Source organism: Lontra canadensis, unplaced genomic scaffold (assembly GCF_010015895.1).
Source record: "Lontra canadensis isolate GAN:19392208 unplaced genomic scaffold, GSC_riverotter_1.0 scaffold35, whole genome shotgun sequence".
Taxonomy (NCBI): Eukaryota; Metazoa; Chordata; class Mammalia; order Carnivora; family Mustelidae; genus Lontra; species Lontra canadensis.
This window is the reverse complement of record NW_022631029.1, coordinates 3,267,675-3,402,085: the sequence shown is the minus strand read 5'-3', so window position 1 is coordinate 3,402,085 and position 134,411 is coordinate 3,267,675. Positions and strand designations below refer to the sequence as shown.

At 55.4% G+C, this 134,411-nt stretch overlaps 6 protein-coding genes across 18 annotated transcripts in view; 3 read left to right on the top strand and 3 right to left on the bottom strand.

Moving 5' to 3' along the window:
• Positions 1-3,534, bottom strand: part of UBA52 (ubiquitin A-52 residue ribosomal protein fusion product 1) — a 4,180-nt gene extending 646 nt beyond the window's left edge. The window contains exons 1-3 of one of the 3 annotated variants that reach the window (XM_032867706.1): positions 3,404-3,534; positions 2,199-2,312; positions 1,852-1,938 (exon numbers count right to left, since the gene is read on the bottom strand). In XM_032867706.1, the coding sequence (XP_032723597.1) occupies positions 1,852-1,938; positions 2,199-2,301 (190 nt within the window). In that variant the 5' untranslated portion in view covers positions 2,302-2,312; positions 3,404-3,534. Of the gene's footprint in view, positions 1-1,851; positions 1,939-2,198; positions 2,313-3,136; positions 3,158-3,403 lie in introns of those variants that run through there. The other 2 variants (XM_032867707.1, XM_032867708.1) reach the window with 2 other exon arrangements.
• Positions 3,535-4,569: 1,035 nt separating this feature from the next.
• On the bottom strand, positions 4,570-12,055 carry KXD1 (KxDL motif containing 1). Of its 3 annotated transcripts, XR_004383885.1 has the most exons (7): positions 11,946-11,996; positions 10,157-10,226; positions 9,012-9,133; positions 7,891-8,043; positions 6,485-6,531; positions 5,248-5,548; positions 4,570-4,823 (listed from the first exon to the last, which is right to left on the bottom strand). XR_004383885.1 is itself a non-coding variant. In XM_032867704.1 (6 exons), exons 2-6 carry the CDS (start codon positions 10,196-10,198, stop codon positions 5,319-5,321), a joined length of 594 nt encoding a protein of 197 aa, XP_032723595.1. In that variant the 5' UTR covers positions 10,199-10,226; positions 11,946-11,997; the 3' UTR covers positions 4,570-5,318. The 3 variants fall into 3 exon arrangements, 2 of the variants coding, with proteins under 2 accessions (XP_032723595.1, XP_032723596.1); XM_032867704.1 differs by having other exon boundaries at positions 4,570-5,548; positions 11,946-11,997; XM_032867705.1 differs by lacking the exon at positions 10,157-10,226 and having other exon boundaries at positions 4,570-5,548; positions 11,946-12,055.
• Positions 12,056-17,938: 5,883 nt separating this feature from the next.
• On the top strand, positions 17,939-27,844 carry FKBP8 (FKBP prolyl isomerase 8). Of its 3 annotated transcripts, XM_032867703.1 has the most exons (9): positions 17,939-18,032; positions 19,390-19,721; positions 22,490-22,659; positions 22,833-22,921; positions 23,206-23,426; positions 24,074-24,246; positions 26,159-26,236; positions 26,753-26,884; positions 27,313-27,399. In XM_032867703.1, exons 2-9 carry the CDS (start codon positions 19,415-19,417, stop codon positions 27,397-27,399), a joined length of 1,257 nt encoding a protein of 418 aa, XP_032723594.1. In that variant the 5' UTR covers positions 17,939-18,032; positions 19,390-19,414. The 3 variants fall into 3 exon arrangements, with proteins under 3 accessions (XP_032723594.1, XP_032723592.1, XP_032723591.1); XM_032867701.1 differs by lacking the exon at positions 17,939-18,032 and having other exon boundaries at positions 23,209-23,426; positions 27,313-27,844; XM_032867700.1 differs by lacking the exon at positions 17,939-18,032 and having other exon boundaries at positions 27,313-27,844.
• A 10,505-nt stretch (positions 27,845-38,349) lies between these two features.
• ELL (elongation factor for RNA polymerase II) lies at positions 38,350-111,605 on the top strand. The gene is made up of 12 exons (XM_032867699.1): positions 38,350-38,522; positions 84,999-85,046; positions 91,402-91,523; positions 91,967-92,130; positions 94,212-94,486; positions 98,039-98,163; positions 102,581-102,677; positions 103,812-104,286; positions 107,645-107,711; positions 107,973-108,144; positions 109,325-109,369; positions 110,018-111,605. The coding sequence occupies exons 1-12, from the start codon at positions 38,388-38,390 to the stop codon at positions 110,132-110,134; spliced, it is 1,842 nt and encodes a 613-aa protein (XP_032723590.1). The 5' UTR covers positions 38,350-38,387; the 3' UTR covers positions 110,135-111,605.
• Positions 111,606-112,574: 969 nt separating this feature from the next.
• Positions 112,575-118,531, top strand: ISYNA1 (inositol-3-phosphate synthase 1). 2 transcript variants are annotated; one of them, XM_032867690.1, is made up of 12 exons: positions 112,575-112,978; positions 114,706-114,752; positions 115,452-115,580; positions 115,725-115,886; positions 116,190-116,322; positions 116,426-116,619; positions 116,851-117,000; positions 117,084-117,299; positions 117,432-117,596; positions 117,690-117,803; positions 117,877-118,094; positions 118,232-118,531. In XM_032867690.1, the coding sequence occupies exons 1-12, from the start codon at positions 112,969-112,971 to the stop codon at positions 118,431-118,433; spliced, it is 1,740 nt and encodes a 579-aa protein (XP_032723581.1). In that variant the 5' UTR covers positions 112,575-112,968; the 3' UTR covers positions 118,434-118,531. The 2 variants fall into 2 exon arrangements, with proteins under 2 accessions (XP_032723581.1, XP_032723582.1); XM_032867691.1 differs by lacking the exons at positions 112,575-112,978; positions 114,706-114,752 and adding an exon at positions 115,283-115,345.
• Positions 118,532-118,912: 381 nt separating this feature from the next.
• On the bottom strand, positions 118,913-133,693 carry SSBP4 (single stranded DNA binding protein 4). 6 transcript variants are annotated; one of them, XM_032867694.1, is made up of 18 exons: positions 133,439-133,693; positions 126,896-126,968; positions 126,461-126,522; positions 126,280-126,364; positions 122,602-122,691; positions 122,045-122,110; positions 121,759-121,818; positions 121,604-121,673; positions 121,385-121,452; positions 121,231-121,298; positions 120,881-120,926; positions 120,742-120,777; positions 120,559-120,613; positions 120,399-120,469; positions 120,227-120,305; positions 119,783-119,811; positions 119,396-119,620; positions 118,913-119,141 (listed from the first exon to the last, which is right to left on the bottom strand). In XM_032867694.1, exons 1-18 carry the CDS (start codon positions 133,468-133,470, stop codon positions 119,112-119,114), a joined length of 1,245 nt encoding a protein of 414 aa, XP_032723585.1. In that variant the 5' UTR covers positions 133,471-133,693; the 3' UTR covers positions 118,913-119,111. The 6 variants fall into 6 exon arrangements, with proteins under 6 accessions (XP_032723585.1, XP_032723584.1, XP_032723588.1 ...); XM_032867693.1 differs by lacking the exon at positions 133,439-133,693 and adding an exon at positions 133,262-133,423; XM_032867697.1 differs by lacking the exon at positions 133,439-133,693 and adding an exon at positions 133,262-133,420 and having other exon boundaries at positions 119,513-119,620.
• Positions 133,694-134,411: the final 718 nt, after the last annotated feature.

Here is a 134,411-nt window from a genome sequence, read left to right as displayed (position 1 = left end):
TTCACTTTGCTGAGCAAAATAATTAAATCTAATTGCTAAAAAAAGGGACATCAAGGGACGCCTGGGTGGCTCAGTCAGTGAAGCGGCTGCCTTAGGCTCAGGTCATGATCCCAGCATCTTGGAATCAAGTCCCACATCCAGCTCCTTGCTCTGCAGGGAGCCTGCTTCTCCCTCTGCCTCTGCCTGCCACTCTGACTGCCTATGCTCTCTCTCTCTGACAAATAAATAAAATCTTAAAAAAAAAAAAAAAAAAAAAAAGAAGGAATATCAAGGGGGTGCCTGGCTGGCTTAGTCAGTAGAGCATGTGACTCCTAATAATTTTTTAAAAATTTACTTCTTTTTTAAAAAAGAGTTTGTCAGAGAAAGAGATAGCACGCATGCGCATGCATACATGAGCACAAGCAGGGGGAGCAGCAGGCAGAGAGAGAAGCAGACTTCCCACCAAGCAAGGAGCCCGATGCTGGACTTGATTCCAATCCTAAGATTACCTGCCCTAAAATCTTTCTTTAAAAAAAAATTTTTTTTTTAGGGACACCTGGGTGGCTCAGTTGGTTAAGCAGCTGCCTTGGACTCGGGTCATGATCTCAGAGTCCGGGGTTCGAGTCCCACATCAGGCTCCTTGCTCAGCGGGGAGCCTGCTTCTCTCTCTGCCTCTGCCTGCCACTCTGCCTGCTTGTGCACTCTCTCTCTCTGACAAATAAATAATCTTAAAAAAAATATTTTAGAGAGAGAGCACGAGCAGGGGAAAGGACAGAGGAAAGAGAGGAACCTCAAACAGATTCCCCGCTGAGCCTGATTCAGGGCTGGATCCTAGGACCCTGAGCTCATGACCCCAGCTGACATCAAGAGTCCGTTGCTTATGGGGCGCCTGGGTGGCTCAGTGGGTTAAGCCTCTGCCTTCGGCTCGGGTCATGATCCCAGGGTCCTGGGATCGAGCCCCACATCGGGTTCTCTGCTCAGCAGGGGGCCTGCTTCCCCCTCTCTCTCTGCCTGCCTCTCTGCCTCCTTGTGATCTCTGTCAAATAAAAAAAAATAAAAAAATAAAAGAGTCGGGTTGCTTAACCTTCTGAGCCACTCAAGTACCCCCAAATAAACTTAACAAGCAAACAAACAAACAACCTACCCCTCAAAAACCGAACAACCAAAAAAAGAGGGCAGGCAGAGGAGAAGCAGCCTCCCCACTAAGCAAGGTGCCTGATGGGAGACTCGATCCCAGGACTCTGGGATCGTGACCCAAGCTGAAGGCAGACTCTCAACTGACTGAGGCACCCAGACATCCCTAAGATTTTTAAGTAATGTTTACACCGAACACGGGGCTTGAACTCACAACCCTGAGATCAAGAGCCCCAAGCTTTACAGACTGTGCCAGCCAGATACCATTTTATTGCATTTTTAAACAAAACAGTCTTTAAAAAAAAAAAAAAAAAAAGTAAGCAAGAACATGAGAAACCACTGCCACCTGGAAAATGAAGTGGAGTTAAGATCTTGCATCCAGGGGCGCCTGGGTGGCTCAGTGGGTTAAAGCCTCTGCCTTCGGCTCAGGTCATGATCCCAGGGTCCTGGGATCGAGCCCCGCATCGGGCTCTCTGCTCGGCAGAGAGCCTGCTTCCTCCTCTCTCTCTGCCTACCTGTGATCTCTGTCTGTCAAATAAATAAATAGAATCTTAAAAAAAAGATCTTGCATCCAATGAAAACTATTTCATAAAAGTAAAATTCATCAGCCCCATCTGATCCTCACCTTAAGAGAGCCACCGCCCTCCCCTACCCCCCAGTTTTGCCAAAGAGGCCATCAAAGCTTGATCCTGGGTCCTAGACCTCCTGGGCCCTGTCCAGCCACCCTACCCTTAGTACCTTTCTGGATATTGTAATCTGACAGAGTGCGGCCATCTTCCAGCTGTTTGCCCGCAAAAATCAGACGCTGCTGGTCAGGGGGGATGCCTGGAGAAAAGAAAGCTCAGTTACTGAGGTTCTGGCAAGCATTTTATTGGCAGCTTCTCTGTTCTCCACAGGGCTGCTCTGGCATTACCCCCAATCTGTCAAAAGGGAAACTAAGATAAAGAGAACAAGCTGCCTTCCCAAGCTCACACAGGACAAGTCCTAGCCAAGGCTGAGGTCTAGACAACCCATCTTGCACATGACAATGGCTCCTCTGGGCTGGGGACTCCCACGGGATAGCCTCTGGACTCAGCCCAACTCACCCTCCTTGTCTTGGATTTTGGCTTTGACATTCTCAATGGTGTCACTGGGCTCAACCTCGAGGGTGATGGTCTTGCCCGTCAGGGTCTTCACGAAGATCTGCATCTCTGCGTCTGCTGAAGGGTAAGAAGCAGAAATGGAAGGGTGAGAAATGCAGGTGTGAGGAGCTTGAGCTCAGAGGCTGGCAAGACTTGGCCCCACCAGCTCCTGAGCCAGCATCTAGCACAACTACAGGCCCACCCCAGGGCCTGTTTACTTCCACCCCTCTAAGCCTGCAGCCCAAACTTGTCCTATAATCAAGGATCATGCTTCCTCCACCTTACCCCAGGGCCCCTGTGGCAAAGTGTGCTTCATGGGAACAAGGACTGTGGTTATGATTCTTGGGCCTAGCAAATGAGATTCTGTCAACTTTGATGATGGAATGAGAAGTACCCGGCGGGAGGGCACTATTTTGCTTTTATAGCTTTTCTTCTGGCCCATCCTCCCCTTCCTACCCCTCTGTAAGCCACATTTGCTCCACAAGCAACCCTTCCTGCAACCTGATTGGGAATTCCATTTTAGTAGCCACCCCTCCAACACTCTTTCCTGCCTTGCAGTTCTCTCCAACTCCACCCTCAGCCACCCAACACCCTGGCTTCCTTCCCAGTTTATAGCCAAACTCGCCAGACCACGTTTCCTGCGTCTGCTCCAACCCATAAACAGTATCTGCCAACCACGTGCCAGGTACTTGTTTACACATAATTCCATCGTCCTCCCTCACCCCCCCACCAAAAAAAACCCTAGAAGGTGGGCGCTACCACCCTCTCCTTACGGATGTATTAAATAAGGCAGGTAAAAAGAAGAAAAAAAAGTAGGAAAAAACCTTGTAGGGGGAAGAAGACTTGATTCTAAGACGATTGGCACACTACATGGCACGGGAAAAAAGCTATACACTTCATACCACTTCTCCATTAAAGGATTTGTCCAGGAAGACCATCCACGCCCCCAGGCCTTGTGGGACAGCTTGGGCTGGCGGGGCACACAGGACCCTCTCCCAAAAGCCGGTTCGCATTCCAGGACCCGGTCCCGCTCGGAACCCCGGCGCCACGCGCCCTATTGAGCCGACCCGGCCGTCCTGCGGAACGCGGTCCGCGCGGACGGGTTCCAGGGCACCTCCTCCGCTACCCGAACGCCCGCGGCCCCCCACAGCCAACCGCCCGACCCCGACCTGGCGCGAATCCGCAAGACCTCCGCCACCAAACCGCTCGGCCACCTCGTTGAAGAGAAAGAGGGCGGCGGAACCGGAAACCGCCGAGTTGCCGCCGAGGGCGCCTGCGCACCGAGCACGCTGCGCGCTTGCGTCACAATCCGCGCCGCGCGTTTTACCCCACCCCGGCCCCGCCCTGCTGCCATGTTGGGTGCTGGCGAACGAAGCTGTAGCGTCTGTGGGCAAGTGTCGCCAACCCGCTTCCGGGCTCGGGCCTCGTCCTCCAGGTCACGTGAGGAGACGACTTCACCTTTCCAGGTGTTTCCACCTGTTTGTGGGTTGGCCAAAATCTGATGACACGAAGCGGCCTCTCGGGGAATGCTTGCTGACTAGAGAGGAGACCATTTGTGCTAAAGCAAAGAAATGAAGCAGGGGGTCAGCTGGTCCCGGACTTCGGGGTCAGGACAGGCAAGCTAGAAGGAGGCACGGGGGTGGGACGTGCGAGACCCTTGGGAGCCACCTAACACCAGGAGTCAGTTGTTTGAAAACTTTCTGGACTCTGTGCGCAGATGAAATTTCAAGGCGGCGCTTACCAGGGCAGCGAGGGCAGGTGGAGCTGCTGCATTCACTCAAGAAAATGGGGTGCGTCCCAGGGTGTTTGGGCCAAGAACTTCTGTTAGAACTAGGGAGTCTCGTGGATAGCTAAAAAGTGCCGAGAGCGGTAAGGGAGAAGACTGAGATGTTACCTATGGATTTGGCAGCGTGGCTCTTTATTTCCTTGAACGCTTACCAGCGCCCCCTATTGACAGGCAAAAGCACACACTCTTGGGTCTAGGAAGATGCCTTTAGTAACAATTTCTAAGTGCTTAAAAGACGAGGAAACTCTACACAGTGTCTGCTGAGGAATGGACCCAGCCTAGCTTCCTGTGGCTGATGAAGTTTTTCACAGAGGTAAGGAACAGTGTTGTGAGCAGTGGGAACAGCATGTGTGAGTATACATAGGTGGTGATAGGAACTTGGGTTATTAAGGTTGCTACCACCGGAGACTTCCATCAGAGCGGACATATCTCTTTCTAGGTCAGTGGTGCCTGGCTGCCATACCCCTCCTGTCTCACATCCTGCACTTGTTCCCCTTATGGCCTGCTGGGTCCCAGGATGGAAGGAAGCCACTGTTAAGTACACCCTTCCCTTTTTAGTAACAGAGTCTTTTTATTGATAACTTCCCAATAGCATCTGTAAACATCGGGTACAAAAATATTCCGTTTAACTCTGTTTTCCAAGGTGGCTCAGCTTGCTCCATGGAGGCCCTGCGAGAGGCCTGCTGGGCTTTCAAGGTTCACACCTCTGGTCAGAGAAACATAGGCCTTATCAGGCTTGCAGCTGAATGGCCAGCCTCCATCTTGAGCCTTCTACAATTGTCTCAGAAACCTCCTTGAGATACCTATTGGAGACAGTATTCAATACTTTTGTTGGAAAAAGGGACAGGGAGACCAGAATTAGTGGGTGCAGGGATGGGCAGGGGTGAACTCAGACAAGACAGTGCTGGTCCACTTTGAGGAGGTCTCAACCAGGGCACTGGGGCAGGGGCTATCTGGCTCTGGTCTCTGGGAGCCTTTAAATGTTGTTTAGAGCAGACCTCAAGCTTGGCTCTGGAAAAGCTCCCTTACACCCCGCCCAACAACTCCAGCTGAGCTAGTCATCCCCTGGCCTGGCAGAGGGGTCTGCAGAAGACAGATGTTCTCAATGAGGAAGCAGGAAGGACAGACCCCCTAGGAATTCCACACCCCCAGAGGGAGCCAGGTCCCCCGGGGAGCCCTGGGTGACAGAACAGGGTGGCGAAGCTGCTGATCTCCAGGCAGGGTTACCTGCTGCCACCACAGACACCGGGGGAGTGCTGCCACTGCCCTGAGACCCCTCCGGGCACCAGGGAATAGTGTTACTCGCCCGGTGTCTCCTCATCATCCGTCTGGCTTTGGCCGTTGATGACAGGGGAACTGGACCGGACATGGGAGAGGTCCTCGAAGCCAGGGCTGAGGGAGGGTGAGACGGTGTCAGGGCTGGTGTCACAGGAGCCCGTGCTCTGTTCCGAGGTGGCAATGGTGGTCGTGGTACTGGGTGGGATGGGGTCTTCATCCTCGTCCTCCAGGAGGGATGTCTCTGGGATGTCTGGGGGATGGAGGCCAGGAATTGGCTTAGTCACTGTGATGGGCACCATGATGAGGAATTACCTGGGCCTATGACCCCTAACAGCTCCCTTGCCACCCCATGGGGGATAATGCGGCCCATTTTACAGAGGAAGAAACTGAGGCCCAGGAAGGTGAGAAGTTTTCCTACAAGGTGCGGCCAGGACTTGGCTTCGCTGGGGTCGAGGCTGAGCCTGGCTCTGGCTTCTTGACTGTGTGGCCGGGGCCAGGCCTCTCACCACCCTTGCCTCAGCATTCTGCTCTAGAAACCAGACGTGATGACAGCATTGCCTTTTTTTTTTTTTTTTTTTTAAGTACGCTCTACACTCAATGTGGAGCTTGAATTTACAACCCCAAGATGAAGAGTTGCATGCTCCACTGACTCAGGCAGCCAGATGCCCCAACAGCATTGCCTTTGTGCCCATAGCTGTTAGCAGCCTTGGGGTGGGGAGATGTTGGCCCATTTGGCAGAGGGGGCAAACTGAGGCTTAGCATGGGGGATGCTGCACTTCCTCTGAGAAGTCACTGCTGCTTTAGGCCACACAGTCTCCCCTATATGAAATGGGCTACTCACAGCCCCCACTTCATGGGGAATTACAGGTAAGAGCCTGGCTCATAGGGCTATGTTACATCCACTTGGGCAAGGACTGTCATCTTTCTTATCCACATTCTCCCATGTAACCTCTCCCCAGGGAGGGGATCCTGGTCCCGGCACCCGCTCTACCAGTTGCCAAGACCAGCCAAGCACCTCCGCCCCTGCCCCCTGTTCCAGGTCTCTCTGGATCTACTGGCCACCAGGGCCTGGGCTTAGTGTCAGCCCCTGAGTTGACCTTCTAGAAGGAAGCCCTGGGATGAAGACACAGGCATCCGCGGGTGCAGAGGCCAGGCGTGGGGGACAGGAGCTCTGGGTGACACTTACGGCTGAAGGCCTCCGGGTGCTGCCTGGCCAGCTTCCCTTTCAGCGTCCTGCAGGGGAAGGGAAGGCATACAGGGCTGAACCTGCCAAGCAGACAGGCTGGGCCTGGTGCAATGAACCCTTGCTGCCAGCTCTAGGTGGGTGGGGGATGGGAACTGCCCACCTCCCGCACACATACTGCTTGTCACTCTCTGGTCCTCGGCTGGAAGGAGGCCCACGTGCTCAACCCTGCAGACCTCTCACCCGCAGGGCAGATGGCAGCCACCTAGCTGTCACAAGCTTGTGTGGGTCCTCAGTGCTGGGTCCGGCTGGGCCCTCTACCTGCCATGCTCTTATGTCCAACCTTCCTCTGCCCAGATAACCTTCCAGAAAGCTTCCTCACCCCCTCCTCAGCAGTCACTCCTCCGGGTGACTTGTCCCAGCCTGTCCCCCATCAGCAGGATGAGAGTGTCTGGGGGCCAGGAGTGACGATCCACACCCCAGACACCATGTACTTGCACGCGTTAAACTGACACTCACAGAGAAAGGCCTGCTTCATTTTCAAACTGCTCTTTTTCCTTTTTCCCCCAAAGTCATGAAGTCATGTTTACAAAGAACGAGAAAGGGGTCTTTGGGGTGGAAAGAACCCTTCTCACAGTCAAGGAGTGACTGTGGCCAACCAGTCCCTCCCAGAAGTATCACCACCGCTGGGTACCCCCACCCAAGGGGCAGAAACAACCATCTTCTTCCTGGGCAACACAGATACGCACGAGGGTGCCAACCTGAAGGGTTCCTGCTCACCCCCAAGCACCATGCCTAGGCAACCAGCTCGATGAGATGCCCCAGAAAATATATGCTTTTATAAAGGAATTAATTGGCCTGTCTCCTGAGTTCTGCTCCCCAGTCTGCCAGTGGGTGCGGCTGCCCGGCTGCAGCTCTGGCTCACTCCAGACCTGGGCACGTGACCATGGCCGGCCGCAGTGGCATTCATCAGGTTCTGGGTGCTGCAGGAGTGTTCTGCGTGCCTGTGGACTAGAGCATCATTTTTCTCTGCCCTCACGGGAAACAGCTCAGAAGGAGACACACAAAACCCGGCAACCACATAGGCCTCTTGAGAGAAGACTTGAGTTGGGGACTGGAGGACCAGAGGCTTGCCTTTCCCTGGCTGCACCTGCCTGCCTTTTGCATGATGCATCTGGTGCTATGTTGCATTTTTTGAAAGATAAATAAAACAAATTCAGAAACTTCAAGATTTTCTTTCCCAAAGCTCGGATCTTCTCAGATGCTAAGTGAGTGCTGAAGCCTCATAAAACAAATGAGCTGAATGTCCCCATTGCTCTGTTATGTGGAATGCATGGTCCTCACTGAAGAGGGGAGGAACCCAAGGCTCAGAGCGGGGAGGCAAAGGGCTGGAGGGGCTGAGGACCCACCTGATTCTGCGGAAGATGCTATCCAGGTCCCGCTTCATCTCCACCAGGGTCCTTGTATGGTGCAGGAAGCGCTCGCTCATTTGCTGCAGGCGGGCGCTTGACAGGTTGTTAAAATTCAGCAGCATTTCATTGGTCTTCTCAAAGCGGTCCAGCCTGGCAGCAGAGAGAAGGCACCAGCCCTATAAACCACACCCTACAAACTAATCATGCTAAGCTCCCTCCTGTTCCATGACCTCTGCATGTGTTGTTCCCTTGCCCTGCAGAACTCTCCCTACTGTTTGAGCGACCTAGCAAACTCCTATTCAACCTTCAAAACCCTACCATGTAGGCTTTACCCTCCTCCAGCAAGAAGACTCTGACTCCAACTCCCCTGACTCTCTAGACCCAGTTATTCTTCTGGCCCAGCCCTGACACCATGGAGCCAGGAAGGTCCGTGTCTGCTTTTGTCTTCCCTCACTGTGGGAGTTCACCAGGCCAGGCCTAAATCTGACCCAGACAAAGCCAGCACCCCTGTCACTGGATGAGAGAAATGCAAGGGTATCAGGTCTGTGCTGTATCATAAATGGCAGGAAGAGCTTTGTCTTAAATACACAAAAATAAAGCCACAGGAGGCTGCTCTTCTGCCGCAAGATTGTGCAAGATTTTCTTCCCCACAGAGCAGGTTGGAATTAGGGTGAGGCTGTGGTGGTCACAGTGCCAAGCCCCAACGAGGGTAAAAGCTACTGATGGCCCCTCCAAAAGACCATGGGTACTCTCCAGAGACAGCCTAGGCTCTCAGAGACCAGGCTCCTAACAGAGACCAGCTCAATGGCTTCCTTAAATCCCCTCCTGCAGCCCCTTCCTATCCCAACTCCCCACCCCCGGGCCCTGGGACAGGAGCTGCTGCAGCCCCTGCCAAGCCATCCACAGCTGTGAAACCATCCCAAAACCCTGCTTCCTGTGCCAAGGCCTCGCCTCCAGGCCACGAAGGAATTTACTTTGGAGCCAGCCAGCAGATTTGCTCATTTCCTTCATTTTATCACCAGTGTGGGCCCAGGGTAAGGGCGGGCAGGGCAAGAATGCTGGCCAGCGGGTGGATTCCTTCCCACGCCTGGGGCCCACAGCCCTTGGCCACCACTCACATGTTCTTCTGAGCCAGGATGATAGCGTTGACGTCGTCTGTGTTCACCATGCTCAGGATGCGGCTGCAGAAGACCCTCGAGGCCGAGTCCGGGGGGTCCATCTCTTCCTCCTCCTCCGCTGCCTGAAACAGGCAGGAAGAGAGTCTTTAGTCTATACCAGGCAGTGGGGTAGGTGGGGTAGAAAGGAGGGGCTGGGAACCCTGGGCCCCATGACCGTAAGTCTTGGGTCAAACCACCTGAGTCTCAGCTTTGTTTGTGATCCTGAGGATTTAGGGGTGTTGAGAGGATGTATATCTAAACTGTACCCCAGCACATCAGAATCCCATCACCTACCCACCTCTATGGCCCCCCGTCTCCATGATCCCAAGCCCATGGCCACCTTCCACCTGCACAGATCTGCCAGCCTCCTCCCACATCCTTCTGACTTTGTTCATCCCATCCCAGGGCTTTTGCACCTGCTGTCCCCATATGCATGACTGCCCCCTCAAATCATCAGCACCTCTGGTATCTTCTCTCCCAAGAGGTCTTCGAGGGCTACCCCCGACTCCAGTCACTTAGCACTTCGTTTTACTGCTTCATTAGCTTATCTTGTCCTGAAATTATCTTAGTTATCAGTTGTCTTTTTTTTTTTTTCCAAACACGTATTTATCTTAGAGAGTGTACGTGCACACACTCAAGTGGTGGGGAGGGGCAGAGAGAGGGTGAGGGAGAGAATCTCCAGCAGACTCCTTCCTGAGTGCAGAGCCTGACCCTGGGCTTGATCCCATGACCCTGAGATCATGACCTGAGCTGAAACCAAGAGTTGAACCTTAACTGACTGAGCCATCCAGGCGCCCCCTCAGTTGACCCTTTCGCCTGTGGCTCCCAAAACAATGTCAGCTCTAAGAGAACAGAAGCATATCTCTGCCTCCAGAGCCCAGCCCAGAACCCAGCTTACAGCAAGGGATCACCAGAACTTAGCTTGGCAGCTTTCAAACTCAGCTCCGACCATGGACTTTTATTAGCAAATTAAAGCCAAGAACTTCAGTCAGGCTGTGGGCTGCAGCAACCTAGATGGCTCTGTGGCTAGGCAAATAACCATCATGGAGGGTGGGGGGCTCCTGGACCAAGCCAGGGCAGAAAGGGGCCACAGGTTCAGCACTCACCCTCCAGGGGGCGGTATCAGGCAAAACCCGGAATCTTGACATAGCTTGGCTCTGGGATCCACATATTTAACTGCCGATAGAAAGGCCCAGTTGCAGTTGGTTGAGATTCACATGCAGGACCAGGAAGGGCTTTCAGAGCCCACTTGATCCACCCTCCACTTTATTGAGCACTTACTGTATGCTATCAAACCACTAAGCTTCAGACACTGAGAACTGTTATCCTTAATATGTATTAGGAAACTGAGACTCAGAAACCGAGGAAATGGACCATTGCCACAAACCCAGTAAACCTGAGTCACAACTCAAAATGCCCATAGTCTACAGGATCTGCAAAGGTGTGAATCCGAACAGATGTTTAGTGCCCACCTATGCCAGGACAGTTACTTATGGCAACTGACTTCTGCCAAACTTCTGAATTTTTCCAGGGAAAAAATCCCAGAAACGTGAATGGATGTATGTGTGTGTGTGTGTGTGTGTGTGTGTGTGTGTGTGTGTGTGTGACATTGCCTCATTTACAAATGTTAGCAGCTAGTACTTTTCTCCCTGCAAAGCATGGAGGCCAGAAGTTATTTACTTGCAGCCCCTGGGCGCCTTCTGGAAATAAACTAACACACTTGGTGAAGTTCCCCCTCACCCAATAACCACTATGTTTATTGAATTCCTACTATGTGCCAGGTACCAACACCCACAGTATCCAGACTTCCAAAGAAGCGTGATCATGTATCAAGAAGACACCTGGGCTCAAGGGGAGAGCCCGGGGGCAGGAAGCCCCATAGCTAGTGCTTGGCAGGTGTAAGATTTGGACCTGTAGAAAAGGGTTCTGCTTCAAAGTAGGGCTCTTTCCTGCCTCTGGCTCCCAGATGTGAGGGCTGATGGATTCAAGGCACACTCTCCACCCAGCTGCCTTTCTCAGGAAAACTTCCCTAATAGTCTGGCCCACATACAAAGTGGAAATGACAGCAAGGGCTCTGGTCCCTGCTCCAAATATATTTATGAGGGAAACACGCAGAGAGTAGACTGTGTGACCTTGGGAGAGTCCCCTCACCTCCCTGATCAGTTTTCTCATCCAGAAAATGAGAATAACAAATAATCAGAATCTCACAGCGCTATCTGTGGCGGCTGAAACCAAGAGTGATAAGGAGCTGGGCTCGGAGCTGGCTGTTTCTCCAAAGAGAGTACGAAGTCCTAGGGCGGGGCCCAGGAACCAACATTTTAGCAAGGGGCTCCCTGGTACTTATAAGAACAGGATCAAACACTTGTACAGCACTTCATTTAATCCCCAATCATCCCTATGAAGTAAACAGTACCATCTCCAAGGCCAACGACTGCTCAGACGGGTGGGCTCAGTTATTCAAGGTCACACTACAAGGCAGAGGCGCCATGATTCCACCCAGTTATTTACACAGAATTTAATTTGGCGGCCCAAGCTCATCAAAACCCGCGAGCGAGGTGGGACTCGCATACCCCCTCACGCCCCGCCCCTGCAAAGCGGGGAAACTGAGGCCCAAAGAGGGCAATGCCCGGTTCCGGGTGACACTGCACAGCCTGAACACAGGCGGCCCCAGCTCCCGCGCCCCGGATCCGGAACCGGCCCTTGGCGCCACCGGAGACTACACTGCGCGACCGGGGAAACTGAGGCCTGTACGCAAGAGGGGTGCCCAGATGTGGCCAGCGGCGCGTCCCACCCCGCCACAGCCCGGGGGCCGCGCCCGACCCGGCCCGGCTACCCAGCGGCCCCGGCGCCCCAGCCCCACCCCGAACTCGATCCCGGCGTCGGTGGCAGCAGCACCTGCACATCTGGCGGCCTTGCTCGCGCTTCCGGGATGGCGCCCCCGCCGCCACAACGTCACCACGCACCATGCGTGCGACCGCGCGTGTAGGCGTCGTGCACGGGGCCGATAGGCGCGCTAGGAGGCGCGGCAGGAAGGGGTGGGGCTTAGGTGCTGTTTATTGCTCGTGAGTGCGTCACAACGAATAGCCAATCAAGCAGTCCCCCTCGCGCCTGCGTGGTTTCCAAGGCCTGAGATGCCCGACAGCTCGAAAGAGGGTGAGGGACTCTAGAAGACAGCCTACTTAACAGATGGTAAGACTGAGGTCCAGCAGCGGCAGGTACTCTCTCAAGGCCATGCTATGCTAAAGTGGCCCGTGGTTGACCCAGAGCAAGACAACCTGTTTTCTAGGTTGGGAATCAGATTCATCCAGTTCAACAATCCCTGCTCCGCTTTTGGTGACATTTCTCTGGTCCAGGATCCCAACCAGGAAATATCCCATGCTACGTTTAGTCTTGTCTCCTTAGTCTCCACTCGGTGACATTTCCTCAGTCTTTCCTAATCTTTTATGACCTTAATATTTGGGAAGAGTACTGGTTTTGTAGACTACTCAGCAATATGGGTTTGTCCAGTGTTTCCTCATGATTAGAAGGAAGTTTCTGACTTTTGGCAGGAATCCCACAGAAGGGATGTGTCCTTCTCAGTATGTCATATCTGGAGTCACAGGTTATTGATGTGTCTCATCATTGGTGATGTTGACGTTGGTTACTTGCTTAAGGCATTGCCTGCCAGTTTCTCAACTGTTAAGTTACTATTTTCCCCTTTACAGTAATTATCTTATGGGGACATACCTTAAGAGACTATGCAAATACCCTAGTTTTTTTTTAAATTATTTTTTTTAAATTTTATTTATTTCTTAGAGAGAGCCAGCGAGCGCAGTTGGGGGTGGGGGTTGAGGAGGAGGGGAGACGGCAGAGGGAGAAGGAGAAACCGGCTCCCCGCTGAGCAGGGAGCCCCATGTGGGGCTCCATCCCAGGACCCCCAGATCATGACCAGAACCAAAGGCCAACCCTTTGACTCAGCCACGCAGGTGCCCTACTTTTTTTTTCTTTTTTAAAGTATTTTCATCCACTAGTTTTAGCATCCATCCATGGCTCTTGCCAGCCAAAATTGCTATGGTGATTTCTGTTTATTAATTAGTTATTAATTGGAATTCTATTGTAAACAAGAGCTGTCCATTCTTCTCTAGTTATGCATTTATTCAAGTATTTATATCACTATGAATTTATGAGTATTTATTTTATTTTGTGGGTTACAATAATTTCTTTCTTTCTTTCTTTTTTTGTAGGCTTCATGCCCAACATGGGACTTGAACTCACGACCTGAGATCAAGAGTCACGTGCTCTGCAGACTGAGCTAGCCAGCACCCCTACAATTAATTCATTACTTACTTTGCTGCCCCTTTAGGTTAGCTTCTATGTTGTTTTAATATGTCTTCATCTTTGGGGCTCCTGGGTGGCTCAGTTGGTTAAGTGTCCGACTCTTGATTTCAGCCCAGGTCGTGATTTCAGCGTCGTGGGATCAGGCTCTGTGCTCAGTGGGGAGTCTGCTTGAGAGTCTCTCTCTCCCTTTCCCTCTGCCTGTCCCCCCACAAATAAATATTTTAAAAAATATGTCTCCATCTTTCTCTGAGAACGTCCTTAGTTTTAGCACTACAAGCTGTTCCATGTTTGGTTTGGAATATCCCTGGAATCAGCCATTTCTCCAAGGAGCCTGGTTCCTCTTCTTGGAGAATGGTATTGAGAAACTAAGATCTGGGAGGTTGGTGTGCTCACTGCTACTGGGGTATCATTCATTGCTCAGAGATCCTCTCAGCAGTAAGAGTTAGATAATACAGGGGTGCCTGGGTGGCTCAGTGGGTTAGGCCTCTGCCTTTGGCTCAGGTCATGATTTCAGGGTCCTGGAATCGAGCCCCATATCGGGCTCTCTGCTCAGCAGGGAGCCTGCTTTCCTCCCTCTCTCTCTACCTGCCTCTCTGCCTACTTGTGATCTCTGTCTATCAAATAAATAAAAATCTTTAAAAAAAATAAAGAGAAAATACAAATATATGGGCCGCCTGGGTGGCTTAGTCGTTAAGCGTCTGCCCTCAACTCAGGTCATGATACCAGGGTCCTGGGATGGAGCCCCTCATTGGGCTCCCTGCTTGGTGGGAAGCCTGCTTCTCCCTCTCCCTCTCCCCCTGCTTGTATTCCCTCTCTTGCTGTGTCTCTCTATGACAAATAAATAAAATCTTTAAAAAAAAAAAAAAAAGGGACGCCTGGGTGGGTCGGTTGGGCGACTGCCTTCCGCTCAGTCATGATCTGGGCGGGAGTCCCACATTGGGCTCCCTGCTCATTGGTGAGTCTCCTTCTCCCTCTGACCTTCTCCCCTCTCATGCCCTCTCTCTCTCTCTCTCTCTCTCTCAAATAAATTAAAATCTTAAAAAATAATTATAAGAAAAAAGAAAGAATTGTGGAGCTCTGTGAGTCAGGCAGCAGCCAGTGCTGAGAGAAGAGCCTGGGTGCGGGATGCTGGGAACCATGGCTTTTGTCTGCAGTCTGCACCAGAAGTGGCCCATGCTGGAAAAACCAAGCTTTTCAATGGGTCCCTCAGGCTCTGTGGGAAGCCAGGAAACTTTCGTAAGGGTCCTGGAAGGGCTGGGGGTTACAGGTCAAGGCTAAAAGTGTCTTGGTTGGCCCCAAATATTTGTGCAGAGTAGAGACAAGAAAATATTTTTCTCTTTTTTTGTGTTCAAGGGAGAGGGTGAAAAGTGATGGGGACACTCAGACCAGTGATGGGAACATTGTTGGGGGGAGGCCTGAGTCTAGGGACTGGAAGCCGCTCTCTGCCCCTTTTTTAGTTTTATTTCCCACTTAGTGCTTATCACAGCTGCTATTAGATACTTACCTGAATCATTGTTTATGCAATATCCCACTCCCTAGGTGAAATAAAAGCTCAGTAGGGGAAGAGACCTGACCTATATTGTTTTTCATCACTGTGACCTTGAACAAGGCACAGTGCCTTTGTGCCTCAGTTTCTCCATCTGTAAGATGAGGATAGTCTTACCAAAAAACATGCATCCAATCCCAAAAAAGGCAAGAAAAGAGAGAGAAAAGGAGCACAGAGCAGGTGAGTCAGAGAAAAAACACATAAGAAGTCAAATAGGTCCATAATTATATTAAATGTAAATGGGCCAAATGCCCCAGTTAAAAAGACAAAAGATGGGCAGACCAAATAAAAAAGCAAAACTCAATTCTGTGCTACTTACAGGAGACACATACAACGTAAAGATACAGAAAGGTAGAAGGTAAAGGTTGCAAAAGGATGGTGCATTTTAAAAATGAGGCTGGAGCACCCGGGTGGCTCAGTTAAGCATCTGCCTTCGGCTCAGGTCATGATCCTGGTGTCCTGGGATCAAGTTCTGCACTGGGCTCCTTTCTCAGCAGAAAGCCTGCTTCTCCCTCTCCCCCCTCTTGTGTTCCCTGTATCTCTATATTTCTGCCAAATAAATAAATAAAATCTTGGGGAAAGAAGAAAAATAAATAAATAAATAAATAACGAGCCAAGGGTCACCTGGGTGGCTCAAGTCAGTTGGGCATCTACCTTTGGCTCAGGTCGTGATCCTGGGAGTTCCTGGGATTGAGTCCTACATTGGGCTCCTTGCTCAGTGGGGAACCTGCTTCTCTCTCTCCCTGCTGCTCCCCCTGCTTGTGTGCTCTCTCTCTGACAAATATAGTCTTTTAAAAAATGAGCCAAGAAAAAACAATGAGCCAAAAGAGAACTGTGTGTCAACTTAATGTGAGACAAACTCCACTCCAAGGCAAGAAACACTGAAATAAAGAAGAGCACATCATAACAAATAAAAGTCGAGTTCACCAGGAAAACTATGACAATTGCAATACCATGTAGTCAATGACATGATCTCCAGATATCAGAGCATTTGTCTCCTAAGGCTCATACAACAACAATTAAATACATGTGAATGTGGTGTGCCTGAGTGGCTCAGTGGGATAAAGCCTCTGCCTTCGGCTCAGGTCATGATCTCAGGGTCCTGGGAATGAGCCCTGCATCGGGCTCTCTGCTCGGTAGGGAGCCTGCTTCTTCCTCTCTCTCTCTGCCTGCCTCTCTGCCTACTTGTGATCTTTGTCTGTCAAATGAATAAATAAAATCTTAAAAAAAAAATACATGTGAATGTTTGCCTTCACCTGTGAAGTCTGTCAGCCATTACTGTTAGTGTTGCAATAGTTGCTGTTATTAGTTTATATTTAATTTTGTTGTTTACTTATTAGTATCAGTGTTTATTACAATTCTTCCAGCCCTTATAATAGAGATGGGGCTGGATGGGTAAGAGATTCCACTATGCAGGTAAAAACACTGACTAGGTTGCCTGGTGGCTCAGTGGGTTAAAGCCTCTGCCTTTGGCTCGGGTCATGATCCCGGGGTCCTGGGATCGAGCCCTGCGTTGGGCTCTCTGCTCCGCAGGGAGCCTGCTTCCTACTCTCTCTCTGCCTGCCTCTCCACTTGTGATCTCTGTCTGTCAAATAAATAAATAAATAATCTTTACAAACAAACAAACAAAACCACTGAGGTTCAGAGATGGATAGGGAGTAGTCCAAGTCCCTCAGAACCAGCACTGGCCCAGGGTTTATTTGATGTTCTTTCCCAGGAAATTTCTCACATATCTTCACCACCCTAGCACCTCTTTCACTTGTTAGCTTGCCTGCTTTCCAACCACAATGATTTCCCTGAATTCCCCCACCTCCACTCCTTTTGTGCCAGTCACTGTGTAGGCCCCAGTGCTAAAACAATGACAAACAACAGACCCTTCCTAGACTATGGGGGTTTTCCAACCTAGGGGGGCAAGGCAGAGTTAAGTCAAATAATAGTACAGACATAAAATCAGTTATGAAGTGAAGGTTCATCATGCTAAGAGGGCTGCCAATCAGGCTTTGCCTTGGGGAGGTCTGGGAGAGCTTCCTGTAGGAGGTGACCTTGGAAGGAGCACCAATCTGACAAGTTAGTTACCTCTAAAGCCAGTTACCTCCTCTGGCGTTAGCTACCTCCAATAGCCAGTGACTCACTCATTCATTCATTCATTCATTCATTTATCCAACTCCCATACCATAGGTGCTAGGCATCAGTCAAGGATGCAGTGGGGACAAAACAGGCAAAATTCTTCCCAGGGTGGAGCAGAGTGGGATAAGAATGAAGGAGATCTGCAAATGGGTAACTCCTGGGAAGAAAACAAAATAGAACGAGGGAAGTGTTAAGTGTCCCCGCTCCTTTTCAAAACAAGATCCATAAAAACCCATCTAATCGAAGCTACCACCTTCTCCCGAGGCCATGGGTATCTTATCACCCTCTGGCAGAGGGTGCAGGGAGAAGAAACTCCTTCCAGCAGCCCTGCTTGCTCACTCCCTCACCTAACCATTAATTGCGTTTCTTCTCTGTGCAAAAGAAAAGCTTTCTCGGGGATTAGGCCACGCGAGGGTGGCGGAGGTTCTGCGTGCCCTTGGGTAATCGCTCCCCTGGAGACCTTGGGTCCACATCTGTAATTAGGGCTTAAGGGTGGGTCGTCCAGCAGTCCCAGAGCTGCACTGACAGTCACGTCTGAGCTTCTTAAGGCAACACCTTTTAGGGCTGTCCTCTCAACAGCCCCCACAAGGTGAGAGTGCGTGCATGGCAGTGTTTATCCCCATTTCGCAGATGAGCAAGATGAAGCTCAAACGGGAACGGTAAGTCCTGGTGGGCAGCGCGGCGCTAATTGGCGAAGAGACTCCTGAGACCCCTTCTCCCGCCTCCGCCCCCGCCCCCGCCCCCGCTCCGGGTGGCGCGGCAGCCTCTGCCCCTTTAAGAACGCCCCGCGGAAACAAGCAGGAAGGGGGTGGTGCTTGCTTCCGAGACGGATGTGCGCACAGACCAATGGATGCTACAGTCGCAGCAGCGGCGGCCAATGGGCGCGGCGGGGGCGGGGCCGGGCGCCCGAGCCTGGTTCCCGAGGCGCGGCGGCCGCGGCTGGGGGCGGGGAGGGGGGTGCAGGACCCCAGGCGGGGGTCCCGGAGCCGGAGGCACGTGTCCCGGGGCGCCGGCAGGGTTGCACCGGCTGGGGGCGCTGCCCAGGCCTGGGCTGGTCTGGGTGCCGGGGCGACGGGGGCTGGGGCCGATGGGCGGGGCCAAGGGCCGCGGGGGGAGGCGAGCCGGGGGGCGCGGAGGGTCGGAGTGCTAGAGGGGGCGCGGCAGAGCGCGGGCGGCTGGGGGTGGGAACCGAAGGGGACTGAGGGGAGTAGGTGGGGGCAGTGCTGGCAGAGAAGTGCAGGGCCCGGGGCCCCGAGGGGTGCGGGGGTCGGGGGCCCCAGACTGGTGGCGTCAAACAGGCATGAGGCGTTGGGGGCCTGGGTGGGAGGTTGACGGAGAGCCAGGCCCGGGTGGGGGTGTCGTCTGGAGGGTGTAGGGTATGATGCGATCCGTTGAGGGGCGTCTGGGGACATCAGGGTGTTTACGGGTCGACTGAGCGGCTGTGGGGAGAGCTGGCCCAGGCTGGGGGCGGTGGTTGGGGGAGGGGGGAGGGCGAGTTATACGGGCGCAGGGGATTGTGGGGGTGGGGGCTGGGAGGGTCTCAGAAAATGGGGCCGGGGCCCGGAAGGAGCAGGCAGGTGAGGGTTAGGGAGGAGATGCTGTGGGTTAGAATTAGAATGAAAACTAGGCTTTACCACCTCTGAGCTTGGGGCCTGGGGAAGAGGGGCAGTTGTTCATAGCCAGAAGAGGAGGCTGTAGAATCCCTTGGGGGTCTTGACCACCCCTGTAAAGGAGGCTACTTTGAGAGAGTGGTCAGGACCCTTGAGAGGAGGAAGGGCTCCCAGGGAAGGGTATGGGCTAGAGTCCTTGGCATTGGGGGAGTGGTATTAGATTCAGGGTATGGAAAGAAAAGGCTTGGGATTTCTAGTGGCAACCCTTAGGAGAAGGGGCAGCTGGAGGTGGGATTCCTGGTAAAGATTCAATTCCCTCTGGGCTCTAAAAACAGACTTCCTGAGACTTCAGTCACCCTAAAAAAAAATCCTAGCAACCCCCTCTGGGCGTTTAAAACCCCAGGTTCAAATTCTGTCCCTGCAGTTACCTTGCTCTGTGACCTTGGGCAAATCGCTTTGCCTCTCTGGGCCTCAAATCACTTTTCTGTAAAATAAGGGGGCAGAGGATGTTTCCTACTCTGGGTATTTGTAAAAACTAAAAAATAATCAGCTGTAAAACAGCTAACATTGAGACTGATTGATGGCTAGGGTTTGATGTGTAGGACAAACCTGGGTTGTTCTTTACCCACTGTACAGATGAGGAAATTAAGGCCGGGTGCCCCTAAGTCACACAGTGGGTGAATGGATGCAGAGGAGAATGTGAGGGTGGGATTCTTACCCCATCCATTCCCCCCACCAGGGCCAATTCCCGTCCCCCCAGCAGCATGGCTTCCTGTGCTGAGCCCTCTGCCTCGGGGCCTGAGCCCACTGCCCCACCGCCTGCTGGGGTCCCACCACTCGAGGACTTCGAGGTGCTGGATGGGGTGGAAGACGCAGAGGGCGAGGAGGAGGAGGAGGAGGAGGAGGAGGAGGAGGAGGAAGACCTGAGTGAGCTGCCACCACTTGAAGACGTGGGGCGGCCTCCACTGGAGGAGGCCGAGCAGCCTGGGGCCCTGGCCCGAGAGTTCCTGGCCACCATGGAGCCTGAGCCCGAGCCCGCCCCAGCCCCGGATGAGTGGCTGGACATCCTGGGTAAGGAGCAGGGGTGGCTTGGGTTGACCCACACGGCCTGGACAGTTCAGGTTCAGGAATGACCTTGGCCTAGGCCATCTTCTCCCCTGAGCCTCATTTCCCCCTCTCTGCTGTGCAGTAGTTTGGAAGTCAAACATGTAACCACGGTGATCGCTTGCCACAGGCAACTGGTTGAGACACTTCATATCTAAGAACCCCTTTCATTGTCACATGCACACATGCACGTCGTGTTCTAGCCCTGTTTCTCAGAGCTGCTAAGAGCAGCTCAGAGAGGCTGAGTCACCTGCCCAGGGCCACACAGCCAGTACTCCAGGTGCTGGCAGCTCCCAGCCCCCACTGCTTCCTTTTTTGGCATTTGTCTGACAAGTGCCTCTTCCCTGAAAATGTGTCCAGGGGTCAAATAGATCTGGAAAACATCTCATTTTGTTCAATCCTCTGTCTGATTCATAGCATGCATTAGCATTGCAACTGCTCAGAGAAGGCCTGCAACAAAGAAACTGGGGGATCCCACACACATGCCCCATCATGTACCCCATGATAGTGACCCTGGAGACTAGAGAGAAATACTGCTGCTGGTACTGATACTTTGTATATTAAATAACATTAGTGTCCCCTAATAATGATGGTAGTGAAACATCATTAATAAGATCACAAATACTGATATTAAAGCAATAGTGTCAAGTAATCCTGATTTGATAATGCAGATTTGTTACTGTTATCATTTCTACTGCTGATAGAAATGCCACTTGTAAAAATAACACCAGGTTGGGGTGCCTGGGTGGCTCAGTCAGTTAAGCATCTGTCTTCGGCTCAGGTCATGATCTCAGGGTCCAGGGATCGAGTTCCCACATTCCCACATCATGCTCTCTGCTTGGAGGGGAGGTTGCTGCTCCCTCTTTGCCTGCCCCTACCCCAGCTCATGCTGTCTCTCGTTCTTGCTCGGTCTCAAATAAATAAATAATAACATTACAAAAAATAAAAATAACACCAGTTAATATTTGCTGGGTCTGTGCCAGGCCCACACATCATTTTTTAGCCTTACAACAACCCTAAAATGTAATTCTTACCAAATCCCCATTTTTTTTTTTAAGATTTTATTTATTTATTTGAGAGAGAGCGCACGTGCATGCACGAGAAGGGAGAGGGTCAGATGGAGAAGTAGATGTGGGACTCGATTCTGGGACTCCGGGATCATGACCCAAACCCAAGCCAGACGCTTAACCAAATCAGCCACCCAGGCGTCCCACCATCTCCCCGTCTTACAGATGAGGGAACTGAGGCTCAGTGAATGGAGGTGCTTGCCCAGCAGACAGCCTCCTAGGCTGTATTAAAATTTGGGAAGCTCTTCTTTGCTGATATTAAGAGCTGCTCTGCTTTCCCTCTGAGCACGAACCTGACTGCCCATTAATGTTTGAGCCAGCTGCTTTCTGAGGTGAGAATTTGGGCTTCTGTCCAAGGAAACTGAGGCCTTGAGAGGGTACATGATTTGCCCAGAGTCTACTGAGATAAGAGGAGAGGCTAGTGCCTGCTTATAACCCGACCAGCACATCCACCATTCGTGCCCAGATACTTAGAGACACAGGGATTCCTAGGGAGCCACTAGATGAGTTCTGAAACTGGATGTGGAGTATGGACAAGTTGGGGAACAGTACAGAAATTTGGGACATTCTAGAATATTCCAGAATATTAACAGCTATTTCCCTGTCCCTCACCTTTAGTCAAAGGTCCATTCAGAGTTACAGTATATCCCAAACTGGTGGAATATTATAGAATCCAGGTAAATGCTGGGAATATGGATGACTGCAGGTATTAGTCTGATGGGCCTCACAGGTGTAAGCCCTCAGTTGCCTCAGTGGTGGTCGTGGGATGACAGTGGCTTTCTTTGTTGTGCGGGTTCCGTGAGTGGATGCGTGAGGGTGCTGGGCCTCACGGCTGCTCAGTAACTGTTCGCCATGGCCATTTGGCCATTCCTGTGATTGCTTGGGGCTTGGAGGAAAACATGGACTGTGGGCCCATCAGGGACACTGTTGCTTATAGACCCTCTGGCTGCTTAACTTTGAATTGTAGTGATGTGCTTCTTTGGTAGAGACACAATCCTGGTGTCACAGAGACTCTGATAACCAAGCAGACTGCTCACTGGGTATCACCAGGGGTCTCCCTGATGTCCCCATTTCATGGCTAGGTAAATGGAGGCCCAGTGTTGAAGGGCTGGATGGGAACCAGGAGGGGGAGTGGAGGGTGGCTCCAGAGTCTATCCTGGACATCCCTGCCAGCCTGATTCTGCTTGGCAGGATGACTTTTCTCAGCTCTTTGTCTGGGCCAAGACTTAATTTTCTTTTCTTTTTTTAAAGATTTATTTATTTAATTGTCAGAGAAGGGGTGTATGTGCACACAAGCAGGGGAGTGATAGGCAGAGGGAGAAGCAGGCTCCCCACTGAGCAAGGAGCCCGATATGGTACTCGATCCTAAGACCCCAGGATCATGACCTGAGCCGAAGGCAGACGCTTAACCAACTGAGCCACCCAGGCATCCCAGATCTAAATTTTCTTAAGATAATGGTCAGACGGGCCATAATTGTCACCCCTTAGATTGATCCTTTCATGCTTAGTGTCCAGCCAGGGACAGTCCCAGGGGCATGGGATCACCTACCCAGTAAGTGGCAGAGCAGCTCTTTGAGGCTCAGCTGGGTGCTGGGAGAGGGGTTCTGGGGGAGCAAGCACCCATCTGACCTGCGCGGTGATAGGCTGCTCGTCCCCGGTCCCTGGCAGGGAACGGGCTGTTACGGAAGAAGACGCTGGTCCCAGGCCCAACTGGCTCGAGCCGCCCAGCTAAAGGCCAGGTAGTCACTGTACAGCTGCAGACCTCGCTGGAGAACGGCACTCGGGTGCAGGAAGAGCCAGAGCTGGTGTTCACCCTGGGCGACTGTGACGTCATCCAGGTGGGAGGGCGTGAGGGCCCTGGCATCTGGTCTGGAGCTGAGTGGAGGAGGCCTGTGGGGACTAAGGGGAGGTGGTGGCCGCTGGGGGGCAGGGTGGTGGTGGGGTCGGAGTGGGCGTGGCATTGCTACTGTGTACCTGAGCCTGCCTGACCCTCTTGCCCCCGCAAACCCAGGCCCTGGATCTCAGCGTTCCACTCATGGATGTGGGGGAGACAGCTATGGTCACTGCTGATTCCAAGTACTGCTATGGCCCCCAGGGCAGGTGAGAACCTGTTACCAGCAGGGTCCCAATGGGGGACCCCTTTGCCCACCAAATTGATAGCAGAAGAAACAGACTTAGGGAGGGGAAGTCACTCACCAAGTCAGGAAGCCCATGGGTGGCAAGTTACTTCCCTTTCATTTCACTGAGGAGGGGGTGATGGTGGAGCCAGCTCCCAAGTCTTGAGCCCTCGCCCTTTCCCCCCTGCTCCCTAGCCAACCCAGTGTGTCTGGGGTTTGCTCATGGTGGCCGCTGGGTCTGAGTGCTGCTCTTGCCCCATCCCCCAGCAGGAGCCCGTATATCCCCCCACACGCGGCCCTGTGCCTGGAGGTGACCCTGAAGACTGCCGTAGATGGGCCTGACCTGGAGATGCTCACAGGCCAGGAGCGTGTGGCTCTGGCCAACCGGAAGCGGGAGTGTGGCAATGCCCACTACCAGCGGGCCGACTTCGTGTTGGCTGCCAATTCCTACGACCTCGCCATCAAGGCCATCACCTCTAGCGCCAAAGGTGAGTGCCAAGTCAAATCCTGTCGCCCACCCTGCGAAGCCATCCACTCATGCCAGAAGCATCCAGCCACAGAAGGACTCAGACTCAGAATGATCTAGAATATTCCAGAATGTGGACAGATGTTCAACTCTTCCTGACCCTTAGACTAGAGTCCACTGTAGACTTATGGTATGTCCTCAATCAACAGAATAGTACAGAACGCAGGTAGATGTTGGAATGTGAGTGACCATGGACCATGTCAATCCACATGCCCTGTGGTTAGGTCCTCGCATTGCTTAGGCTCGATCTTACTCCTTAGGAGCGCCCTGAGGATGGGCTGGTCTTGGCCCGTGTTAGAAAAAGGGAAACTGAGACCAGAGAGGCTTGAGGTCCTCCAAGGAATAGATGGTGGAGGCCCCGCCCCTGGGAATTCAGAGCCCCTCTCCCCAGTCTCTTGGGACTGGGGTACTCCGAGGCCCTCCCCACTCAGTCCCCTCTGCCACCAGGTCCAGAGGGAGCGGGCCTTGACCTGGGTCACAGTGTGTGGGGCGCCTTTCCCTGGGGTCAGAGGTGGCCAGCCCGCCACAGATGGGCGGCTATGGGGGGCTGGCGGTGCGGTAACCAAGGCCACGGTTGAACACCAACATCCCCCTGCCCCCCCGCTGCAGTGGACATGACATTCGAGGAGGAGGAGCAGCTCCTGCAGCTGAAGGTGAAATGTCTGAACAACCTGGCAGCATCACAGCTGAAGCTGGACCACTACCGAGCCGCACTACGCTCCTGCAGCCTCGTGCTGGAGCACCAGCCCGACAACATCAAGGCTCTCTTCCGCAAGGGCAAGGTGAGCTGCGGGCTGGTGGACCTGCTGATTCCCCCACACCCAGAGCAGTGGGGCTGATTCCAAACGCTGGATTTGAGACGAGCACGGGCATCAGCCAGCCAAGCCCTCTGGGATACAGGTGGGGAAACTGAGTCCCAGACAGGTGGTGAGGTGTGGTCTGGATCATAGCAATTCGTTGACAAGCCAGACTTGAACCGTAGGTCTTAGGTTCCCTCCTAACTGCTGACACTGCCCTGCGGCCCTTTGGTGACTGCTCTTTGTATATAATCCTCCATGGTTCACACGTCTCAGAGTAAAAAGCCAAGTCCTCATTGCAGCCCTTGGGGCTCTGGGTCATCGGGTCCTCCCACCATCCCCTTCCATCTCTCCTCTTCCTTCTCTCCATCCTGCTCAGCTTCCTCACTGCTTGCTGCCCAGGCTGGGGTTACTCCCACCCTAGTGACTTTGCACAGGCTCTGCCCTCTGCCTGAGCTGTTCACACCCCAGATCGCCCCATGGCTCCCCCTTTCACCTCCTTCAGGTCTTTGCTCCTATGTCACCTCCTCAGGAAGCTCTCCCCCGCCACACCCACCTGACCCCCTGCCCTGTCTTTATGTTCACCATGGTGCTGTTAGCAGAGGCAGGTGTCATTGTGGCTGTTAGGTCCCTTATTAGAAGCTGGAGATTTGTCCGTTTCACTCACTGGTAAATCTCTAGCCATGCAAACAGGGCCAGGTACACAGTGGGTGCCCAGTAAATGCTGTGGAATGTAGGGATGAATTTGGCCTGTGTAGACTTGACCGTAATTGCTTTTGTCCCCATCTGCTATTCATCTCCACGTGTGTGTGTTTGGTGTGGGGGGGGGGTTGGTGGGGGCGGAGTTCAGCGCCTTTAGCAGTACTGAGGAAATTGAGACACGAGGAAATGATGGGTCAGCTAGCCTGTCGATGAGAGGCATGAGCAGGGCTTCCCTCCAACAGGCATTTTTAAACTACTTGTGTGTAGGGTTCTGTGTAGAAACGTGGGACGAAGATGCTATCTCTATTTTCTCAGGGATCTGATGTTCTTGGGGGCAGTGGAATTGTCTGCTCCTATAGCCTCACATTTGTATCTGCTGGTTGTAGGCGACACAAACCCATCCTAACAGATTCAGACAAGAGGAGGAATTAATAACTTATGGAATTGCCAAGTATAGGGGGTTGGCTTCAGGCATGGCTGGATCCAGGCATTAGCAATGTTGTTGGGATGCTGTGCCTGTCTGCTGTGGGTTTTCCCCTCAGGGTGACCAAGGTGCTTCTACCTGCTCACTCAGAAAGTTCAAGGCTTCCATGTCTGTCCGTGACACCTGCATGGTTCAGGTGGGCCTCATTGGCTGGCTCTGAATCATTCACTGTAGTCAAAGCTTTGGAAATGCTCATTTGGCTTCTTGAGCCACCTAGGGTGGCAAGGGAGGAGGTGAGGCCAGCACCCAGGTTTCCTGCAAAGGCTGAGACAGACATGCAGAGGAGGGAGCAGATTGGGACGACATTGAGCCCAGTGGGGGGCTTATGTCGTCTGAGGGCTCAGGGACGGTATAAGGGTGGCTGGGTCCCTGGGGTGATTGTGGGTGATAGATTTGGGACTAGTCAGGGTGATCAGGAGCCTAGCAGGGCTGGGCCTTTTTTTTTTTTTTTTTAAGATTTTTATTTATTCATATGACAGAGATCACAAGTAGGCAGAGAAGCAGGCAGAGAGAAAGAGAGGAGGAAGCAGGCTCCCTGCTGAGTAGAGAGCCCGAGGCGTGGCTCAATCCCTGGACCCTGGGATCATGACCTGAGCCGAAGGCAGAGGCTCCAACCCACTGAGCCACCCAGGTGCCCCAAGGGCTGGGCCTTTTGAAGAAGATCATGGTGCACTGTCGTTCTAGAATGACGCTATCCATTTCCTTCCACAGGTGCTGGCCCAGCAAGGGGAGTACAGTGAGGCCATCCCCATTCTGAGGGCAGCCCTGAAGCTGGAACCTTCCAACAAGGTGAGCAGAAAGGAGGCAGCCTTGGGACCTACCCTGCTAACTTGTCTGGGAAGTCATCCTGTGGTCTTTGCCTTGTCCTGCTTGCTGTGGCTCTCCTGGGGTTCTAGCCTGGGCAGTGACGGCGAGGGGCTGGGTGACTGAAGAGCCCCAGCCAGCTTGCTGAGACCCTTATGACCCCTGCATAGATGGTCTGAACTCACCCCTCCCCAGCCAGAATCCCAGAGGCCAAGGGTGCTACCAACATGGCCAGTGTCAGGGTCCTCAGGTTTTCTACCAAAATCTTCCTTTCTCCTGGCCACCTTGTACTCTTCCCCATCCACTGGTTGCCTAGGGGGATAGAGATGGCAGCCCCTACTTTGCTGATGCCCCGAGAGGAGCAGATGGAACTTTCGTGTCCCAGTGGTTCTCGCCCCAAAGTGACCAGGGTTCCCCAGAAAGGCGGAACATCGGAGACGATGGTCAGGTTGGCTGCTACCACTGCATGTTCTTAGCCCAACTGACACCCACCTTTTGCAGACGATCCATGCAGAGCTTTCAAAACTGGTGAAGAAGCACGCGGCCCAGAGGAGCACAGAGACCGCCCTGTACCGGAAAATGCTGGGGAACCCCAGCCGGCTGCCTGCCAAGTGTCCTGGCAAGGGTGCCTGGGTGAGCGGGGGCTGGCAGGCGCAGGGATGTTCCCAGAGGAGGGGCAGGGGTTAAGGGTGGGGCATGCTACCCAGAAGGAGTTTCTTCATTTTGCAAACGTTGATGTCAACTGGGCTATGTTGGACGATGTTGGGAACACAGAGAAGCCTCAGCCCTGTGCAGTCAGGGTTAGAGCAGAAGATGGAAGAAGACTTGGAGGGCTCAGGGCGGGGAGTGATAGCTCTTCCAGAGGGGAAGGGGAGGTGTTCTAGAGCAGGGGACACTTGGCTTGAGTTTTGATGTATGAGTAGGGGTTTGCCAGAAGGTGGGAAAGGCGTTGTCAGGCAGTGGTTTGCTGGGAGGCCTCTTTGGGCCATGTTGGTAGCTGAAGCCTGGGGAATCAATCTTGACCACTCTCCAGCCTTCTCTTCCCTTCCATTTATCCACAGTCCATCCCCTGGAAGTGGCTGTTTGGGGCGACTGCTGTTGCCCTCGGGGGCGTGGCTCTCTCCGTGGTCATCGCTGCCAGGAACTGACCACCCAGGTGGCCACCACCCCCTTGCACACCACGGACCCCACCCCGCGCTCCCTAACTTCCCCAGGCTCCCTGTCCACTGCCCTGTCTGATCCAGCCCCCTCCTCTGGGGCAGGAACAGTGAGGTGTGGGGGCCACATGGCCCCAGTGAGACAGGAGGGACTATGGCCCTATAGGAGGAAAGTGAGGCAGGGCCCGGGCTTCAAGTCCAGCCCAGAGGGAGGGGACCCTCATTCCTCCAGACCCAATTCCCATCCCCACCCCCATCCCCTTGGGTTAGGTCTCAACAGAGGCCAGCCTCAGTTTCTCTTTCCCAACAGGCCTGGGGGCAGCCCTTCCCCAACCCAGTCCCTGTCCAAGCGTCAATCCCCACCCACACCGCCTGCTGCCCTCTGTCCAGGTTCTCCCTCCCACTCCTCCAGTGAAATAAAGCCTCCTACCCCGCACTCTGCTGCCTCTAGTCCCTTCTTCCGCTGTCACTTAGGGCTGGGCCAGAGATAACCCGTGTCACATCCAGGGTCATGTGGGACTAAAGCGGGGGTGGGGGCATCTCCTCTTAGGCCTCGGCAGATCTGCTTTACAAAGGGGGCAGCAGAGACCTAGAGAAGTGGGGCGATGCATTCAGGGTACCCAGCCGGCCTCTGCAGGAGTTTACCCCCAGTTAAACTCCACTTCTCTCGTCTCTGTTGCCTCATCTGAAAATGGGGATCCTGACAGGATCTAACTGGGGACAGTGCTGAGACCTGAGCAACCATAGGGGGCTGGCTGTGCGGCAAGCAGACAGCCCCATGCCTGGGTAACAGAATAGCCAGTGCAAAGGCCCTGGAACAGGATTGAGCCCAGCGCGTTCAAGGTTAAGGAGAGTGTGTGGTCAGCAGTTCCTCTTGATCTCGTTTAGTTTCCCCCCAACCTGGGGCTGTAGGAGCTTCTCCCTTAAATGCTGCCTACCATCACAGCCAGAGCGGGTGGTCAGGCCTCTGTCAAGACAGCACCTGTGACCCTTCTCACGGCTTCATCCTGCCTCTGGGAGAGGAGATCTCCAGGAATAGACCACCACCACAAGGACTGTGCTGCACCTGTCCCCTAACAGCCGCAGTAGGGAAAGCCACCGGTCATCGCCACCCAGCAAAAGGTAGCAGTTAGGCCTTGAGCTTGCCTACTCTGGGGTCCTGGTCTGTGAGCCATCTGGATAACTCTCTGGGCACAGATCTGTGGGTGGCTTGAACCTGCTACCCTTTCCAGCATTCAGCTGCTTTAGGCTTAGACACAGCAGGGGGGCTCTGTGGGTGGCACTGTGGGAGGGGCTGTGGGTCGGCCACACTTGGCAGGGCTAGAGTCCTAGGTAGGACACCCCCTCTTTCCTCAGTCTTGCTGACCTCAGGCTGGGGAGCTGGCCTGAGTGGTGACCAGCGTGATGGTGGGCTGGGAGGGTGACTTCCTGGCCTGGGTTGTGAGGGTCACAGCTGCTGTCGTTCCCAAGCGCATTAGTGTGGTGGCATTAGTCTACCAGGGACACACGGTGGCTTCATTCTGTGCCCATTGTTTGCATATTTTGGAGACAAGTCCTTTCTCAGGTAGATATATTATGAATATTTTTTCCCATTCTGGGGCTCACTTTTCATTTTCTTAGAGCAGACATTTTAATTTTTAGCAAGTTCAGTTTATGTTTTTGTCAACATTTGCTAACCAGGTTTGTAGGGATTTTCAAGGTGTTCTTTTATTTTTTTATTTTTTATTTTTATTATATAAGGATTTTATTTATATTTTTGACAGAGAGAGAGCGAGAGCAGGAACACAAGCAGGGGGAGTGGGAGAGGGAAAAGTGGGCTTCCCAACAAGCAGGGAGCCCAATGCAGGGCTCGATCCCAGAACCCTGGGATCATGACCTGACCCAAAGGCAGACGCTTAACGACTGAGCCATCCAGGCGCCCCTAGGTTTTCTTTTAAATGGTATGGCTTCAGCTTTTCTATGGAGATCCACGATTCACTTTCGTGTGAGGTTGGAGTTGAGGTTCATTTTCCAGGTAGCCTATCCAGTTGTTCTAGAAACAACTGTGGGGAAGACTTTCTTTTTTCTAGCAAGTTATTCTGGCAGCCTTATTAAAAATCAGCTGATCACGCATGTGTGAGTCTTCTGGCCTCTGCTCCATGCTCAGGATCTCTCTGTCCTCAGGTTTTCTGTGTCCTCTTTGTGGGTCCCACGCTAGGTTCCATGCTGTGCTGAAGGCTGTAGCTTTCTAGTAATGCTGGAGTCAGGCTTTGCTCCAAGGTTCTTTTGGTTGTGCCCATTATTAGTTAAGCACACGGAGGCCCAGAAAGGAGTCAGCTCCCAACCAAGGTCCCATCACCTGGGCACAATGGGCAAGATTAGCCCCAGGTCAACCTCCCTTCAGAGCCCATGCTGTGCCCACCAGGCAGGTCTACACCTCCCTGCAAGTTAGAGCCAGGAAACAAGAGAGGCTTTGAAGGCCATGACCAGGAGTGTGAACTTCAGTATGTTCCTTCCCTTGGTCTTTCCATCCTCTGGTCTGAATGGGAGAGGGGACAGGGTGTCCAGGACAAGGGGCACTGATGTTTCCTTGAAGGCACAGGAGTACTTTGGCAGGTGTGAAGCATGCTCCCAGGACTGGCATGGCCTGTGCAAGAGGTGGGCTGGCCGGGCAGTACATGACACATTCGGAGGACAGCTAGGATGGATTTTTATTTCGTATGAAAACATGTACCAATGCCTCCTGTATACTTGGTCTTAGGCAATGACTCAACCTGGCCTTGCCCTTGAGGGGTACAGCTTACAGTGGGCTATGAATTGGAAGTGAGCAAGACAGAATGAGCTGTGTGTGTGTGTGTGTGTGTGTGTGTGTGTGTGTTTGAGTGAGGGAGGGAGGGCATTCATATCTGAGCACTGGACATCCTTTGCATGCCTCCATGTCAAGTCATTGTTAAAACCTCCTGGGTCACCCAGTGTGGGACCATCGGGGAGCCTCCCTCATCGGGCAGAGGACAGAAAAGAGTGATCATGAATGCTTGTGGGCAGACGGGTGGGTGGAAGAAAATTACCATGGAATCATCAGTCACCAGGGCTGATGGAGATGTTTTAACCGACACTGAAATGTTCCCAGGAGGTCTAGCAAGCACACGGGCCATCTTTGAGGGAGAGCCTGCACGGCTGTCCCTACAAACTGTTCCCACGGAATGCTAGGCCTTACCTTCTTCATGGGTCCCAGGGAGGAAAATTCAGCTGATTCACGAAGCAAAATGGAGGTTTGGGGGCACTTGAAGGCCCTACTGATGTAGGTCAGTAAAAAAAAATAACTAAGCAGGCTTAGCTTATCCAAACCTGCACGTTCTCAAGAAAGGACTGGCCCTCGGTCAGCTCCTGGCAGGTCACATTCTAAGTTCTTGGGATGTTCTGGCTGAGAGTCTATGCTAACAATATAAGTTAGGGTGGGGCCTTTGGTCCCATGGTTTCAGCTTGACCTGTGGAGTGGCTGGAGACTGAGTTCAAGCACGTGGGTGGTCAGCACTCCTTCCCAGTAAAAACCCTGGACAAGGCTCAGGTGAGCTTCCTTGGTTGGCAGTACTCTGTGCATGTTGTCACAAAGATTTCTGGGAGAATTAAGGGGTCCGCACCTGGATGCTTGCCTGGTTTCTCCTGGTCTCTGCCTCATGCACTTTTATCCTTTCACTGTGATCAACCATGGCCACGAATATCACAGCTAGACTTGCTGGTTCTGAGATGCCCAGCTGAGCGAGCAGCAGAACAGACATGGGACCCGGGGGCTGCTTGCTGGCTGCCCGCCATGCGGAGGGACTGGCTCCAAAGTGAGTGCTTTCAGGACACCTGGGTGGCTCAGTGGGATAACCCTCTGCCTTCAGCTCAGGTCATGATCTTGGGGTCCTGGGATCGAGCCCCGCATTGGGCTCTCTGCTCAGCGGGGAGCCTGCATCCCCATCTCTCTTTCTGCCTGCCTCTCTGCCTACTTGTGATCTTTGTCAAATAAATAAAATATTAAAACAACAACAACAAAAAACCAAAGTGAGTGCTCTCATGGAGCCTTGCATTCCCTCTGCTACAAAACAATATGGTTCAACATCTCTAAGGCTCATTGGCTGGCTGAGCAGTTGAGCGGGTAGGAGGCTGGCTCTGAGGGCTGTGGGCTGCAGAAATTTTAAGGGGCTCCTGAGATTTCTTCCGTGTATCATCCCAGGACTGGAAGTGGGCAGGATCTCACTCCTGTGATTACGTTGTTATTGGGCACAGTTGACTTTAAGATACGGAGATAATCTGGGTGGGCCTGACCTCATGGGTTGCAGATGACGAAGCCAGAGAAACTTGAACTATGAGAGGGATTCAACATTCAAAATTCTCCCTCTCAAGAGGGGCAGACTCTCTGTTACTGAGGTGGAGGGGGCCACGTGGCTAGCACCTGAGAGTGGCCCCCAGCCAACAGCAAGGAAATGGGGACCAGAGTCCTACAACCACCAGGAAATGAGTTCTGCCCACAACCTGAAGAAGCTTGGACATTGAGCCTTGGGACGAGGATGTAGCCAGTCAACCCCTTGCTTGCAGCTTCATGAGACCTCGAGCAGAGGACCAGTTAAGACATACCAGACTTCTGACTCACGGAAACTGCGAGATAATAAACATATATTGTTTTATTTATTTATTTATTTAAAGATTTTATTTATTTATTTGACAGAAAGAGATCACAAGTAGGCAGAGAGGCAGGCAGAGAGAGAGAGGAGGAAGCAGGCTCCCTGCTGAGCAGAGAGCCTGATGTGGGGCTCGATCCCAGGACCCTGGGATCATGACCTGAGCCGAAGGCAGAGGCTTTAACCCACTGAGCCACCCAGGCGCCCCTAAACATATATTGTTTTAGGCCTAAGTGTGAAGTGCTTCGTTATGCAGCAATAGCTAGCTAACATGTGTATTGACAGCAGCTATGTTAGCAACTGCTGACTAACAAAGAGTGGGTATTCATCTCAGTGTGGTTGAAAAACACATAAATAAACTGCAAGCGACATAAATAGATGATAGAAAGGGATTAGATAGATAAATTCTCAAAAACTCATTAATAATAATGATTTCCGGGGCATCTGGGTGCCTCAGTCGTTAAGCATCTGCTTTCAGCTCAGGTCATGATCCCAGGGTTCTGGGATCGAGCCCTGCATTGGGCTCCTCGCTTGTCGGGAGGCCTGCTTCTCCCTCTCCCACTCCCCCTGTTTGTGTTCCTGCTCTTGATGTCTCTTTCTCTGTCAAATAAGTACATAAAATCTTATACAAACAAATAACGATTTCCATGATGATGCCATTTGCCATTTGCTGTGCTTATCCATATTTTATGATGTGGGCACACCAAGGAGGTCAAGACACGTCCCAAGCCATATAGGGAATGAGGAGCCGATGAGGGTCATAGAGTTAGAACTTCTGCAATGAGCTTGGCAGGTGGAGTGCTTGTCCAGGGGCATCCCATGGTGATCAGCCAGCTTCCTGGGGTTCCACTGGGAGCCACTGGGGCATCAAGCATAAAGTGGAGAAATGCTTGTTGTGAAGCAGCACAGCCCATGGCTGTGGTGTTCTTAATTCCTTCTCTCTTTTGGGGGGATAAGGAAGGAAGGGAGAGGGATCAGCAGGGGCAGAGGGAGAGAGAGAGAGAATCTTAAGCCGGCTCCACCCAGCACAGAACCCGAGACGCAGCTTGATCTCACAACCCTGAAATCATGACCTGGAGCCAAAATCAAGAGTCAGACACTTGACCAACTGAGCCACCCAGGTGACCCCCTTCTCTTTTTTAAAATATTTATTTAAGTGTGTCTGCACCTAACCTGGGGCTTGAACTCACAACCCTGAGATAATAAAATCACACGCTCCTGCAACTAAGCCAGGCAGGCACCCCTATTCTTAATTCCCTTAACTTCTCCAAGCCTTGGTTTCCTCATCTGGTGGATGAGTCCAAACCACTGTATTTACTCCAAAAGGTGGTCTTGGATGCCAAGCACTGAACACAGAGCCTGGTGCATTTTAAACACTCAGTGTTACTACTGTTTATGAGCTAAATTCACAGAGGCTCAGAAAGGGGTCCTGCCTTTCCCAGTGTTATTACACAGTGAGCTGGTCAGCCCTCAAAGCTGGCTCCTCCCATGTTCTCCATTCAGCAGTCCAGCTGTCTCTATCCTCCCCATCCTTCTCTCCAGACTGCCCATACCTCGGCCACCCTATTCCTGCCCTTCTGCAATCCCTCTGGGCAGTGCAGCCCTGCCTGCTCCAATATTTATCTGGCCTAGCCCCTGGATAAACAGCTGGGCCCAGACAGCGGGCAGAGGGCTCAGTGTGTCTGAGCAAGTGCTGGCATCTTCCATTTAGGAGGGACTGATCCCAGGTGAAGGGTAGGGGATTCCAGAGTTTTGACCCTGGGCTTAGGCAGTCCGGAGTTGGAATCTCTGCAGCAGCGTGTGAAACCATTCTGAGCCTCATTCTCCTCATCTACAAAATGGGCTGATATCTGTGTTGGGAGAATTAAATGATATCATTTATTCATTCAGCACATATTTCCTGAACACCTAGTTCATGCTAGGCCCTGTGCTGAGGCTGCTCAATGAGGAAATATACAGAAAGGGACCTGGGTACCAGAGGCAGAGTGAAGGGTAATCAGGGAGGCTCTGGGTCAGAAAGATTTTAAGTTCAAGTTCCAGCCAGCCCACTCACTGGCAGTGCCACTCTCCTTGAGTCCTGCCTCACCCCTCTGGGCCTTAGTTTCTCCATTTGTAAATGGAGAAATTAATGGCAGGTATGGGAGAATGTTTCAAGGAATCTGGCATTGCCTTGGGCTCAGCAGTTTATGGTTAGTGGGTAAATGGATGATAGTGCCAACTTGGCAGTGGTGGGCAGAAGTAAGGAGGTCACCTTGGTAGAGATACATAGGTCCCTGAACTTCACCTTCCTCTCTTACCTCAAAATCTTTATCTTATGACCACTGTCTGTAATTAGATTGAAGGGGAAAAGAAAACAAGAACTTCCCACAGGTTAGGAGACCCAGGAGCCCAGGAGAAGCTTGCCTGGGCAAGTCAGTGCTGTTTTCCAGCCTCAGTTTCCCCACCTATAAAATGAGAGATTGATAAAACTGCACAGTTCCTGTGGAAGAAAGTCTGGCAGGTCCTTGAAAAGTTAAACATGGAATTACAATAGGACTTAGTAATGTCACTCCTAAGTATAGACCCAGGAAAAGGGAAGATATTCATCCACACAAAAACTTGTACATGAGTGTTCACAGCAGCACTATTCATAATAGGGAAATGGTGGAAACAACCCAAATGGCCATCGATGGATGAATGAATAAATAAAATGTGGTCTGTTCACACAATGGGGTATCACATAGTCATAAAAAGGAATGAAACAGGGGCACCTGGGTGGCTCAGTGGGTAAAGCCTCTGCCTTCGGCCCCAGGTCATGATCTCAGGATCCTGGGATCAAGCCCCTCATTGGGCTCTCTGCTCGGCGGAGAGCCTGCTTCCCCCTCTCTCTCTGCCTGGCTCTGTGCCTACTTGTGATCTCTCTCTGTCAAATAAATAAAGAAAATTAAAGAAAAAAAAAAGGAATGAAACATTGATACATCCTATAATGGGACCAGCCTTGAAAATACCAATCTTTTTTTTTTTTTAAGATTGTATTTATTTATTTGACAGACAGAGATCACAAGTAAGCAGAGAGGCAGGCAGAGAGAGAGAGGATGAAGCAGGCTCCCTGCTGAGCAGAGAGCCCGATGTGGGGCTCGATCCCAGGACTCTGGGATCATGACCTGAGCCGAAGGCAGAGGCTTTAACCCACTGAGCCATCCAGGCACCCCAGTTCTTTTTTTAAAATTTATCCCTTCAGGGGCACCAGGGTGGCTGGGTGGGTTAAAGCCTCTGCCTTCAGGGGGCGCCTGGGTGGCTCAGTGGGTTAAGCCGCTGCCTTCGGCTCAGGTCATTATCTCAGGTTCCTGGGATCGAGTCCCGCATCGGGCTCTCTGCTCGGCAGGGAGCCTGCTTCCCTCTCTCTCTCTCTGCCTGCCTCTCTGTCTAGTTGTGATCTCTCTCTGTCAAATAAATAAATAAATAAATAAATAAATAAATCTTTAAAAAAAAAAAAAAGCCTCTGCCTTCAGCTCAGGTCATGATCTCAGATTCCTGAGATAGAGCCCCGCGTTGGGCTCTCTGCTCAGCGGGGAGCCTCCTTCCTCCTCTCTCTGCCTGCTTGTGATCTCTGTCAAATAAATAAATAAATAAATAAATAAAATCTTTAAAAAGAATAAAATCTTAAAAAAAATTTCTTCCTCCAATTATTTTTATTTTATTTTAAATTTTTTTTACGTTTTCTTCATTAACATATACTGTATTATTAGCCCCAGGGGTTCAGGTCTGTGAATCGTCAGGCTTACACTTCACAGCACTCACCATAGCGCATACCCTCCCCTATGTCCATAACCCAACCACCCTCTCCCTAGAAAATACAAATCTTGAAAATAAAACAGCAAGTTATTTTACCGGCAAAATAGGTTTATTCAGGAATAGCAGAGGAATGGCAACTCAGGACACTCAGGCTATGACAAAACTCTTGGCAAAATGGAACAAAGAAGTTGAAACATTACCTCATGGAGGAGGAGGAAGTTGGGAGGGGCTGCTTTGGAGGAAAGTAAGAGTTCAAGGTAGTGACAGTTTCTCATTGGCTGAGTTGCATTAGGTTCGTTGGCTGGGCTATTGCTGGGCCAGGGGAAAATCATCTTTCATCTTGCTGGGGTAGCAAAGTAGACTCCTTCCTGTTGGGGTTTGCATTTGAAAATGAGTCAGTAGGGTACAGAGCTCCCTCTTCTGACATCCTGACTTCATTTATTTACTGAGAGAGAGAGAGAGAGAGAGAGAGAGAGAGAAGGGGCAGGGAGTGACGAAGAAAATCTTAAGCAGGCTCCATGTCCAGTGAAGAGCCCAACTTGGGGCTTGATCTCACAACCCTGCGATCATGACCTGAGCCAAAATCAAGAGTTGGGCGCTTAACCCACTGAGCCACCCAGACGTCCCTGACTCGATTTTAAATGAGGTTGCCTTCATTCAGTTTCAAAAAAACATCATGCTGGGGCGCCTGGGTGGCTCAGTGGGTTAAGCCTCTGCCTTCGGCTCAGGTCATGATCTCAGGGTCCTGGGATCGAGCCCCCAGTCGGGCTCTGTGCTCAGCGGGGAGCCTGCTTCCCTGTCTCTCTGTGGGCCTTTCTGCCTACTTGTGATCTCTCTCTGTCAAATGAATAAATAAAGTCTTAAAAAAAAAAAACCACATCATGCTGAGTTTTTCACTGAGTGCCAGTCACAGAAGGTCACATATGGTATGATCCCAGTGATATGAAATATCCAAAATAAGTAAAAGCATAGACACAGAAAGTTGGTTAATGGTTGCAGGGGCTGGGAAGGGAGGAATGCAGAGTGACCATTTTGGTGGGTAGGGGTTTTCCTTAGCGGTGATAAAAATTTCCCCAAATGAGATAGTTGTAGTGGCTGCACAGTGGTCTAAATGTACTAAATGCCACTGAATAGTACACTGTATTTATTACTTATTTAAGATTTTATTTATTAATCTGACAGAGAGAGGTACAGTGAGAGAGGGAACATAAGCAGGGGGAGTGGGAGAGGGGGAAGCATGCTCTCCATACGCAGGGCTGTATCTCAGGACCCCAGGATCATGACCCCAGCAGAAGGCAGATGCTCAACGACTGAGCTATCCAGGTTCCCCTGAATAATATATTTTATTTATTTTTTAAAAAGATTTTTATTTATTTGACAGATCACAAGTAGGCAGAGAGGCAGGCAGAGAGAGAGAGGAAGGGGAGCAGGCTCCCTACTGAGCAGAGAGCATGATGCGGGGCTCCCAGGACCCCGAGAACATGACCTGAACTGAAGGCAGAGGCTTAACCCACTAAGTCACCCAGGGGTCCCCTGAATAGTATATTTTAAATGGATTTTTGGTACCTTATGATACCTAAATGTTTTCTTAAAATGGGAAAGCTGGACAAACACCATGTCTCAGGAACCCTGAGGATATAGAATTTTGTTCTATTAAAACTGTACTTTTTTTTTTTTAAAGATTTTATTTATTTATTTGACAGACAGAAATCACAAGCAGGCAGAGAGGCAGGCAGAGAGAGAGGAAGGGAAGCAGACTCCCTGCTGAGCAGAGAGCCCAATGCGGGGCTCGATCCCAGGACCCTGAGATCATGACCTGAGCTGAAGGCGGCTTAACCCACTGAGCCACCCAGGCGCCCCTAAAACTGTACTTTTATCACTAGCAAAATTTACCTCCTCCCCAACATCCTTAATGACCCAAAAGCCCCGGGCGGGGAATCCCATCTGCTTACCTTAAGGGAAGCTCCGCCAGCCCCACCCAGCGTCCAACGCGCACTTGGTTTGCATAGTCACGCCCATTCACTCCGCCAGCAGCCGGCCCCGCCCCCCACGTGTTTTGCACTGGCCCCGCCCCCTCCTTGCCCAGGCTCTCAACAGAAACCCAGGACGGAAGGCTTAGAGCGATCTCATAAATAATGCATCACGTCAGCAGGCAGTGGGGCGTGGCTTCAATCATTGCCTGGTGGAGCCAGGATCATGAATTATGCATCTTGAGGCGGGGCCTGAAGGTGTGCGCGTGTCGGGGCGGAGTCTGGGCACGGAAGTGGTCCCCTTTGGGGTCTTGAAAGGTGGGGCCATCCATGCCTCATGAATATACAGCACCTCGGGGCGGTGACTGCGAACTTCGCCAGGCCCATAGGGGGCGCGACCAGCTGCATTCATGAATAATGCAACAATCGGCGGGCCGTGCAGAGGTGACCGTGGGCTTCACTAGAGCCATAGGGGGCGTGGTCAGCCGCGTCTCATGAATAATGCAGCGCGTCAGCGGGCGGCGGGGCGGGGCGGGGCTGGCGCGCCGGCGCTGGAACCGGGGAGGGGGGGCGGGGGAGCGATGGTCGCAAGATGGCGGCGCTAAAGGAGGCTCGGAGCTACGGGCTGTCGTGCGGGCGGGTCAGCGACGGCAGCAAGGTGTCCGTGTTCCACGTGAAGCTCACCGACAGTGCCCTGAGGGCCTTCGAGAGCTACCGCGCCAGCCAGGTGAGCGGAGCGGGGCCCGGAGCGACCGTCGGGGACGTCGAGGCGCAGGCCGGCCTCATGCGCCCCTCGCGGAGGCGTCCTGTCTTGGGGGCGCGGGGTCCGGCGTGCTGCTCGCGGGTCCCTGGACCGACAGGTCGCGGGGTGAGCACCTGTCCGGCTTGGAGCGCGGGGAACCGCGTTCCCTCACGGCTCTGGGAGGTGACACCGGCAGGCGGCCCGGGGCGGCCAAGGGGCCCCGAGCTAGCGCATCTGGTCCGCGGTGGGGGGGGTGCGGTGTTTGCGATTGAGTCGGCACCTGGAGGCGTCCGGAGCCTTCCCGGCTCACCCAGCCTCTGAGCAGGAACTGAGCTATTTACCTGGCTGGGGGGCGGGGGAGAGGGTTGGGGAGGGTTGAGGTTTTTCCGTCCAGGTCCCAGGCAGGGTGGGTCAGTGTGGCCCCGCTGTTGGGACATCTGTGGAGAACCTGTTCCGTGTGTGTGGGGAGGCTGAGTCTGCACTTGAGGGGGCTTTAACACCAATGAAGCCCTTGGAATTGGGCTCACTCTTGGTTCATGTGAAGGGGAGTTTGGGCAGAAACTGACAGCTTGTTTGCAACTCCCCTGCTCCTCGCAGGTGACTCTGTCTTACTGGACATTTTTGGAGAATGGGAGTGTTTTGGTTTGGGGGAGAAGCTGTGCATGTGTGGGGGGGTCGCTGGCATGGTGCCTTTCCCAGGCTGGGAGCTCTTAGTGGGCACCTGGGAGGGAGCTCTGGCCACCGCACCTGGCCGCTGACTCTCGAACTTCTCAGGGGCCGATTTGGGTCCATCTGGGGGAAGTTAGAGGCGTTTCACTTCTGCCACCTGGCCCAGGGTGTGTGGGTTGGGGGGAGGCTGCTGTGCACCTTCTTTCAGGCTTGATTTGCGGACACATCTGGGGCCCTGGTCAGAAACCTGCTTCTTCCCGTTTCTGTTTGTCATGGTGCCCTCTTTGTCGGGACAGAAGTTGCAGGTGCCCAGAGTGGTCAGGGCTTGAGGGGAAGTGGTTTGGGAGCCCTTTTCCTTGTTGTCTGGAAAGTGGGAGCTTTATAGTCATGAAATGGCTGGGGAAGGGTCTGGTGTCCGGCTCAAGGAGGCCCTGCTCCCTGTGTGTGTGTGTGTTTGTGTATACTGGGAATGGGGGGGCTGAGGGCGGGTGAGGAGAGAGACTAACTAGGAAGGAATGTGGCTTTCTTCCTGCCCCAGACTTGTTCAGCACCATTAGCTAAGTTGGGAATTTCTTCCCTTGTTACGTTTCCACCACTTTCCTGGTGCCCACCCTTCCCGTGCTGCTTCCCACTTTTTGGGGGCAGTTTCCTTCCTGTCCTAGTATCTTTTATCATAGTTTCCCATTGGTAGAAGAGGTCTTCTTTTTCTTTTCTTTCTTTTTTTTTTTTTTTTTTTAAGAAGAGCGAGTTCTCCCCTTGTCAAAAGGAGTCCTCAGGATGAGGCTAAGGTGCCCTTGCAGGTGAGAAGTTGGGGTGGGGGAACAACACACACTGTGTCCAGCTTAAGTTGCCCTTCCTTGTGGAATTCCAGTGTGGAGTCTTTTCCCTAGGCAATTCTGACTTGTCCTGCAGGAAGGCAGGCTTTCCTAGAAACAGCTGGGGGAGAGCTCATGAGTCATGTAAATAAGGTGAACTTGGTACCTGGTCACTTATGAGCCCCGCCCTCCCTACCATGCTGCCCTCGCTTGATCTAGTCGTCAGGAAGGCCCGCCTATGTGTCCACCTCATGCTGTCACACGGCTATTTTTAATTTAGGGTGTTGGTTACATCCCCTAACTAAGCTGGATCTTCCTCATGTGAGGGTGAAGGTAACTGCAGACTCTAGCTCATCCCACTGGGAGCCCAGCTGTGGATGTCAGCTGGGAGGGGCTCCCTTGAAGAACTTCTCCAGGCCAGTTGGGGCATCTTGGCCAGCTGGGCTAAACTTTTGAGGGTGACCCAATTTGCATTTTTCTCTGAAGCTGATAGGTCATTTAAGTTACTTGGCAGTTTCATATTTAACATTACTTGTTTGGGCATTGTAGTGGACTGAGCTAAAGTCAGGGCAGCTTGGGTGCTTTTGGGTGGTAGGGATAGAAAAACTGACTTGAAGAACTGGTTTGTGTGACCAGAGAAGTGTATGGGTTAGTAAGAAAACCTCTTCCGCACAGCCGTCAATAACGTCTGGAGTTTTCTATCCTGTAGCACTGTGGTTATATGGTTTGCCAATGGCAACTTGTGGAGAGGGTTTTTATTTTTACTTTTAATTGCAAAGAGGCTTTTGCAGATTCAGATGTGGCAGGGGACTGGAGAGGAAGTTCCTGTAAATTTTCTCTGTGGCCCAAGAGAGCCTGTAATCCTAGCTCTTGGAGGGAGCCTGAGTAAAAGTCCTCCATGGTTTCTCTCTCCAGAGTGGTATGGTGTCTGAGCTGCCTTTGTGCAGACTTGGTGGCCAGCCTGGAATGTGGCAGAAGGTAACATATGCTGCCACCATAGACTTTGACTTCATGCAGTTTCTCTTTGAATTTAAAAAACTCGAGTGAGTCCTGATGTGGCTCCTCCTATAGATCTCCCTTTTCACTGTGATGGGCTACTTTTGGGAGAGAAGAGAGAGGAAGTGTAGACCCATCCTTCCAAGATAGCGTCATGTGCCTGCTCAGAGAAGTGTTCCCTGGCCACTCTTAGGAAGTGTCCCTTCTTGGGGTGCCTGCCTCAACCACCTTGGTATTTCATTTTTGGATTTGGTGGGCTCTGTTGCTTAGTGACCTTCTCCTCTCCTGGTTTATAAGCTCCTTGGTGGAGAGGAGCATATTGTTGTTCAGTAAAAACTGAGGGCCCAGGGGAGGGGCTTAAGAAGCCTGAGGATTGTAGCCTAGCAGGGTTTAAATCTTGGTTCTATCTTCTTGAGGCATTGGGCCAGTGCATGGCCCCCTCCCAGTCCTGATCTTCCCCTTTGGAGGGAAGGATCCCAGTGTCCAACCCTCTCCCAGCTCTGGATCCTTCCTGTCCTCAGGATTGTACACATCACAGTAGCTGACCCCTCCCAGCCCCGAGAGTCCTTCTCTCAGGGCTACAACGTCCCAGTGCCCTATCCTTTTTGAGCTCTGGATTCTTCTCAGGTCTGGGAGGGTCCTACTGCCTGGCCATTTCTGAGCTCTAGATCCTTCTCCTCAAGCCTATGAGGGTCCCAGTACCCAACCCCTCCCAGCTCCAGATCCTTCTCTCAGGGCTGTGAGGGTCCCAGTGCCTGGCTTCTTTCTGATCTCTGGATCCTTCTCAGGACTATTGAGGGTCCCAGTGCCCTGCCCTGTCTAAGCTCTGGCTCCTTCTTCTCTCAGGGCTGTGGGGATTCTTTTTTTTTTTTTTTTTTTTTTAAAGATTTTATTTATTTATTTGACAGAGATCACAAGTAGGCAGAGAGGAAGGCAGAGAGAGAAGGAAGCAGGCTCCCTGCTGAGCAGAGAGCCCGATGTGGGACTCGATCCCAGGACCCTGGGATCATGACCTGAGCCGAAGGCAGAGGCTTTAACCCGCTGAGCCACCCAGGCGCCCGCTGTGGGGATTCTTTTGACACATGTGTGGCCATCAGTGCAGCCCTGACACCTTCCCCTCCCCCTGTGTTCTCAGCATTGGGGTGCCTGTACCCAGAGCCGGTTCCCACCTGGAGGTTTGAATAGAGACTGAGAGAGACAGGGAGCCTGGGCTCCTGCATCTGCCTTGGTCAGATTGAGCACCTGGTTTGTATAGGGCTCCTGCTCAAGTATGGGACATTCAGGAGTGACCAGGATGGGCCCCTAGCATCATGAGCTGGTATTCTGGAGGCAGGAGACATATTGTGAACAGGGCAGCACAGAAATTGGTACAAAGAACTTGTCAGCAGTCAGCATCAGGAAGGAAATAGAATGGGGTTATGTGATGGTGCGGGGTGGTGCGAAAGGATACTGACTGAGAGAGCTGCTTCTAGGATATGGCCAGAGCTGAGGTCTCTCTGGCAAGGGGTCCTTTGCAGGGAGGGGTGGGGGTTCCAGGCATGCTGCCTTCAAGCCTTAAGACACAAGAGGCTGGGGAGGGTGTTGGGGCATAGAGGGCAGCTCTATGGTGTGAGGGAACGATGTGTGGGGAGAGGAGATGGAAGAGGCCTGGAGCAACTAGCCCATGACTCTTGCAGTACTGTGCTAGGGGCTGCTCGCCTGCTGCTAAGGAGGCGGCTGTGTGGATGTCATCTCGGGCACTGGTGGCAGGAGGAGCCTTAATTTAGCCTCTGTTCCCCTCCCACAGCGAGACTCCAGGAGGTAGACTTGTCTCCCCTTTCTGGGGTGGGGGGTGTGCACTGTGTCCTAAGCAGGGCAGCTTTCTCACCAGCGCTGCCTGCTTTTCAGACTGGCCATCTTCAGGAATAGCCAGGGCTGCTCCTTTCAGCTGTGGGCCAGGCCCCTCTAAGCCCTTTGTCCAGGCCTCTGTCATCTTGTTAGTGACCTTGGCAAGAAGGCTAGCTTATTGTTTCCCCTATGCATTGGGGACAGTTGGAGCTCAGAGGTTCCTCTTCTACCTGCCCAAGATCACTCAGACTGCCTTCAGTGGCCCGGGCTTCTTCTTGAGTTGGGGGAGATCTTGGGCCACTGGGGTGCAGCTAGGAAAGGGGGTCCCAGCATGGTCTCAGGTTCTTGTTAAACAGCAGCGTTCTGGACTCCTGCAAGCACCGGTGACTTGAGTGGCCCTGCAAATTCCTGAGGTTGCTGTAGTTCCTGTACTGTGCCCCCTGCCCCTGAGAAAGCCTAAAGATGGTGATAACCAACATCCGTGGATCACACCTCACATGCCAGCATGGGCCCGAGCTGCTGCACACACTCACTTATCTCACCCCTGTCTGTCAGCCCTGCGGTGGGGAATGGTTCCCACCTGTCAGTTGAGGAAACGGGAAGAGACTCTAGGAGACCACATCACTGGAAGGAAATTCTCAGCTGGGACGGGACTGAGAACCAGGCATCAGGCTTGAATGCCACGTGTGGCTCCAAGCGCTGCCCCCTCTGAAGGAGGTCCGGCGGGGTGGGCCAGCTGCAGCAGCCTGGCCCACTCGTGTTAGGGGCATGGCTTCCTGTCTCCTGCGCTCTGGCTGTAGGGGTTCAGTTTACATGTGTGTTTCAGAGTGGGCTCTTGGTAGTTCTGGGTGGGGCGAGTCCTTCCTCGAAGGTGCCTGTCTCATAGGTGCTGTGGGAAGATGTATGAGTGACCCAGCGTGTGGAGTAAGTGATGGACATTTCTGCAAGGCAGCCAGTGACGCTGTGTGTGACGGGCCAGACCCCGCCTCAACCACTGTGACCCTTGACTAGGCTTCCAGCTTGCGCCACGGTGACTGTGGTGATTGTGTGTAAACAGCAGGCTGCTTGGCGGAAACCCACCCTCTGTTGACTCATCGGCAAGGCCAGAGTTCATCACCCTTGAAGCAGTTTTGACATCATACCCGGATTGTGACATCTCTGGGGAGTCTTTGAAAATAACACTGCTTCTCCCGTTCCGAGTAACTGTGGTTGCAGAGCAGACATGGGAGATCTGCTTCTGGGGCAGCAGACCTGCTTGATGCAGCCTGGCCAGGCCCACGCCGGCCCTCCCTGCTGTGCCTTGGGGGTTTGGCCTCCTCTGGGTCCTTCATTTTTAGGGTCTTGCTCCCCTGCTCCCGGGCCTGGTGATTTTCCCTTTGGTCTGTGGCGACCATGGTCTGGAGTTGTCTGAGATCTTACTCTGGCGATGTGTGGCCGCTGAACAGTCACCAAGTGCCCAAAGGGATGCCTTTGAGACCAAGTGACCTCTGACCTATAGGCGCAGTGAGTGATAGACAACTACAATGTGTAGTTTTTTGTCACTTTACTCTTCAGTAAAAAAGCTGGTGTCCAAAGGAACCATCTAGAGAGAGACCTCCTGTGCCCACACCAAGTGGCCGCGCCAGAGTCTGATGCTAATTATATTCTCTGGGTCGGTCCCTCCCTGGCCACGTTGTGACGCGGATCTCAGCTGAGTCACCAGGTCAGCGGGGCACATTGGTGACTCCCCGAAGCCATTCTGGGGGGGAGTGGACCTCACATGTTTGTGAAGTTCTTGGGGTCACCTAGCTGTTATTTAAAAGTAACACATGTTGAGAAGTTTACTGTAAAGGGAGTATAGCTCAGCGTAGAAAACTTGGAAAATACCTGAAAGGAGCCACTTCCTGTTCCTATGGGCATGGCCGTGGGGCTGTTGTTGACAACTGGGCACCTTCCTCTGTCTTGTGTCTGGGCACTTCATCATCACAGTGGTATCCTCGTATTGTGTTAGATCTTACTTCTTCCCTGACACCATTTTAACAGTTATTCCATATAATCGTAAGCTTTACGTTTTAGTGACTGCATCTCTCTTGTAGTGTGCACCCTAACGGGTCAGTATTCCTCAAGTATATGTTCCAGGCATCACACGGCTGCTGGGGATTCCCGTGTGCTGGGAGCCTTGTCTGCTGTCCCGTGCTGAGGGCTGTGCAGAGGCGCTGAAGGGCAGTGAGGGGCATCCCTGCTGTGCCTGTGCATCAGAGCGGACCATGAGGGTGCATGTGGCTGAGTGGGTGCAACTGTATGATGAATTTGAGGCTTGGGAGACATGTGGTTTGGCCCGTGGTGGTGGATGGTCCGGGAGGGACAGGGCTAGAGGTGGGCGGCCAGGGAAGGAGGCTCTGAGGGCCCGAGCTGGGGTGACACTGGGGAATGGGCCAGGGGACAGGTGTGAGAAGTGTTTGGGCAGCCACCTGTGGCTAGTTGGGGAGGTGGACATTTCTAACCTTTCCTGATTCTGGCCATGTGGCAGAAACATCTTCATACTCAGCTTTATTGTCGTGCTCGAGCTGGGTTTGTGAGAGTTGTGTTATGCGTGGCTTGAGAAGAGGTTGACAGTTGCCCCTGGAATGACTCTGGGCTGGAGGAAAGAGGAGGGCAGCTGATGGGAGAGCTGCTGCAGGTCTGTGGCAGGTGCCCGTCATTGTCCCCATCGATGTTGAGGAGCCGAGTGGTGGATGTGTATACGCCGCCTCATTGATGCTGGCTCTGGAGCCCACACCTTTCTGGGTTGCTGCTTTTGTGCTCAGACACGATGTCATGTGGTTCTTTCAAGTGTCCTGAGTGTAATTGGAAGGTGTTTTGAACTGATGTGGCAGCTCTGGAAGCCAGCAGCTTTTTTTCCCCCAGTTCTTAGATTGTGTTCTTTGCTCAGGGGTAGTTGGATGCCAGCTTTCCCTTATTGTGCTGGTGTGACCAGTTTCTGGGTAATGGGTGCTCGGGATACTGGGGGAGCCAAGGCTGGACGGAGGGCAGGTGATGTGTGGTCCAAAGCATTGAGAAAGTTGGGTTGAGGGCCTTGTGACCACTCATCACTTCCCAGCTTTCTCAGATGTGCTGTGGCACAGGTGGCCTTGGATCACCCCATCCTTGAGAAGCTCATGAGCTGCCTCGGATTGAGGATGGGTTAGTCCTCCACGCCGTCGTGCCGTTGTGGGTGTTCTCACTGTTCTTCAGATGGGGAGACTGATGCTTGACTCGGGACACCTTTCCTGAATGTGTGCCCTTCCAGTGACCCCCCACTCCTACCTTGGACTGTCAGTGGGTATCAGCTCCTCAGTGTTTGCCTTGCTGTCCCCGTGTCCGTCTTAGACATCTTAGGGAAGGTGTCCTAATAAGGAGGTGCCTCCCTCAAAGGATGCTGAGGACCATGAGTTGGGGTCAGGTAGACTGGCTCTAGCTAGCTCCAGCTGACAGCCTGGAGACCCAGGCTTCCTCCTGAGCTTCAGTTTCCCTGGGTTGAAGCAACACCTAAGATGGTAGTAGGCACCTCAGGTCAGAGGGTCCTGCCATCCCATCCTGTCTCGTTGGTCCCCCCACCCCAACTCCCCACCTTGTATGCATGTGTTATTGTACCATAAGTTTAAAATATCCACTCATTTGTTTCTGTTGTTAAGGGTTTCTTTATTTATTTTTAAAAAGATTTTATTTATTTATTTGACAGATCACAAGTAGGCAGAGAGGCAGGCAGAGAGAGAGAGGAGGAAGCAGGCTCCCCGCTGAGCAGAGAGCCCGACGTGAGGCTCGATCCCAGGACCCTGGGATCATGACCTGAGCCGAAGGCAGAGGCTTTAACCCACTGAGCCACCCAGGTGCCCTCGGTTTCTTTTTTAAATAAAGAAATGACTTTCCCCAGATTCTTTTTTTTTTTTAAGATTTTATTTATTTGACAGAGAGACAGAGAAAGAGCATAAGTAGGCAGAGCAGCAGGCAGAGGGAGAGAGAGAAGGCGGCTCCCCACCGAGCAGGGAGCCCGACGTGGGGCTTGATCCCAGGACCCCGGGATCGTGACCTGAGCTGAAGGCAGCCACTTAACTGACTGAGCCACCTGAGTGCCCTGGCTTTCCCCAGATTCTTTAGCAGCTTTTCTGCCAAGAAGCCCACCCCCCTCTGCATGTCCCCCTTCTCTGTCCCTCGAGCAGCCTCACCAGCTGGTGGTGGTGGAGTGGGCAGTGGGCAGGGACCATACAGAGCAGAGGAGGACCTAGGAAGTGCTGGCTGAGTTTCTGACGAGACTTCTGACCTGGCCTGGGGGCCACTGCTGATGGAGTATGAGGAGTCAGGCCCAGAGCTGTGGATGCCATGGCTCCGTCTTTGCCTTCAGGTTGCATGTGAACTCAGGGCTGTTGGGGAGTCACATAAGGGCAGTCTCGAGGGGCCAAGCCCCCTCTCCACTGGAGAATGCTATTCCTTAGGGATGGGAGGTGGGGGTCTGTTTCCTCCATCGTCTACCCTGGGCAAGTGGAGCCCCAGTGTGTAACGGCTGAGTAACAGGGGCACCCCTTACATTTCCCCATGCTTCTTGGCCTCTTTCTGATACGGGGACAGGTCTACCACAGCCCTTGTGTGGACATGTGCATGTGGCATGTGGCCTTGTTGTCCTGTTTATCAGAGTGACTTTGGATTTGGTGGTGGGTTGAGGCAGGCCAGGTGCTGTTCTGGGCCTGGAGGCTTCATGATGGGCAGGCTAGCCAGGCTCCATTCCAAGGTCCTCACATCTCTGGGGGAGGCCCATTAAGAGCATGGTGGTGGTGGTGACCATGGGTGATGACTTCTGGGAGGGAGAAACACAGCTGGCTGTGGGCAGGAGGTGCCGTGGGAAGTGGGGCAGGCGGAACCGTCTGGGAAGAGGCTGAGATTGCCGAAGTCTGCGTGAGATCTGAGAGGGTGGCCACAGGAGGGAGGCTGGGGTAGTAGGGCAGCTGGAGGGCGTGGGGGTAAGGGGTGCCCAGGCAGGAAGTTGGGGTTAATTTCATCATCTAGCTGACTAAGGAGTTGTGACTTCAAGGACCTAAGCGGGTATAGACAAACTCCATCCCCTGTCTAGGTTCACTGTGGGGGGACTGACACAGTGCTGATTTCATTCATGGACAAACATTTTTTCTGGGGGGTTCCATCCTGTGACTGGCCATGGTCAGGAAGGCCTTGGGAATGCTAAGACCAATCAGTAGGTCTTTATTGGAACCTCTTAGAGTCTTTCTTAAATTATTTATTTATTTATTTATTCATTCATTCATTCATTCATGCTCCTTTCCTTCATTTCGTCCCCTTGTAAAGGGAGATTCAAGTTTCTTGGGGCCTTTTAATAAAAATGGTGGTGAGAGGCGCCTGGGTGGGTCAGTGGTTAAGCCTCTGCCTTCTACTCAGGTTTTGATCCCAGGGTGTTAGGATGGAGCCCAGCATCAGGCTCTCTGCTCAGCAGGGAGCCTGCTTCCCCCTCTCTCTCTGCCTGTCTCTCTGCCTACTTTTAATCTTTCTCTCTCTCTCCAAATAAATAAATAAAATCTTGAAAAAAAAACTAGTGAGATACACATAACTTAAAATTACCATCTTAACCCTTTTTTTTCCCTTCTTAACCTTTTTTTTTTTTTTTAAGATTTTTATTTATTTATTTGACAGAGATCACAAGTAGGTAAAGAGGCAGGCAGAGAGAGAGGAGGAAGCAGGCTCCCTGCCCAGCAGAGAGCCCGATGTGGGGCTCGATCCCAGGACCCTGAGATCATGACCTGAGCCGAACGAAGGCGGAGGCTTTAACCCACTGAGCCACCCAGGCACCCCTCTTAACCGTTTTTGAGTGTACCGCTCAGTGGTATGAAGTGTGCGCACAGCCGTCACTGCCATCCCTCCCCAGAGCTTTTCTGTCTTGCCAAACTGAAACTCGGTCCGCATTGAGCCATAACTCCCCCTTCCCTTCCTCAGCCCCTGGTGTCTGCCGCTCTGGTTTCTGTCTTTATGAATTTGATAACTTTTGGGATCTCATATAGCGGAGATCATATGGTATTTGTCCTTTTAAATTTTTTAAAAGTTTGTTTGTTTGTTTAAATAATCTTTACACCCAACATGGGGCTTGAACCCATGACCCCAAGATCAAGAGTTGCATGCTCTGAGCCAGACAGGCACCCTGGTATTTATCTTTTTATGACTGGTTTCTTTCACTGATCGTAATGTATCCAAGGTTCATCTGTGTGGTAGCATGTGTCAGTTTCCTTCTGTTGTAAGGCTGACTAGTGTTCCATCATATGGGGTATACCACATTTTGTTTATCTTTTTGTCTGTTGATAGGCGCTGGATTGTTTCTACCTCTTGGCTGCTGTGAATAATGCTGCTGTGAACCTGGGCATAGAAACATCTGGTCAAGTCCCTGCCTTTTTTTTCCCTCCTAGTTTTATTAAGATATATTTGAGATCTAGCACTGTATAAGGTTAAGGAGTATAGCCTAATAATATGACTGACGTATATCATGAGATCACGACCATAACAAGTTTAGTTAACATTTAGAATCTCATGTTGATACAAAAACAGAAAAAAAATGTTTTTTTAGAATTCTTAAGATGTTTTCTTTCTTTCTTTCTTTCTTTCTTTCTTCTCTCTCTCTCTTTCTTTCTAACAAATTTATCTATTTATTTGAAAGAGGGAGTGAGCAGCAAGAGAGAGCATGACCGAGGGGGGTGGGTAGGAGCAGAGGGAGAGAGAGAAGCAGATTCCCTGCTGAGCAGGGAGCCCTACACAGGGCTTGATCCTAGGACCAGTGAGTGGTCTTGACCTGAGCTGAAGGCAGACACTTAACCGACTGAGCTACCCAGGAGCCCCTAAGATCTACTGTCTCAAGATCCACTCTTCACAGGGAGCCTGGGTGGCTCAGTGGGTTAAGCCTCTGCCTTTGGCTACAGTCATGATCTCGGGGTCCTGGGATCGAGCCCCATATCTGGCTCTCTGCTCAGTGGGGAGACTGCTCCCCCCCGCCCCCCCCGCCTGCCTCTCTGCCTACTTGTGATCTCTCTCTGTCAAATAAATAAATAAAATCTTAAAAAAAAAAAAAGATCTACTCTTCACAACTTTTCTGTATATCACATAGCCGTGTTAACTGTAGTCATCATGTTATGTATTACATCTCTGGTGCTTATTTATCTTACAACTGAAAGTTTGTAGCTTTTGATCCCCTTCCTCCAATTTCCCCTCAAGTCTGATCTCTTCTTCTGTGGTTTATCTTTTTATTTTCTTTTTTAGGATTCTGCATATAATTGAGATCTTACAGTATTTGTCTTTCTCGGTCTGAGAGAAAGAAACTTGAGTCCTTGAGTCCTTGTTTTCAGTTCTTTTGAATATATATTCAGAAGTTGAGTTGCTAGATCATATGGTAATTCTGTTTACCTTTGAAAAACTGCTAAGCTGTTTTGCACAGTGGATGTCCCATTTCCCATTTTACATTCCCACCAGCAGTGCGTGAGGGCTTCAGTTTCTCCAGCCAGCCATCCTCACCAACACTTGTTCTTTTCTGCTTTTTTGCTTTTGTAATAGTGGTACTGATGGGTGTGAAGTGGTCTCCAAGCCTTTAAAAGTATGTGACTCTTCAGTGAGAGTTAAGGTCTGTTAGGGTGCTGACACCTACTGGATCATTGATGGGCTCAGGAGTCTTGTCTTAGGTGACAGGGATCTGGACCCCAGTGGAAATCAGGCCATGATGGCTCTCACACCTGAGATGGGCTTGGGCTAGTTTTAGGTCCTGCCTAAGGGAGGATCTTGATCAGGGTCACCTGGGTGCAGATGGCAGGAAGGGCAAGGAGAGCTGTTACCATGCCCCAGCTCTCCCAGGGGTAGGACTTCTGTGTCCCTTCCTGTCCTCAAACAGGGGTCCTGAGGGTGATAGGCAAGGCTAGGTTCCGCCCTTTAGCACCTGAGGCTGCTGAGCCCCTCCCTGGCCATAAGTTCAGATGGGGCAGAGTTTGTGCTTTGGTGAATTTACCTCTTTGTGTCCCATGTTGAATCACAAGGTGACTGGTGGAAAATGGGCTTTCTTCCAGGTAGGAAGTGGCTTGGAGGCCCCTCAGGTTGGGTGCTGCCCTTTGGGGGGTATTAGACAGGGAGCTATACCTTTGGCTTGGCCTTGGGCCTGGGGTCTGTGCCATTTCCCAAGATGGATGGGAAGGAGGAATGTTTTTTTTCTGACCCTGTGGGCAGATGCAGTCCACTTGTCTCAGGGCTTTTGACTCTGGAGGCCGTGCTCCTTGCCTCTGTCCTGCTCCTGTCTCCCCTTCTCCTGCAGGATGTGCCTGTGTGCCTGGGGCCGCACACTTGCTTTCAGGCCCCGTAGGTGAGCATAGGCTGATCAGAGCCCAGTTGAGGGACTGGGCTGAGGCAGCCGTCCCTTCATGCTACTCTTCTTGGCGGGGGTGGTACTGCTGGGACCCAGGGGCCTTTTGGAGCAGCATTGTCTCCTACCATTGGCCAGAGGAGGATAAGTGGGTTCAGGGTTCCCTTTTTTATTTTCCTCTTTTTCTGCACAATGACTTTTTGGAGGAAATTCAGCTTCCTGATATGGCCCTTGTGGTTCTCCCCACATCTGGAGGGAATGATTTAAGGGTCCTATAGCAACACTTACACTAAGGAGAATGCCCACTGAATGAAGTCAGGACAGGTAGGTTTGTAGTAGCTGGGGTAGAACATGAGCTTAGCATGGCTTTCCCTTTGACAATGGGTGTCTCCTGCCTGTGACCTCCCTACCATGTTGTTCTCAAGGTCCTGACAGGGATTGTGCACCTTGTCCCCATCCTGGCTGCTCTGTTTCCTCCCTCCCTCCCTCCCTCCCTTCCTTCTTTCCAAGATTTTATTTATTTGAGAGAGAGAATGAACACTTGCATGAATGGGGGAGGGGCAGAGGGAGAGGGAGGAGAGGCAGACTCCCTGCTGAGAAGGACCCTCGGATCTTGATCTGAGCCAAAGGCAGGGGCTTAACTGACTGAGCCACCCAGGCACTTCTCTTTCTTTCTTTCTTTCTTCTTTTTTTTTTTTTTTTCTCTTCTCTCTTTCCCTCCCTCCCTCTCTTCTCTCTCTCTCTCTTTCTTTTATTTTTCAACATTCATTTTTTTTTAGAGAGCATACATGCACGTGAGTGGAGATGAGGGACGGGGGCAGAGGGGAAGAATCTGCAAGCTGACCCCCGGCTAAGCGCGGAGCCTGATGCAGGGCCTGTCTGTGGACCCTGAGATCATGACCTGGGCCAAAGTCAAGAGTCATCCAACCGAGGCACCCAGGTGCTCAGTTTTCTGGCTACTCTGTTTTCTGTACCATTAGTGGTAGAGCTTTCCCCATACCATAAGTGGTAGTGTGCCCCCTACTATCCTCAAGGAGGCTGAGGTCTGCTGTGCCTGGTGTTGCTGCCGAAGCTGCGAGCCCCTAAAACAAGGGCCTCCGGCATGTTTGCTGCCATGTTAGGGGAGCAGAATTGGATGAGGATGCCAATGAAGTAGACTGTTACAGCATTTTCTTCTTTCAGTGTCAACCTTAGAATCTAAAACAAGTCCGTAAACCATGACCCAGGGGGCAAATCCAGCCTGCCAAGTGTATTTGTATTTTATTGGGACAAAAGCATCGTTTATGGCTGCTTTTGCTGTATGAGAGCATCTGAGTCTTTGTGACAGAGATTGTCTAATTCTCAAACCCTGTGGTTGATTCTCTAGCCCTTTCCAGACAAGTTCAAGAGCTGCCGTGTGGAGTGTCGGGATGGGCGTGTGACATGAGGACTGTTTGTGTTAGTGGAATGTGCTGTCCAGGCCTCGCACCCTGGGCTCCTGTGCTGTGACCTGTCACCCTTTGGGTCTTGTCTTCCTATTACATCTTGCTGGACTGAGATCTTGGAGCATCCTTTTGGTCTGGCCCCTTCATTTCACGGATGGGATGCCTAGAGGATGCTGGCTGACTTGAGGGCATGTGGTCAGTGTAGATTAAATTGCCTCAAACCGGAGGGTGTCTGCTCTGGGACTGCCTCCCCCCCACCCCCCACCGCTGATTCCATGCAGACTCAAAATGTTTCCCACCCCATGTGCAAGTCCCTGGGGTTCCCAGGAGCTTTTCTCAGGCACAGCGTCAAGACTGACAGAGCCTTTGGTGGGCCTGACTTTTTATTCGTGACCTGCTGGTGAGCTCTGGAAACACGTTCACACATAGCCTGGCAGGAAGAGCCAAGCATGGGTGTCCCCAGTGGAGCTGGGAGGGCAGGCATCTGCCTCCCATTGGAGTCAGGCTCTGGTGGCAGCATCCCCCTCCCCTCCCTTCCTCTTCTCAGCCTCAGTTCCCTGGGGATACAGTGGGACCAATGTCATCTTCCAAGGGAGGATTGTGCCAGTTAGGGGTTCGTTGTTTGTATGGGTGTCTGTCAGATGTATGCTCCATGGCAGGAGAAACAACCAGGTGACAGTGGCTTCGGATGGGTCCCTTGTGTGGAGACTGGGCAACAGGTGTCTCCTGTTCCCTAGGAGTGAGCTTTCCATGGGCTGAGGGGCCTTGGTGAATCTTCCAGAGCTTTCTCAGCTCAGGATGAGTATCATGTATAAATGGCTTCTGAATTTGATACCAGCAGCCTGAAAAGCCTGGAGAAGGCCTTCTTAGACAGGCCTCTCTGCCAAGGGGCTGAGGTTTCTGGGTTCTGTCAGCAGAAATGGCATGATTTTGGTGTTCTTTTCTTTTTTTCTTTCTTTTTAAAATTTTATTTATTTATTTATTTGAGAGAGAGAGAGAGCGAGCACGCATGGTGGGGGCAGAGGGAGAATCCTGAAGCAGACTTCCCACTGAATGCAGAGCCTGTGGGCAGCTTGATCCCGGGTCCCCGAGGTTGTGATCTGAGCCAAGATCGAGAGTCGGGCACATAATCTACTGAACCCCTCAGGTGCCCCTGCTGTTCTTGTCTTTTGACTTTGTTTCTCCCTTTTCAGGATCAGGTGGGTGTTGAGCTGGTGTGGGCTGGGTGGGTGGGGGGTTACACTATGGTGGGGAGGATCTGGCAGGGATGTTCCTGTGTGCAGGGAGATGTCTGAGGCAGAGACAGGTCACAGCTAGAAGAGTGTGTTCCTTCCTCCCCTGGTCACACTATTTTTGGTGTTGGACGCTCACAGATGTCTGCTTGTTCCAGCGAAATGTGCTCAGCTCGCAGTGGATCTGGCAAGTGGGATGAGGACAACCAGCACTGTGTTCAGTTTGTCTCTAGCTCGCTTTGGCACTGGGGTGAGGCCTTGCTGGCTCCCTTACCTGTGCACAGGGTCCTGCTGGTAGGAGGCCTTGTGCACAGAGCCTCATGACCCAGTGATCTGTGCCAGTTCCTCCTGACAGGAAGTGGAGCTGTGTCAAGGATTCTGAGACAGGCTTTGGCTTAGAGTGTAGGATTGATGATACTGGCCCTCCCTTCCTTTAGCTCTGCCGGTTAGTGTCTCTGTGAGGAGGGTCCTGTCTTGTCTCTGAACAGATGAAGTTAATGCCGCCCATCCCCCGGGTGAGCCCGGGCTGGGAGAATGTGACCAGTGAACCAGGTTCACTGGTGCCCAGGTATGCAGGGTGAGGCTCGCAGGCTGTCTGCAGAAGTTGGGCTGGGCTGATGCTGTTCCGAAAAGACCTGAGGCTTTGGACCCCTTTCTCCTCAGGGGTGGATGCCAACTCCCAGGGGTCTGTACCCCAGAGCAGTGGCTCTAATTAACATTCATTCTCAGATTTTCACATGGCTTCTGCCACCTGCCTCTCCTCTCCTCTTGTCTTGGTCTCTCATGTGTAAATTCACTGAGGCCCCATGCTCTTGGGTGATAGGAATCGGTGAGCTTGTGATCTGCTAGGCACAGCTCAGCTTTGGGGAGTGGCTGGTCTGAGTGCATGTGGTATTACCTCTGTGCTCCCTCCTTGGGGCTCCTGGTGCTATTCCTGGGGTTCAGCCAGTCGAGAGCAAGCACCCTGCGTGTTGCACGTGTGGGCGTCCCTCTGCTGCTATGAAGCTCAGGGGGCGGACAAGCTTGTGGGGGGACGTTGCAGGCAGGTCACTCGGCGGTGCAGGATGCAGGGCTCAGGCCGGGGGTGGTGGGACAGGATGCCTCACCTTGGCCAAGCTGGGGCCGGTTCTGAAGCAGCCTGCAGACCCAGGAGGTTGCCACTGCCTGGAGTTCACGTGGGTGTCTGGTGTGCCTAGGCCCAGGTTCCAGCTATCTGAGCTGCTGTCCCTTGGACAGCTGAGGATCAGGGTAGGGGACAGACTATATTGTTTCCAAACCCTCACAGGTATTGACATGGCTAGGTGGTTGTGAAGTTCAGAGCAGGACACAGGACAGGGAGGAGGAGGGGAGAAGGGGCTGGCTTTACAGCAACACCACCCTTTGGGGCTCAGATTACCACCCTGCGGGGTGGGGGTCATCATTATATCGTGTGTCTGTGTCTTCCTTACATGCCGTAGCCCCGGCTGACTAGGAGAATAATTAAGGCCTGCGGTGTCTCAGAAAGTCAGGACTTTGCTCTTGGTTGAAACACTGGATGAAGGGTCTCCTGAGCACAGATGCCATAGACCCCAGGCCAGCCGGCTCCGTGGGTGCTCAAGGCTGCAGGGTCTGTGTGAGTCCCCAGAACCTGTTGATTGGACAGGTTGGTGGCAGGCCTCAGTGGTGGCTATGGAGGGCTTCCCACTGCGGGCGCTGTCTCAGGATAGCCTGCAGGGCATGTTAGAGGAGGGGTGGGGAAACAGCTCCTGGGCAGACACTGTTGGGCTTTACCTGGGATGTAGCCTGGGTAGCTCTGTTTGTGTCAAGTTGGGCCTAAGGTTTCTTGTTACTTTTTAACCTATTGATTAAAGCTGTGGGTGGTGCTGAGCTCACCTTAGGCTTGACACGTGGGGTTGGAAGGCCCAGAGGCTGAGCTCTGCAAACTGGCCAGTTCTGGGGAGAGGAGCATCCCTGTTCTGAAAACCAGGTTCCAGGCCTGAGGGTTGGCTTTTCTTTCTTTCTTTAAAAGATTTCATTTGGGGTGCCCAGGTGGCTCAGTGGGTTAAAGCCTCTGCCTTCGGCTCAGGTCATGATCCCAGGGTCCTGGGATGGAGCCCCATATCGGGCTCTCTGCTCAGCAGGGAGCCTGCTTCCTTCCTCTCTCTGCCTGCCTCTTTGCCTACTTGTGATCTCTGTCTTTCAAATAAATAAATAAATAAAATCCTTAAAAAAAATAAAAGATTTCATTTATCTGTTTGTCAGAGAGAGAGAGAGAGAGGCGCAAGTGAGCACAAGCAGGGGGAGCTGCAGGCAGAGGAAGAAGCAGGCTTCCTGCTGAGCGAGGAGCCCAATGTAGGACTCGTTCCTAGGACCCCAAGACCATGACCTGAGGTGAAGGCAGACACTTAACCAGCTGAGACACCTAGGCATCCCAGGCTTGAGGATTCTGAAGCCTCTAGCTGCTTCCTCTTGTCTCTGCCCCAGTCATAGATGAACATGACGGAAATCAGATATGCACAGCAGTTTTCTGTAGGAGTCCGGGAGGAATCCTGAAGTCTGCGGAAAATTTAGGGGAAATTCAGAAAAGCAAGCCCTGTGTCATCGTTTTTACTCAGGATGTATGTTGAGATTTGGGTAACCCAGAGAGTCACAAGATTGCGCTTAAGAAACAGAACAGGAGTGGCATCAGTCCGCCCACACAGGCAGATCGCTGAACAGAGTAGCCGGCCTCCCTGTCCTGTGGCCACTTATGGGGCCGGACTTCCTTAACCCCTGTGCCACCCTGGCCCACCTGCATGGTGCATGAGCATCCCCCTACCCAGGGCCTGAAATGAAGCCATGTGTGCCTATCTTCACACACTGGCCACCTGGTGAGTCATCCCAGACTCTCCAGCCCAGGTGAGGCCGTGGGCGTTGAGTGAGTGGGATGTGTACATGTGGGGTCCCAGTCAGGCCTGGGCATCTGGCCTCCAATGTATGTCCTTAACCTTGGCGAGACTGCAGCCAGACCCCAGGTACGACCACGAAACAAGCAAACAGCCCTCTAGCACCTGGCCTTGTCCTGGACAGTGAGGGTCCCAAGTGAAGAGTGACAGTCTCATGGGCTCTAATCCGGCCTGTGGGCCAGGAGAGCTCCCTGGAGAGAAGATATTTGTCAGGACCTGCAGGAAAAGTGGCGTTCCTGGGCCCTGAGCAGGTGGTGGGGAAGAGCCTATACCCTGAGGAGGCCTGGAAGGATGTGTTGAGGGAGCACCTGGCCCTCTCCCTTGGGTACCAGGGTCAGGGTGGGAGGGTGGCCAGGACATGCTGCACCACAGGGCGGCACCACATGCTTCTGGGCTTCAAGACATAGTGCACCATGTCCACACCTGGAATGCTCTTCCTCTAGGTCTTCCTGGCCCTCCCCCGGCCCTTCTATTTCATCTCTGGTCAGAGGGCCTCTCCTCCACGTGCCTTCCAGCACTCAGTGTGTCCCCAGAGGTCAGCTTCTATCACAGCACGCAGGGGTGCGGTGAATCGTTTGTTACCGCATGAAGGTGTGGGAGGGCCACGTCAGGGGAGGGACACAGGTCCTGTGTGATCTCCTGGCCCAGTTCCCCTTGCACGGTCTGTTCTGTTGTTCCAAAGGTGAACATCTTGTTTGGGGTCTGGATACGAGCAGCTGAGCTCCCATGGTGGACCCCTGGCCTGGCGGCTCCTGGTAACTCCTCGATAGAGGCCTCTCCATGTTCATATGTTTGATTTTGTTGCTGTTCTCCAGCTCTGCCAGATTCCTTTTCCAAAAAGAAAGCCCTGCCACCTCCTTTTCACTTGGATTATTGCGGTTTTTAGCCCAGACTGGTGGTGGTCTCTCACAGAGCACCATGCAGGCGCCTCCGAAATGGCCTGTGGCAGGTTGGGTCCACAGGGCGGACAGGGTAGTCGGACATGCCCTGAAACGGCTGTTCACGGCATCTTCCTGGTCGTAGGCCTGCGCCTGGGGTGCTACACATATTTTTACACTTTTCTTTTTGAGCTGAGTTTCCTTTTTACCAAGTAAACCCAGGTGTAAAGTGCTGCTTTATGAAGGAGGAGACAGGAGTGGGGGCAGGGAGTCCCACACTGTGGCCTGGCTCTGTCCAGGAGCTGGCGGCCTGGGGTGAGTTCTTGGCCTTGTGTGGTTGTGGGCAGTGCCTTCCCCTGCAGGGTGCTCTCAGTAGGGAGTGCTCCCTCTTCCTTCCCGTGGGGGGAAGGAAGCAGCCAGGCTCGTGCCTGGCATTGGCAAACCTGGTGAGGCTGCTAAGTGGTTTCCCTGGGCAGGGGCTTTGGATTCTGCATTTATGGTCTCCAAACTTCTTCCCTAACTTGGTTCAGAAGCAGAAAGACAGAGATCATTGGTTTTCCTCACAGAACACCAACCATGCTGTGTTCCCCATATGCTGGCACTTTGCGATGTAACAAGTGGCAAATGTCATCACTGACGTTTGTCTTCCTTCAGAGATCTGGTTTGGGGACCTCCCATGTTTAGGATACTAGAACGTCCTTGGTGGGGGACATTTACCTTTTCAACTCTAAACATTTGCTTCTAATTTAGCTGGTTGCAGGATTTTCTGCGGTGGTGGGGTTGGTGGTCCTTGTTTGCAGGATTGACTGAAGCCAGCTCTCTCTGCATTCTGGCGGCCCTGCCTGGGGCACTGCCATCGAGGTACGCCAGGGTGAGTGCCTGCTGCTCACCAGAGCTTCCGCCTGGAGCAGAGGCGGCAGTCAGTGCAGACCTCAGGGGCCTGTGCTCCTCGACCCTCTCACCTGAGATGCCTTCCATCCTCTCCTGACTCACTCCTGTCATGCCCATGCCCCATAGAAAGTGCCCTGTCAGCAAAGATAGCTCTGTGGTCACAGCTCCCGGAAGCTTCTCTCTACCCACAGCCAGAGGGCCTGTCCTGTGTTCTTGTGGCTCATCACCCCAGGGTGGCTGCGCATGTTCCCTCGGTCCCCTGCTGTCCTAGAGCTCTTGTTCATCTCTGGCTGGACTGAGAGTGTGGGTTCTTTTTGTTTTACTTATAGCAGGGCCTGAACCCACAACCCTGAGATGAAGACCTGAGCCGAAATCAAGAGTCTCACACTTCTTTTTTTTTTTAAGATTTTATTTATTTATTTGACAGACAGAGATCACAAGTAGGCAGAGAGAGAGGGAGAAGCCGGCTCCCTGCTGAGCAGAGAGCCCGATACAGGGCTTGATCCCAGGACCCTGAGATCATGACCTGAGCTGAAGCAGAGCCTTTAACCCACTGAACCACCCAGGCACCCCAAGAGTCTGACACTTCTGACTGAGCCACCCAGCTGCCCCGAGAGTTCTTAATGGAGGATATTGAGCCACAGTGACAGGGGCCACTTCTGGGGCATTCCTTTCCCACAGCTCTGGCACATTTGGTGGCCTAACACAGGGCTTCTTCCACCGGTTACAAACCCGTTGTCTCAGCCAGCTGAGTAGTGGTGCCACTCAGTGCCACTGGGGGATGCTTACAGTGGCAGTGAGTGAGTGAATGCTGATCACGTGTCTCCCATGCCCAGATCACCCTCCCAGGGTGCCTGAGGGCTCTGCTGCTCAGACCCCGCTGTGCTCTCCTTGGCTGCCGAGGGCCTCTCTTTGGCAGTCTCCTCTCCAGTGCCTGTGCCCTCTCTGCCTCCCCACCCTCCTCCCCATTGAGAGGCACATTCCCAGAGCCCAGGACTCTCCTCAGGACAGAGTGTGCGTGGGAGGGCAGCACACACCAGGCCTTCGCTGTGAGCCCATGGATTGGATTGGACCTTTCTTTTCTGGATCAGTGGCTTCTGACTTCATATTGCTTTTACATGTCCTAACCTGCTCTTGGGCACCAGCTAGGTGTGCCAGCCGTACCTGTGGGAAGTGGTTGGGATTACGTTCCTCACACACATCCTGCTGAGGCCCGTGGGTTCCACCCTGTGACTCCTGTCCGTTCTCGTCTGAGCAAGTGGCCCCTGGCCTGAGACGCTAGCCCAGCCTGCCCACACAGACCCAAGGGAGGGCCTGGCTCTGAGCTGTTGACCCGTGGGTTGTGCCTTGTTCTCTCCGCCCCCTAGCTCCACCGTGCCTTTCCCACTTCCTCTTGCACACCAGATTATCTGATTCTTCCTAATTTTGTGGTAGTGCTGGGCAAAAATGATACCTCCTTCTTGTGTTTTGCTGATGACTTCTCATGTGTTTTTGACAACTTGCAGCTATCTTTTCAGTCTGTGCTGTGTTCATTGCCATTTCCAGTTGGTTGGTCTTTTAATGGGGCTTTCTCCAGCATGGGTTGATCCTGGTTTTCTCTGAGTGCTGTCTGCTGGCTGAGAGGGTGAGGTTGGCAGCGTGGCATGTTCCTTCTCCCTGGTGTGACCCACCCCGCTCCTCATGGAGCAAGATCCCCTCTCGCTGTGAGCTTTGGCCTCAGGTGGTGGCTGGAAGTGGCAGTTACTTCAGGGCTCTGCTCTGGTGAATTAAATGTGCGCAGTTGGCACCCAGCGGCCTTTTATCATTTCCTTGATCTTGACAGTGGACCCAGCTGGCTGGTGACTTTGAAGCACTCGGGCTATGTTGTCAGGCTCTTTTCCAGGGTCTCAGGTTTGCTTCACCTTATCTCAGTGACATATTAGTGAAAAAACTAAAGTGGCATTTGTGAATTGGAAAATACTAAGTTCTGTTTGACTCCTGATTGTTCCCAAAGTCTGTTCATACACGTGTCACGTTCAAACTCACAACTGCTGAATCTTGGGAGCAGGGAGAGTCAGGGCCACCGTGCTGGGCCATGTGAAGTGCTTCCTGTCCCTGGGGCAGAACAAAGGCTCTGGAGGTCTGGGCACCTGTGCCATGCTGACCTCTGTAGGGACAAGGTTGCACTGTCAGCTCTGACCACACAGCCACTTCCCTGAAGTTTGTGGTTCCTCCTCTGTCCCTTCATCCCTTCCTCCTGCAAGGACATTTCCCATTTCCACCTTTGTCAGAGGAGGTAGTTGGAGGAGGAGGGTGCCTGCAGTCCCTCCTGAGAAGACCACAGTTGGTGTGCAGGATTTCAGATGTCATGATTGGAGGGTTGGCAGGGCTGCTATTAAATCCATGGCGCCTCCACATGGTGAGTTCTCAGCATCACCTAAGGGGGTTTGCTCAGATGTCGAGTGCATGCCAGACTCCTTGTGATGATAACCTGCCACATACGTGGTAGACCTGGGGACATGAGCATGGCCGCTAGCCATGTTTTCCTTAAATGAGCACCTATTATTATTAATTGCTTGTTATTACTTTGCTGAATATTGTTTGAAGTCGTTGATGCAGTTTTGGGAAAGGTGATCTGGTTCTTCTGATGGTTCTCTTGGTTTGGGGGCAGGGGAACTCCCTTTGTCAGGGCTTGTCCCATCAGCTCTCCCTGATGGGGCCTCCTGGGGCACCGGAGAGAAATGATGCAGTGAGGTCACGTGCCTGTTACCTCTTTATTGCCTCTCAGGGTTGAGGGTGTAAACTTGCCAGGTCCTGACTGCAGCCATTGAAAGTCAAAAGAATGGGATCGTTCCCGTTGCAGAGATGAGGAAACTGATTAGTGCAGGCATGACATCCATCATCACCCAAGTTCACCTGGTCAGTTAAGGGGTGGTCTCCCTGACTCCGGTGGTCTTGCCCCCTTGCTTGCGTTTCCTATTTGTTTGTTTTCTCTTCCCCAAAGAACGTTGTAGTGCTTTACTTTCCTGCGCACAGAAACTTGGAAGTGGGAGCTGGAGGTCATGTGTGTGGCGGAGCTGGTGTGTGTTTTCATCCTTGTTTCAGCAGCCTGGTGAGTTCCATCACCAGCCCTGTGAGACCAAGCCGGAAGGATTCAGTTATTTTACTTAGCTCACACAGCTTTTTAGAATTTTACTTTATTTTGTTGGTTAAGATTTTATTGTGTAAGATTTTATTTACTTTTGAGAGAGAGAATGAGAGCGTGCTGGGGGAGGGGCAGCGGAAGGGGGGAAGCAGACTCTCCACTGAGCAGGGAACCCATTGTGGACCTTGATCCCAGGACCTGGAATCAAAGCTTGAGCCAAAGGCAGACGCTTAACGGACTGAGCCACCCAGGCGCCCCTGTCACACAGCTTTTAAATGGCCCATCCTGAAGCGGAAGTGAATCTTCTGATCTCAGCTTCTGGGCACTGAGACAGAAGTTTTGCTTTCAATTCCCATTAGCTGTCAGTGGCCTAGTGTGTCATTCCTGTTCTTGAGCCCTTGGTTCCCTGTCCCTACTAGGACTGGTTGGTTGATGTGGAAGCTGGGCAGGAGTGCTGCATGGGTCTAGATCTACTGTAAGGAAGGGATATGACACCTTCAGGCACTGCCTCAGCTTTCAAGGGAGGTCGGGCCCTTTCCCCCCAACCCTGGGTTGGGTTTGAGTGTCCAGGGATGTAGAGGGGGGAGCTCAGGACCAGGGTGGTTTTAGTGCCTTTAACTTTGTCATTCCTGCCTGCGTCTGTGAGTTTCATGTTGAGTTCTTTGTAACCCAGGCCCCTGGCTGTGTGACCTTTGTTCACTGGCTGGTGTGGTGGGCAGCATGGTGATGGTGTGAAGCCAGACGAGCCTCAGGCCATGAGGGAGGGCCTTAAAAGGCCTCTGGAGTTATCCAGTTATTTGGTCTTGGTCAGTTACAGGTTCCTAGCCTGGAAGTCCAGAAAGGGGTTGGATCGTACTCTGCATCTCACTGCTGATACATGCAGCTGCCAGCGCCAGCGAGACGGTTCCGTTTTCCCTTCCTAAATAGACCTTCTGGCTTCCTCCGGCAGACGCGGCTGAACTGGAGTCCTGCCAGGATTTGCTCTCGTGATGGCGCACATCATGAACTGCTCCCAAAAATTTAATTTCAGGCCTGAAGTAAAATGATTATCACGACCTTGGGTTGTCTGGGAGGGAGGCAGGAGACCTGATCTTTCCTTCTAGATGTTTCTTGTTACTGATGTGATGTTTGTGTCCTTGGAAGACTTGATACTATAGCCACAGTGAGCCGCTGTGTTCCTCCAGTCACTGGAGCTTGCCTTACTGTTCCTTCTACCCAAATTACACTTCTAGTAATGTTTTTATTTATTCTTATTTTTTTAAAGATTTTGTTTATTTATTTGGGAGAGAGAATGAGAGAGAGAGAGCATGAGAGGGGGAAGGTCAGAGGGAGAAGCAGACTCCCTGCTGAGCAGGAGGCCAGGTGTGGGGTGCAGGGCTTGATTCCAGGATCGTGGGATCATGACCTGAGCTGAAGGCAGTCACTCAACCAACTGAGCCACCCAGGCATCCTCTAGTAATGTTTTAAAAAGTTGTTCCTTGCATCTGACTTGGTTTTATTTATCTTTGAGCACAGGAAACACTCTGATGTGGCTTGTAGTCAGGTCTGGTCCTGTGACAGCTGAGTGGTTGCAGTGGCACCTTACCAAGGCACCCTTGGGGAGGGTCGCTGGTTCTGGAGGGCGGCGTGTGCTCCATTGTGCACCTGGGTTGCATAAACGCTCCAGGAACTCCCGCCTCATTCAGAGTTTTGGCCGGCGTTGTCTCAGTCAGCACCTGGGCCCTTCCTTCATGTTGAGGATGTTTCTGGATGAAGCAAGGACCCATTCTGTCCACAGGGGCTGGTGTGTAGCTCTTCTTCCCTCAGGCCACATATCACACGCTCTGGCATGGCGGTCTCGGCTCATTGCTGTCACATTCTGTTGTTTGGCATGGGGTGCCTTTAGGTGTCTGTGTGGGAACCCAGACCTCCTGAGTTGAGTCCTCCTTCACTTGTTATGGGACACCTCTGTGGCTGTCTTGCCTGCCCTGCTCATTGGGTCACCTGGGTAGGTTAGAGATGGAAAAATAGGCCACATTCATGTCATTCCATCCTTCTGAGTGAGCTGTTGTGCTCCCATTTAATTGTATCTGTTTTCCACCCAGAATGAAAAGCCACAGGCTCTGTGTTTGGGAGAGCCCAGAGTGGACAAAAGTGTTATGCTGCCTGGAGTCCAAGGCAAGCTCTGTGGAGGCATGGTTTAGAGAGGGTCTTTACTGGAAGGTGCAAGGCAGAACTTTCTAGCATGGCTTGGCAGGCAGTTCTGGTGACAGTGGCCCTGTTTTCACACTGGTCTCTCAGTTGCCTCTCACCATCTTCTGCCTCTTTCCTCTTTTTTTTTTTTTTTTAAGATTTATTTGTGTATTTATTTATTTGACAGAGAGAGACACAGCAAGAGAGGGAACACAAGCAAGGGAATGGGAGAGGGAGAAGCGGACTCCCCGCTGAGCAGGGAGCTGGGTGCGGGATGTGGGGCTTGATCCCGGGACCCTGGGATCATGACCTGAGCTGAAGGCAGATGCTTAAGCGACTGAGCCACCCGGGCGCCCCTGCCTTTTTCCTTTTTAATTTTTCAGAATTATTTTTCAGAATTTTCAGAAATCCCTGGGCTTGTAGAAAAGGTTTGTCTTAATTGGTTTAAGCTCTCATTTTCCTTCTTGGTTGCCCTAGTGTTCTGGTCTCAATGCAGTAGACGAAGGCTGCCGGTGCTTGCTTGCCTCTGCTTGTCCCTTTTGGCTTTAGAAAGCACACTGGATCAGAAGCAGCAGCAGCATGGTGAGATCACTGTGTGGCCTGGCCTGCTCACAGACATGCTCAAAGTTATACTTTTCATTTTGTGGGTTGGAGGGGTCTTAGCAGGAGGACTCATGAGGGTGGGGCTGGGGCACATACTTGTCCCAGCCTTTCCTGGAGTCATCTCAGCCTGGCCAGTGTGTCTTCATGATCCTGTTTTCCAGAAGAGGAAACTGAGGCTTAAGGAAGCTTACCCATTTGCCCAAGACCATGAGGATAGGAAGGGAGAGGCCTGGGTGTGTGGCCTGGCCCCTGGACTCAGAGCCCTGCTCTCTGCTCTGAGCTGCCTTCCCCAGCTTCAGCCTGCCTGTTGTCACCTCCATCCGTTGGTCATTGAAGAGTCTGGGAACACCTTGGGCAGAGAGGGCAAGGGGGCACCCATGCGCTTTAGGCCCTGGAGGCCATGCATAGTTGCACTTCATCGTCAGAAGCCACCATGCTCACTGCTGAAAGATTGCTGAATTTTTTTTTTTTAAGATTTTAATTATTTATTTGACAGAGATCACAAGTAGGTGGAGAGGCAGGCAGAGAGAGGGGGAAGCAGGCTCCCTGCTGAGCAGAGAGCCCGATGTGGGGCTTGATCCTGGGACCCTGAGATCATGACCTGAGCCAAAGGCAGAGGCTTAATCCACTGAGCCACCCAGGCACCCCATGATTGCTAAATTTGTAAGTAGGCCACTGAGTTTACAAGATCCCTGGGTTCCCTCTGGTCGGGCCTGTGGGGCCCAGAGGTGAAGCAAATGATGTGCTTTCACACTGCAGAATGCTTGAGTTCGTGCTGCTGGAGGTTGAGCTGCGGGCACTGCACAGGTGCTCTCTGCTGGGGCTGTGGGGAGTTGGAGTAGAAGGGGTAGCCACTCCAGGGCGCACCATCCGTGCCCACCTGGAAACCTGTGGGAGGCTCTCAAGAAGGGAAGGCACAAAAGAGGCCAGGCAGGGGGTAGGCAGGGGCTCCCATAGGGCCTGGGTAGGGGGTGGGGGGTGTGCGTTCAAGTCTAGATGTCCTCTCAGTCATGTGAAGTCTTGCTTGTGTTCATGGTATAGTTACGGCTTTTCTAGTAACTAGAACCAAATCCTCGTGCATTTGTCTTTGTGTTTCCTGCTGCATGGAGACTGCTCACCCCACCCCCGTAGGTCCCAGGCAGCACCGGGGATGTCCGTGCCCAGCAGCCCTGGTGTGGATTGGGCTCTTGATGTTTCATGCCTGAGCTAGCGGTTTATGTGGCTCATCTGGTAAGGCCTCACTTGCGCTTTCTGCGGCCAGGAGTAAATACTGGTTCAGAAAAAGCAGATTGGTGAGGCTGATTTTTTATTTTTATTTTTTAGTTCCAGTTGACTTTATAAGTACCTTCCTAATGCAGCCCTCTATGCCTGAACCTCAGTTAAGGCAGGTTGTGTCAAGACAGCGAGTCACGGGGCAGGGGCCTTGGGCTTTTCTGGACACGGATCCCTCTCAGAGACCCAAAATATGTAGAATTACCAAAGCAATGTGCTATGCAGACAGCAAGTAATGCGTTAAGTAGAAATGTGTGACCTAGTAACGCATTTCCTGTTAATGTGTTAAATGGTGAGATTTAATTGCTGCTACACATATTGTAATTTAGAAATAGTGGTGAGTGAAATGACATTTGAAGGCAACGACACAGCTGTCGTCTGATGTGCTAGAACATAGCAGAGTTGATGCTCCTCGTCCTACTGCACAGTCGACCCCTGACCCATGTGGGGACTAGGGGTGCTGACCCTGCCACACAGTTGCAAATCTGTGTGTGACTCTTGACTCCCCCAAGACTTCATAGCCTACTGTTGACCAGAAGCTTTACCGACAACACAGTCAGTTAGCACATGCTTTGTGTGTCGTATGTATTCTTACAAAGTCAGCTAGAGAAAAGGAAATGTTATCAAGAAAATCATAAGGATGAGGGCTGCCTGCTTGGCTCAGTCGGTTAAGGGTCAGACTCTTTGATTTTGGCTCGGGTCATGATCTTAGGGTGGCAAGATCGAACCCTGTGTCAGGCTGGGTGTGCAGCCTGCCTGAGATTCTCCCTCTCCCCCATTCCTCTCTCCTTCTTTCTTAAAAAAAAAAAAAAAAGTCATAAGGAGGAGAGAATATATTTAAGTACTGTTACTGTATTTCTCAAAAAACAAAACCTGTGTGTAAGTGGACTCTTGTAGTTTAAGCCAGGGTTTTTCAAGGTCAGCTGTGTTTGTAACTAAAAAAAAAGCTAAATTTCAGTTAGTGGAAATATGTTTTTTTTCTTCCCACTCAAATTTAAGAACACCCCAAGTTCAAGCCATGTCCTGTGGACTTCCTCTGATGCAGTGCCCTTAGGAGCTATCCTGGTGGGGGCCTTTGTAAGCTGCTCTGACAGATGAAGCTTCTAGGTTTCAGTCTTGGAACCAGGGCTCCTTAGAGAAGTAGGAGATGCTACTGCTGTGCTGCCGCAGGCCAGGTGGGGCCCAGAGCTGCTGCTGCTTCTTCTTTTTTTTTTTTTTTTTAATATTTTATTTGTTTATTTGACAGAGAGCTAGAGAGAGAGCACAAGTAAGCAGAGCGGCAGGGAGAGGGTGAGAGAGAGAAGCAGGCTCTCCGCCGAGCAGGGAGCCCGATGCGGGGCTCGATCCCAGGACCCTGGAATCACGACCTGAGCTGAAGGCAGCCGCGTAACCAACTGAGCCATCCGGGCACCCCAAGGGCCCAGAGCTTCTTGTGGTGCCAGGACTTCAGGGAGGACTCAGAGGAGGGCAGAGGTAGGGCCAGAGCCAACACCAAGTGCTCCAGAGCCAACCTGGGGCAGTCTGAGCATCAAGATAATTAAGGACTGTAATGCGCCGGAGGCCTTTACAAAAGGCGCTCCTCGAATCTGTCTGTATTAGGGTTCTCCAGAGAAACAGAACCAGTAGAGAGCAAGAGGGACAGAGACTTATTTTTAAGGAATCAGCTCATGCAGTCATGGGAGTTGGTAAGTCCAGATTTGCAGGGCAGACTGGCAGGCTGGAGACCCAGGGAAGAGCTAATGGTATATCTTGAGTCTAAAGGCAGTCTGGAGGTAGAATTCTTTCTTTCTCCAGGATATTGTGGTCATAAGGCCTTCGACTTATGACTTCGACTTAGAAGAGGTCTACCCACATTGTGAAGGATAATTTATTCAAAGTCTATTGATTTGAATGTTTTTCCCATCTAAAAAATGTCTTTGCTGTAGCATCTAGACTGGTGTTTGAGCAAACAGCTGGATTCTGTGACCTAGCCAGGCTGACACATAAAATGAAGCATCGCACTGCCGATGGCAAGCATGGAAATCAATGATCAAGAAGGGAAGGCTCCTGCTTACTGTGGGATGCCGAGGGTGCTAGAGGCGGGAACTCGGTTTTCTGGCCGCAGCCCTGAAGCAGTGGATGGCAGGGTGGAACCCAGACTGTTGGGAGGAGGCATCCTCTCTGACCTGCACAGGGAGAAGGTGGATCGAACAGGGTGGCCCTGCCTGGGCGATCAGTGTTCACAGCCCCATGAGAGCTGACGGACTCTGTGTGCTAAAGGTGGGGTGCCATGGGGGGCCACTGTCACCTCGAGGCCTGCGGCTGGAACGCACAGTGAGTTCCACCATGGGTTGCATGAGTCAGACCTGAAATGTACCACACTGTAGTCAAGAAAGGGGGTGCTGTCCCGAATTATCCCCATACGGCAGTACCTAAATGTCAAAGGACTGCTAAGAAACTTCCAGATTAAAGCTGGCTTTCAAGGTGGGGTGGCTCAGTGTGGTACTCTCCCTAGAGTGATGCAAGGACACCACTGTGCCAGGTGGCAACATGGGAGCTGGACTGTGGTGCAAATTGTCCTGTTAACAGGGAACGTAGTGCGGCTGGCAGCTGCCGTGTGGTTGTGGGAGAGTGTTGTCACTTTTGGAAGCATGCCGCACGTTCAGGGGTGACGTGTGGTGGTGTGTGAAGCTTGCTCTCAGGTGATCTAGGAAAGCAAGCATGTGTCCCTGGGTTGGTATGCATGTTGGGAGGGTGCAGGGAGAAAACCCACCTGCTTGTGAGCACAGGGAGGGAAACTTAACAGCAGGCCAGCATGGGGTTTAAATGCGTTTGGGCGTTCATTGCACCCTTGCAGCTTTTCTATGAGTTTGGTATTGTTTCTAGATCACGTCTAGGAGAGGAAACTGGGCAGTGGAACTTACTCCCTGCCTTTGGAAGCAGCGTGTCTCACCGGACACATGGTGTAGCTGGGGCAGCCTCTGTCAGCCTGGTGCCAGGCTCTAGGCCCTGGGGTTCTGATGGGACATACTCTCCCCCTTGGCTTCACCTTCAGGTAGGGAGAGACCACTCAAGCACGTCGGTCAGGGAGAAGCCCTCAGCTAGGGTCTGAGTGAGTGTGCCTGGCGGGAAGTCTGTCTGAGGAGCCTCTGTTGAGAAGTCCGGGGGGTGGATCCCAGGACTAGTGCCGTAGATGGGGGTTCCCGTGAGTGCTGGGTTTGGGAACCATAAAGGGGACCAGTGTGGGCGCTCAGGACTGCAGGGCAAGATTTAATGGATGCTCGTTCAAGATTGGACTGGGGGTCTGGGAGGAGCTGGGGGAGCTGGCTGGGAGAGAGGTATAGTGCCTCGGGGTCAGCGGGTGAGGAGGTCCGCTCAGGAGGGAGCATGGCAGGGGGTGAACCATGTGAGAGGGAGGTGGCCAGCCTGAAGTCCATCCGAGCTTGGACGCCGTCCCCAGACCTCTCCGTCACAGTGACATTGTCTGATTTTACATACTTCAAGGACTATTCTTTTGAAGCTCTGAGGGCTGTGCTGCAGCTGCTAGAGGAGCTCTGCGCTCGCATCTGTGTGATCCTTACCTGGATCTGCAGTTTGCTCAGCAGAACTTGAGCTGCCTCCTGGTTCCTGGGCCACATCAGCTTTTGGCAACTATGTGATGCTCATCTTGTCACTCTGATCTGAGATCAGGCACTTTTGTTTTTAGGCAGGTGACAAAACGTTCTGTAAAAAGCCTGTTGACAGTTACAGACTTCTGGCTCATTCGTCTTGTCAGGGCAAGGCTCTTCCCCAGCAGGTGGATTAAGGAAAGCAGAGCTGCAGAAATGGGGAGCGCCCCGCATAGCTCCAGCTGACAAGGCTGGTTAGCCGGTGTGGGAGGGCGGCAGGCATGTCCAAAGCAGTGTGACCCCATTGATGTGGAAGGAAGGGCAGTCAGGAGAAAAGACAGATCCGAAGTAGCAGCGGGCCTGCTCCCTCCTTATTATTATTTTTAAGAATTTTCTGTTTCTTGGGGCGCCTGGGTGGCTCAGTGGGTTAGAGCCTCTGCCTTCAGCTCAGGTCATGATCTCAGGGTCCTGGGATGGAGCCCCGCATCAGGCTCTCCGCTCAGCAGGGAGCCTGCTTCCCCCCCACCCCCACCGCCTGCCTCTCTGCCTACTTGTGATCTCTCTCAAATAAATAAAATCTTTAAAAAAAGAAAAGAATTTTCTGTTTCTTTATCTGAGAGAGAGACAAAGTGAGCACAAGTAGGAGGAGGGGCAGAAGGAGAGGGACAAGCAGACTCCCTGCAGAACGGGGAGCCCAACGGGGGATTCACTCCCAGGACCTTGAGGTCCCACCTGAGCCAAAGTCAGACGCGTAACCGACTGAGCCAACCAGGCGGCCCTGCTCCCTCCTTCCTTGAGGAAGGTCCTGGGTCCAAGTGCGTGCTTGGCTGCTTACTGAGCAGGTGACCTTGAATCAGTTGCCTGGCTTCCCTGAGCCTGTTTCCTTATCTGCCTGAAGCTGGCCCTGGAAATGTATGGCCTTGTACACAGGAGGTCCCCATGGCCAGGCTCTTGAGGGCCAGGGGGCCCTGGGCACTTGACAGAGCCCGTGCTGCTCTCTGGCCTCACCACACAGGAGGCGGGTACCACTGCCCCATGTGCTTTGCAGGATGAGCCCAGTTTGGTGGCACTTTTCACTGGGCAGTGTGCTCGCAGGGATGGCCATCCTTCTGCAGAGTAGCCTGTCAGTGGACCTTGGTGGATGCTTACGTGTGACCTACCCTGCGAACGGGACTGATCCCTTTGTGTCGTGGGAGCTGGGTGGTAGGAGCGGAGTGGTGGCTGCCGTGCATAAAGCAGCAGTGTGGGACAAACTTCCCTTAGCTGTTCACCTGCCAGGCGCCCTAAGGGGGAGCGTGGTTGAGGATGCTCACCCCTCAGACGCCCTTCAGCCTGTCTGTCTGCACTTAGAGGGGCCACACTCTGCTCCAGGTGGGTATAGCAGGCAGAGCGCCCTTCTCGGGATAGGTCTGGAGCCCGTGCCTGAGATGACAGGTGGATGGGTGGATAGGCTGTCTCCCTGGGCTCCATAGCTCCTGAGCCTCCAGAGGCTGAAAGTCCAGGTTATTCCAGGATGGTCCGTTCTGTTTGTCCAGGTGACAGTGGATCTTGTTGTCCCAAAGACAACAGTTAGGCCCCCTGGAGGCCAAGCCAGGATCTGAAGGGATCGATCTGTTCTTGGCTCTACTGGTGATGAAAGCTGAGCACCTGGCAGCCACAGGGGACCTCATTGAGGAGACATGGTGGCGCTCTGTGGGTGTAGGATGCAGGGTGTTGTTTGGTCCTGGAGCCTCCCTGCGGGACCTAACCCAGCCTGGCCTGGGCCAAGTAAGGTTCTGGTTCTTAAAAGTAAAAATGCACGGGGCGCCTGGGTTAACCCTCAGTGGGTTAAGCCACTGCCTTTGGCTCAGGTCATGATCTCGGCGTCCTGGGATCGAGTCCCGCATCAGACTCTCTGCTCAGCCGGGAGCCTGCTCCCCCCACCCACCCCCCGCATACCTCTCTGCCTACTTGTGATCTCTGTCAAGTGAATAAATAAAATCTTTTAAAAAAAAGAAAGTAAAAATGCATGGATTTCACGCAGCCTGCTTTGTGTCAGACCCAGTGAGGGTGAGAGCTTTCCTGAGACGGGCTGCTGGTAACGAGGGGCCCGTATCTAAGCCAGCTGGCTGCTCTGAGCCTGATCCCTGAACCCTGAGCCTGGCTCCCGGCACAGTGCCTGTGCGCTCCTCCAGGAGAAGGAACACCACGGGCTGACGGCAGCCAGGTCTGCTTTCGGAGGCTTCACTGCACCTACCTCACGTGTGTTGGTCACATCTGCTCACTCTCGTTAGAGAGTAGGTCCAGTTGAACCCTGGGCCCAGTGCCCGCCCTCTGGTGTCAGCAAGAGTGTGTTGCCAGTGACTGAGGGACTCAGAACTGGCACATGGGTGGGCCCAGAGCCCCAGATAATTTTGACACCTCTTTGAAATGTTTGGAGTGTTCTGGCTTAAAATATTAGAGCTTCTAGAAAAAGAGAGGGTGACCCAGCTCCCTGGGGAGATTGGCTTCTCCAGACGGTCCCCTAAAGCCTCAGAGATGTCTTTGGAGGTCTTACAAGGGATTTCCCAGGTGAACCTCACCCTGTGTTCTAAGGTCGAGTCTCTGAACTGGACTTCTGGCAGAAGTAGTCCCCATTCCCAGGGCCCTGGCCGGTGAGTGGCGGGGTCTGCCTGCTCTGCGTTCCTGAGCAGTTGGGATTTACTGCAGTGCGCTGAGAAAGCTGGCGTCGGGTGTTGAGCACGGCCTGGAGCTGACACCCAGGCTTGGAGGCTGGTGTTACCTGGAGGCTTCGCTAGGGCTGGAGGGGTGGAGAGGCTGTGGAATCGCAGCGCGTGCCCAGGAGACAGGGCTGGACCAACGTGAGTGCTGAGGCTGGGGAAGGTCCCCGACCCGCAGCTCCCTACTTGCAGGCCCTACTCCGTCTGTGAAGGGATGTCGGAGAATGACCTTTCACTAGGCACTGACCAGAGGCCCTGGGGTACCGCTGTGCCCCGAAGGGAAGAGAAGGCTCGGTTTGCAGCCAGCACTTTTCCTTGTGATTTGGGCCCGTGTCTCCCGGGACAAGTTCGTGGCGCTTGGCAGGGGGCGGGCTGTGAGACGGGACACGTGCAGGCTGTGCCTGCTGTGAGATGCAGAGCATCCGGTAGCCCAAATCCCGGGCGGTGCCCCCAGCTTGCTCCACTATTACTCGATCCTCTGTCCGTTGTCTGGGGAGTGGGGCTTTCATGCCCCCGACCCCTGCCCACCGGGCTCTGGGCAGAGTGAAGGTTGGCACTGAGTTCAGTGCCTGGTGTGATGAGTTTCAGTCAAGTTAGGAAAGCCGAAGCAGCCCACCCAGCACTCAGGCTCCTCATGGGGCTGTGTCAGAAGAGCCGTGGTGCTGAGTGCTCCGTGTGCTTTCTTGCTCGTTGATCCGGGTTTCCCATGGGTTTTCGTTGGGCTGCTCAAGGACCCTGTGAGAGAAACTAGCGGCCAAGGGCACATCTTCCTGAGGTTGGCTCCTGCCTAGACAGGAGTCTTGGATCCCAGGAGCAGAGCGACGGGCTGGGGACTAGGGCTTCTGTACCTGAGTTTGCTCTGTCCCGGAAGGTGACTGGTAACACAGACAAGACGAGATTTGAGGTTTGGCCATTCGCCACCGTGGGGACAGAGGGGCCAAGTCTGACTTGAGGACCCGGCCTCTGCGTGGGCTGTACTCAGCTCTGCAGGCTGTGTGCATGGAGGGCGTGCAGCAAGCATCGAGGGAGGGATTGGCTTGATTCCTCTCTTTGAGGAAAGACAGAGGGGAAAGATGAAATAGTAATGAGACACAAGTGTTGAAAAGAGGGCCTGGCCCAGGCACGGCTCACACGACTCAGAGAGGTGGGCCCCGGCTGGCAGCTCACCATAGCCGCACTCCCCTGGGAGCGGGCCTGCGACTGTGGGAGCACCTTGCCGTGGGCAGTGTTTTCTGCAGATGGAGCAGGGCCCGGTGGCATGGAAGCACTTCGTTGTGAAGTTTTGTTTAGCGAATGTTTGTCTCATCCCATCACCGTGGTGTCGTGCAGCTTACATAAGGAATTTGGATAAATTGTGAAATTGGATTAAGATCAGGTGGGCTGATCACAGCGTGAGGCAGGCCGGGCCCCCAGGGCTGGTCTTCTGTGAGGCTGAGATAAGCTCTGCTTGCGGAGTGGGGACCCCAGCCCCTACCCACTGCCCCGTGACCTCCAGCAGCCTTGTCTTCTCCTTGTGCCTCATTTTCCTCACTTGTAACAATGGTTATGGGCTACCTGAGTAGTTGAAGAGGGGTTTTTATGATGAAGGCTGGTCGTTATCACAAGTTGTTATGTTCAGTTAGGCTGCAGATTCCGCACCGACCGTGTGACTAGCAAGTCCATGGAGCACCTGCTCTGGTCAGGGCTCAGATGCAGCCCACCCTCTTCTGAGGGGAATATGCGCCAGACCCTGCTTTAAGGGTCCTTCTGCACTTCCTGTGTCCCCGTGTACCCTGTGTTCTGATTCACTTCATGTCCCCGCTGTAGGGTCACTGCTTTGGGCACCAAGGGGTAATCGTGTTGGCTGACACACAAGGGGACACGGAACCCAGTGGGGGAATGGTCTTGGGTCTTGGCCCCATGTGGCCCTGACCCAACTTGTTGGCCGTACCAGTGTATAAGTCTTGAAGCAGTGAGGGCTGTAGTTCACGGTGAGGGGCAGGTGTGGTGGGAAGACAGCACCCGGCCCACCCACTAGGGTCAGGAGGCTAAGTCCAGACGGTGTCTGAGCGGTCAGCCTACAGGGAGCATCCGTGGTCCTGATCAGAGTGCGCCAGACATGGGAATCTTAAAGAAATGCTTCCGTGGGGACTTGGGGGGAGGGGGGCTGGACCCAGAAGTTCCCAGGAGCTTCTTTTCTGGGAAAGAAAGGGAGAGTTGGTAAGAATGGCAATTTAGAAGATTTTCTTAAAATAGAACTATTTGAAGAAAGGAAAGGGGTAGTTATAACACCAAAGAGCAGGGCCTATAAAAGAATTAAGAACGTCTCTTTGAAGGACACTGTTTTCGGTTATAAGAAGGAAAAGATAAGCTGTGGACTGGGAGAGACTTGACAAAACTTAACATGATGAAGCTCTTGTATCCAGAATTCTCAAAATGCATTACTAAGAAAATGACCCATTTTTTGTTTTTATTTTAATTATTTATTTTAAAGATTTCGTTTATTTGAGAGAGGGAGTGAGAGACAAAGAGCACAAGATGTGGGCGGGTCAGAGGGAGAAGCAGTCTCCCCGCCGAGCAGAGAGCCTGATTGGGGCTCGATCCTGGGAGCCTGGGAGCATGACTTGAGCTGAAGGCAGACGCTCAACCCATTGAGCCCCCAGGTGCCCCGATGGGTTTGTAAAAATGCGCTACAGCTTTATGTAGCTTTACCACGAAGGTACAAGAATGGCAGATTAGTCCAAGAAAGACGCTCCACATTAGTGGTCAATAAGGAATTGCAAACTAAAGTCCCAGTGAGCTCCCACTTCCCACCTCTGAGAATGGCTAAAATAAAACAGCCGGCACTGCCCACTGCTGGTGTGGACAGAGCTGGACAGCGGCTGGACCCCCTCACTGCTGGTGGGATGTAGAGTGATGAGGCCACACTGGGAGGTGGTTTGGCAGCTTCTTGTAAAGTTAAACAGACACTTGCAAGAGGACCTTCCAGTTATGCTCTTGGGTAAAAAGAAAACTCATGTCCATACAAAATCCGTATGTGAAGGTTTATGGCAGCTTCATTCATTCATCCCCAGAATAGGAGACAAGGCTTGTGTTCTTCAGGCAGCAAACGGATGAACAAACGGGTATACCACAGGTGCTCAACAACAGTGCAAAGGAAGGGACTTTGGAGACAGCAGCACAGATGAATCTCAAAGGCGTTCTGCTCAGTTTGTGTGGTCAGCTGGACAAGGGTCTGATAAATGTCCAGGACTCAACACCTAGAACTTGTGAATGGGACCTCACATGGAAAAAAGGGCTTTGTAGATGGGCCTTAAGAATCTTTAGATGGGGAAATCATTCTGGATTATCTGGTTGGGCCCCACATGTAATCACAAGTGACCCTGCAAGAAAGAGGCAGGAAGGGGCGCCTGGGTGGCTCAGTGGGTTAAGCCTCTACCTTCAGCTCAGGTCACGATCCCAGGGTTCTGGGATCGAGCCCTGCATCGGGCTCCCTGCTCAGCGGAGAGCCTGCTGCTCCCCTGCTTGTGCTCACTCGCTCTCTCTCTGTCAAATAAATAAATAAAATCTTAAGAAAAAAAAAAAGGGAAGAAATATGACAAAGAAGAGAAGGTGGTATGACCACATAGGCAGAGGTTGGGGTGATGTGGCCACAAGCTGAGAGATCCCTAGGGGTACCAGGAGGCTGGAAGAAGTGAGGAAGGTTCACCCCCAAGAGCCTCTGGGCAGAGTGCGGCCCTGCCCACACCTGGCTTTCAGCTGGGGAATGCTGATTTCAGACTTCTGGCCTCCAGGACTGGGAGAGGATACACTTCTCTTGTTTCCAGCTACCAGGTTTGTGGTGATTCGTTACAGTGGCCACAGGAAACTAAGACCGTGTAATTCCATTTATGTAACCGGGAAGAGGCTCAACTGTAGGGACAGAAAACAGATCTGTGATCGCCAGGGACCGGGGGTGGCGGAGGGTTGGAGTACAGGTGGGCACGGGAAATCAGTGGAAAGAAGGTGGCCTTTCTAGTCTGCCTTTCTTTGAGGACCCAAGAGGAGCAAACAGAACACGCAGGGGTGGGGGTGTCTGGGTCACAGTTTCAGGTGATTTGCATCTTTTTTTTTTTCCTAGTCCTCAATCTTTTCTTAACCTCAAACAACTCTGTACCTCCATGAATTTAGATAGAAATATGTGCTGTGCTGGCCATTGTGTAGTCCTGATTTACACCTGGCTCTTGGCTACTTAGAATCTCTTTTCTTGCCTTTATTATTATTTTTTTAAAGATTTTATTTATTGACAGAGACAGATGGAACACAAGCAGAGGGAGTGGGAGAGGGAGAAGCAGGCTTCCCGCCAAGCAGGGAGCTCGATCCCAGGACTCCAGGATCTTGACCTAAGCCGAAGGCAGATGCTTAACGACTGAGCCCACCCAGGCACACCTCTTTTCTTGCTTTTATGTGCCCCTCCATGTAGTGATCAGTGTGTTGCCGTTCTCCCTGTCTGTACTTCACGGAAATGGCCCCTCACCATCCCAGACACTGTCTAAACTCCCCACAGCCTCGGCATCCTGCTCTGAGTCTGCCAGGAAGTTGCAGGGAGGATTCCTTGAAAGGAGTTTCCCAATTGTTTGTGCTTTACTGGAAAGGGGGGAACAGTTGCCAGGAGGTCGGCAGCCAGGCCTTTTCTCGGGACTTAACTGCCCCCTTCCCTGGCCACATTCTGCTCAGGAGAGGGTGATGGATTGATAGCAGCCCCTGAGAAGTCCTGGCGCGCTCCTCTTGTGGTTTGTCAAGACAGACAGTCTTTAAGGAGGAACAGACACGCCTTCTTCTCAGTCCATTTTCCACAGGCACCTCTGTGCCATGGGGGTCAGGCCCTGCAGATTGCCAGGAGCATGTCTCTCCAGGCAGAGCGGACACCGAGCCCAACATGCACTTGGCGGCTGGGAGGGGTGGAGTTCAGTGCTGCTCCCAGGTGGGGCCGATGGCGGGCATCGTGAGGATCTGTCCAGGTCAGGCCAGTGTTCACTTGTCCTACCTCTGCTGGCTCTGTCCCCCTTCCCCAGATGATGTGCAGCCTCAGTGCTTGTCTCTCTCACTGGCTTTGCCCCATGTCCATTCTGTGTGGCTTGGGAGGTCTCGTACATGTGCACTTTTTATTTTAAACCTTTCACATGAGAATGCTAACGTGTGGAGATGACAGAGATGAGAAGAACATTTGGCCCTCTGCCATCACCCAGCCTTGCCCTCTGTGAGAGCCTGGCCCTACTGGTCACAACTCCTCCCCGCGCCCTCCCCGCTTCTGTTTGTTTAGTTTTGCTGGTGCTTTTGTAAAACAATCCCAGGTGTCTTTTTGTTTCACACTGTTTTTTTCCAAGACCAAGTTAAATGTTAACAGACACGGACTGTTTTCAGACTGGTCTTCCCGCCCGCTCTGCGAGCACCTGAGCGCCGCCCCTGGCGTCCTTGCAGGCTGTGTCCGCTGGGGCTTCACGTGGCGGGATCCACGCGGAGCCACATGTGGTATGCGTGTCAAGTCTGGTAATTTATAGCACTCCATCCTTCTTCCTTTTGTGCCATCCATCTGTTGAAACCAGGTCATTTGTCCCGTGGACTGTCCCATGTTATGGCCCATGTTCTGCTCTGACGATTGCTTTCCCCTTTGTTTTCCTCATGGCAGCCTTAGGTCAGGGCTCTGGGCTTGGCACTGCTGATGCTGGGGGCTGGGCCTCTCTGGGGTGGGGCTGCTGGGGGCACAGCATCCTGGGCCCTGTTGCACCTGATTCCAGAAGTGCCCTGCTCCCCAACCAAGGATGTCTCCGGATGTCACCTGTGTCCCCGGGGCACAATCACGCACCTGAGAATCCGGAGCGTAACTCTGTGCCTTACCCAGGGTGCTTCCTGGACTCAGAGGCGGATTTTGAAAGCTCTGTCCTGTGGCTCCACCCGGGAAGCATTCTTCTCCGTGGGGGGCTATAGGGGGATTCTGGCTGTGGTGAAGTTCTCACTCGCCCTCTCGTGGTGCTAGTGTGGTGGGGTCTTGGGCAGGGGCTGTCTGTTCCCTTGCTCTACCTGCTCCCTTTGTCTTCCTGCCCGCATCAGCACCTTTGGGATGCCTGTGGGAGCTGCTTGGGCCAAAGACCGCAGGCTGTCCTGGGGTGATGCCTCACTGGCCGCCCCCACCGGGCCTCCTGACTCATGCCGGGCTCTTGGCTGAAGCACAGCACCAGCAGTGCCACTTGTCCCACTGAGCTCCTGGTTTCAAACCCCACGCATGCCCAGTCGGAGATGGGGCTCTGCTACACAGGGTCCTGATGGGGCCAGCAGGGGTGGAGGGCGGCCCTCCATGCCTGCTGCAGTCACTGCGGTCACTGGGGGTGCTCCGTCCCTGGGGCGGATGTGACCTCTGAGCCTGGGGTGGGAGTGACGTGACCCCCTCAAAAAGGTCTGCAGAGACTAGAGGCATCGTGTGTAACTTTGCCAGCCTGAAGCACAGCCCACACAGGCCCTGAGCGTGACGCATGCAGACAGGTAGTACCATGTGCCAGAGACTGTTCTAGAAAGTTACATTACCTGGTGACTTGCTTGTCACAGTCTGGGCAATAACACAAAAGCCGCCAAGGCAACAGAGAAATGGGCAACACCCTGGCTAGTCTGTTGGACCCTCCTGGCCTTGCCATGTTCACTGCCTTTTGCCTTCTGTCCTGCTGAGGAGGAAAGGTAATAGGGTGACAGGGCTCCCCTAACAAATGGTATGGCCCTGGTCCCGTGAGCTGTCATCCCCTGCAGGGAATAGCCAGCTAGAAGGCCGTGGTCGGCCATGTTAGCATGGTGCGCCCATGCATTGCCAGGGTGTCCCAGCTGCTGGGGGCTGGGCCAGGCCCGGCGGGTCCAGAGGGTGAGCGTGGGTCCCACTGAGAAGGCATCTCTGACAAGGGCTCTGGCTGTTTGCTTCACAGACACTGTTGGTGCCACCCCTTGGGGCAAGTCCATGAGCCCGGGGGAAGGCCTACAGCTGCCACACTGCCACTGACTTCCATTTGCACCATGTTTTCTTACCTGGGGCCGCTGTCCCCCCTTCCCTCGGCAGTCCTGCTGCTCCACACCAGCCTCTGCCCGCCCTTGGTCAGGGCTGCTCTCTGGCCGCGCGCCGTACCCCTCACTTAATCCTTTGTGTGCCCTGTGGCCATGTGGTGGGGTGGTCTGTGTCCAGTTGTCCCGCCCTGCCTGCCATGCTCTGTGGGCCTGGCCTGGGACCCGAGGAACTCGGGAAGTACCCCTCGAGTGCGTAAAGGGCCGAGTGGTCCCACCGTGCTAGAGGTGCACGGACAGTGTGTCTAGCAGGCAAATGTACAGAGCCTGGCTGCTCTGCTCCCCCAGAGCCATGGTTCAGGGAGGTCAGGGTTAGCTTGGCACTGGGGGAACGCAGCCCTCCAGTTAACCTCGTGCCGCAGGTCCTATGGTGGCAGGACCCTGGCATAGTTTGCGTCCATCTCCCCACCCCGCCCACCCCAGTCCTTGTGCCCCGTTGCCACCCTTTCAGGGCTGCACTTCCAAATCCTGTACTTCGTCACTGTTCACGCCCTCAGTAGTCCGTGATCGTCTGTAGAAACGTAACCACGAGACAGTCTTCCATGTTCGTACGCACACTCCCCGTGCCCTGGTGCTCTTAAAACAGTGTGCAGATCCACACGTCCATCTGGTGTCACTGTCCCTCCTGAAGGACTTCTGGAACTTTCCTTTGCAGTGCAGTTCTATTGCAGTGATGCTCTAAAACTTTGTGTGCCTGAACAAACTTTTGTTTCCCCTTCTCCTTCACTGGATGAGGAACGCTGCTGGCATTGGCATTTGCTGTTCTTCCTTCGGTGTTTTACAGATGTCCTTCCCTGGCCTCCAGGCTTGTTTCTGACACTTGGCCTTGTGAGTCTTACCTTTGCTCCTTGGTTCGTAGCATGGCAGTCGGTGGTCAGATGGTTTTGCTTATGGTGTTGCTGTGACACGGTTCTTTGTTTTCCTGCTGGTGCTCCTTGGATCTCTGGAATTATTGTGTTCCTCACATTTGGACCATTCTTTCCTCGGATACCACGCTCACGGGATTCCAGTTACGCATATGTTGGAACTCTTGGTACCATCATCCCAAGGTTCACTGAGGCTGTGTTCATTTTCCTGTAGACTTCTTTCTGTGTATGATTCATCTTGGATAGTTTCTGGTAGTTTGTCATCAGGTTCATAACCTTTTCTTCCACATTGTCTAATATCAATCCCACCTCGTGAGTTTTTCTTTCCAGATATTTCATTTCTCGGGTCTAGAAGTTCCATGTGGCTCTCTCATACCTCATATTTCTCTTCTCACCAGTTCAAGTTTCTTTAAAGTCCTTGAACGTTTTCCAAAGCTAGTAGTTGCTCTGAAGTGAAACCCTTGTCTTTCAGTTCCGTTGTCTCTGTCCTTTGTGAGTCTGTTTTCATTCGCTGAATTTTCTCCTGGGTTAGAGGGAGGTCACATTTTCCTATGGCTTCGCACATCTGGAGGTTTGGTTTCGGATACTGAGTGTTGTGAATTCCATGGGGTCGTGTGGTGGATTTCGTTGTCTTGAAGTGCGTTGGTTCTGCTGCTGACTACTGGGTTAGCGGTGGATCAGCTGATCCTGCGGAAGCTTGTTTCTGAGATTTTTTTTAGTAAAGGGAACTGGGTGAAGCCTTTACTTGAGGGCCAGTTTTGCTCCCTTGCTGAGTGGGGTACAACGAGGGCTCCCCTGGACTAGCAACACATATGGTACATCTCCTAGGCCACATCCTCCGGCCCTGGGCCCTGCCTAGGGGGATTGCCCCCGAGCCTTCAAGGGGAGCAGCTCCGGGCCCCGAGTGCAGGCTCCAGGAGAGCCTTCTGCAGTGCCCCCTCCTCCGTGGGCCTCTGCCCATACATCCGGTGCCTTCAGCCTCCCCAGCCCTTGATCTGGAAGGTTTCTTAAGGCAGTGAGCTGGGCAGGCAGAGACTGCCACAGGGGCCTATAGCATTTGGGGTTCTCCTGAGCCTGCCTGCCCCACCCTGAACCTGACTCAGAGGGAAGGTTAAGAATTGATGAATTATGCAGCCAACTTTATTCCAGTAGGTTCTTGGAGGTGATAGGCTTGATGTGTTTTGAGTCATTCAAATTAAATATATTCGCTTTATAGTAAATAGCCGAGAACCTTTGTTTAGAAAAATAAAAACCTTACTTTGATCTAAAAACAGATTTCCATTGCAAGTAGCAAACCTCCCCCCACAACAAAACAGTGTGTGCCAAAGGCCATTTGAGTGGATGTTAGAAACACCCAAGTGGTTTTAGTACATTTTAGAACTCTTTAGAGATTTCTCTTTTCTTAAGCATTTTCATAACAATTTTAATTTCGTTACCCTTCATTGAACTGTTGCTGGGCCTCTGAGCTGGGAGTTTGTGGCAGGTGGGGTGGTCACATGCCGGTGTGCAGGACACTCCAAATCAGATTCCTGCAGCCCCAGGAGAGGACCCCCAACTGGGACCTATGGTTCCTCCTGGAAATCTTAAGTGGGGCGGGGGGGGGTGGGCACAGTAGCGAACAGGTGCCCCATGTGGAAGAGTTTGCACAAAAGGTCAAGGTAGTCTGCCCTGGGGTGGAGGAGCTGAGTCAGGCAGCCTCATTAACCCCGATTACCAAGGGTGGGTCCTGCTGGGCCTGTAAATGTGGCTAGGACTGTGACCAGCTGTCCACTGCTGGGTGGCGTGGCCTGAGAGCCATTAGAGCACATCGTGTCATCCAGTGAGTGTGAGGGCACTGGGGGCTGCTTCTCCCTTTGTTCTAATGTCTTAGCAGGTAGGGCCTCTATCCCCCTGCCTGCACAGGGCTGGTGGAACTTAGCTGGGTCCGGTCCTGGTGCCTCTTTTCGTTAGGGGCTATGGACGGGGCCTATGGGGAGTCACCCAGGTATGTATGTGATAGGATATGTGAACGGCTCTGCTGTTGACAAGAAGGGCCTAGTTCTCCTGCTGAAGGGAGGAGTCACCATGAGAACCAGGGGCCTGGTTCCGTGACGATAGGCCGCGTGGGGACATGTACTTGGCATTGTTGAGAAAGCCTGGGCTTTTGGGCCTCTCTGCCAGCTTCTCCAATGGGTAAAGTCACGGCTGTTGGGGAATGAGTGACTGCAGGAAAGGAGTCTTCTAGATAACTAGCTTGACAGCTTCCAAACCAGTTAAATGCTTTACCAGATGGCCCACGGGGAGCATGCGGTCCAGGGGGAGGGTGGCCCACCACACCAGCTGGTGGGGGTGCTGGTTGTTGGTGCCCAGGCACTGCTGGGGCTGCCCTGGTGGGGTTCCTTCTGGGGAGATGTGCCCTTTCAGGTTCCTCCCCATTATTACTCTAAATCCAGACTTGCATCATTACTGTTGTCATGGCCCCTGTCCCCCAAGCCCCTGGAGCCCACAGGCCTTGCCCTGTGTTGATAGCAGACACACACGGCCCTTGAGTTAGCCCCAGGCTGGCTCACATGGGGTCTGGGCCTGCAGACCTGGGGGTCCGAGGAGCAAGCCCCTGCCAGTGTGGCATCCCGTGTGTCTGCTCTGGGCTTTGTGCCTGCTGTTCTCTCTGCCAGGAGCAGCCTGCCTTCCTGTCCTTGACGATCAGGTAAGGTAGGTAGAGAGTTCCCGAGGACTGCTTTGCCTTAGCTGTGGTGTTCGTGTGTCTTCTGCTGTTTTCTTCCATCTGCTCTATATCCTGCACTGGAAATGGTTAACAGACTGGAATATCTCCCCTGGGTGTTCAGGAATCTTCTGGGTTCAGGTGATTGCCCAGGAGTCTGCAGAGAAAGACCCTCCGTGAGCCTGAGGGCAGGTCGCAGCTGCCATGGAGGTGTGCTGAGGGTCGGTGGAACTTACCCATTTTAGGTGTAGAGTCTGAGTGTTAACACACCGCCCTAGACCTTGCCTCCTATAGCCACTCCCTGCTCCTGCCCATGGCCCAGGCACTCACTGATCTGCTTTCTGTCTCTTTGGTTTTGCCTTTCCTGGACACGTATGTGAGCAGAGTCACGCGGTGCAGGGTGTCCTGTGTGGAGGCGTGCTTACTTACTAGGCAGTGGCTTTGAGGTTTGTCCATGTGTCCACCCGGAGTTTGTTCCTTTCCTTCGGGGTAGTTTTCTCTTGTTACCCAGTCCGCCGGTTGGTGGATGCTTGGGTTGTGGCTGCCTTTTGGATCCTGCGAGTAATTCTGCTGTGCACATCTGTACCTACGTTTTTGTGTAGACCTATATTTTAATTTCTCTTGGGTGTGTCCCTTTGAGTGGAAATGCGGGGTCATATGGTAACCGTGTTTAACCTTTTTTAGAAACTACCAGACCATTTTCCACAGTGGCTTTGCTGTGTGAGCTCCCACCAGTGTGTTGGGTCTTGTCCTTATTGGTTTAGCCATCCTGATAAGTGCATGGTATCTCCTGCGAAACCTGCATCTTCTCGTGAGCTCATTGGCCACCTGCAGGTTTTCTTTTTGGTCTCTTTCTTTAACCCAATCCCAAGCAAGGCTGGTTTCCAGTCCTGGAGCCGGATGAGGGGCTGGAGGATGTCCCACGTCTGACAGCCTGGCAGTGAGAGGTGACGTGCTTTGGAAGTGTAGGCTGTGTAGGAAGTGTCAGCTGGTTTCTAGGGTGTCAGATAAGTGCTGGTGCTTGGTGTGGTCTCTCAGGACATTTGGAATTCTGCCCCAAGTTCACTGACAAGCTGCTGCAGATGACAAGAGTCCTTGAGATTTGGCAAAAGAGTGAGCTCTTGGTAAACAAAGTATGGGTTGAGGGGGAGCACGTGTGGCTTGTGTGGGCCATGCCTGCCTCATACGACCACAGACCTCAGCCGAGCCCCTAACGGACCCATGCACGTCGAGAGGCCAACCTGCCCGTTGGTTGGTCCTTCCCGTGATTCTAGAGAGCTGCTTCACTCACCCAGGGTCTGTGGTGAGCCTGACAGTCTGGGTGTGGAGCAGACAAGTAGTCACTCCAGACACTGGGGTCTAGGAGTGTGGGGACCAGCTGAGGGGTGCCTCCTCTCACTGCCAGTCAGGCTGGGATGCAGACCCGAGGGCAGACTTGGGTGGAGATGGGAGGCCCAGCCATCTGGAGGAGGCTGCGGAGGACATTGGGCACAGAAGCAAGGAGGGTTTGGGGGCAGAGGGAAGGGGTTCTGATGACAAACGAGGGCCATGCCATGGGGTGATAATGTGTTGTACAGAAGGTGGGTGCTCGGGCCCAAGATGGGTGAGAAAGAGTTAGGTGCGACCCTCCATCTGGATCCACGTTCTTTCTGAAATTCTAACAGAAGGCCGATCTCTGAATAGCTGAAGCTTAAAGTATTTTGAGTTTTTATGTATATTTTTTCTTGTGACATTTGGAAATTCCGCCACCCCAGGCTCAGTGACAAACTGCTCTGAAGCTGTCATGTGGGGGTGAGCAGGCCTTGGGCCCTGTCCTGGGAGCCTTCTGGCCAGTGGTGCTCATCCATCGCGATTCCCGGGGGTGTCTCCGGGGCAGGGCGGTCTGGGCTGATGTTGGTCTGGGGGGGAACAGTGAGGGGCTGCCCATCGCCTGTGTCTCCATTATGACCTCTCATCTACCTGCCCCCGTGCCGTCCAGGAACTCCTACTGAGCCTTCAAAATCCTGCTCCAGAGACCTTTCCTGTAATTTTTAGATGCGTGTGTGTTTTCTCTTGCCTCTTCTGAAAACACTGTCCTTACCTACTCTTTTTTTTTTTTTAAGATTTTTTTATTTCTTTATTTAACAGAGAGAGAGAGAGAGATCACAAGTATGCAGAGGCAGGCAGAGAGAGGAGGGGGAAGCAGGCTCCCTGCTGAGCAGAGAGCCTGATGTGCGCCTTAATCCCAGAACCCTGAGATCCTGCCCTGAGCCGAAGGCAGAGGCTTAACCCACTGAGCCACCCAGGCGCCCTGCCCTACTCTTTCTATAACTGGGAAGTGAGTCTTGGATTTCGAGGTATCTTTATTGACATTTTCCCATTTTGCTTTTTTGCAGGAGTCTGTTTCACTGAGACCATCAATCCGATTTCAAGGAAGTCAAGGGGTGAGTGTTCTTTGTCTTAAGCACATCCGGAATTGTGGCAGTGCGCTCTCTGGCCTGTCTGGCCTGCTGCATGTGGAAGCAGGCTGGGGACAGCATTTTGGTCCCATCTCTGTGTGTCAGGGCAGGTGCTGGGCCGAGCTAAGGTCTGCCAGGTTGGTCCCACCGGGGCCATACCAAGAGGCTCTCTGGGGTGAATGCAGCTTTTCTGTCCAGCAGTCCCTCTGTCTCCCCTTCCTTCCTGTAGCCAATGCATAACTGACTCCCAGACCCCCAGGTCTCTGTTCTGATCTCATCTCTGCGATGATTTAAAACAGGGGTGTCCCAGGGGCCAAGCAGGCCTGGAGCTGTGGCCTCCCCAGGACCTGGTTTGTTGGTACACCTGGGACCATGGGTGTCTGATTTTAGTACTGGGCTACTGATGGGGGAAGGGGGTTGTTATAGAAACTGAGCACTCCATGTTTTCTGAAACGCATTTATTTCATTCTAAATGACCATCTTACAGAAAAATTGGAGAATAAAAGGAAGGATGAGTTGTCCACAATCCTTGCCCCCCAAGGCTTGGACATCCCCCACCCCCGTATCCTTCACCCACCAAACATGCCTTGGAACATTTCAGGTTTTTTTCTGGTCTTTATTGCAATTCTTTTTTTTTTTTTTAAATCTGAAGTGTTGCTGCAAGTGTCTGAGTCAGTTTCCACCTGACAGCTGGCCGGCTGCCTCCTTATGGAGGAGGTCTGTGGGTTTCACCCCCTGCCAGCATGCTCTAGAGAGACAGGGCCTGTAGAAGGGCCTGTAGAAGATCCGTGTGTCTGTGTGCAGATGCAAAGATACCTCAAGATACATTGTAAGGCATTGGCTCCCACAGTTGTGGGGCTGGTGAGGCTCAAGTCCATCTATGGGGCAGGCAGGAATGGACACTGTGGTACACAGGAGAGCTTCTTTGTCCCCAGGGAAACCTCAGTTTCCCTCTTAAGCTCTTCAGCTGATTGGATGAGGCCCACTCAGACCATTGAGGGTCATTTTCTTAAAATCAGCTGGTCGTGGATGTCACCACATCTACAGAATACCTCCATCCAGATTAGTGTTCAAGGTGTCACTTGGGGCTGTGGCCTGGCCAGGTGCATATGTGAACTGAACTGACCATTATGCCAAGAACTGTCAAGGTCAGCAAGACTCCCTGAAAGGCCCCAGACTCCCTGCTCCCGCCGCAGTGCCTCCTCTGGGACATCCACACCTTCGTTGGGCCCCTTTGGGAGTCTTGTGGCAGCTTTCCTTTTGTCTTGCCTGGGACATTTCCCCAAGGGCAGAGGTCAGTGTTGGGGGCAGGACTCCCTGGGCTTGCTGCCAGGCTAGCCTTCATGGCGCCCCCTGGTGGCCAGTGATCCTGCTGTGCTCTCAGCAATCCGGGAAAGAAGAGCAAGTGGATCCATGGAAAGGGCCACTGAGTTCTGTGGCTTATCTAGTGAGCAGCATTTTCTGGTCAGCAAGACACCACACGACCACTCACAAAAGGCACAGAAGCACCACGAGGTCCTCTTGGGCCCTGCCTTGTGTTACCGAAATTTCTGTGCAAAGCCTGAGAACCACATCCATTTAACTTGGAGGCCCTCCACCTCAGATTTAGAATCATGATTTACCTGCTTTTTCTTCTTTTTGGATTTTTCTCATGTGTTACAGAGTTTCTAGAGGGTTCTGAGGGTACAGAGGTCCCGTGCTACAGCTCCAGGGAGGCCAGACTACAATTCTCCGCTAGGAGGTTTTTCCCTGTGCAAGCCTGTGTGAGGGCTGGAGGATGCCAAATGGCGAGGAGGAATGCTCTTCTTTCCCTGCTTGCCGTGAGGTGTCAGGCACTAGGTCTGCCATCTGTTTTCTTAACCTTGTCCTTCTCCTCCTGAGCATTGATGGGATGCGTCCCCTCCTCGCTGCCAGTTGTGACGGGCCTGGAGTGGTGGCTAGGCACATAGCAGGCCATATCCACATAGTCACCTTGCTGCGGGAAGACGCAGGGCATCCGGGCTCTCACCTCCCACTTCTGGTCGCTCAGCCTCTTGTGGATAGCTGGGGTTGGAGATGAACCAGTAAGGTAGGCTGGACAGTGGTCAGTGGGGTGGGGCTGGGCAGGCTCATTCATTTTTCATGGTACATGGGCTGATTCCATGTTTGGCTCCTTGTAGGGTGACGGGGACCCTCTTTCCCAGAGCCCCATGAAGCTGACAGACTGAAGATTGAGACCCCATTTGTGGGCTCCTGAGCTCAGGAAGCTTGGCCAATTCTTTTCACCATGCCTCAGCCTCCTTGCCCAGGAGATGGGCTCAGCCTCTTATGTGTGTCCCCCTCCGTGCACACACCAGCATCAGGCTGTAGCATTGGAGGCCGCCCGGGTTGGGGGTGCCGCTTGGCCTGGCCACTTCCCTGCCTATGCTCGTAAGCACCATGAGCCCAACCTGCCCAGGGAGGTGTGCAGCTGGGCCCTGGTGTTGGCCGCTTCCTTGGAGTGACTAATGGCATTTGCCACGGCGTCCAGAGAGCCTGGCCCACCTGTAGCATGTTGGGCCTCGAGGGTGTCATGTGCCCCGGCAAGATGTTCATCCTTGTTTCATTTGCTGAGTACGTGTTTGTGCTTGCATCCTTGGCCTTGTCTTAGACACTATGCTGGCTGACATGGGCCCCTGTGGTCTCTGGTGGTCACTTCTAAGTCGTTAACCTCTGACAGCTATGAAAAGTCAGCTCCTGAGGGGAAGAGAAACCCCCACCTGGCCAGCCCCACCCTGAAACTCTTCAGTTGATGAAAAAAGAGAAGTAGGGTCGGCATCCAGGGCTGTGAAGGGTCTTGGCATTTCCCTGCACTGCGCCAGGAGCCTCAGCTGCACTTTTTAGAATGAGGTTTGACAGCTCTGGTACGAGGTGTTTGACCAGTTTTTGTGTGAGTGGCCAGGAGCCGTCTCTGTAGGTAAGAACATACACAAGATTGAGCACTAGGTGCCTGCTGCTGCGTCGTTTGTAACAGGGGCAATTTGGAAACGGTCTAAAAACTTTCTAAAATGGGGAGTTTTTGGGGCGCCTGGGTGGCTCAGTGGGTTGAAGCTTCTGCCTTCGGCTCAGGTCATAGTCCTGGGGTGCTGAGATTGAGCCCCGCCTCAGGCTCTCTGCTCAGCAGGGAGCCTGCTTCCTCCTCTCTCTCTGCCTGCCTCTCTGCCTACTTGTGATCTCTGTCTGTTAAATAAATTTTTTAAAAAAATTTATAAAATGGGGGGTTTCCGAGTTGGGGGCCAACCATGTGCCAGGGTTGAACAGAGTGCAGGGGCTGTGTGCTCCCTCTCCTGAGCCTCCTGGATCAGTGAGCGCTTGAGGGCGGCTTTTGGAATGCAGGCAGGTGCTTGCAGTGCATCCTGGGGCTGGGGCTGAGGGAGTACCCCTGGGCGGAAGAGGGCGCTTTGCTCTTGGAAGTCCAGTTCGGCAGTGGTAGTTCTCTTTACCCAGAATACGTTTTATTCTGAAGCTTCCTTGGGAAGTGACAGTAAGTAGGAAAACAAGTGATGTCTACAAACTCCTCTGGCCAGAGAGAGAGAAGCTCCTGGTCCATTGATGTTTGGGTTCCTGTACATGCCTGTTGCCCTTGTTCTTGCCCAGATGGAATATCAGGTGCTTTCCCCCACCAGTTTTTGCCCCCAAGACTTGCTGTGTCTTTTCACAGCCCCCACCTGCACCACAGACGAGGCCCTGCAGACCGGGGCCGGTGGCGGGGCGGGGGTGGTGGGGGACCGCAGAGGCAGGCCCTGCTTGGGACAGATTTCAAAGGCAGGAACCCGTGCCCCCTTGTAGACCTCAGAAGCACTCAGGGCCACAAAGGAAGGATAGACCCGTTTGCTGCTCCAGGTCTGTGTGCACAGATGCTGGATTAGGTTAATAGTGACCTAACCCAGAGTCCAGGCTGTCATCAGACACACCCAAACCTGTGTGCTCAGGCCAACTGAGGGCCACATGGTGCCCTCCGTGGGGGCAGCTGAGACTCGGTCTGGAAGGCACATGGTCCAGCCAAGCAGGGCTGAGTTTCGGGCCACATCCTGGAACATGTGCCAAGCTCTTTGCTGACCCAGAGAAAGCCATGCATTCCTGGGCTGTTCATGCCCCGCTGGCTAATTTCCCTGCCTGGTTCCCAGTGACTGGTAACCAGTAACCATTGTCACTTGGGAGCTGGCAAAGCAGCCTGTTCACCAGGGGATTCCACAGGCCGTGGTAGTGCTGGGAAGGAGCTGGGACTGACAGAACGGGCCACACCAGGCCCCTGGCAAACCTCCCTTCTACTTCCCTCCCTCCCCGACTTGGGTGCTCCCCGCTTTGTCCCGAAGGATACCAGAGACCTCAATGTGCGTCCTCCCCTGTCACGGGCAGCATCACGTTCTCGTCCATCAGTTTCATGCCCTGGGTTCCTTATTGTCCTATGGCTCCAGTAGCTACACAAACCCACTTCTGGGCTCTGTGCTGGGACCCCCGCTTCTAGAATGAATTTTGAAAGTGGGCATACCCACCTGCATGGTAAAGGTTTAGGTGGGGTAAGAGAGTCAGAGTGAAGAGTCCCCCACAGGCCCTACCCAGAGAGAAGCACGGTCACTTTGGGAGTCAGACCTGACCTCCTTCCCTCCTCTTAGGGGTGCAGCCCAGTCACTGTCCTGAGCAGACTGAGGTGGAAAATGCCACCTGGGGAGGCCATGTCTCCACCAGAGCCAGGATGGGATAAGGGAGAGGTTCAAGAGTGAGGTGAAGAAAGCGCCCCCCTGCCCCGCCATGGCAGCAGGTGTCCGGCTCCACTGGAAGCTGCTTTTGATTTGCTGACTTGGTGGCACGTGAGCGTCTTATGGCATTTTGGGCCACTGTGTTGGTGTGCGTCTGGCTCTGTCTGGGTGCATCTCCTGCAGTGACCCTTAGCAGCCTGAACCTTGGCCTCTGGGCAGCGTGTTTCCTGCTACTTCTATAAAGGAAAACAGGAGTCACATCCAAGAAGGGATGAGTGGAAGCGCAGGGTAGCCCCATGTGTTGGAAAGGAGATCCCACGTGCGGGCAGGACAGGGCCCCACTGCCGGGTCTGGGAGCCACTGTGAGCCAGGCTGGCTCTCACTGTGCATATCCGGACCTCTCCTTGGGGCAGGGACTGACTGTATGCGGCGCAGGTCACTCAGTATTTGGGGACCAACTGTAGGCCAGGTGCATATGCAAGTTCCCTATGGGTCCATGCACCACCCTGAGGGGAGAGGCAGGGAGGCCGTGGAGCTGGGCCAGGAGCAGCATCCCTTCTTATGGCCTGAGCCACTGTGTCCTTAGTGTCAGACAGGCTGAACTGCCCTGATTTACCTGTGACAGCGGAGCAGGGGTGGAATTCAGCTGCGCCTTGTTCAGTCCGGGGCTGATGAAGGGTGTTTGCGTGCTCACCTCGTTGGAGAGGAAACAGGGCTTGGACATACCGAGGTGGTTTGGCAGCCTGGGGGTGAGACCGGAATGCAGCCTGCCTATCCCCTTAACCTCCATTTACCACTCGTGCCCCCTTGTGCGTTTGCCAGCTGTGATGAGCTCTAGCACCCAAAACCCAGGGATTACTTTATGAGGGGTGACCACTGGTGACAGGGCTCTAGAGGCCCATCCTGTACCCTGAATACGGGTCAGCAACCAGAACATGGGGTCTTCCTACAAGTCCCTCCGTAGCCCCTAGGACCTCACCGAGGGAGGGTTGGTCTGGAATCCTTCAGTGGCCTCTGGGCACAAGGCTGTCCCACCTGTGCTGAGCCCTGCACCTTGGGTGGAATCATTGCTGTTTGTTTGTCTGCTAGCCAGACTGGCCATCCTTTCTGCAGAGGCACTGCCCAAAGTGAGGTTTACATTAACCAAGACATTCATCCTGTGTCACATCTAACCATGTTCCTGATTTGTTGGGGTGAGTGCTGCCCATCCATGAGCCCCTCAGGGCCTGCCGGGCAGTGACGGACACTCAGGTGGAGGCTGCATCGCACAGGGGAGCAAGGATTGGGGCATCTTGGCTGCTCCGTGTGCCCTGATGGCTCCTGATGCCCATCTTGTCTCATTTCATCTTCACGCACATCCCAGGCCAGACCTGCCCCATATGCTGGGCAGGAAGCTGGGTCATGGCCTAGATCAAGCTGGGAATCCCTGTCTCTTGGTGTATATTAAGCACTCTGCGCTCCTCAGACCGAGATGCCATTGCTGCTTAGAAAGTGCTAGCACATTCTCATTGTGTCAAGTTGTGGGATGGTCTGGGGTCCAGTGGATGGGCCATTCCATGGTTCCCCACCCCCATTACCCTGTGTTGTGAACCTCCCAGTGATGTCTCCCATTCTCTGCACAGCACATCTCCATCCCCCAGCCTGACTGCCCCACAGAGGCACGGACGTTCTCCTTCTACCTCTCCAACATTGGCCGTGACAGCCCCCAGGGCAGCTTCGACTGCATCCAGCAATATGTCTCCAGGTGAGGTCCCACCGGGGCCCAGTGCCCCCTTCTTTTTCTTCTTCTTCTTCTTTTTTTACATAAGTTTATTTATTTAAATAATCTCTATACACAACATGGGCCTTAAACTCAGGACCACGAGATCAAGAGTCGCATGGCTCTACACGCTGAGCCAGCCAGGCTGGCCCGGTGCCTCCTTCCTTTCTCTGCATGAGCCTTGCTGCTTATTTCACCGTGTCCGGGGCGTGGGTACAAGTTCTGGCCTGCTGCTGCCTCTGCCCAGGGGCCTGGGTTCCCTTGTTTCTTCCAGATCGAGATGTGCCATGTGGAAACATGCTGCTCCAGTTAGCCCTGACCCCATTTACCAACTGGGGGTCATGGGGTGGGGGGCGCCACGGGCTCCTAGACCGTCTGTCCTTGTCATCCCAGGAGTTCACCTTGGCTCCTGGCCCCTTATCTTACAGCCACGGGGATGTTCACCTGGACTGCCTGGGCAGCATCCAGGACAAAATCACAGTGTGTGCCACCGACGACTCCTACCAGAAAGCACGGCAGAGCATGGCACAGGCCGAAGAGGAGACACGGAGCCGTGGGGCCATTGTCATCAAGGCTGGAGGCCGCTACCTGGGTGAGGATGAGGCCCGGGACTCCCACCTGTCGGGGGTTCGTGCCTGCTGGGCACCTGTGGCGGGGGGGCGGGGGCGAGCAGGAGAGACTCAGGGCCTGTCCTGGCCAGGAGCTGGAGGTATGGGTTGATGGGTGTGACCCCAAGCAGGGTGAGCCAGGTTGTTGTTGGGTCAAAAAGGAAGGTCCCATTACACTGGATGAGTCAGCTGGGGGCTGTGACATCTGTTCATTGCCCAGTTTGGATAAGAGCCCCAAGAACTCTAGGAATTCCAAATCCATGGGCCCCTCTCCTAGGCTCTGGCCTCAGGGATCTCTACCTGTCAGAGAGATAGTGCTCCTCGAGGGCTGCGGTTTGTTCTCCTCTAGTGGCCACCCCTGCCCTCACCTGCCTGCCCAACTCTTCCCCAAGACTGACACAGCCAGTGGCAAGGTGCACATGGTGAGACGTACCCTGTGGCAAGAGGCCTGCTGCTGGGTTGGGGCCAGTGAGGGGCTGTCGGGTCACACCTGGGAAGGAGATGTTTTGACCCCTGCTGGATGAGAAGGCCCTGGCAGTGCATCATCTGTTTGGAAGCAGTTTTGGTGAAGTTGAGACACCCCCTATGTGGAGAGTGTGTTTACTTAGGAAGCTCTGTGGCTGCGTTAGGCTTCCCAGCACCTAGGCCCAGACAAATTCACAAGTCATCAGGATTCAAGGCCAGGAGGAAGGGTGTTAGGCCTGAGGGAGACACGAAGTGGCTTATAGCAAATGGCTTTGAGGGCTTTTCTTTTTTAAGAAAAGGTAGGAGGATTTCAAAGACCCTCCCCTCCCCAGAGGAGCACGTGATTTCACTGGCTTGGTGGTGGGATTGACTCTGGACAAAACCACAGACGTCCTTGCAGGAGTCCGTGCTGCCAGTGAATGCTGCATCCGGGCAGACGTGGCTGTGCGTGCTGAGGGAGCCTGTGCTCTGGGATGTGAGCCACTGCTGGGGACGGAGCCCACCCCCCACATCCCCAGAGCTGCAGCCAGAGTCCCAGCATGCTTCCCCTGCCTGCTGTCACCTCGATGGGCAAACGTGAACGTGCCTACACATCTTCATAAATTTCTGGTCCTTTAGCCTAAAACTGGGACAGAAATGCGACTTCTTTGGTCACTTAGGTTAAGCAAGAGTTTTGCAGTGGTTTCAGTTCTGGCGGAAGCACTTGTCCCCTGGCCTCTGAAGACAGACATGCATGTCCCACTGTGTCAGGCCTCTCGCTGACCCTAAGCCTGACCCTGAGGATTCTGATAGCACTTCTTCCTGTGTTAATTTGACAAATGAGATTTAAGGGATGAGAACAAAAACAACAAAAAGAAGTCCTCACGGAGAGCCTTCTGGCCCAAGTTCATGAGGCATGCACTGCCTGCCCTTGGCCGTGCATGTTCCTCAGGGGCGGTGCTGCTGTCCAGAGTGGAGTTCACAGTTTCCAAGCGGAGGCCCCTCCATCCAGAGCAGAGCTGGAGTCTGTTTGCTCTGGAAGGGTGGGGGGATCTGGCTGCTGCCCCTGGGACTCTGAGCACAGCCATGTCTGCCCAAGAAGTGCTTGATGGGGCTGCAGCCAGGGAGCTGCTCTTAGCCCTGGCATCTCCAAAGAAGCTACCCTAGCGGCCCGATGCCTTTGTTCAGTCCTCCTTTTTCATAAAAGTGAATGGGGGATCCTGTAGGGCCAGCACAGTGCTGTGATGTGTAGGCTCTGGGGGCACCTGCCTCTGACCATTCAGGAACCCCACTCTTTTTACTATCGGCCCCCTCTCCCTGTAGTGGTTGGGCTGCCGGTGATGAAGTCCATTCTGTCTCCTGTAGCTCCAGCTTCTAATGCCGGGGGCCCTGCAAACCCCTGCTGAGCTATGTGCGGTCAGCAGATGGTGCTCTTAGCTGTCCTGGGTCTCCACTGAGCCGCCCAGGCAGGGCCCGGCTCAGACTGCCTTCCCCTGGGGCTGGCGGCCATCGGTGGGCATCCTTGCACTCGTTCCGAACTTGGCATCCGCCCCAGGCAGAGGGACACTGAGGGACACCCCTTCACCCCCTCACATCCCTAATGCCTTGGCTCTTGTTGCAGGCAAGAAGGTTCAGTTTCGGAAACCAGCCCCGGGGGCCACGGACGCTGTCCCTTCCCGGAAGCGGGCGACCCCCATCAACCTGGCCAGTGCCATCAAGAAGAGCAATGTTGGTGGCATTAGCGGGGGCAGTGGGGTGTCTCAGAGGCCTTTCCGCGACCGGGTGCTGCACCTCCTGGCGCTGAGGCCCTACCGGAAGGCCGAGCTGTTGCTGCGGCTGCAGAAGGACGGCCTGGCCCAGGCGGACAAGGATGCGCTGGATGGCCTCCTCCAGCAGGTTCGTGCTTGCCCGGGGCCAGGTTGAGGGTCCAGTCAGCCTTGAGTGGCTCCTGCACCGGGTCTGGACACAGGGCGGCTTGGGAAGGGCCCTTCCTGGGGTCTCTTCCAGGAGTCTCAGCCTGCCTCAGAGCCTCGGCCTTCTCGGTTAGGACGTGCTTAGGGCTGTCATGGACATGTCCCTGGTCGTGGTGCTTGCTCTCCAGTGGCCCTGAGGTTTGAGGTCAGCACCCTAGTCTGCACCGTCTGCAAACACACAGGCAGCAGGCACAGCACACAGAATCCTGGACATCAGTTGCCCGGTGATTGTAGAATCCAGAGAAGCCTGGGTAACCGCAGAGCTCAGCCTCCTCAGTCAGGCAGCTTCCCTGCCACTCGCCAGCCGCAGCCCTAGGCAAGGGGCTTCACTAGTGCACCCTCGGGCTGCTGTGTGCAGCCACAGCTTGACTGCAGCACCTCGTGCGGGGTGAGAGGCTGAGCTGGGGGGAATGTGATGTCAGCACATGGAGCCTGCTATTATGGAAGAGCTCAGGCCTCGGAGCAAGAGCTGTAGGCCTGGCCGCTTCCCCTACGCCCTTCCCTGTCTCCCAGAGCCTGTGGAGGGAGCTGGAGGACCCCCGGGAAGATGAATAGCTTGTTCTGGCCTTGCCACGTCAGCTGGACCATGCAGCTGCCTCGGGACCCTGCCGAGAGATTCACTTGGCTGGCAGTGGACAGTCCTGTCCTGTGGAGGAGGCATGGTTGAACCTCGAGGGGTTCTGTCCTCCAGCTCACTTGCCCCCCTTACATCCTGCCTCAGATGCTCTGGGCGCACAGACAGCGCAAAACTCACATGCTATGATAATGAGTAGTTGTGTCTGAAGATGAGCTATGGGGCTCGCTGCCCCTCATGTCACTGGGACTCTGGCCTCAGGGGCGCCACTTGCCAGGAAACTCTGGATATGGCCTCTTTTGTTTTAAGGATGCATGTGTGAAGGCAGGAGGGCGGTGGGCAGAGGGAGAGAGAATTCTAAGCAGGCTCCATGTCCAGCACGGAGCCCAACACGGGGCTCGATCTCACGACCCTGAGATCATGATGAAATCAGGAGTCAGCTGCCTGACCAACTGAGCCACCCAGGTGCCCCTGGATTTGGCCTGTTGAGCCACTCTCCCCCGCCCGGAGGTAGCGCAGGTGAGGACCAAGCTGCGCAGTTCTCCCTCTGAGCATACGAGTTGGCCCAAGGCCTGTTTAGAAGATAGACGTGTAGCTTCACGGCTCAGAACTTTTCTTTGGCAGAGGGGCCTTATCAAAGCATCCAGAAAGCTCCAGAATCAGGAATGATCTTCTGAGGGGATTGGTTTCCTTGGAAAGTCACAGGTGTCAGCCTTATCCTTGAGAACTCAAAGGAGGCACAGTGGAGGCCCTTCCCCTGGGCTGGAACTCGGAGAGAATGAGGCAGGGCTGGCAAAATGCCAGGTCTTTAGACGTGAGCCAGCATTGTCCCTGGGTGTGCTACAGCCCACACTGCTGGCCGGTCAGGCTGCCGTCAGCCCCTACTGTGGCATTCTTGGAAGTGGCCCTTGCTCCCATCTTCCTCTCTCGCCCTGTTTGTGCCCAGAATAAAGAAGAAGCACATGAGCCCCTCAAATGCAGAATGTGGAACTTGGCTGACCAAGCACACAGTTAATATCTGAGATTTACCCTCTGAGCAACCCTCGAGTGCAGCCAGCAGGCCAGGCTCGGTTTTTGAAGAGCTGGGGATCTTTTGGTACTGATGTCATTCTGCCCGGGGTGCCTGCTTTTCTAACCTCTGAGATGCTGCCGTTGCTCCCAGCCCTTGCTAGGGATCAGAGAGGCCCCGTGCTGGTCTCCGGCTTCTCTGGTTGATTCGGATTCAGCAGCCTTCTGTGGGGCAGCTTATCTGGTGTCTGGGGGCAGAACATCCCCCCTTGTCTACTCTGTTTTCTTCTGAATGGCCCCGTCTGCTTTGTGCTTCTCTATTTACTACCCAGCATGTCCTCCCTGGGGGCTGGGTGCAGTAGCAGGACCCCAGCAGCTTGAGGAAGTGGAAGGTCTCGGAGGATGCCGTGGGCTGGTCATTTCCAGCCTCCCCCACAGGCCCCCCGCGAGGGATCAGGGATTCTGATGAGCAGCACAGATGAAATCACACTCTTCAAAGGCACCTTCTCTCTTCCGTCTGTGAAAACATCTGTCTCTGGTGCTGGCGGGGCCTCAGAGAAGCCCGGAGGCTCATCCTCTGTGGGAGGGAGTGTGGACGGGTGGGTGGCTCTTCTGGGGAGCATTTTAGCAAACTGCTTCAAGAGCTGTAAAAATGTTCAGAGCCTTTGACCCACTCAACCCACTTCTGGGAAGCTGGCCGAAGGAAACCGTCACCAGCGTGGGAGAACCTGCACACAGTGGTGCCTGTTTAAGCTACAGAGAACCTGGAGATGGCATCCAGTGCAGATGCGTGGGCGAATATTACTCAGCCTATAATAATAAATAAATAATAATATAAATATATATAATTATATATATTACATATTATACATATAATATATATATAATAATACAAATATAAATAAATAATAAATTAAAAATGCTCCCTGTGGAAACCCTTGTGACCTGGAGTCCCCTTAGAAGCCTGTGGTAGTGAAAACGGCTGCTGTCACACCAGCTCCCCCGCAGGTGCGTGCCGTGGGCCCAGTGAGGCTGGCACAGGGGCTCCCACTTGGGAGCGGGGCCTGAACTTCTTCAAGTGCCCTTAAGGCCGACGTTCTGAGTCCAACTTTGCCATCTTGGAGACAAGCTCGGCCGTAGTTAATCAGCCTGAGCAGGGCTAGCTGGCTGAGGGGAAGATGGACTTAGCCTGGTCCCTGGGGGCCCCGGCTCCCCCACCTGCCGCCGTCTCTGCCACGGGAGTCCATGTCCAAGAGGGGGTGTCCGTCTCTTCAGACTGCTCTACTGGAATAACATAAACTGGGAGGCTTATGAACAACAGATGTTTACTCCTTGCGGTTCTGGAGGCTGGGAAGTCTTAAGGTCAAGGCACCATAAGATTGGGTGATTGCTGAAGACCCGCTTCCCGGTTCACAGACTGTCTTCTCATGGTGTTACCACATGGCAGGGGTGGGGAGGGAGCTTCTGGAGTCTCTTTTATAGGGACACTGGTCCCATTCATGAGGGCTCCACCCTGATGACCTGATCACCTCCCAGAGGCCCCACCTCCTAATACCTCATTTTGGGTGCTGAGATTTAACATGAATTTTGGTAAGATGAAAACCTCCAGTCCATAACAGGGGAGGCCGGTGCTGGGGTTCTGGGAGTGTAGACGGCAGCCCCTCCTGCTTTGGAGCCGACGTGTCTTCCACCAGCTATAAGACCTGGGTGTCAGGACCTGGTGTTCGGATCCTTTTGCAACCCAAGGCTTGTTGCCCCGGTGTGCAGGGGATTGGGGGAGTGCTGTCCTCTTTCCCCTTGTGTGTCTCTGCCCCCCCAGCCTCCATCACCTACTTTCAGTAACTTCTGCCTCTCCTAGGCTTCCGGCAAGGTGATCCTGTCTCTGTCTTACAGGTGGCCAACGTGAATGCCAAGGATGGTACGTGCACGTTGAAGGACTGTGTATATAAGGACGTGCAGAAGGACTGGCCTGGCTACTCGGAAGGGGACCAGCAGCTGTTGAAGCGGCTGCTTGTCCGGTAATGCCGCCTCCCGTGCCTGGGCATGTCCCCGCACCCTGGTTCTGGGACAGATGGCATCCTGAAGGTGCTAGGGTGGCCTTGTGTGGTCCCAAAGGTCATAGGGCCCTTGAGCAGGATGGAGGGATCTGTGGAGACTCTCTGGCAGTCTTTCCCACTACCTGGGACACGTCAGGGCCGGGCCAGCACGTGCTGAGTGGCGTGAAGGGTGCAGGTCGCGCGCCAGAGCCCCAGAGCGCCACACAGGATGCTTCGGTCCACTCTGCCTGTTCATGCTTCCTTTCCCGTCAGGTGCCCTTCCAAAACCTGCGCAGTCCCACAGGCTTGAGCTACAGGCCGCCTCCTTCTTTAAAAGAAGCTCCCAAGAACTTGAAGCAGAGAGAAACAAAGCAAAACAAAACTCCCCACAGGCGTGATTAAGTAGCATTAATTAAACACATTCCCTTTCAGATTAATTGGGACCCGAGGTCAGGAGTGGACTTGGTGGCTCGGGGGAGGAGTGGTTAAGTAGGCCCCTGCCTGGCTCAGGCGAGCGGTTAATGATTTCCTTCTCGGCCGATGCCTGACGGGAGCGCAGGCTGCGAAGCGCCGCTCGGAACTGGCTGATACACTAATTAGTCTTTAAATGATTTCTCAGGGACTTGAGTTATTTATGTGGTTGTGGTTTTTTTTTTTTTTTAAGCTCAGCTGTTTAAAGCAGTAATTGCATGTAGATTTGGGGCAACTCTAGGTGAACCCGGAGTTCCTCCTCAGCCCTGCAGGGCACTCCTCCCCAAACCAGTACCTGCTTCTGAACCAGCCTGGGGTCACCGCTCCGGCTGTCTAAAGGTCATGGGGGGCTTGAGGAGCTGTTCTCAGCAGAAGACCGCTCCCACCCCCATCCTCTTTCTGGCGTTTCCTGTTGGAGCAGCTAAACGCACCTGGGGTTGGTTCTGTCACCTACAGGTGTTTTGATCCATCAGACATTTTTGGACAAAGAGTCTGGTGTTGAATTGGTCAAATTTACCCACCAAAATGCTTTGAGGTGACAAGGCACGCATTAGGGACACTGCAAGGCTATTCCTGCCCTCCCTTCAGAGTCTCTTGCTGGGTAGCTGCTGTTCTCAGAACCCAAGGGCCTTGGCCACACAGAGTGCTCCAGAAGGAGCGTGGCCGAGACCAAGTAGCCTTGTTGTGTGTTGGTGTGTAGGTGGGTCAGTAGGCATCTCAGCTCTGGAGCTTTGTGTCATTCCGGGCTCCTCCTCCCTGTTCCTCCCTGCTCCGATGAGTGAGCTGCGGGGCCTTGTGTGAACCCAGGGCTCTCAGCCTTCACCTGGATCAGCAAGGCCAGCGCCGGGGCCCTGCTTGGGGATCAGCCGCGCCAGAAACCACTTGTTGCCAGCAGCACCCACTGTCCTTGGAAGCTTGGTCCAGTTGGTGTGCGAAGGTCACCGTCGGCATCCTCGATGCCAGCAACCGCACTGAAGGTCACCCAGCCGCCCGTCTGCGCACTTTTTTCCCTTCAGTTTAGGTTGTTCCCTCCCTGAAGAAAACCCAATTTGTAGTGGTTCTTCAAGTCTCACAGCAAGAAGGAAAAATAAGGCCTTGGGGTATTTCTGTCGCTGAGGATTGGTATCACCCAGAAGCTGGGCTGCCTCCTTTTCCTACAGCTTCTTCAAAATCATACCTGACCTAAGTATGCTGATGCTTCCAGGGTCAGCCTGGGCCCCTGAGGCTCGGCTCTGCATGGACACCTGCTGCCACCATCATTTTGATTCTTCCTCTGTGTGTTTCCTGTGTGAGGGGCTGCTGGGGCCCGTCCTGTCCCGGGTGTTCCAGGGCACTGCGAGGCCTCAGCAGCCGTGCCCAGCCCTGTAGTCACTCCCCTTGTGTCTTGTCTTTCATGTTAAGGCCATACTCTGTTGACTATTACGGCTTTAGAGTAGGTCTTGAAATCTGGGATTGTGAGACCTCCAGCCTTGTTCTTCTTTCTCACAATTCAGTGGTGTGAATTACATTTGCAGTGTGGTACAGCTGCTACCTGTACTCGTTCCAGAACACGTGCCCCAAAATGGAATCCCAAGTGTCAGCAGATACTCCCCTGCCCCCTCCCCCCAGCCCCTAGCAACCATGAATCTTTCAGTCTCTGTGGATTTGCCTGTTCTGGATGTTTCCTATCAATGGGATCTTTGGGACTTTGGAATCTTTGGCCTTTTGTGACTGCCTTCTATCTGTGTATGGTTAGGGTTCACATAGGCCATAACATGTATCAGAGCTTCGTTCCTTTACGTGTGCTGCGTGGGTATCTGGTGCGCGTGGAGATCCGCCACAGTTGTCTCGTCTGCTGATGACCCCTGGGGCCATCTCCGCCTCCCGGCATTGTGGCTGGGGTCCTATGAACATTTGTGTTCGAGGATATGTATGGACATGGATTCTCCTATCTCTCAAGGAGGAGTGGAGTTGAGGTTTTTGCGAAACAGCCAGACTCTTTTCCACAGCAGCTCCCGCTCCAGTGACACACACAGAGGTTTCTAGTTTCCCCCACTTTCTCACCAACACTTGTTCTTTTCCGTCCTTGTTTTGTTTTATTCCAGCCCTCCTAGTGGGTGTGAGGTAATATCTCCTTGTGGTTCTGACTTGCATTTTCCTGATGACCAATCACGCGTACTTGTTCGTGTGCTTATTGGCCATTTGTGTATCATCTTTGGAGAAATTCTATTCAAGTACTTTGTCTTTTTGGGGATATTGAGGGTGGTGTTCCTATTGTGGATTTAAAGTTTTCATTTGCTTAGAGAGTCTCTCTTTGCTTTCAGATGCTTTCTCTTGTCTCTTTTGGACTCTGACATTTGTTACCTGGAGGCCTCGGTGCAGCCCTTCAAGGCTTTTCTGAGTGGCTCCGTCCCCTTAGGAGGGCTGCCAAGGTTTCTCCGCACCCCCCATGGGCCCCTCTGTTTCCTCAGTCTCCTGAGGCCACACTTCTGTCCATCCCGTGGTCCAGGTGTGGCTGGAGCAGCCTGGCCGCCTAGGACACACTGTGGGTTCCTTCCCCACAGCCCCAGAGCAGAGCGGGGACAGCCCTGCAGGAGCCCCTTCTGTGAGGTCTCTGAGCCTCTGAGCTCTGGGCCGGGGGGTGCTATGGCCTGGGTCCCCATTTCCTTGGATCCTGTAAGATAGTCACTGTGTCTGCTTTCAGCATTAGATCGTGCTGCTCTTTTTTTTTTTTTTTTTAAAGATTTTATGCATTTATTTGACAGAGATCACAAGTAGGCAGAGAAGCAGGCAGAGAGAGAGGAGGAAGCAGGCTCCCCGCTGAGCAGAGAGCCCGGATTCGCAGGACCCTGGGATCATGACCTGAGCCGAAGGCAGAGGCTTTAACCCACTGAGCCACCCAGGCGCTCCTCGTGCTGCTCTCTTTTCCCTTCCTCCTTCATGCATTTTCAGTGGGGGCTGGAAAGAGAGCGGATGGAAAGGGCTGCGCTTGCTTCTGTGTGGCTGGACAGCAGATGTGAGCCACCTCGGCCGTGGCCAGTGCTTGCACGCTACAGGCACTTGCCCTGGGGCTGTCCTTACATTTGGGGCCACCACGGAGGGGACAGCAGCAGAGATCTGTCACGTGGCCATCGGTCAAGGAGGTCTACTCGGCTTGTCACTACTCGGCAGTGCAAACAGGGTCCCCGTAGCCCCAGACCGCAGCTGGGCATGGAGGGCCTGCGGTCCCACACACTGCACCGAGCTGGCTGCTGGGCTCCCGTGAGACTCGCAGCCTCGGAATATGAGAGGGAATCAGAGGGTGGCCTCAAGCCAGGGTCCCTAGTGGGGCCTTCATCTGCCCTTTGAGTGTCACGGTGTCTCTTTTCTCGTCCCTGGCTGTACTGTTGTGCTTGGGTACCGGTAGGCCGGTGACTGCCCCTGTCATCCTTGAGGAGATACTGTCATGTTGGCTCCCAGGAAGGTGGGACCTGAATCCGGGAGTCCTTCCTGTCAGGCTAGGGCATCTCAGTCCCCTGCAGCATCTTCTAAGGTTTCTGCAGTAAGCATTATTAGGATGAATGATTGCTTTTAAAAGGAGGGGCCGGTGCTCGAGTGTGCCCAGCTCCCGCAGGGACATAGCGCAGAGGTTGAATATCCAGTCAGTTTTACTCGGGTCTCTGGTCTCCACAGTGACGGGTGTCTGGGTGAGCGGGCGGCCCACTGAGCCTTCTCTGGGCACACAGGACTCCGGGTGGGCCATCCGGGCTGTGGGTGAGCCTGGGTTCGGGGGGGATGTTTTTGGGATGCTCTCTGCCCGCCATGCCCTGAGGTACCCCATGTACTCGGCCCTGCTCTCGTTCATTGGGACAGCGGGCCCACCCTGAATCACTGGTGTAGGGGACACAGTGTGGCATCAGCGGGAAGGCAGGTTGTGGGGCCATACAGCTACCCCGCCTCTCCTCTGTAGGAAGCTGTGTCAGCCGCAGAGTGCCGTTGTCCTGCCCGGAGACCCCGCTGCCGCCAGTCCTCCCAGGGAACATGGAAACTCAGCCTCACCCCCTCAGGTAGGAGCAGCGGGCCAGGCTGGGACAAGGCGCGGTGGCAGCGAGGGAGGAGGGTGGGCGAGGGGCCCATGGGCCAGGCCTGAGCTGCGTTAGGGCTTGCTTCAGAGGCAGGTGTTTTCTTCAGTGAATGAGCAACTGCCCAGCCTTCCCCAGACTGGGCCCGGGCCCTCCGTGCAGTTCCCTCAAATGTTCGTGGGTGTTGTGGCCAAGGGAGGGCAGGCTCCCGGATTGCCCTGAGCCCAGTGCTCTGTGTACAGCAGGCATGGCAGGTGCACTGGCCTCCCAGGGCTGTCATGAAGGTTCTGTAGAATCGAGTGGGCCGGCTGCAGGCGCAGGGCCTTGTGAGCCGTGACCACTGCTGGTTCAGTCAGTAGTCAGGATGGGTGCTCAGATGTCCCCACCTGTGCGCTCTGGCTCGTGAGTCCCTCACCCTAAGTCCCTTATTTTCCCCCTTCGGCCTGGAAGCTCCTAGCGCATGTCCAAGGCCCTGAATCCTCCTTGTGGAGAGGTCAGGTCTGTGCCTGCCCTGGCCCTGGGCCAAAGTAGAGGGCTGACAGCCTCCTTACCCTGTTCCCCCCGATGGTGGGCCTGCCACCTTGCTCTCTCTAGTCATTTCCCAGGGTCGGGGCAATCCATGGTCTGGCCTCGTCTCACATGCCTCAGCGTTCTCACTTGTGGAGTAAGGCTGCGCCTGCACCATGTCACAGGGTGTCCCTTGGGGATGCAAGTAGTCCTGGGTCTGGTGGGGAGGTGGGGGGAGTCCCAGCCTGAGGGGCTGCTGTGTGTCCTTCACACTTGGTCCTTTCACCATCCCCATCATCCAGGGATGACACCGAACACTGCCAAGTTTCAGAGCGGTCTGTGGAGATGGCCCTTCTTGACTGCTCAGCTGGCTAGATCCATGGATGCTGCCCTTCCTTGGCTCTGTCCTCAGGGTGAGCTGAGCCTAGGTTAGCAAGAGGCTGGTTCTTTTCTGGGTGTGCCCCCTTGTGGCCAGAGTGGGCCTTGCAGTTAGGCCCCAGGTTTCCTAGGGCCTCCTAAGCTCAGGGCCTTTTGCTCCCCAGCTACTCCTCAGGAGACATCAGTGGCTCCAGACGCAGTCTCCCTTTTAAATTTGTTTCCCTCCCATTGCAGAAACGATCACAGCCTCCTGATTTCACCGACTCCCTGGTCAGCAAGAAAACCAGGATATCACATTTTACCCAGAGAGCTCAGCCTGCCATCAATGGGAAGCTGAGTGCACCCCACGGCCGTGAGGCCCTGCTGCCCACTCCAGGCCCACTAGCTGGCTCAGACGCCCACCTGCCCCCACGGTTGGAGCCCCCGAGGGCCCATGACCCTCTAGCTGACGTCAGCAATGACCTGGGTCACAGTGGCCGGGACTGTGAGCACGGGGAAGTGGCCGCGCCGGCCCCGACTACGTGCCTCAGCTTGCCCCTGCTGACGGACTGTGCCCAGCCCAGCAGGCCCCATGGTGGCTCATCACGCAGCAAATCCAAGAAGAAGTCCAAGAAGCACAAAGACAAGGAGAGAGCAGCTGAGGATAGACACCGGGCCCGGTTGCCAGACCACATGTCCAGCCCCCTAGGAGCCCCACCAGATGCCCCGGGTATGTACCAGGAGGCAGGCCTGGGGTGGGGGACCCTGTAGGAGGACAGTGCCAGGAGCCTGAGCTCCAGCCTACCGCCACCATTGCCCAGAGAGGGACTCTGCCACCGCAAGAGCCCCACAGTGGCGTACTCTGTACGTTCAGCTTCTCCGTGCCCTGGGTTTGGTTGGTTGTTTTTTAGGATTTTATTTATTTATCTGAAAAAAAAAGTGAGTGAGAAAGAGAGCATGAGCGGGGTTGGGGCGGTTAGAGAAGCAGACTCCCCGCTGAACAGGGAGCCCAATGTGGAGCTTGACCCCAGGACCCCGACAGCATGACCTGGGCCGAAGACAGACACTTAACCAACTGAGCCACCCAGGCGCCCCTGTGCCCAGTGGCTTTTTTTTTTTTTTTTTTTAAGATTTTTTGTTTATTCACTAAAGAGAGAGGCAGAGAGAGCCCAAGCAGGAGGAGAGGCAGAGAGAGAGGAAGAAGCAGATACCCTGTTGAGCTTGGAGCCCGACGTGGGGCATGATCTGCAAAACTGGAGATCATGACCTGAGCTAAAGGCAGACGCTTAACCATCTGAGCCACCTGGGCGCCCCTGCACCCTGTGTTCTTATACAAGGTTGTCTGTGAAGGGCCCAGCGGTCTCAGCCTTGCTGTGTGTCAGGCCAGTGCTGGTAGCACAGAGCCTCTGACCTGGGGCCCGTGGGAGGGGACAGTCCACCCAGAGAGGAACTAGTTCCGGGCTCAGCTCTGGATGCTGGGAGGTCCCAGACACTGAAAGGGAGCAGGGTGGGGCTGGGGTTCAAGGAAGGCAGTAGGGTGCAGGGCCTGGCTGGAGAGGGGCAGCACCTGGACTGCCACAGGCCTCATGTAGCCTGCTGACTGGCGAACATTCAGCACGTGGAGACTGGGCTTGGGAAGCTGTCCATAGAACAGCAGGCAGTAAGAGTCAGAAGGAGGTCACAGAGTGGGAAGTCGAGAGATTTGGGATCGCAGCAGCAGGATGAGAGGGGTGTGGGGCCAGCTGGGGCTGTGTGCTGAGCCAGAGAACCTTTGTGGGGCCAGAGACACTGTGGAGGTGTATGGACAGGCCGGACTTGGGGTGGGAGTAGGGATCTTCACCCTCAGAGCCTGGGCTACCTTGAGTTCATAGCCCAGGGGTCCCGAGCAGAACACCCCATGTTGCTATTAACCTAATGGGCATGGCGTGTCCAGAGAGCTGTGCCTGCGTACACTCCCGGTTGTGAAACTTGCTGCTGCTTTCAGATCAGTTCCACCCCCCTCCCCAAGGATCCACCCCGGGGCTGGGGGGGGGCATTCCTGGGGCAAGAGCAGAGCTGCTTTCTCCTGAAGGCTTTTTAATGAGTAGTTCACCTGCTCTCCAGAAAGGCCTTTGCCAGCCCCTCCCTCTGGCTGGAGGGCAGGTGTTGGCAGCAGCGGGGTGGGGAGGCAAGGCCTGGCTCCCTGGAGGTGGTCCGGTCTGGAGAGACAAACCCTGAGCAGGCCCAGCCAGGCAGCAGGTCCTGTGCTAAATGGTGAAAGCAAAGCCCCGTGTTCCCCCAGCAGGGCCTGGGGAGGGAGGAGGACATGTGGCGCTCAGCCAGCTTCAGATCCTGTCCAGGGCACATGGGCCTGGGCAGCTTGTCCCCAGGTTAAGGTGGGAAAGTGAGATTTGGAATCAGGCACACCAGGGAGTAGGGGGCCCAAGGAAGAGATAAGGACATAAGGACAAGGTACTAAAAGCAATGCTTTGTCCATCTGAATCTCCATCTCCCAGGCGCCTCAAATGTAACAGGAATGGCCGAGCACAGAGGCCTACCACCCTGTTCCCGGATGCCTTCTGGGACAGTGTGCTCTGCTGGTGGGGGCAGACACACACGCTGGAACCACCCACCTCCCTTTAACAATGTTCTTTGTGCAACATGGTTCTTTGTGCACCATGCCCCTCCCTCAGATGCACTGGAGAAGGTTCCAGGGCAGCACGTGAGGAAGCTTCCTTGCATTTGTGTCTCATGTGGGAGGGACAGCTTCGGTTGAACCCACTCCTCAGTGGGTCACCGTCTGGGCCCCGCGCCACACTCACCTCTGCCCCAGGCAGACGCAGCAGCCCACACCTGTCCGGCGGATGGCTCTCCTTAGCCACCCCTGTGCAGATGCCAACCTGGACCTGTAGCCCCAGCTTGTGTCCCTCAGGGCTACCTGTCCCCCTGTGCTACTGGTCAAGCTGGGTCCTCTGTCCATTCTTATGCCTGTTCCCCGCTCTTGCTCGGTCCGTGGCCCCCTCCTGCTTCCTCCGCGTGCCTTCCTGGGCAGGCTGGTGTGCTGGGTGGGGAGCCTTCTCCTAGTGGGACCCAGCCCCGGGGAGGCACAGGAGAAGCTGGTAGAAGGGGCAGGAGGCAGCTGCGGGGAGGTTTCCCTTTAGGCCCCAGCCCTGCCGTGGGAACCAGCTCAGCGGGTTTGGTGGGGGCTGAGCCCTGAGGTTTGCCTCAGGCCAGAGCTCGAAGGTGTCTTAAGTGCCAGAAGAATATGACCCTGAGCCTTGGTTTCTCCGTTTGTTCTCTCACCTGGTAAAGATTTCAGAAGGGCTAAATGAGGCTGTGTTGACTGGGCCCACAAATGGCAGAACACTCTGGAAGGCATAACTCACAAAGTATGTGTGGCAGAAGTAGGGCCTAAGCTCTCACATGTGTGTTCATTGGGCTAAAGCCCCGAGAGGTGGGAAACATGCTCTCCTTCCATTAGTGGGAGTCGCGGGGCACAGGGATTCCCGGGGGGTCCACTGTCCTCTCTAGGGACACATGCTGTGTACTGACGACATGTGCCACAGTGACAGAATCTCTTCTACGCTGGGAAGAAAGGCCATTGGAAGGAAGCCCCTGGGAAAGAGGCTACATTGTAGTTCTGGTCAGCTGTGCCCCCAAGCGGCGTGAACAGTCCCATGTCCTGCAGTCCCACCTCGTGGGTGGCCTGGGGGGCAGGCTGGAGCCGGGGCTCTCCCATGCAGCCCTCTGTCTCTGTCCCACCAGGCCAGAGGTGGGCAGGTGGGTTGCTTATCTCCAGAGTAATGGCCTTTTCCACGAAGTTCGCAGAGACAGTGGGGTTGCTGGCTAGCTCAGGCTCTGGCCCTGCAATGAACTTGTACTTGCTTGCAACTCCTTGCTGAAAACCTGCACATGGCACCGTCATGCTCTCTGTACATCCCACGACTGGTTGGGGGACATACGCTATGCTTGGCTGTGGTGCTGCTGGGTCCCATGAGGCCCCCTAGGTGGCCCCTGACCGGCCCTCTCCCTGCCTCTGCCCATCCGATTCCCATTCTGCTGCCCCTCTGTGTCCTTCAGACAACAGACCTTTTGATCTTTCTTTGTAGGTTTGAACGGGACCTGCAGCAGCTCAAGTGTCCCCACATCGACCTCAGAGACGCCCGACTACTTGCTGTGAGCACTTCCCTCGCTGGCCTAGCGCCCTCTCCCCACCCTGCCCTCTGCCCTGCACTGCAGCTGGGCCTCTGGAGGACTTCCCCGGGGGTGGGGGTCTTCCTGGGCCACACAGCCTGTTCCAGGCCCAGGCTCCTCCTGGAGCCAGGAGGTCGCCCGTGACGTCGGCGCCCGGTGGGGCCAGCCGTGCAGCCAGGGGCACTCCAGCCTCTCCCCCGCAGCCCCCTGAGCCCTGCTGGCCCCTCTTTTCCGTCTCCTCAGAAAATACGCTACCATTTCCTCCTCGGAGCAGCGCCAGAGCTACAAGAACGACTTCAACGCGGAATACAGCGAGTACCGCGACCTGCACGCACGCATCGAGCAGATCACGCGGCGCTTCACGCAGCTGGACGCCCAGCTCCGGCAGCTGTCCCAGGGCTCCGAGGAGTATGAGGTAGCGCCCCAGCCACGGCCCCCTGCCCCACCGGTTCCCTGCTCCCCACCCCTGGTGGGGCGTGCTAGTCCCTGCGCTCTGCACCCCGCCTGGGTAGGGCGGCAGGTTTCTCGTGGGTGCAGCCAAAGCCAAGACTTCCAACCCTGCCCGTGGCCCCTGAGCCTGGCCACTACCTCTCCCAGGTGAGGAGGGCCGCCGCACTCAGCCCGTGTTTCTCCCTGTCGCAGCCTGGTAGGTGGCTGTCCCTAGCTGCTGGTGCGCTTGGTCTGTCCCCCAGGGCTCTGCCACGGGAGTCCACGGGCTCTGGGGCCCGGCTCCACTTCCTGTGCAGTGGGGACACTGGAGACCGGCTCCACAGGCAGGAGATGGCCCCCAACCTGGGGAGTCTTGTTCAGAGCCCCTGAAACAGCCAGGACCTGTAGGGTTGGGTCCTCTGTGCAGCTCACAGCCCATCTGTGCTGTCAGAGCCACAGGGCTGGGGCTGGAGAGTCTCTGTGGCTCCTCCCCGTCTGCTCAAGCTGATCCATATTGCGAGCTCCCTGCTGGGAGGAGTGGGGGGGGGCAGCGCCGTTGTTTCACCAGCCTCCCCTCATGCCACCTTTCAGAGTTAGTCTGATTAATTGGGGTGTTGGGGTCGTGGGCACCTCTTTGGTTTCCAGAGGAAACAGCTCATAGTTGGAGGAGTGATGAGGGTTCTGAGGGTCTGGGACAGAGGAGTCCTGGGGTCTTGCTCTTCTCCCTCCTGTAGCCCCCACATGGATATTCCTCAATATCCCCCCGTACCCCCAGGTGGTGGTGGGGCTCTGCTCTTGGCCTGGAACAGTAGGCAGGCCAGCTGGGTGTGAGGGAAGGCGGCCTCCCAGCCTGCTCTTAGCCTCCTCCCTCCCACTGCGTAGGCCATTGTGTTTGTCCCTGAGGCTGGGCCCCTGCCCCTCACTCCCCTGGCCCGTCATCCTCCCCCACCTCCTGCCCTGCTCATCCTCCCCTCCCGCCCCACCCCCAACCCTAGCCTGGCTCTCTTTACTTTGTCAGCTTCTCTCAGGCCACGAAGAGCCTACTGTCTCAAGGCTGATGGTGACTCTGCTGGTCACAGGTTATCAGACAAGAGGGGATCTTCGGCTCAGTAGAGGCCTCCTGCAGGCGAGAGCATTGTTCCCTTTCTCTTTTGTTTCTCCTCCAGACTACTCGGGGCCAGATTTTGCAGGAATATCGAAAAATCAAAAAGGTAAGTTTCCACCCCTTGTGGGGGGTGGGGTGGGGTCAGATGAAGCTGGCTCAAGGTGAACCACACTAGGGAAGGGCCTTGGCTAGGCCCGGTTCTCCAGTCCTCAGAGCAGCTCCTGCCTCCCCCTCCCCCACCATTTACTGCTGAGAAGCTCAGTGCATCCCTTCCCTGGCAGCAAAACACCCTCCATCCAGCACTCCCACTCCTCCGCCGGTGCAGCCCCCAGGCTCTTTCCAGCTCCCCCCAAGGACACCGGAGGAGCTGAAGCTCCCCGCCCCCCCCCTGCAGCAGGAATGCGCCCGCAGGGCTCTCTCAGTTCTTGCTCTGAAGGCCGCTAGCCATGTGTGTGCCCCTGTGCGCCAGGCCCCCAGTCCAGGAAGGAGGCTTCCTGACAGTCTTGCCTCTGGCCGCCCTCATCCTGGCAGTGACCCTGTTTCCCAGGATGGGGCTTGGGGAGAGGCACCAGCCCAGGGCTGGCCTGAGGTGGAGCAAGGGTCCTCGTCCTTGCGTGGTGGGCGCTGGCCTGCAGGCAGGGGATGGGAACCCATAGCTGCCCGTAGGCTGGCACACGAGGCAGCCCTTGGCCCCGCTGAGCTCTGGGACTCAGGCTGGTGGGGGATGTGGCTCAGGCCCGCCTCTCTCTTGCAGACCAACACCAACTACAGCCAGGAAAAGCACCGCTGCGAGTACCTGCACAGCAAGCTGGCCCACATCAAGAGGCTCATTGCGGAGTACGACCAGCGGCAGCTGCAGGCCTGGCCCTAACCTGACGCCAGGGCGCCGGAGGTTCTGCGAGGCCTGCTGGGCCAGCTCCCCTCGCTGGGCTGACCCTTCTGGAGTGCAGGGGAATGGGGGGGCTGGGCGGGGGTGGGGGAAGCTACAGAGCGGAAAAAGAGATTTATTTAAAAAAATAAACACAAGGAAGACATGTTCATCTGAGCCAGCAACGCCGGCTTTCAGGGGAGCCCCCGCAGACTGCTGCCCTCAGCTCCCCGAGGAAGGTGTGGTGGCCAGTGTCTCATCCCATGCCCCCAGCCCCCCACATCTACTGGGGAGCCCCCACCCGGGATGGGCTCTTCAGGAGGCCCACCTCCTCTCCAGCCTGCAGCCCAAGGGGCTTCAGTGTCCCCTCCTGGAAAGACTCCAAGGCCACCCTGTCTGCCTTTTCTAGTTTTATACAAAGACAGCCACTTTTAGCTACTACTTAGGAGACTCCTGTCTATTTTTGTATGAGAGAGAAAGCATCTTTTCTAAACCTGTGCCTCCCCTCCTTGGATACCAGGGTCCAGATGCCGCCCTGTGTCCTGCCTGCAGTATTACAGATGACATCGGAAAGTTCAGAGCTGTTCCTGAGGGCTGGGGGCCGGGGAGGGTGGGGCGCAGGGGTTGCTGCCAGCTGGGCTGGCCTCCTGGGCTGTCCTACTGGGCTGGTGTCTGGCTGTGCTCCTGCTCTGGGCCCTCCTTCCTGCCCTGGCCTCCCCAGCCCTCACGGCACCCCCAGGCGAGGACAGGGTCTCTGCTGTACCGGGGTGGAGGCCCGCCCAGGGCTATTTCGAGAACTCCAGCTGGCCCGGAGCAGCTGCGGGAGCTGCGGGAGCAGAGCCGCTCTTGGCCCACCGGGCCTGCCCTGCTATTTCAGGCTCTCAGCTGTAGGGGGTCACTGGGGCTTTTCTGGGCTACGAGCTCACACTGCAAGAGCGGTGTCAGATTTTATTATGTTCTCAATTTCCCCCTTTGCTGCTGCTTTTCTTTTCGCGCTGAGACTGTGTGGTCTCCATGCTGTTGACCTCGCTCTGTCCCTCAGTCCGCTTGTGGGTCTTGGGGTCATCTTAGCAGAGCCACCGCAGGCTTTGCACTCAGGGAGGAGCTGGGGGTCAGGGGGGTCGGGGGACCCCCCCCGCCCGAGAGCGAGCTCAGAAAATGTGCCCTGTCCACCCACTCTGGGGGCATGGGCTCCATGGACACCATAATTGCTGCTTAGTAGCTGTGCCTAGTCCAGTGTCCCCCAGAGTGTCGGGGGACCAGGCGCACGCATGCACCTATGTGTGCGCGCGTGTGCACGTGTGTGTGTGTGTGTGTTGGGGGGGGACCCTGCCGGGTTGCAGTGGGGCCTAAGGCATGTGTTCACATTCAGGGCCACAGTCCACGGAGCCACCAGGACTGGGGAAGGCAGAGGCAGTGGCTGCAACCTGGAGCCTGGGGCTGGCAAGCTGGGTGGGGGGGGCTGGGGATGCTGCCACCCACAGGAGTGAGGCAGGGAGAGCACGAGCAATTGGCAGGCAGGTCTGTTCTTCTAAGCCACGGGGAGGTCTCCTGCTGGCTTCCCAGAGCGGCGCAGCGCCGAGCGGAGGCTCCCCCGCAGCATGCCTGGCCCACTGGTGCCTTCCTGGGGACCCCTGGGATGTCCAGAGCACCAAGGCAACTGATCCTTCATGTTTCAATGAGTGTTTTGTTTTTCATTTGGGATGGAGTGGGAGGGCTGAGCGGACCCCAGGGACCCCCGAGCTCCACAGATGGCCGTGTCGCGTGCGCAGACTGTACCCAGCCAGACAGGCAGACTCGGGTGAAGGATTATTTAAGGAGGCTGCAGCCGGAGGGCTAACCCAGCCCTCTGCCCTGGGAACCAGTTCAAGGGACTCTAAGTTGAATTTCCTTTTTGTTGTTGGCTTTTTGTTGTTTGTTGTTGTTGTTGTTTTTCTCCTTTTAAGGAATTATGAAGCTAAGAAAAGTATTGTGCTTTGGGGGATGATGGACAAAAGTTCTAGCTGATTAAATATGGTCTAACTTATTGATACTGTGTCCCCCCCCCCCTTTTAATATTGTACTGTGGAGAAAAACTATTTTGAGCCATGGAGTTGGTGTTTACAAGAACTTTTCACTTTTGCCAAAATGTTACTATTGAAAGGCATCTGCGTCTTCAGTTTCCTAATATTTTCTTAAAAGATCTAGTGTCCTTTTTGTACACTAAGCAGGTGAATGCTGATTTTTTCAACCTACAATAAATTTCACTGAACCGAACCCCGCAGCCCCAGGTGCCTGGGTGCATTTGTGTGTGTCCTAACCGGGGCCTCCTGGCCCCCTGTGGGGGTGGGCTGGGGTCAGAAGGAGACGGGGCACTGGAGCAGCCATGGTGTTGAGCAGGTATGAGGTGGGGGGGGTAGGGTGGGAGGCAGGGAGGCGGGCAGGTGGAGACTAGCCGAGACGGATGGGTCCTGCTAGTGCGAGGCATGAGGTCAAACTGCCTGGTCATAGGTAGGAAAGGATGAAGACAAGCCATGGGGATAGTGGGGAGCCACGGTAGGTATAGGAGTAGGGCTGTGTCCTCAGGTGTGTACAGGGTAGACCAGGTCCAGCAGGGGCCTTCCAAAGTGCCACAGCCCCCAGGAGTAGTAGGGACACATGGGGCCAGGGGAGTGCCCTTCCTTGGGGGGAAATGACCTGTGGATGGGGAAAAGGGCAGTGATGGCGCTGTTTTATTGTTTCTTCCCACCAGGCTGGCTCGCAGGGGCTGCCCCTGTGCCCATGATGGGGATGGGGTTGCCAAGGCCCAGTGGGATCCCCAGACCCAGAATGCCAGCAGGGATGGCTGTCCTTGTCCCATGCTCCAGGTGAGGAGATGAAGGCAGGGGTCAGGGTCCTGCTTTTGAAGGACAGGGTGGGGGTGGGTGTTTATTTTAGAAAGGAAAAACAGACAAAGAATAATAAGCCTGGGATGAAAGGGGTCCAGGGGTCAGGGGCTCTGGGCCTTAGGCTTTTGGACAGCCCCGCTGGCTCCAGCCTTGGCCCGAGTTCTAAGGTGGCCTGGGAATCCAAGGGGCGCAGGAGACAAGGTCAGGCGGGCCCATGGGGCAGAGTGTACCCTGCTCCCTGGGCAGCCTGGCCATCCCGTCCTTTCAGGGGATAACATCTCTATCCCCACAGTCCAAGGTCCAGGGCCAATGTCTGCTTCTTTGTACCCTGTCATGCCTTAGCTTTGCTGTGGCCACGTGCTCCCCAGGTCCTTCACCGGACTCCCCTGTAGCCCCTCACGCTGCCCAGAGGCACCATGGCCATCACGCCCTTGAGTGCGCCTCAGCTGCAGGAGGTGCCCCCAGCACTCTGATCCCACGGCCCCTTCTATGTGCTAGGCTCTGCATGGGCACTGGTACTTGGTGGAGATAGCCCTGCCCCTGCCCTCAGTAGCCTGTGTTATGGTGGGGACAGGGATTCCCCAGTCCCTCCCGGGGAGCACAGTACCCCCGTGTCACACACCCAGGCAGTCCCTGCAATCGCTGTCTGGTGCCCAACTGACTGTTCTGTCCTCGCCCTCCTCCCGGCACCTCCCACAGGCTGCCCAGTGAGTGCTGGGGCTCCCCAGGCCTAGGTCTTGGGGCCTTTCCAGTCCCTGCACATTCCCAGGTCACCTGGCACTTGGAGGCACAAGCGCCTTCCAGACCGCTGGCCCCAACTGGATTTCAGTTCTTGGAGCTGGTAGCAGAGCCTGCAGGTTAAGGGCTCAGTCCCATGAGACCGCCCCCCACTCCAGGCACCTGCCACAAGTCTCTGGCCACTGGCTATGAATCAGGTGTTCCCATGGCTCCCTCCTAGATTTGCTCAAATGGCTCACAGCACTCAGGAGAACACTTCAGCCGCCAAACAGGAGGTAGATGCTGAAGGCAGGGTGTGGGGAATGGCACTGGGCGCCCATGCCCTTCTCCAGGTGTGCCCCCCTCCCACATGTATGATGAAATCACCAGCCTTTGGCTGTTGCACTCCATCTCCAGCCAGAAACCAGGGACAAGACCCAAATACTTACTACACAGTATTCCCTGTCCCCAGCCTTGAGGGTCGGCCCTGGTCCCCAGACTGCTGCTCTCCCCATCCCACCTGGCCACCTTTTCACCTGCCCCTGAACCCACTCCCCCCAGGTTTTTGCATGGGCAGTTCTTCATGTGTCTTGAAGCAACCACCTCTCCCAGGCAGCCTGCCCTGCCAGACCCAACTTCCAAGTTGCCTTTGGCTTGGGGTGCCGCAGTCTACTTCCGGCTCCCCCACACTGGAGTCCCTTGAGGTTGAAGCATGGAGCCCCCAACCCCCAAGGCCAGGCCCTGACCATGTTTCCTGCGAGTGTTCCCAACTATCCACCTTTTGGGTCAGCTCCAGTGGTGGAAACTTTCCAGCCAGAGGAGGCCGCTTGTTTTGGAAAGTTCCTGGGGGAGCCGCCCCCGCCCGCCCGCCGGGTTCCCACGCTCCCTTATCACTGGGTGCTCCGGGGGCGCAGTGCTGTGCGAGCCTCGCTCCTCCCCAGCTGACCTCCTTGGTCCTGCCCCCTCCCCCCTTCTCCTCCTCTACTCACCGAACACTGGCCCCTCCAGCCTGGCTCCGCCAAGCCCTCCTGCTACAGGTAGGGAAACTGAGGCCTCGCAGCGCCCCTTCCAGCACACCGTGTGAGCCAGGTCGGGACTGCCTGGTGGGTAGTACGGCTCAGGAAAGGGGAGGTGGAGGCGGCCTGGGCTGGAGGACTGCCTGGCTGTGGGCTCTAAGCCCCGGCTCAGCCTTTGGCCCTAGCTTCCACAGCAGCATCTCGGACCCAGGTGCCCAGCCCCACCTCCTGCCTGGTGGCTGGGCCTGGCGCGATCTCGCAGCGCTAATGTTCTCTTCTGTAAAATGAGGAAAAGTGGCCGCGCGCCCTAACTGGCTGTGATGCGACGCGAGTCCATGCGCCCGGTGCGGATGGCCGGGGTCTGTAGCCCATGTGGATGTCCCGCCGCACCCGGTGGGGCGGGAACCCAAGGGCAGGGATGGCTTGGGCCTGTGGGGCCTTGAACCCGAGACCTCCGAGTGCTAGGCGGGCGCGCCCCTCCTCCCCGAGCGCCCCTCCTCCTTGGCGCGGGTGGGGTGAGGGGCGGGGCGTGGGCGGGGCCGCGGCTCTTTTCTCTGGAGTTCGCGCGCCCCGAGCCCTCGCCGACTGCCACTGTCCGAGTTGACTCCGCACCGGTGAGTGCGGCTCCGGGGCGTGGTGCGGACTCTCTGGGGACCGCGGTCGGCTTGGTCTGCCGGCTCTTGTGTCCCCGCTGACCTTCTGCCCACCCTGCGCCCCTAGCTGTCCGCGATGGAGGCCACAGCCGATTTCGTGGTCGAGAGCCCCGACGTGGTCTACGGCCCCGATACCATCGAGGCTCAGTATGAGTACCGGACAGCGTGCGTCAGCCGCGAGGGCAACGTCCTCAAGGTAGGCAAGGGACCCGGGCTGGAGGGTGAGAGCTGGGGGAACCTGGGACCCGGGAGGGGACAGGAATTACCCAACGTCGAAGACTCTGCTCCGATAGGGAGGAAGGGCCTGTGACCACAGACTCACTGCGCCGCCCTCCCCTAGGTATACCCCACGTCCACGCGCTTCACCTTTCGGACCGCCAGGCAGGTGCCCCGGCTTGGGGTCATGCTCGTCGGCTGGGGCGGGAACAACGGCTCCACGCTCACCGCCGCCGTGCTGGCCAACCGACTGCGCCTCTCCTGGCCCACGCGCACTGGCCGCAAGGTGGGGGGTCGGGTGGGGCTCGGCCAGAGTCCTTGCAGGAGGGGGAAGGGCCTTTAGGGGGCGGAGCCCTACGAAGGAGGCGACCCTCTGGGGACAGAGCCTAAAGTGCCCGCGTGCTGCCCTGGGTGTGTGTATGTGGTTGGGGGGGGGGTCTCCAAAGGGGTAACGGCTTCTGCCTTGACTCGGAGCACAGAGCTGAGGCGCCCAGAAGAAAGGTGGAGCTTGAGGGTGCTGGGTGGGGCCGTGAGGGCTGGTGGTTCACGCCACGCCCCACCTCACCCCGCCCCGCCTGCCGCCCCCCAGGAGGCCAACTACTACGGCTCGCTGACGCAGGCGGGCACCGTTAGCCTGGGCTTGGACGCCGAGGGCCAGGAGGTGTTCGTGCCCTTCAGCTCACTGCTGCCCATGGTGGCACCCGACGACCTCGTGTTCGACGGTGGGCGGGGCCCTAGGCAGGGGGCTGGGGTGGGAGGCGGGGCCTGGAGGGGTCCATGTTCTGAGTTGGGCTGAGCTTGGGGGTGTGTCGTCCCCCGCCCCAGGCTGGGACATATCGTCGCTGAACTTGGCTGAAGCAATGCGGCGCGCGCAGGTACTGGATTGGGGGCTGCAGGAGCAACTGTGGCCGCACTTGGAGGCCCTGCGCCCGCGGCCCTCTGTCTACATCCCCGAGTTCATCGCAGCTAACCAGAGTGTGCGTGCTGACAACCTCATACTGGGCACGCGCGCACAGCAGGTGCGGCCCCGCCCCAAGCCCTGTATCCCTTGCCACTTGTTGCTCTTGGCTTTCTCGAGCCTGAGTTACCACCCACCACTCCTCCCATTCCATGCCCCTCACCCCTTATTGGCCTTTTGTCTCCTTGTTCCCATTCTGAGGTTCCAGACCTCACTTTGTACTTGGGGAACTGAGTAGCCCAGACCTCCCCAGGTCGAGGGGCCTGTACAATCCCTTTCCCTCCCCACCCAGCTGGAGCAGATCCGTAGGGACATCCGTGACTTCCGGTCCAGCGCTGGGCTAGACAAGGTCATCGTGCTGTGGACAGCGAACACTGAGCGCTTCTGCGAAGTGGTCCCAGGCCTCAATGACACCGCTGAGAACCTGCTGCGGACCATCCAGGTGGGTGCACCCAGGGTTGGAGAGAGGGGTCAGGACCTGTCCCAAAGGATCCCTCCCTGCTGATCCCCCGCCTGTGTCCACAGCTGGGCCTGGAGGTGTCGCCCTCCACTCTCTTCGCTGTGGCCAGCATCTTGGAGGGCTGCGCCTTCCTCAATGGATCCCCACAGAACACACTGGTGCCCGGGGCGCTTGAGCTCGCCCGGCAAAGACGTGTCTTCGTGGGTGGTGACGACTTCAAGTCAGGCCAGACCAAGGTCAAGTCCGTGCTTGTGGACTTCCTTATCGGCTCTGGCCTCAAGGTGTGTGGGCCTGGGGGGTGCACAGCTCAGGAGTGGGGAGGGGGTGGGCTGGACCCCAAGCACCAGGCTTGTGGCCGCGGGGCTTGTGTGCCCTGGGGCCTGCAGCTGCCGCGGGGCCCCTTGTTCCCACAGACCATGTCCATCGTGAGCTACAACCACCTGGGCAACAATGACGGGCAGAACCTGTCGGCGCCGCCACAGTTCCGCTCCAAGGAGGTGTCCAAGAGCAGCGTGGTGGACGACATGGTGCAGAGCAACCCGGTGCTCTACGGGCCCGGCGAGGAGCCTGACCACTGCGTGCGTGGGCCATAGGCCGCTGGGGGGCCGGGGGCAGGGAGGAGCCCCTGGCGGAGCAGGGCGGGGCCCCCGTGACCTCGTGCTGCTCCCCAGGTGGTCATCAAGTATGTGCCGTACGTGGGCGACAGCAAGCGCGCGCTGGACGAGTACACCTCGGAGCTGATGCTGGGCGGCACCAACACGCTGGTGCTGCACAACACGTGCGAGGTGCGGGGCCCGCCCGGGCGGGAGTGGGGCCGCCCGCCGGCCCCACCCGCCTCCTGACCCGCCGGCCCCGCAGGACTCCCTCCTGGCTGCGCCCATCATGCTCGACCTGGTGCTGCTGACCGAGCTGTGCCAGCGTGTGAGCTTCTGCACGGACGCTGACCCGGAGCCGCAGGGCTTCCACTCGGTGCTGTCGCTGCTCAGCTTCCTGTTCAAGGCGCCGCTGGTGCCGCCCGGCAGCCCGGTGGTGAACGCGCTCTTCCGCCAGCGCAGCTGCATCGAGAATATCCTCAGGTGGGCCCCGGCGTTGGGGTCCCCATCGGAGGCCCGCACATCCGCTGGCCGCCTCCACATGGGGACTGGAGGGCCTGGAGTCTGTGGGGTCCTTGGCCTCGGAGTCCGGCCCCACTCAGTCCTGACCTTTCCCCCAGGGCCTGTGTGGGGCTCCCGCCGCAGAACCACATGCTTCTGGAGCACAAGATGGAGCGCCCCGGGCTCAAGCGAGTGGGGCCTGTGGTAGCCACCTGCCCTGTGCCTTGTAAGAGAGGAGCAGCACCCACTGCCCCCAATGGCTGTACGGGTGATGCCAATGGGCTCTCCCAGGCTGACGCACCCCAGATGCCCACCACTTAAGGCCATGGCCATCCTCCCCTAAAATTCTTGCCCCACTGCACCCTCAGGACCCAACCCTTCCAAGACTGCTGAAGACAATAAAGCCAGTGCCACTCTCAGCCACAGCATTATCTGTGGGTTCTTGGCGCCTGCGACCTAACCCTAGCCACCCCCCAACTCCAGCCCCATTTCCCATCTTTCTCGTGGTAGACTCCTAGCTACCCTTCCCAAAGTGATGCCCCAGCTCTTGAAACTTAAAAAACCCGGAGGCCTCTGCCTAACCCCTGATGGGAGGACGTGGCCACAAGCCACAGCGAAGAAATCTGGAGACCAGATACCAAAAACCAAAACCAAGTTACATTTATTGATGGGGCCCACCCCTGCCGTCCAGGGGAAAGGAGGTCCCCAAGAATCCCCCGGGGACAAAATAGAAATAGCGGGAAGGGCCTATACAGGAAAGAACGTCTCTGAGGTCCTTGCGTTTTGTTTTGTTTTTTGTGTTTTTTTTTTTTTATAAAATGAGAGTCCTTTGTGTGGGGCCTCCCAGCTGTCCAATCCTTGAACTGGATGGAGTACAGTCACCCGAGGTGTGACCTCAGACCCTCACCCAGCAGACTGCCCCAGGCCCTGGACCTTGGTCCCAGGCAGGGGCACTGGGCAGAAGCCGAGGCCGGCAGTGGGCAAGGGGCTGCTGCCCCATCACACGCTCATGGTCATCCCGGGCGAGTACTGCGGAGAGACGAGGGGGTGGCGCGCGGAGGCGGGCTCAGCTCTGGCCTAAGCTGGGACCCGCCCCCCGGGGAGAATGGGGGACGGGGCGGGGCGGAGGGAGGGGAGGAGAGAAGTGGCGATGCGTGGGGAGACTGCCCTGGGGTGCGGGTCCCAGGATGGGGTGGGGACAGGGAGGGGGGCCGGTGAGATTAGGGCGGGAATGGGGAAGGGAAAGAAAGGGGAGGGGAAGGATGCCGCGGCCGCCCCCCCACCTGGCCCGCCGCGGTCACGGTCTTGCTCTTGCCCCCTGGCCGCCCCGCCGGGGCCTGCCCGCCAGGCCCCTCCGGCCCGACGCCGCCGCGGGGGGGGGAGTCGACGCAGTCGCTTACGCTTTCGCTCGGGAACGGGTGCAGGAAGGTCCCGGCGGCCGCCATCTCGCCGTCGTCCCGCGGGGTGCCCGGGGCGTTGCTCAGGCCGGCCACGGCGCCGGGGGAGCTCTGGGGGCGGCCGCGGTCAGCGTAGGACTCCCCGCCTCGCGGGCCGGGCCCTGCCCACCGCTCGGCCCAACCCCAACTAGGCTTCCCAGCTCTGACCCAACCCACATCCCCGCACCCAGGGAGTCCCAGGTCCCGTCCCCACGCAGGACCGCGGCCCCTCACCTTCGGCAACCCGTCCATATCGCCCGAGCCTGTGGACGGACAGACCGCGGACCGTGGCTCAGATGTGCCTGGGACAGGCCAGCACCAATTCCCCGCTCCCCCCAGCCCAGGGTCAACTAACCCCTTCCTGAACTTGCTGCGTGGCCCTACCTCTGTCCCTGGGCCCAGCCCGCTGGGACCCCGCTGGGGGTCCCGGATGGAGGGTCAGGACGGTGGGGTCAGTGATGGCACTCTTGGCTTAGTTGCTGGAACTCCTCCCCCCCCACCCCCCCGCACACCTTCCGCCACTTCCCCCCTCGCAGCCCCTGCCAGGGGACTTGGGGTGCAACCGGGATGCCGGCAGGGAAACTGGGGGGGGGGGAGCAACCGCCAGGGGGCGCAGGCGGCTTGCGAAGTAGCTGGGGTGGGGAGTGAGGTGTGTCTCTCTACTCAAAGCCCACTCACCCAGGGATCCGTTCACGTGGTGAGGCTCCATCGCACTCATGGCCGCCATGGGGCCCTCGGGACCAGGGCCGAGCGGGAACTGCGGGCAGGGGGCAGCGTGGGACTAGGGCCATCAAATCCCAGCGGGGGAACCGCCTGCCGCAACACCCACCCTGGAACCCCCCCAACTCACATTAGCCCTGCCGGCGCCCGGCCCAGTGGGGTTCATGATGGTGTACATGTTCTCGCTGGAGTTGGTGGAGTCTGGGAGAGATACCGGGACGTAAGGGGAAGGGCTGCGAGGACTTCTCCGGGAGCGCACACCCCTCCCTGTACCGCCCAGGCTGCAGCACCTCCAGGGCTGGGCATGATGGGTGTTCCAGGGGGCCCACCTCCTCCTGGGGGTCCCTGCGCAAGGAAGGAGACAGAAGATGAGAAAGACCCCCCCCTCATCTGCCAACCACCGCCCCTGCCCCCTGGCTTGAATGGCGCAGCCACTGCGTCACTCAGTCACTCACCGTCACTCAGTCACTCACCGTGTAGCTGCCGGGGGAGGAGGAGGAATAGGGAATCTGGGGAGAGGGGCAGCCATGAGAAGTTGCCCTACTGTACCCCCACACCGCTCATCTGCTCATCCACCCACCACCCTCCTGGGGCCGCCAGCCCGCCTCTCACCGAGTTTCCACTGGGGCTGGCCCAGGGGCCTCGCACTCCAGGGCCCCTAGAAGACACAGTGGGTGGACCCCAGGGTGAGGCCAGGTGGTACACAGACCCCCACTACACATTTCGTGACCTCCCCCACTCTGCCCCACGGGCCCCCAAACAGGGCCACAGAGCAGCCCATGTTGGCTGAGAGTTGGTACCCAGGGATGGATTCCAGTCAGCCTCCGAATCCCATCCTATCACTCACTGGCCTTTGGGCCTCAGTTTACCCCCCAATACAGAGTAAACCACCAGAGCGGTTGTGCAGACTGAGTATGCCCCAGCAGAGTCAGCCCATGAAGCTGGGTGGGTGGTGGCCTTACATGTTCATGGTGGGCAGGCCCGGGCCGGCGAGGGAGTTGGGTGGGGGCCGCATGCCACCTCCATAGCTCTGGGAAGGCAAAAGCATGGTGAGTGCAGGCCAAGATGTCGGGGAAAGCCCCAGAAGCGTACCCTCTCTCCTGGCCCAGCCCTTACCTGGGGTCCAATGTTGGCCATGCCCCGTGGAGGTGTCACTCTCTGCATCGGGCCCAGGCTAGGATGCCCTGGCGGGGAGGGAGGCAGGAGGAGGGGGCTCAGGCCAGGAATACTCCCCAGTGTGGACATGCACTGGAGGGGGGCGGTTCTGCACCAGCAGGCAGCAGGGACAAGGAACTTGGAGCTGAGGGTGGCAGCAACGGGAGCTTCCCTACTCACCCTGAGCACGCGGGGAGGGTTCCATGGCGCCAGGGAGGAGGGGCTGGGAGCCGGGGAGCCCCACAGGAGGCTGCAGAGGGGGTGTGGCAGCACTGAGCGTGGGTACCCCCTCGCTGGCCCAACTCCTGCCCCCCCTCCCCTCATCCCTCTCTCACCTGACTCGGCATCCGCAGGGTGGGCCGGGGGCCCCCTGGGAACCGCGGTGACATGAAGGGCTGGAAGAGGTGGGCCGGGGATCAGCACCTCCCACCGCCCACTCACCCCCCAAAGCTACCCCAATTCCTGCAGCCGCCCGGGCCCCCAGCCTGGACAGCCCCCCTCCTCCAGGACCAGCCAGCAAACCACAGCCAGCCAGTGCCTGGTGCGTGAATGCGGTGGGGCTGGGGGCTCCATCTGCTGGGATGTGCGTGCGCAAAGGGGCAGGGCATCACAGGTCCTTACCTGAACATGAGGCCCCATCATGGGGGCGGTGGGGTTGTGGGGGGGTTGCTGGGAGCCAGGGGGGCCCTAGGAGGACAGAACCAGGTGGGTTGGGAGGAGCGAGGTCCACCGAAGCTTCACTGTTTTCTGTGGCCCTACTGAGCCTGGCCAGGGAGGGTGAGGGGACGCCATGGAGGTGGGAGGGTGGGCCAGCCCTGTGCTCCCCCGAGGGGAAGACGGGGTTTGGAGTGAGGGGCCCTAAGGGAACAGTCACAGGCAAGACCCATGGCTCAGAGAGCCATGCTCTGAGGCCCTTAGCAACCAGGCCCGCACTGGCCAACCTCACAGAGACGCCACCCTCTTCTGCTTTGGGGCCCAGCCCAAACGGTCCCACCCCTGCCCTTGCCACCAAAGCCACCACACAAATACCCACCTCCTGGAAAGCCCCCGACCCACCTGCGGCCGGCCCGGGCCTCTCCCTGTAAGATCCACCGCCCCCACCCTCACGGCCCACGCCTTCACCCTCCAACATATGCCCACTCGAGTTGGAGAACAAGGGGCACCGGCCCTGGCTGTACCTGGAAGAAGCTGGGGGCCATGGGGCCTGCTGCCATCGCATCGTTGGGGGCCATGCTCCCCATCACGGGACTGGGGGCCGCTACAGCACTCTGCAGGGGTGAGGTAGACCAGGAGCACTAGCTCTCGTCACTTCCTGCTGAGTGCCCCCTCCTATCTGCAAACAGCCCACTCTGCAGAACAAGGAGCCTGGGCCTGGGATCCTCCACCCCGGTGAGGGTGTGAGGACGCCTGGAGGGTTCTCTACATGAAGGAGGAACCGCTGCCCCTGTCCCCAGCCCAGTGTCAGCTGCCCTGACTCGGGGCTGCTCATTTGTCCTCAAACGTGCCGTGTGGACACAGGCTTTGCCTCTTAGCAGCACCCAAGACACTGGCAGTGGTCGGGGCCCTGCCTGGCACCGCCCACAGCCCAGGGAGGAGGCCAGAGACCTGGGGATCCCGGCTCCCAAGGAGTCAGTCCCAAGCCTGAGGATTCTGGGGGTCTGAAGATGCCAACGACCCAGGACCCCCGTGGGCACGTGCCTCCCGCATCTGGCACGGCTCGCTCTTCCCATCGGAATTTCACCTCAGACTAGTGGGCGCGTCGTCCCTGACTCTAGCCCCAGCCCCACACGCCCCAGGTTCTCCTGGCTGGGAAGACGGACAAGCTGGACTCCCAGCTCTGCCCAAGACACCCAAATAAACAGAAATCAACTGGCAGCTTCAAGGTGAACCTCCCTCCCAGAGGGCTCCTCCCGGGAGCTGCGGGGGCAGAGCACCCCCCCCTTCCAGTCCGGAGGGGGAGGAAGAGCAGGACTAGGGGGCGGGGTGTCCAGGCTCCAGACCTCTCTTCAGTTGGAGGAGGGGAGAAGACCGGGTGCTAGACAGGGGAGTTCCCATGTCAGCCAAGGGTGGAGATGCTGGTGGCAGGCCAGAGCTGGCAGGGGGACAGGCTGACAGGCCACTTCCTCTGGTAGGTTCCAAGTCCCAGGCTTGTCTGCCTTTGGGAACAGAGGAGGGAGGAGGGAAATGGAGGCCTAGTCTACAGGGTAGAGGGAACACACTCTGCAAGGACTGAGTAAAGACAGTACTTCTGTGGGGGCCCGTCCACTCTTGCCTGCTGGATCATCTGCACCCACTCAACCCCCAACGGGATCTGAGAGGGAGGGTATGGTCTGCTTGGGGCACAGCTCTTCCTGGGACTGACACAAGCCATCACATGGGGATGCTCAGGAATTTGTAAAACTGCAGCCACTTGGGCTCAGAGAAATGAAGCATTTTGCCCACGGTCACACAGCATTTCCTGCTCCAAAAAGCAGGGAGAGGGCCCCTTGGCTGGGTCAGAGTAGGACCCATGGAGACATACTCCTCCCCTTGGGTATTGCAAGCTGCCCCCCACCTTCCTGCCCCTTCTCAAAGACCAACCTCCAAAGGTCTCCTACCCAGGTCCCAAGCTGGGGGAGCAGGGGACACGCCTTCCCCGGCCTATGGTGACTGAAAACAATCCCAGGGCCCATCACCAACCTTTTGAAAGCCAAAGAGATCCTAGGAGTGGGGGGGTAAAGCTCTCACACCCTCCAAACTGCCCCCCCCCCCCCCCGCCTCCACCCATCCCCCCCAGGGACACACACAAACTGACAGCTGGAGCGCCTACTGTATTCTTGAAGGCTCCTGCCTCAGTGGCTGAAGGAGGCACTTCTGAGCCTTCGGTCCGTCAACTCCCCCCAACCTACCCCACAGAGAGGATGGGAGAGCAGTCCCCCCGTTCAAGCCACAGCAGGCGCCAAAGCATTTCCTGGTCAGGAGGGAGGAGGGGGGGCAGCCGCTCTCTGGGCTGCCAACGAGGTGTGGGGGCAGGGAGAAGATGGGGCACCCCTCACTCACTGCGGCTCCCCAACTCTAGGCCCAGAAAGGTTAATACAGGGCCCACCCTCACTGGCGGGTGGCCCGAGCTAGAACCCCCCACGTCAATCATCCACCCGGAGACGCCCTGGCCCATCCCGCGTTGCTATGACGATGGGTTGGGCGCGCTAGCGTTTCCTGGAGACGCCGCAGTCGGCTGCCAGGAGGGGTGAACTGAGCCCCCACTCGGAGGGGGCCCCCGACCGTGCGGGGGAGGAAAGCACAGAGCTCCCCCCACGTTAGAGCGGAGGCCGGGCAGGATGTGCGCCCGCAGCTATAGGGAACCCGTCACCCGGGGCCGGGGCGCTCCCTTCCCCCCCACCACGCCCGCTGTGCGCACTATCTCCCCCGACGCACTCCGCAGCCATGGTAACCGTCGCGCTCCCAGAAGCGCGCTCCCGCCGAAGTGGAGAACGCTGTGCTCCGCCTTCCTGCCCTCCCCAGAGGGGCCCTGAGAGGCCGCTAGGGGCGGGGGCAGAGGAAAGGCCCGGGTAGGGGTGGGGAGGGAGGGGGGCACCAGCAGGCTGGGAGGGGGCTAGGGCCCGACTGGGAATGAGCGCCCACGCGGAGTCATGCACACACACAGATCCAGACACCCCTGGAGCCCCATTCTGGCAGAAGAGGGACGGGGGGTAGGGGGCGGGGGCGGGCGGGACGCTTAGGGGCAGTGGAACCCAGTGGGGACCCGGGCTCCCATGCACATTGTACAACAGGTGCGGGGCGGCTTCCGGACATGATGGTTACCCCTCATGGACTGCACCCCGGCTCTAGAAAGGCCGTCACTTGCGGGGCGGGGGGAGGAAGCGCTTTTTGTGGGGAGGAAGCGCTTTTTGTGGGGAGGCGGTGCACGACCTTGACCAATTGCAGAGCGATTGGTCGGCGGGACGGGCCACGCCCTGGGAGGCCCGAGAGGGCACAGCTGGGCGGACTGCTCAGGCAGTGAAGCCCGCAGCTGTAGGAGACTGGGTGCACAAGGGGGGGCGCGGGGGGAGAAGGGAGAACTCGCCTAGAGCTGCACCGCCCCTAGACGCCAGCTGAGCTGCTGCTTCCCCCTTGAGTGGGCCCGGAGGCCCCAAGCCCTTCCTGCCCAGCCGGAGACTTCTCTGAGAAGCCAGGTGGCCAAGCCCCACAGCCAGGACGAAGAGGATAAAGGCAGGGGCAGCCATCTGCTCCCCATGATGACGAGATGCCACAGCTCTTTCATGTTATCCCCTCCTCTCCAGATAGGCCTTGGACCCGCACTCAACCTGGACTGAAACCGAGGCCAAAAAGGTAGGGTCAACAGCCCCAATCACCAAGCAAAGTCAGGAAGTGTGCCTGTGCTGGGCCTCTACTGCTGGAGGGTGCCCCTGCCCCTTAGCCAAGCCCATTGCCCCAGGGGCTCAAAAAGGCTGGGGTGGGAGGAGCTATGCCATGGTGGGCCCACGCCCAACACAAATACACACCACCCCCCCACACACACCCGGGGCAGATGGGGAGGCAGAGCTCCTCACTCCGGGCTCCCAAGGGATTCAGATGAGGGGGAGGTGAGGCAGGGCTGGGGTCAGGAAGGTGGGGGGTGCTGTGGGGACCCTCAGGAGCTGGGTGCAATAGAAGGAGCCTCCCCCACCCCGTGAGTGACCCTAGGCTGAGGGCATAGGGAAGCCCCAAAAGTGGCCAACATCCCAGATTAAACCCCAACACCAGACCCACCTGCCTACCCCAACCAGCCTCAGGCCATGCAGGCCCCCAAGGCCCCAGGCCTTGAAACTGGCCCATGCCCAAGAGCCCTGATCCAGGTCCATGGGGCAGGGACTCACGTAGTCTTGGAAGGCCTTGGCCTCATTCGAGTGCTCACACGCCTCTCTGCGGTCAGGTGCTGCACAGTACAAGTCCCAGAACACACTGTGGGCGGCAGGGGAGGCGGGGGGGGGGGACGATGGTTTCCCTAGGCATCCCCACCCAGTCCCCCTCCACACCTCCCACCAGCCCCACACGCACCACCACCAGGAATGCAGGAAGCCTGGGGGCTCCCCCAGCGTAATGTTCTTCTCCCATCGGATCTGCAGGGGAAAAGCAAGATGGTGAGGGGGACCTACTGCCCAGCCCCTCCTGACCTCTTCCAACGTGAGGCAGCCCCAGCCCATCCTGATGCCTGGGGAATGGGGAACCAGCCACCCCAACCAAGGGTGCGGGGCAGGGGACAACCGGGTCAGGGGCAGAGAAGTGGGCATAGATCCTCAGATGGCCAGACAGATGCCCTGATCCCAGCCCACGGACCCTGACCCCCCCCCCAGCCCTCAGTCCCCAGAGCCAGCAGAGGAGCAACCCAACCCCACCACTGGAGCCCCAGTGGAAGCGGGTGGAGAGGACGCCAGGGTATGGGTAGTAAGGAAGGACCCAGCCTGGGGGCTCCGCCCGGCAAGGCTGGCTTACCTCGGACAGAAAGGTCTGGGCTGACTTCTGGGCACCGACGTGCAGCAGGTACTCGTACACATACAGCGCCAACCTGCAGGCAGGGTGCCGACCAGTTCAGGCTCTCCGGAGGCTGCAGCCGTCGCCACAAGCCCCTCCGCAAGGGTCCCCGGGAGAGGCCTCGGTGAGCCCTTTCGTGACACCATCCTCAGCCTCACTCACGGCCCCTCCCTGGTTCCCCAACTGCCCCCCGCCATCTCTCCCACCCTGACGTGACACCTTCATCAGGTGCTCAGTCCTGCCAGCTCCCACACATTCGTCAACGCCCAGCCGGCGCCCTTCATCTAGGCAGCACCCCTGCAGCCCCGACCCCTGACTTGCAAGCCACCCATTCTGCTCAGTTCCACATCCCCTCGTGGGCCAAGCCCTGGCCCGGTCCTCCCAGTGTTGAGACCCCAGAACAGCCTTCATCCCAAGACGATCTGGCCAGGAGAAAGGGCTCCTGAGCGTCACTCCAGATTCTACCCTGGGTGGGGTGTCCCAGCGGGTACCTGAGGCCATGTGGCCGGGGCCCAACACCTAATTTCCTTCTGGCTTTCTCTGCTAGGGAAAGAAAGGTGCCCTCTAACCTGAGGTCTTCCTCCTCCAGATGCCCCCACAACCCCATTTTCTTTTTCAGGTCAAGAGCCCATCTACCCATGGTGGCCATGACCCAGCTCCACCAGCCCTGCAGAAGTAGTGTGGACAAGTGAGGGCAGGTGAGGGGCCATGGGGCCGGCAGTGCCACTTGGCTGCCATGGCACTGCCTTGTGGAAACACAGTGCCCAGTACTCCTGGATGGACCAGGCTGGCTGCGACCTGCCCCTAGAACACAGCCACCTTCTGACCAGCAGGGTCCTCCACAGGCCACACAGGAATGCCAGGCCCTCTACACCATCTTCCGAGCCTCCACATCCTTGGCCCTGACACCCCTCCCCCATCAGTCCTCCCCACGAGCAAGCAGAAAAACTTCCTGCCTCCTGGGGTCACCCACTTCCCAACCATCCACAGTTACTGGCCCTTCCCAGTGCTCCCAGGAACCTACTGTCCATCCAGGCCCCACATAGGCTGAGAGGGTTGGTTCTAGATCCAAGACCGGGGGGCTCCCCAAGGGCGGCCCTGAGCTAGAAGCCCTTCCAGGACACCTCCCCACTCAGTTGGCCCACCCTTCCCTGGCTGAGGGCCCCATCCTAAAATCACCCTGCTTTGACTCATGTTCCTGTTCTCTCCCACCTTCCCAGCCAGGCTTCTTGGTCCTCACATCCCCGCTCCCCATCAGATCACCCCCCACTTCCTCAGCTCCCCTCAGACCTTGCGGAAATAGTTCTTGCCATTCTGTCCAGGCCCCTGCTCCCTGCTCCCCCCGACTGCTTCTGCTCTTACCCTGGATCCTCTTCCTTCCTCCACCCGTTTTCATTCATTCAGCACTCGCCCAGCACATTTGTGCAGTATACGTTACAGGCACCTGAACCCCTGGAGGCTACCTGAGGAGTTCTATGGTAGGCGGGAAAGTAGTGCGTGCTAGGGAAGGACAAGAAGCAGATGTTTGAGGGACTGGGGTGGGTGGACCCAGGGCAAGGTGTGCCCCCCAGCTCCCATCGCACCAGATGAGCTGTGACAGCCACTGACGGGGACAGGGCACGGCGGGGCAAGGCTCATGGTGGTCCCGCCGCTCCAAGTGTGGGTTTTCCTCAAGACCGGCTGTTGACTCGGCCACATCATCACTCCGCTCTCTCAGCCCCCCTGCCCCCATAGCCTCCAGGTTTAGCTGTCCAACTCACTGCTAGGATTCTCTTCCTTTTTAGAGGCTTCCTGAGCCTTCAAGCGGTCTGCATCTGCTGGCCCAGCGTCCATCAGTGAAGGAACAACGGGCTGAAGCAGAGCCAACCAGCCCAGGCCTGCCCGCCCCCTCCCCCACCCTCCGGGCAAGGAGAGAGGCTGACGGAGAGATCCAGCCAGCCCCTCACCCATTCTGGGGGTCACTGCAGGAAGCAGGAAAGTTGATGATGAGATGCCCAGAGATAAGGGAGCAGGATGGGATGGGGGAATCAAGCTAGGCAGGTGTAGGGATAGGGACAGGGAGACTGCAGTCTTGCCCTTTGGGCATTCTGGTTCAGAAAGCTTTCTGAAGAAGTGACCCTTGGCTCCTACCACATCCACCAAGGACTCAACACCGCCAGCCATCAGGTCCTCCCACACCTCCCTTTTGCCCTCAACTGTTCAGGGGTGGCATGTGACCCAGGATGCAGGACCCCACTCCTGCCTGCTCCCCTCCCCCCTCCACTAGCCCTGCCCGAGCTCAACCCTGGGCCCTAGCTTCTCTCTGGGTAGCCTCCTCTCCGGCTTTGATGACATCTTTGTGCAGTTGCCCAAACTCGGGGTTCACGTGACATCTTCAACATGCTCCCCACCAACTTCTTCCTTTTCCACCTCCCCTGTCCCATCTGACTTGGGTAGTCTGGCCTTGACTCACAAAGATACATGGATGCATGACTGTCTACCCAGCCATCCCCCTGAGATCACTGCACTTACTGAATGTAGGGACAAATTTTAAGGAAAACACTCTCTCTTCTGCTTTGGAGCCCTCCTGTTGCCTTCTCTACCACACTGGGTCCGGGCCACTACCACCTCTTGCCTGGATTTCAACAGGGCTCCCCCAGGGGCTACTCTCTCCCCAGCCTCTAGAGTCTCCACATACACACTCACCCTATAGCACTCCTTCAGTCCCTCCAATGGCCCAGCATACGTACAGTGGCCCCCCTCCACCCCAGGGCCTTTGCACAGGGTGTTCCCCCACCTGGGGCACTTCCACCTAGAGACCTATGTGGCTCAAATGTCACCTGGCACAGTCTTCCCTGTCACACCTCACCTCCACCTGCCCCATCCACCCTCCAACCACTTTATCCCCTTCTGACACAGGTGTCTCTGCTCACTGCCTGCAGCTCCTTCTGAAACAGCTTTGGGAGGGCAGGGACTTGGCCTCTTTAGCTCACGACTGAACTTACAACAGCGCCTGGGGCTTCTTGCACCCCTAGCTACCCCAGATGAATGAACAAACCAACATGGGGACTCCCTCCTGCGAGGACAGGATTGACAAAGGCAGTCAACTGGTAAGCACCAGTAAAAATCAGCTTAGTATTTTGACGTTAAGGATTTGGGGTTTTATCCCCAAAGCAAAGAGAAGCCAGAAAACATTTTAAGTTTTGTTGGTTTCTCTTAAGGGTTCGTCCTCTCATTTTTACCAGGATAGAGTCTCAGGGAAGGACTGTGAGCTGTTTTGTTTTCAGGAAAAACTTGTGAAGCCTGGACATTAGACCATGCTGTTTGAGACCCCATGCAGGAGCCTCCCACCTGAGGTGTCCGTTCCAGCCCTGATCTCAGGGGAAGGGCCTGGGGTCTGAATCCAAATCCTAGCATTCCTACCCCTAACCAGGCTGGCAAATGACCTGTGGAACAAAGAGCACACTCATGGGAGGGGCTTCTGCCGTAAGAAGACAGGTGGCTGGAAGGAATGAGTGACCTAGAGGATACGGGGGTGAGGGGGTGTCCCCAGACCCCAAGTGTTCACAGGAAGAAATGCACGCGGGGTTGCTCAGGTGACAGAATGGGTGGGACATTAGAGCCTTGGAGACTACAATGTGGTCCCACCACTGTAATGAGCAAAAACTATGGCAGGGGCGCTTGGGTGGCTCAGTGGGTTGACCCTCTGCCTTCGGCTCAGGTCATGATCTCAGGGTTCTGGGATTGAGCCCTGCATAGGGCTCTCGGCTCAGCAGGGAGCCTGCTTCCCCCTTCCCCTCTGCCTGCCTCTCTGCCTGCTTGTGCTCTGTCAAATAAATCCATAAAATCTTTAAAAAAATAAAGAACTATGGCAGGTAATGGAGGTTCTGAGCACTAGTACAGTGTCCTCCTCCTGCTTAAAGCCTCTGGACTTGCTCCTGGGGGCTGGGAGACGCCCTCTATTCAGGGCCTTGTATCACTTCCCAACAGAGGGACGCTCCAGCCCACGCATTTCTTTCCCCAAGCCCCTTCACCCTGCTACCCTCAAGGCCAGGCCTTTGGGTGTTTCCTCACCATCTGCCTGGCAGCCTCCATGCTTGCCCCTTCTCCCAGCCAGTGGCCTGGGTGATGACCCCCACTCACGAATTCGCCCTCTGTCTTCCTCCTCCTGTTCCTTCCCTCTTCTCAAGCCCTTCCTTGGAAGCTTCCCTGTGTCCCCTGGCTCTGCTCTGCCTCCAGGACTCAGTTCAGGGGTTCCTTTCTCAAGAACCTTTTGCTCATTTGCCCTCCAAACAAGGATGCCCACAGCCACACCTGGAAGCCCGGCAAGAGAGCAAACACAAGGTGATTCCCTCACCTGCTGGGCTACGGAACAAACTACCCGTGGTCAGGTGCCCCTTCTCAAAACCAGTCCTGGCAAAAAACACAACACACCAACCACGGTTGTCATTTACGGAACTATTTAAACCTACCTGGCAGGACTTCACATCGGCAGAACCTCTGGGGCCACAGGGGGAAGAATATAAAGGGAACTAAGGGGACTTCCACTAACCCTGTGACCTTCGTCCTCTTATTTAAAAAGCCTCGAAACCAAGGACCAAATGCAAGTGCTAGTTAGTCCTGGGTGGTAGGTGCCCTCCAGGCTGCCCTGGAGGCTGGGAGTGTTTATTATTGGATTCACCATCCACGCACCCAGCAGGTACTCAGTCCATTTCTGGGGCAGGCTGTCCCAGACCTACTGCTGAGATGAGGAGCAAGAAGTGGGCTCAAGACAGGGACCCGAGAAGGAAGAAGGGCAGGAGGAGGCAGGACTGCCAGCCTGAAGAAAAACAGCACCACAGAGGGGCGCCTGGGTGGCTCAGTCGTTAAGCATCTGCCTTTGGCTCGGGTCATGATCCCAGTGTCCTGGGATCCAGCCCCACATCAGGTTCCCTGCTCCTCAGGAGACCTGCTTCTCTCTCTCCCCCTTCCCTGCTTGTATTTCCTCTCTCACTGTCTCTCTCTCTGTCAAATAAATAAAATCTTTAAAAACAAACAAACAAACAAAACCAGCCCCACAGAGCTGAGGACCTGAGCAGTTTAGCGTCCCCACACCCCCATTTCACAGAGGAAGAAACCGAGGCCAGAGACAGGAAGTGGCTCTGCTGGTGGCTGCCTGTGTGCGGTGCCCTCCCTGCAGCCTCTCATCCCTGTCCTTGTAAGAATCCTACAAGGCCGGTTGTCCATATTTCAGAAACCGATGCTCAGAGCAACCAGCCATCCTCTCCAGGGTGCCCTCCCCCCTCCCGCCTTCTGAGATCTCTCCCGCGCCCCAGACCCAGAGACCTCCCTCAGCAGATCGCTTCCTCTCCAGGGCTCAGGCAACCCCCCCCCCCACGGATGAAATACGGGATGTGACCATCTGGTGTTTTCTAAACTTTCTTTAGCAGCAGAACCCTATCTCCAAACCAAGGCTCCGATGGGACCCTCTCGAAGAAATGGACAAGCACAGGACGGGTCTGGCCACCCACGGGGGCTGGAAAACAGGCACGACGGGGCCTTTAGTCCCCGCAGGAGGTGTTTTTGCAGCAGATCCCAGAGTCCTCCCACTGTGAGCCGTGTGGTCTCCCCAGGGGACCCACCCAGCCGCCAGCGCGGGGCTGGGGCCGCCAGCCCTCACGCCCTCTCCTCGCTCAAGCTCTTCCCGACGTGCAGGGGTCCCCAACTGGTCAGACCCCCACCCCACCCCACCCCACCCCACCCCATCCACGGCCCCGGCAACTTCGCTGGAGACCGGGAGATGCCGCTCCGGGGCGCGACCTCGCGCGCACGCGCGACCGCAAACTAGCGCACCCAAGACTCGACGGTCGGGGAGGTCGCGCGCCCCCTCAAATCCTGCGCCCACGAGTCTCGCGCGCCCCCGCAATGTCGCGACCCCTCCAGCGGGTCGGGTCTCCGCAGCCCTCGGGATTCACGCGCCCCTTCAACTCTCACGACCTCGCGGCTCTCGCGCACCCCGCCCCCCTCCAAACCTCACAACTCCTGGCGCCCCTCGCGCCCCCCGGAGTCTCACGCGCCCCCTCAAATCTCGCGAACTCTCAAGCACCTCCATGCCTTCGATCCAGCACGCTCCCACATATCTCGCGACCCCTCGAGCCCCTCCGGCCTCGCACGCCCCTCAAATCTCGCGCCCCTCGGGTCTCGCGCGCCCCCGCAAATCTCGCGACCCCTCGAGCGCGCTCGGACCCCGCACGCCCTGCCCCCGCGCCCACGTGCCCCGCGCGGTGCCCGCCGGCATTGGGGCCCACGGAAGCTGCGCGGCCGCCGAGCCCCGCCCCCGGCTCCCGCGGCCCCGGCCCACCGACTCACTTCTCGCGGGCCTGGCTGTCGGAGGGCACGGCCGAGCCCTTGCCCCCCTTGGCGTACATGCTGCTCCGAGCCGCCGCCGCCGCCGCCGCCGCTGCCGCCGCCGGGGCCCACACCTGTCAGGCGGCACCGCGGGCCGCGCTAGCGGTCGCCATAGCTACCCCGCGCCCCGGGCCTCACCGCCCCGAGCCCCGCGCGGGCACCGTGGGCATCGTCCGCGCGGGGGAGCTCCAGACTGTCAAGGCGGCGGCGGCGGCGGCGGCAGCGGCGGCAGCTCCAGCTTCAGCTCCAGCCACGGGTTTTATTTTCTTCCTCTCTTCCCTCAGCGCGGGCTGTTCCGGGAAGCGCGCGCCCCCTCCTCCCGCCGCGCGCGCCCCCGCCTGCCGCCTCCCTGCCGCCCGCGGGCGCCGCTCTTAAAGGGGCGATGGCGGGCGCGCGGATGGGTCCCTCTGTGGGGACCGTGGGCCGGACGCGCACGCGCAGTGCCCGCCGCGGGCGGGGGGGCGGGTACACACACGCAGGCACGGGTGGGGACGGCCACCTGGGGACACGCAGCAGGATACAGCCGATCACGGCTACACGCACACTCCTCAGATAGGACCAGCCCCCCAAATTGTACGCCCAGGAACACAGCCACACACAGTTTCAGCTACACTCTCGGACACCGAACTACACACATAGATTCACACAGCTCCTGGAACAACCGGTGAGAGTTTCATAAACCAATAGGCAGTCACAGGGGGTATCACCCCGCAGAACTACCCCCACGCAGCTTGAGAGGGAACGCCACACATACAGCTCACCCAGGGACACGTTGTCATATACACAGAGGTATACACAGTGGCTATCAGAACAACAAAACACAGAGATCACCACTCACATAGACACACAGCCAGAGAGACACACGGAAACTCAGCTATGCTGCAGCTTCGGACAAGCTGTGGAAAGAGCCCACGCAGCTACTTACTGTCACCCTGGGCCACACGGTCACCCTGGGGAACACAGTCGCAGCCTACCCGGGGCTCCACGCACAGACCTGGGGTCTCCCAGTGCCATAGGTGAGTCAGCGTCACACAGTCACATAGCTTGTGGACACTCACACACATGCAACACAAAGACAACCACACGGCGGGGGGGGGGGGGGATACCTGGG

What these genes read in the sequence shown, in the direction of transcription:
- KXD1 (XM_032867704.1), bottom strand. Translation starts at nt 10,198, where the DNA reads ATGTCAAGATTCCGGGTTTTGCCTGATACCGCCCCCTGGAGG. An exon ending in AGCATCTTCCGCAGAATCAG is followed by an intron (nt 6,532 to 7,890) that starts GTGGGTCCTCAG and finishes CTTCCCCTGCAG; the next exon opens with GACGCTGAAAGGGAAGCTGG. An exon ending in GCACCCGGAGGCCTTCAGCC is followed by an intron (nt 5,549 to 6,484) that starts GTAAGTGTCACC and finishes TCCATCCCCCAG; the next exon opens with ACATCCCAGAGACATCCCTC.
- FKBP8 (XM_032867700.1), top strand. Translation starts at nt 19,415, where the DNA reads ATGGCTTCCTGTGCTGAGCCCTCTGCCTCGGGGCCTGAGCCCACTGCC. An exon ending in CTCTCTTCCGCAAGGGCAAG is followed by an intron (nt 24,247 to 26,158) that starts GTGAGCTGCGGG and finishes TTCCTTCCACAG; the next exon opens with GTGCTGGCCCAGCAAGGGGA. An exon ending in AGCTGGAACCTTCCAACAAG is followed by an intron (nt 26,237 to 26,752) that starts GTGAGCAGAAAG and finishes CACCTTTTGCAG; the next exon opens with ACGATCCATGCAGAGCTTTC.
- ELL (XM_032867699.1), top strand. Translation starts at nt 38,388, where the DNA reads ATGGCGGCGCTAAAGGAGGCTCGGAGCTACGGGCTGTCGTGCGGGCGG. An exon ending in AGAGCTACCGCGCCAGCCAG is followed by an intron (nt 38,523 to 84,998) that starts GTGAGCGGAGCG and finishes GCTTTTTTGCAG; the next exon opens with GAGTCTGTTTCACTGAGACC. An exon ending in ACTCAGCCTCACCCCCTCAG is followed by an intron (nt 102,678 to 103,811) that starts GTAGGAGCAGCG and finishes CTCCCATTGCAG; the next exon opens with AAACGATCACAGCCTCCTGA.
- ISYNA1 (XM_032867690.1), top strand. An exon ending in GCGAGGGCAACGTCCTCAAG is followed by an intron (nt 115,581 to 115,724) that starts GTAGGCAAGGGA and finishes GCCCTCCCCTAG; the next exon opens with GTATACCCCACGTCCACGCG. An exon ending in ACCTGCTGCGGACCATCCAG is followed by an intron (nt 117,001 to 117,083) that starts GTGGGTGCACCC and finishes CTGTGTCCACAG; the next exon opens with CTGGGCCTGGAGGTGTCGCC.
- SSBP4 (XM_032867693.1), bottom strand. Translation starts at nt 133,320, where the DNA reads ATGTACGCCAAGGGGGGCAAGGGCTCGGCCGTGCCCTCCGACAGCCAG. An exon ending in TTCCTGCATTCCTGGTGGTG is followed by an intron (nt 126,365 to 126,460) that starts GTGCGTGTGGGG and finishes TGCCGCCCACAG; the next exon opens with TGTGTTCTGGGACTTGTACT. An exon ending in CCGTGACCGCGGCGGGCCAG is followed by an intron (nt 119,142 to 119,395) that starts GTGGGGGGGCGG and finishes GTCTCTCCGCAG; the next exon opens with TACTCGCCCGGGATGACCAT.